General features: G+C 37.9%; 3 protein-coding genes across 10 annotated transcripts; 1 reads left to right on the forward strand and 2 right to left on the reverse strand.

Annotated features, from left to right (window-relative positions):
- Positions 1-2,458: 2,458 nt before the first annotated feature.
- On the reverse strand, positions 2,459-24,950 carry CPNE3 (copine 3). Its single transcript, XM_058177254.1, has 16 exons — positions 24,799-24,950; positions 21,849-21,980; positions 20,331-20,510; positions 19,283-19,357; positions 18,612-18,683; positions 17,435-17,518; positions 17,012-17,101; positions 14,628-14,726; positions 13,938-14,024; positions 12,955-13,014; positions 12,263-12,396; positions 9,365-9,419; positions 9,038-9,089; positions 7,929-8,062; positions 5,514-5,750; positions 2,459-5,039 (listed from the first exon to the last, which is right to left on the reverse strand). The coding sequence occupies exons 2-16, from the start codon at positions 21,978-21,980 to the stop codon at positions 4,908-4,910; spliced, it is 1,623 nt and encodes a 540-aa protein (XP_058033237.1). The 5' UTR covers positions 24,799-24,950; the 3' UTR covers positions 2,459-4,907.
- Positions 24,951-25,251: 301 nt separating this feature from the next.
- On the forward strand, positions 25,252-64,933 carry RMDN1 (regulator of microtubule dynamics 1). 4 transcript variants are annotated; one of them, XM_058177258.1, is made up of 10 exons: positions 25,252-25,514; positions 27,308-27,425; positions 28,983-29,070; positions 29,673-29,832; positions 30,721-30,810; positions 32,295-32,350; positions 34,799-34,886; positions 35,284-35,314; positions 37,826-37,959; positions 39,066-44,179. In XM_058177258.1, exons 1-10 carry the CDS (start codon positions 25,386-25,388, stop codon positions 39,102-39,104), a joined length of 933 nt encoding a protein of 310 aa, XP_058033241.1. In that variant the 5' UTR covers positions 25,252-25,385; the 3' UTR covers positions 39,105-44,179. The 4 variants fall into 4 exon arrangements, 3 of the variants coding, with proteins under 3 accessions (XP_058033241.1, XP_058033240.1, XP_058033239.1); XM_058177257.1 differs by lacking the exon at positions 39,066-44,179 and adding an exon at positions 64,551-64,933 and having other exon boundaries at positions 25,283-25,711; XM_058177256.1 differs by having other exon boundaries at positions 25,283-25,711.
- Positions 44,359-120,256, reverse strand: WWP1 (WW domain containing E3 ubiquitin protein ligase 1). 5 transcript variants are annotated; one of them, XM_058177249.1, is made up of 24 exons: positions 120,114-120,256; positions 82,377-82,467; positions 78,516-78,657; positions 77,244-77,368; positions 71,826-71,963; positions 71,672-71,735; positions 69,404-69,567; positions 62,563-62,911; positions 62,012-62,107; positions 61,019-61,193; positions 60,469-60,523; positions 60,308-60,392; positions 60,087-60,215; positions 57,333-57,405; positions 57,170-57,241; positions 55,736-55,824; positions 53,578-53,737; positions 50,369-50,502; positions 50,135-50,275; positions 48,717-48,837; positions 48,419-48,523; positions 47,265-47,361; positions 47,067-47,139; positions 44,359-46,144 (listed from the first exon to the last, which is right to left on the reverse strand). In XM_058177249.1, the coding sequence occupies exons 1-24, from the start codon at positions 120,189-120,191 to the stop codon at positions 46,045-46,047; spliced, it is 2,856 nt and encodes a 951-aa protein (XP_058033232.1). In that variant the 5' UTR covers positions 120,192-120,256; the 3' UTR covers positions 44,359-46,044. The 5 variants fall into 5 exon arrangements, with proteins under 5 accessions (XP_058033232.1, XP_058033231.1, XP_058033234.1 ...); XM_058177248.1 differs by having other exon boundaries at positions 71,672-71,738; XM_058177251.1 differs by lacking the exon at positions 120,114-120,256 and adding an exon at positions 108,676-108,814 and having other exon boundaries at positions 71,672-71,738.
- Between the last annotated feature and the right edge of the window lie 15,857 nt (positions 120,257-136,113).

The following is a 136,113-nucleotide window of genomic DNA, read 5'->3' on the forward strand; positions in this document are numbered from 1 at the left end:
GCATGGTTTAATAGAATAGAATAGAATTTTATTGGCCAAGTGTGATTGGACACACAAGGAATTTGTCTTGGTGCATATGCTCTCAGTGTACATAAAAGAAAAGATACGTTCATCAAGGTACAACATTTACAACACAATTGATGGGCAATATATCAATCAAAAACATCATTAAAAAAGGACAACAAAGAATGTTCTTTCTGCGCCAACTCAGTAAGCTCAAACTGCCCAAGGAGCTGCTGATCCAATTCTACAGAGGAATTATTGAGTCTGTCATTTGCACCTCTATAACTGTCTGGTTCGGTTCTGCAACCCAACAAGAAAAACACAGATTTCAGAGGATGATTAGAACTGCAGAAAAAATAACTGCTACCAACTTGCCTTCCATTGAGGACCTGTATACTGCACGAATCAAGAAGAGGGCCGTGAAAATATTTGCAGATCCCTCGCATCCTGGACATAAACTGTTTCAACTCCTACCCTCAAAACGACGCTATAGAGCACTGCACACCAGAACAACTAGACACAAGAACAGTTTTTTCCCGAAGGCCATCACTCTGCTAAACAAATAATTCCCTCAACACTGTCAGACTATTTACTGAATCTGCACTATTATTAATCGTTTCATAGTTCCCATCGCCAATCTCTTTCCACTTATGACTGTATGACTATAACTTGTTGCTGGCAATCCTTATGATTTATATTGATATATTGATCATCAATTGTGTTGTAAATGTTGTACCTTGATGAACGTATCTTTTCTTTTATGTACACTGAGAGCATATGCACCAAGACAAATTCCTTGTGTGTCCAATCACACTTGGCCAATAAAAAATTCTATTCTATTCTATTCTAATACTTATATAATATATCAATATAATACTATATTATATATTAATAATATAATACTATAAGTATTATATTGATATAATATATCAATATAATACTTATATCAATGGCTAATACTTGAAAAAATATTTGACTGGGAGCAGTCACTGAACAATGCAATATATGAAGCAACAGAAAAAGCTCTTCACTTCCTTGAAATTTTTCCTACTTGCCAGAAAAATGGCTTCGGATGTCTGCATAATCCTTGACGAGGAATAACTTGTGAATGAGAAATAATAATAGATTTCTTCACTGGACTGCCTCTGTTGTGGCCATCCATCATGTTCCACTGTTTCATTCATAACAATAAGCTTCCAGGTCAGCCCCTGCTATACTGAACTATTCTAAAGTCATTCTGATGTTTTATGACCCTTTTTTGTTCTAATGTTATCAGATTAGGGAGAGGATTGCAGGAGGCTTCCGTAGCCTTGAGACTTTGCATTCTTTATATAGTGCCTCTAAGGATTAAAAGGTCTGCAGCAGGTCTTAAACACAAAGGTGGTTGCTCCAGGGCCATTAGCAGAATAAACAATGACGGAATTGAGCCAAGAATAAAGAATGCAATTGTACATGGTGGCTGTTACTCCCAATAAAATACCTATATGAATCTTGATGGAACAGTTGCCTCCACCAAATGTCTTCTTTGTAGAATACTTAAAGAAACTGAAACAAAGACAAGTGTTATTCAACTCTGAAAGTAATGTGATGTGAATTGCTTACCTTAGGCTTTAGGTTACTATATGAACCTATTAGTGGCTCAGTGCCTAAGACGCTGAGCCTGTCGATCAAAAGGTTGGCAGTTCAGCGGTTCGAATCCCTAGTGCGGCGTAAACGGGTGAGCTCCCATTACTTGTCCCAGCTTCTGCCAACCTAGCAGTTCAAAAGCACATAAAAAAATGCAAGTAGAAAAATAGGGACCACCTTTGGTGGGAAGGTAACAGTGTTCGGTGCGCCTTTGGCATCGAGTCATGCCGGCCACATGACCACAGAGTCTTCAGACAGCGCTGGTTCTTCGGCTTTAAAATGGAGATGAGCACTGCCCCCTAGAGTCGGGAATGACTAGCACATATGTGCGAGAGGAAGCTTTACCTTTACCTTTACCTATCAACTCAACAATTATGAAGAGACTGGAAAACTATTTGTCTGAAATGATATAGGGTTTCCTGCTTGAGCTGGGGGTTGGGTTAGAAGACCTCCAAGGTCCCTTCCAATGCTGTTATTCTGTTAAATGATTTTTTTTCCAGCACAGTTTTAATTCTTCCCATAACTAAGTCTCCTGGGAAGCTATTCTCAGTCTGGTAACTTGAGGTAAGATGGGCAGCATATAAATTTTATATTAATATGATGAACAATTATTCTGGTCAAAGAATAAATTTGAGAATGTTTTGAAATTTGAGCTAAGTTTTGAAAAACATATGGGCAAAAGCATTTCTTCTCTTCTGTTACAATATGACCATTAGGTCAGCAAACACATTTTCCTGGAGGAAAAAGTTAAAAGACAAGAGAACTATTGGGATATAACAAATTTGGTTTATATGTCACTAAAATGTGCCACATCACATTCAAAGTCAGCTTCAACATCCATAGAAAAACAGCTTTATTCAGAAAATATGATAGTGCAAGCCATATATATGATATTGTATTTTCAAAGCAAAATACAAATTTATGATGAAAGTATCAAGTAGGAAAAATTAAAAAAAAACCATTGGTACAAATATGCCAATATCAAAATCTATCACAAGGTGGTGCTAGCAACTGGCTAGAAAAAGGATGCTGAAAACATACATAAGAAAAAGTATTACTTAAATAAAGCATTAAAAAGTTTTAATAAGCAAAAACTACATTCATATTTTTGCAGTTGCAGTTCTAATCATACTATTTTTTTTAAGAAATGCAGTACTTCTATGGATTTACGTATATAGTAGTAGGCTATGCTGTCATTTTTCAAGATAGGAACAGCTCAACACAGTAATTTTCAGAATACTGAGAACCTGTTGAATTTTGTGAGCAATGGCTGACACAGTGGGCAAGGCAATCACAAAATATCATGGTCCAAAAGGCAAACTTTTTTCAATTAAAAAAAATCCATTTAAAAAGTTGCATAGCTTGGCATATGCCATGGACTTAAGATCATATGTTGAAGGGAGTGAAAAACATGCAGGAAGTGGCCCCTATTTGAGATATTGCCATTTCCCTTTTGTTTTAAGTCAGAAAATACAGTATAAGGTAGTAACAAAGTGCAAAAATAAAATTTCGGTCATTCTTACAAGAGCTCATAACAAATATCTCAAGAGTTTACAAAGTATAGCTTTTGTATTCTAATTTTTTGATCCTGAAATACTTGGACTCCAACATGATAAACCTTTGATGCAAACTGGTCGCAATACAGTAAGTAATATTCACAAAGCATACCATTAGACAATACATTTTTAAACATTCCAGACATCGAGTTTGTTTCACCGAACCACTAGCAACAAATCCCTGATCTAAATAAATAGTCACCTATACATATGCACGAAACAAAGAAAAAAAATTTCCCAATAGGATACTAGAAGAAACCTGCTAAAGATTTTTTTTATTGCAGAATATTCCTAATAAAAATACCTTCAATTAGATGAATAGATGATATTCTAAATAGACGTCTACTTTTAAACATGACATTAGTTATGTTATAAGCTGCAGATATTTTCCATTTTAATATGATTTTAATGCAAAGCTTCAGGACAGAAGGCTGGTACTTTCACTTTCCCAGAAAAATGCATACCTATCAGCTTCTTTGCTATTAACACTGATTTCTCATTTTTGACTTTTGATACGGGCCTACATAATTTATGTTGTACAGTTAAGAATCCTTTTCAGACAGCTCAGTCCAATTTCATTTCATTTAGAGTATACACACAAAAGAACAGAACTGTGATGTGCACTTCCTTCTTACTGAACAAACAGCAAGAAAATACATCAGGATTATTGACCAGCATGTAGTTGGGATTTAGAAAAAAAAAATTGCTGAAAGCAGATAAACACAATCACAAACTGTCACTAAGGTAAAAATCCCCCAAACACTGAAAGAACATGCAGAATAAGATAATCTAAAACATTGGCATTGTGATAAAAAGAAAATTTACACTCTTTAGCTTTTCTAAATCAGCTGTGGGGAGCACTTCAGCTTATACTATTGAATGAAAGTGATAAAGCATCCTGGAACTAGCCACAGCCATAGAGAAACCTTTTATGAACTATTTAAAATAATACAGATTCTCTAGTACATAGAGATCTATATATATACAGCTATAAAACAGGTAAGCTTCCCCAGGTACACACACATATATAGCTTCTATGTCAATGTTCTTATTTTACACAATTATATATCTCAAAAATAAAACTGATTTGTGATAAAATAAGCAAGAAAAGCAATCCTAATCCTATTTATATCCTTTATGTGGACACAAAGACGAACACAAACTGTTGGCAACTATGTATCACAGTCAGATTCTAGCTTGGTTTAATACTACAAAGCAAGCTATAAATTATCATATAATTCCGTTCCAGTCTCCATATAATACTCAAAAGTTTTCAAATGTTTACCGTTTCATCAAATTGCAAATATTCAGAAATAGAAAGACAGACACCATGGAGGAGGAATGAAGAAAGATACTTAAAATATCCTGAATTTAGCACCCTGGTCTTAATGGTTCTGAAGTTTTGAAGAAAAAAAAAAAGACTGAATATTTGACATAGGGCATATGCAAGAATTAAGCACCCAAGGCAAGTTACACTATCATTTCAAAGTAACCCAAATGTTTCTACTGCTCTGGGATGTGCTGTATATATTGTTGGAGACCCTTGTAATCTCACTTGCAATAGGGTTAAACACAGAGCATCTTTGGCAACTCAGAACGAAAAAGGGAAAGGCTATCTTAACATGGCGCCTTTTCTGTAAAATGTATGAAAAAGCTTTTATTGTGCATCACAATCAAGGGACACCACAGACAGGCAGCACAAGAAACTTCCCACCGAGCGATTCATGCTTGCTTCTGCTCCTCTTGCTTGGCTGACGGCTTGTTTGGTGGCTGCAACTTGTACATGCTGAAGTAGCTCACCACTTGCTGTGGCACCTCTGCCAGGACACTTTGAGCAAGAGCTTCCTTGGGAGCCTAATTCAAAGGACAGAGACAGACGTAAAGCCAATTGATTCAATTCCTGCCCATCTAGGAAAATCTCAGGAGCACCTTTTTCAAAGGAAAGACTACTACCACAAACTGACTGGTCTGTTAAGGTTGTCTTTATGAGCCGCTGTGTCACGGTGGAGTTCTTCCTTTTACATCGGCTTCATAAAGCCAAAAATAACAGCAGAGCATTTTGGATTATTTGAAAATTAAACGAAAACATGATGTAAGATCTATAAAAATCATCACCGTGCATTGTTTGCAAGACATAACAAAACATTGAGCAATGTTAAGTTGCTTAATTAGTGGAATTTCTGTAAGATTGATAAAGCCAAACGTTTCCTGTAGCTGCTTTAAAGAGCTACAGAAAATTGCTATTGCATTCATCTCGTCACATGTTCTAAACACACCTTCCTAGGACTGAACCTGAACCAGTGCACATCTTTAAGAAAGAATACTTACATTGTGGAACTGTCTAAATGGCACAAACTGGACAATGTCTCGAAGAGCAGCCTCTCCTGAACGTGATCTCAAAGCTCCGCTGTCACTGTCCAGAAATTCCATGGCACTGAAATCAGCACCTCCAACACCAACAATAATGATGGACATGGGAAGCTTAGATGCATTGACAATAGCAGATCTGGTCTCGTCAAGGTCTGTTATCACCCCATCCGTGATTATCAGGAGTACAAAATATTGCTGTTGAACAAAAGGACTTTGTTAAAACTGAGGAAAATCTATTCCAAAGGTATATTTGGGATACCAATTGGGACTGGGATACCAATTTATAAGAATGACAGAAAGGAATAGTTCCAAAACAACACACTAAAAAAGGTCAATGCGATTTGATGTGTGTCTTAGGTTGTTATCTGGAGAGCAGTCCTTATACAAAGGCACAATTATTATCTCCAGATAAATTTCCAGAATAGTATTCTTTACTCTCCCACTGTACCTAACATACAGATCCGAAAAATCTCCTGTCTGGAGAATTAGTGCAGGGAAAGCGCCTCAGAGGGAGACCACAGCTGCGATATAAGGATATCTGCAAGAGGGACCTAAAGGCCCTGGGAATGGACATTAACAACTGGGAAACCTTGACTTCCGATTGTTCAGCTTGGAGGCTAAAGACGCAGGATGGCCTTCTCCAATTCGAAGAGACATTTGTTCAGCAGGCTGAGGCAAAGAGGCAGTCCCGGAACCAGCAAAATCTGGGGGCTGGGCAGGGGACAGAATGTATCTGCCCTCAAGTGTGGAAGGGATTGCCAGTCTTGAATTGGCCTTTTTAGCCACACTAGATGCTGTTTTAGGATCTCTTTCCAGAGCATGATACCATAGTCTTTCGAGACTGAAGGATGCCAATGAATGATGTACCTAACAATGATACTTAAGTTACAGGTCATCCTCAACTTAACAACAGTTCATTTAGTGATCATTCTAAGTTCCAACGTCACTGAAAAAAGTAACCTTTAACCATTTCTCACACTTACAGCTGTTGCAACATCCCCATGGTCACGTGATTAAAATTCGTGATTAAAATTGGCAACTGGTTCATATTTATGATGATTGCAGTGTCCCAGGGTCATGTAACCACCTTTTGCAACCTTCCGACAAGCAAAATTAATGGGGAAGACAGATTCACTTAACAACCATGTTACTAACGTAACAGCTGCAATGATTCACTTAGCTGTGACAAGCAAGGTCGTAAAATGGGGCACAGCTCACTTAACAGCTCAGCTGGCAACAGAAATTTTGGGCTCAATTTTGGGTTGCAAGTTGAGGACTTCTTGTACTTTGAACAGTGAAACATTCCATTAGCTTTTCTCCATCAAATCTTAAATCAACTTTTTACCCAACTAAATTGTATTCAATTTACTTTTATGTTGCTCACAACGAACACCAATACTCACTTCTATTTAATTAATTTCATTTTAGTTGCCAAAGACATATTTTTATACAGAACCATTTTTGCTTCTTTAGACATTCATTTCCCCACATCTATCCTCTCATGTAAGACTCCGGATACAGGAGCTTCTTGTTAATACCATGTTGAGGTTTAGAGCATTTTAAGGATATCACCCCATCTGAAAAATATAGGATCCACTAAGGCCAATTTACAACTCGGAAAAATGGCAAATATGAGGTGAAGAGGGTTCCAAAACATGCAGGGAGATAACTGCTATGTTCTATCACAAGAAAAGGAAACCTGGTTATATTTTTGTTTCTTAGTTTCTTGGCCTGACAAATGGTAATAAGCTCTTTCTACTTTTTTTTCATTCATGTATTGCTGCAATGAATTATTGTTGAAGGTATATATTCGTGCTTCAGGAATCTTATAAAAAGTCATAATTCATGTTCTGAGCTTATATTACCATTTTCTAAATAAGTAATGATAGAATTATTAGCAGGAAGCCATAAATGCCTGGATAATTAGAATCAGGCTGATATCTCAATTATGACTTCCAAGAAGCATAATTATTCAAATCAACAGTTACCAGCATTCACCCCAATGTGTAACAGATGTAAATTTGCTTTATGAAAACCAAATTGCTTTAAGAGCATCTCAGGGAAAAGAAATGGACAGGTACAGATATTTATGTTCTACACAAATGGCAGTTAGTATTACTCTTCATCATAAATAATTAATTTCCATTTGGCTTTTTTGCAACATTTTACTCTTAGTACAAAGTACTAAAAGGATTCTAACATGGTAGAGATGCTTGCCAAATGTAGTTGCTTATATGTATTTTAAAAAATTCAATTTGTTTGTTTATATTTTGTCATTACCACGAACTTTGGCTAATTCAGAAATTCATTCCACTACTCATTCTCTCATCAGTATCTTTTCACAACACTTAAGCATAGCAAAAAGATACTTACTGAGGCTGTTCTCTGTTGTGAAGCTGCAGCAGCAAATCTAGCTACATGATTGATGATTGGAGAGAAGTTGGTGGGCCCATACAATCTTATTTGAGGAAGGCAGACCCGGTATGCATCAACAATACCCTGGACACCTGCAGGGAATAAAAACATAATGAAGAAAATTTATCCATCATGGTCACCCTCCATTTTAGTTTATGAAGGTCTATATCGGGGGGGTTTCAAACTGGTGGCCCACGGGCCAGATACATCATGTGTAGGCCACGCCCACCCCAGCTACACGAAGGGGGAAAACTTCATGATCAGCATGTGATGCCACGAGTTTGACATCCATGGTCTATATGCTAAAGCTTCAATAAGCATTTCTATTGTAAATGGTCTATATTTAAGGCAGAAGGTCTACAAAGTTGCTTATCTCAAGCCTTAAGCAGACTAACTAGTCAAACAGTGAATGAAACTTAAATCCCAAGGACTTTTGAAGGCCACATGACTTTGGAGAAGAGCTGTCAGTATTTCCTGCAAAGGTGATTCTTTTCATATTGTTAAGTCCTGAAAGTACAGGAGCACGCAGAAAATTTCATCATGACCCAACATCAAAATACTTGTAGCAACACAGCTTCTTGTTCCAAAGAGAATTACCTGTAGTAAAATTTTAACAGTTCCACAAATGGCAATTCCTTTATGGAAAGAAATCATAAGAAACTCATATATTTTAGAACAGGGGTCTCCATCCTTGGCAACTTTAAGACTTATAGACTTCAACTCTGGGAGTTGAAGTCCACGAGTCTTAAAGTTGCCAAGGTTGGAGACCCCTGCTTTACAAGACCCTTTGTGGAACTTCATTAGAGTGTTATATTTTGTAAAAAAAAATTTAAAAACAAATAATTCCTTCCCATATTTTCAAAAAGTGTCTAACCTGTTGCTAATCTCTCTTCAGGCAGGGAATTTTGATCAGAAAGCTTTATTTTTATAACTGTCTCTGAATAATTATGCAAAATTAACAGTGTTAATTTTAGAATGTGCAATTACTGAGTCAAGTGTTGCTCTACTATTACATTCATTATACCTGGAAATGTCAGGATATACTTTTGTAGTATATTAAAACTTACCATTGCAGAAGGGACTTGATGGGTTGAAGTTCAACGGGAATTCATGAGACACCTGAAAATACAGAAAGGTACCCATTTTTTTTTCACCAAGTAGCTTTCCTCTAAATCAAACTTTTACAACTTTAACAGTTTTTAAGATTGATGGATGTCAACTCCCAGAATCTCCCAGCTGGTAGAATTCTGGGAATTGAGGTCCACCCATTTTAAAATAGTCAAGATGACAAACACTGCTCTAAATCTACATCATGTCACAATTTTTTAAATTTAATTAATGAACTTCAACAATATTCTAGAGTGTGAATTATCTTTCCAAAGCATTCTGCTTACCTGCCATGAAGGGGGGATCTGAGCACCAAACCCAAAAGCTGGAAACATCTTATCTCTGTGTAAGCAATTTAGAAAAACAATGGTAAGTAAATATTTAGTTGTGCATTCACTAGAATATATGTTCATGAACAGTACAGGCAGTCCTTGACTTACAACCATTCATTTCGTGACCATTCAAAATTACAACAGCACTGAAAAATGTGATTTATAACAATTTTTTACACTTATGACTGTTACAGCATCCTCAGGGTTCAACGTGATCAAAATTTGATCACTTGATAACTGGTGTGTATTAGGAGTCGTATGGTGGCCCAGAAGTGGAGCTGTTGCCTCACAATTAGGAGGCTGTGAGTTCGATCCTAAGCAGAGGCAGATATTTCTCTCTCTGGGCACACTGAGAATATATCTGCTGAACAAAACTCCGCATTGGCAACAGTAAGGGCATCTGGCCATTAAAACACTCTGCTAGCTCCATTCAGTTGCCCTGACTCCACCCTGCAAGGGATTACAGGGTGGTTAAATGAAGATAACAACTGCTGTATATTAATGATAGTTGCACTGTCCCAGGGTCATGCAATCATCATTTGTGACCTTCCCAGCCAGCTTCCAACAAGCAAAGTCAACTAGGAAAGCTTGAGCAGGTTAACAGCTGAATGATTCACTTAACAAATTCAGTGATTCACTTAACAACTGGGGCAAAAAAGATAACAAAATGAGGCAAAACTCATTTAGCAACTGCCTTGCTTAGCAAAGGAAATTTTGGACATAACTGTGGTCATAAACTGAGGAGTACAGTTCTTCTGCAGTTTCTGCTTACCTGAGAATGCGTAGTTTGGACCCACTACCAAATTATCTGAGAATAAGTTTAACTGAATCAGTGAGTGTTTATTCTAAGTAGGTATGTGCAAAATGACACAGAATCAAAAAAAGGAAGTCCATGGAAGGACAACTTTTCCCCCACCAATGCAAGCCATTCTCCAAACAGATTGTTCAGGATTGCCCCAGATTGAAGATTTTAGGATGTCCAAGTGAACAGAGAAGCAATATAAAAGGCTGAGAAAAGCCTTCCTTATTTACTCTTTTTTCTTACTTTATCTTAGGAACCAAGTGTGTTTTTTTTTCCAGTTGAATTCAACTCTACTCATTTCATATACCCGAAAAACGTATAGCCAAAGTATAGCCGAAAATTCATCATACTTTTAATCCATCCAATAACTGAAGTTAAATCATTATTGCAATAAAGCAAAAAGATCCAACATGATCTTCAGAGTGACACTGACGAGTGTTTCCTCCAATTTCTCAATGCTAACGAAGTGGTTTATCCAACTTTGGAAGGACAGAAAGCCTGCATCTGTGACTCATATCCCCTTCCAAATATCTGCTAAATTACTTCTGCATGGGTGGCAAAGCTAAGATTCTAATCTCCTCATACCGCTGAGGTATTGCATATTATTTGCAGCATCAATTCCAGCACAGGGTGGAGAATAAATAACCTAGTGGCACCAACATATACATATTGTACTGAATACTGCTAAGGCAGTCCTCTAATTAATGTTTCTCAACTTCAGCAACTTGTAGATGAATGGACTGGGGAATTCTGGGAGTTGGGAGTTCAGATATTTTAAAGTTACTGAATTTGAGACACTGATAAAACATTCAGATTTCACAACAGTTCTATGATTTATATACAAAGAAATGAAAAATCTATGAAATCCTAGTGCCATTACTTATCTGCAGATGAAGGATCTCTGGTGAAACTGTAACTATTGCCAAGTGACATAGTGGTTAGAATGCAGTATTGCAGGCTAGTTCTACTGACTGCCAGTTCGATCCCGACTGGCTCAAGGTTGACTCAGCCTTCCATTCTTCCGAGGTCGGTAAAATGATGACCCAGATTGCTGGGAGCAATATGCAGACTCTGTAAACTGCTTAGAGAGTGTTCTAAAGCAGTGGTATATAAATCTAAGTGCTATTGCTAGTGCTATTTCTTCAATATCCCTGCCCTAATATGCCTCCCTAATGTGACATTTGCATAGAAGATATACACTTTTTGAAGTGTATACAATTAGGCAAAACTGGAGATGTAAGCCTTCTGAAATCCCTTATTTCTTTGGGAGAAGAGGAAGTTGATTTGGAGTTCTGGTTCTGATTTCTAAATACTCAAACTGTGGGATTTTTTTTTTTAAAAAAAACTTTTGTTTCATCAGATCCAAGAATCATGCATACAGCATGGAGTTGCACATATGGTTCTGCAAGTGAACAGGAAGTACATATCTGCAACAGGAATCTGGCAGGGGAGTGCAAAGGATAGGAAAAATTGCAGAAGATACTGGAAAAAAATAGAAAAGCCAATTAAGTAGAAAGACAAAAAGATGGGATAGGTGGTTAATATTTCATAGAAGAAAGATGATTCAATAGTATCTAGATGGCATGATGAGTACACTGAAATAAATAGGATCCATTTGAATATGAGAATCCACTTTCAGAGTATTAGTGCCAGAATACAAGGAAGGAAACAATGAAAGTTTTAGAGGGAAGGCCGCTAAAGACTGGACAAAACTTCCTGGAACTAATTGCAGAACTTTTACAAGGGGGGCATTCATAATACAAAAGTTCAATTACCTCAGCAACTGTTGGAATGCCAATCCCCCACCCTTTTTTTATACTTTCTTTCACTGAGAAGATACATCAGTGAGAATGTTTAGTTTTAGCTTAGCCATACCATTTAATGTAAGTGTATGTTGAAAAGCCACTCTTATTGATATTACCAAGGTTGGGAAATTTTAAAAATATGCAAACAATTAATTAAAATATTTAAAATAAGCTTTGACTTATTGAAGAATCCAAGTACACTCATCATGTTCAACAGTTTAAGAACAATTCAATAAAAACACATACGCATCATAATCCTGAATGACCATTCCTACAGACCAAATGGCTGACAAGTATTCATTCACTCCATTGGGGCTGATGTAATGTAAAGAGTCTGAAGAACGAGGATCTCCATTAGACCCAGTAAAATCAATGCCAACCTATAATAATAAAAACATCAATAATATACAAACTTTACTTTGTTCCATATTACCTGTTGTAATACCAATCAACAGGACAAGCTAAGTTTGTATGGGAAAATGTGAAAGGTTTCCCCCCCACCCCCATGAAATTAACAGATTTTGTTTACACAAACTGCATGAAGATTAACAATTAGGGAAATGTTCCCAAATCCAGGAAAAAAAACCCCTTCCTTGTGAACCCAATTTCCAGTCACAGTTAATTCAAAAGAGGCTGCACTTCCTTGAGCTTCTTTAAAGGCAATTAAGATAAATACACAGACTTAGGAAGTTATAGAAACTGAATCCCAAAGCAATGCTGCAGGAAGCAATGTTTAAAAGCACACAGAGTAGCATTGAGCATAAGCCTCCTATGCCCCAGCAGAAAAATAGAACATCATGTCTCCTGTATCCTCTTCTGTAATGCCAGCACTTTTGTACTAATGGAATAGTTCTGGCATGGAAGCATGTATCCAGCCCTTCTTAAATGAATAGAACTTATTGCCAATACTTAAGACAGGGGAATTATAGATTACTTACAGTAAAATTCAGCTGGCATCCCCCCATGACGTAGTCAAGGAAAGTACATTCTGTGATGACCTAAAGAAAAGTCATGTAGTGATACATAAACCAAGGAATCAACTTTTTTTTTCACAATCTAGTTTTGTCCCAACAGGATTCCGGCAGGATTTTCTACGTCTAAACTGAGGGTGGGGATGGACTGTGAGATGGGAACAGCAGTGTCCTAGTTGCAGAAATTTAAGGATTGATTAAATGCAAAATCCAAGTAAGGTATTTGATGCTCAGTGCTGTATGGACCTGTTGCAGCAGGAGTGACTAAGGCACTGCAGAGTCTCAGTTTCCAAGGCCAAAGGCTGCTCTCAGAGCATGTGAGGGCGCAAACATAACATCTGCTGCCAACCATTTTAAACAGCTATTTGCGACAGCACAACCGTACTTTATGATCCCTCAAAAAAGACATTTGGTCCAAGGGGCTGCAGACAGGAACTTCAGAGCACCATTTTACCCCTTTGAAACAGAACAGCATTTTACAGTTATTGCACAACATTCACTAGCTTCAACTACCCTGTGTTTTTTTTCAAAAAAAAAAAAAGGAAAGTTGTGCAGTGGCTGAAGCAATGGTGTATTTGCAATCTTTCCTTTCTGCTAAACAAGGAAGAGCCAGTTCAATGGACCAGATTAGTGCCAAAGGCTGAATTCTGCATCAGAGAAACAACTCTTCCCACCTAAGTGATGTCAAGAGTAGTTATACGAAAGAAACAGGAGGAAAGACATTTTGTGCTCTTAAGCAGGATAAAAATCTAATACATGAATAAAATACTGCAAATTGTTAACCTCATAAAATTGCAGAAGCTGCATCAAAATGTTGGATTTAGTCACAGTGCAAGGAACAATGTTTTCTTCCAGTTCAACCATTAAATCAAATACTATCGTTGTATTTCCCTTACTGCAGTGGATATGTCCACATAAATATGGACCTAGTATATTTTGAAAGCACTGACCTCACAGTATTTAAAGCTCACAACCCCTGAGTTCTTGTAGCTTTTCTTTTTCTGCCTCTTCTTTTCATTGATGCATTCAAACTCAATCTACAGAAAAGAGTAAAAATGGCACATATTTAGACCGTGATCCCAAGTCTGCTTACTCGGAAACGTGCTCTCACATGCATGACTTTTGGCAACCTTTGTCCAAGTTCTGTTCGGATCTGGGTCTAATAAATCTACAACTGAACTTTGTATCATAAATCATGGATAGCATAGTTGTCAATTACTTATGCCTGACTGTGCGAGAAAGCTAATTGTTTGAATTTGAGGAAGGAAAGAAGCAAATCTGTGCAAAATTTTGTATTTACCGATTTTTAGACTGCTATTAAAATATTGCTGCTATTAATATTTTAGCATTATGCTCACACAAGACTATTAGAAGTAATAATAAACTTTTTGGAACTAGCAGTCTAGGGCTAAATGCCATAATTGCCCACAAGCCGGTGAGAAAAGGGAAGAGAAAGCAAGCAGATACTTTCATGCTGCATAGCAGTTTTCATTTTGTCCAATAAGGCATTTTGGATAACTTCCATTTATGGGCTCCCCTTTTGAATCAATCTATTTATTTTAGCAAAGCCCCAAGGACCAGCAGTGTTTGCTTCCACATTCATTTCAATTAACATGAGAAAGATGTATAAATAGACTAACTGGTGAATGTCGAGAGGCTTCCTTCAATTTAGACATTGTAGCTTGAAACGTCCCTATGAGATCATGCGATCCATCATTATCGTAGTCATAGCACTCAACCTAAAATGAAGCATACAGCATGAGTCTAGAATAATGTACATGGTATCATGATATCTAAAGAGTATCAAACTACGTTGCTGCTCAAACATAGTTATAAATTCAGTAACTGTGATAGCGTCAACTGTGTTTTTAAAAACAGTCCACCAAAACCTGAATGCAACAGTAGTAGTAATATACTACTAAATACGCCATTACACGTCTCATGTATTTGCACCTCTGCTTTAAAAATTAAGTTTTAAGGAAATTCAGTTGCTTAAATTTATCATTTTTGATGAGTTCACTGTTACTTCAAATCTAATATATAAACACTGCAATCCAGCACATATTCCAAAATATATATTTTTAATGTTCTTAAGATACATGCACAGACATTCCCTTTAATGCAAACATGCAGAGACTCCTATTACCAAAGATGATTTGTGGAAACAAATTTTGACATAATGAAAGCACACAGAATAAAGCTGAAGTCAGGGGTGGAAGACACTACAAGTACCATATTTCAACATGTATTTTATGGACATTCCTGAATTTAATGATTAACATAGTAATATGCAAATCATTAAGAGATATTCACCCAAAGTAATGTTTAATATAGGTCTTATAATATACTGAGAGTTATATTTCCCACCCATAATAGAGAAAAAAAAAGAATTCATGCTATTGCTTCAACACACAAAGAGACACACTTTGAAGATAACTAATGAGGTATTCAAGTGAGATGCTTCTGCATTATGATTGAATAGAGAAACAAACCATTTGAACACATAAAATGACAATACTGTCAGGAAGAAATAGAAAAGTTATTTTACTTACTACAATGAAATAGGCAGCTATGTAAGACACCGTGTGCATAAAGTATGAAAGCATTGTTCAGTTATTATAAGATCACACTTCCCTGTCTTGTTCATTATAACAGATTTTTAATTCCTGAAACTATCCAAGTTTTTCCATTTTCTCAGATGTACTTAATAAGGAAGTTTAGACTGCAAGCCTGATCACACATCAGATCAAACATTCACTACACTTGATTTTGCTCCATCAAAATGAGACTCGAATTAAATGGCTTATTGAATAGTGTTATTAATTATGCAAGAATGAAAATGGAAAAAGTATTTTCCTAAAGTGCAATCATGGCAGATAGGAAGGAAACTATTAAAATATGGCCTTTACTATTTTCATTATTTTTCCTTTCCTATGGAAATCCTTATGTCAAAATAGGGAGAAAGTGGAACATCATCATATGGATAAACAAAAAAGTATCAAAGCTAACAAGGCAAGATGAAACCATATTAATAAGCTGAAAAACTCCTTCTTGAATTCAAGGAAATAAAGATGTGAGTGAGCAGATGAGATGGTGTTCTTCTGTTGTGGAATTTGCAGCCAGGATTGCTACGTGATTCAGTATTGCTTCATACTTCCTCTTTTTAAAATAAAATAAAATAAAGGCTGTGAGGTATAAGAAGATGGGAGAGAACTTCTGGGAAACAAACTATGTGCATGTCACATTAAGCAGTCCTGGAGATAAGTTCACATGAAATACATTTTTGCAAACACTTTTAGAGAATGCAAGGTGTCTTTGCTTGTGGCTATCAGGGTAGTGTTTAAACACAGTGTTAAAGGGAAAAGAAGGTTTAAATTAATTATACAATTAAAGAAACAAGGTCTAAAGCCATTAGGGAGTAGAGCTATAAGCATAGGAGCAAGATTTGATACAAGATATGCAAAACTAGTTTTAAAAACAGTTTGTAAAACCCAGCCAGCTACTACTGATTTATCACGTTTTAGAAAAATGAATGGGTGAGGAACATGGTTTTAGATAAATTCAGTTACCGATGTATCACTAAAGAAGAACTAGACCATCTTTCTCCACCTTCCATATCTTGCTTCAGCTGAAGACTGGCCAACAGGCCTGCTGATTGGATGTTGGTAGGAGTTGTAGTCTAATACAGTTTAATACAAATAGATGCTGCCAAACTACGGAAATTCTTGAATAGGCAGCTTCTGTGTCAAACGAGGCACATTCTCCTGATCTATGATATTTTGATAATTGATTAGTTTGCTTGTTTTGACAATCAAATCATTCACTACCCACCAGTGTATTTTGCTGCCATATTTATGAATCTCTTTAATTTTCAGATTAGCATTAGCAAATCCTATTTAATGTACAAATTCATTCATACCTCAAAAAAGCTACAGAACAGAAATTTATGTTAAGGTTCTAAATTAAAACACCTTTGTTCAAAATACTTTCAAACTATAATACTTCTGCTTTCCTTCAATATTACCTTGATTGCTTTGTCCATGTCACCATAACACAAAGAGTTGAGAGAGATTTTGAATGGCCTCCAGACAGGATTCAAATTATTTTTAATAACCTATAAAAGTATGTTTTTGATATATTAGCAAGACTTCTGAATAAATCATTTTGGATAATACCTGCTGTTCAATTATTCCAACAACTAGTACAAATTTATCCAAGAATATAACAAATGTATCGCTGCATAAGAAAGTAGGTCTTTATTTCAATACTGACACTGTTCTATTAAGAAAAAAAAAATCTAATAAAAAACCCCTTCTTAAAACTTACAGCTGATTTTTTTTAAAGTGCTATGCATTCAGAATTTAGGTGCAAAATTTCAGAAATTGGAACTAAAGATGCTGAAATAAGCTGTGATATGAAATAACCAAACCCAGAAAATGACACTCACTTCCGTCCTATGCACCATCACCCATTTTCCTTCAGATGTTTGCTTGTGAAATTCCAAATAAGGATCTGATTTTCCAAACAAATCCTGGAATTAGAAATAAGCTACATGAATTGTATTCCAAATAATCCTTTGTGTTCTTTTGTGGTAATAGTCCTGTTGTCCAAAGCAATTCTGTTTATTCCCTCTCACTGATTGCTTTCCAAAGGGCTAAGTATAATTTCTTTGATAACAGACTTTCTTCAGGAAATGCATAACAATAAAACATTGTTCTCTAAAAGGGAACAATGGCAACAAACTAGGAAGCCACCACAAAAAAATCAGGTTAAACAAGGAATGAAAAATCAGTATAATACCAAGATGCTTGTTTAAAGTTCACTGTAAATATAACCATTCCTCTCTGAAACAGTTATTGCAATTTTTTACAATTTCAATGCACTAATCTCCCAGTTCATTCCCCAAAAATTGAGTATTTAAAAATTAATAACATTCCATCCTTAGAGCAATGCAGATGCAATAGTACTGCCATAATTAGATAAATAATTTGGGTTATAGAACTTCCTTCTCCAAAACACCCCCTATTTGAATCCCACTTATTTGTAAACTACAGTTCAGTCAATTAATTTTATGTATTCATTTATTTATTTAAAACATTTATACAACCACCATCTTTTAACCAACTGGCAGCTCCCAATCAAAAATTAAAACAGCATATAAAACCATATTAAAATTATAAAATCAAACATGATGATACATTAAAAATAACCTGGTGCCAAGTCAGACTTTCAATGTGCAGAATGCAATAATATCCCAGTGCTGGGGGAAAAGCCAGTTCTTCAAAGCTTTAATGAAGGCTAGGAGGGCAGGGGCAGAGTGTTCCACAGGGCAGGGGCTGCCATGGAAACGACATACATCCTAGCTCCCACCAGCTGGCAATATTTAAGACAAGGGACTAGGAGTGTGTCATCAGTTTGAACTAAGTTTACAATTTTGAGTAAAACTTGCCATAGTGTGACAGTCTGATTATAGTGATTTCTAAAACAGCAAGTTGTGCAGGAACATGTCAAGAGAAATACTGCTGTGGAGTGCCTATACATTTAGCTAACAATCACCTTTTTGATATCTAACCTTGGAAACAAATTTTAGGAATTAAGGTGGGAAAGTTTTCCAGTTATCTCACCTTATTGTCTAGTTTCCTCGCTTCAACTTCAAGTAGGACTACACGGTTGTCTTTTATTTCTTCTGCACTAATCTGAATAAACACAGACCAATTAAGACACTCCATTCTAATAAATTATGGCTATATTTTATTTTATGAATCAAACAAAACACAAATGGAAGATTCTGCGAAAAGTACATGTGACATTTCTATCAGTTTCAGAAGCAATAATAGTAATCTACCATGCAGTTGCAGGTACCTTTTAAATTTTTGCCCCGGCTTTACTCAATAAAATTCTGTCTTGCTTTCATCAGAATAAGAGACATATAAGGCATCCTATTTGGAACTATTTTTAAAAATGTTTTTAATTTTCAAAAGAATTTAGAAAATAACAAGATTACTATTTAAAAATGTAAACTCAAATCTGGTATGCAGATTTGTTTTTGAATTAAAAATAGTTTCCTATTTTTCAGACCACAAAAGAAAACGTTGAACAAATGAGGAAAACATAAACAATAAATAGTTTTTAAATTTATGGAAAAACACTTTACAAAACTTCAAACGCATATTTGCAGAAAAGTAAATCACACTATGACAGATCATTCATTTCTCTTGTTTATATTTATATACTGGAAGGAGGTGAAAAAGTGAAACTAAAAAATAATCAGAAAATTTCTGCTTTGTTTTCATACCGTAATTACACCTTTTCCTGCAGGTTTGCCATTCCTTAACAATAAAGGTCTGGTAAGTATCTTGCTAGAAACAATCTGTAAAATACAGAAATATTCAAGAAAAGAAAGCAATTTATTACAATTACTACCTCTAGTAACTGATGCAGTTGCAATTCAGTTGCAATTGTTTTATGAAGTAAAAAACTATAATCAAATCCATAATCGCCACCCCTGCCCATAAGCCACCTTATACCTTAGTTTTTGTTATACTTCAATTCTTATATTTAATTTAAATTAAAACTTAGTTTCCTAGTTTAGATGAAATAGAAATACTGCACCAAGGAAGATATGAGAGAAGCTACATACCCGAGGATAAAAAAAGAAAATCCTATCTGCCATACAGATCTTGTTTTAATAAATATTAGTATAAAAAGCCATGATTATTATAGCTCAACCAAAGTAGTCAAATGTCCCAATGATATCTTCACCCATACTAGTCACTCTTCCTCAGCCCTAGGAAGGAGGCATGTCAAGCCATTTCTGAAATCTTGTCAAGCAAACTGCAGGGATATCTTTAGGCAGCTGCTGGGAATCAAAACTGATTTGAAGGCCTATACATACGCACCCACACACACGTTAAATTAGAAAGGTTTTTAACTAGGCTGCTAGTTTCCCATTCTGTTTTGATTTTAAATATGGTTTAAAATCTTCAAATTGCTTTTAAAGAATATAGTTTATTGAAAAGATGAACAATAAGTAACAATTTCTTCCATTTTCACTGTGTGTGCAAGGACCATTAATTAATTTTAGCATAAATGGAATTTTAAGTCATGCCACTTGCTGGATCAAATTCAATGGTAAATGAACCAATTACAATTTCTAGAATGAAACCAATGGAAAGCACAAATTAACTGAAATTATGCAAAAATCTGTTGATCAGACAAGCTGGTTATACCAACAGAACGTCCCTTGTCAAAATAAAGGTATCTTGTCAATGTATTTTGGTCTTTTCCCCCCATGGCCAATGCTATTATAATTTAAGAAACATTTAGAACCTGTTTGCACATACCTGTCCCAGTGTGCATTCAAATTCTCCTAAGAAGTCATCATCATTCAGCTGAACAGTTGTATTGTCAATGTCAAAAACCCCAAATTTGAGTTTCTGAACTAGTTCAAAATAGTAATCAATCCGGAATTTCTTGGAAAATTTAGGGTTCAAACTGTTTTTGATCCTTTCTGTGCGATCAACCTGCAATACAGCACAGTGGTTCATCACACTTTTTTTTAACTTTTGTTTGATCATTCTGAAAAATGCACTCCTCCAGAAAATTAAAGAAAATATGGATAAATGTGCAATCCCATACCTATTTATATTAGCATGGAGGAAGGAGTAATAAATATATTTGCCTCCTTGAATTATTTATAAAGTAATAAAGCAGGGATCAAATAATAAATAAAATGAATAAAATGAAATGCATAAATTTCAGTAAGTATAAATAGATTTGTACAGGATTATGCTGAAACTTTTGTAAAGTATAAACAGTACATTTTAGGCATGAAGAAATCTTTTAAAAAATCTTTATAATGATAGAATGCTGACAGATTTTCCTTCGCAGATTGCTAAAACAGTTTACAAAAAGAAACCTTCAGTAATTGAATAAATGGAAGTTAATATAGTAACACTGTAATACAAATATAATTTTAGATTACATTATTAAATGCCAGTTCTGTTTATTTTGCCGAACTTACTTTCAAATAAATATGAAAGAAATGTTATTTTACCACTGTTTTTTCCTATTTTTCAGAATCATTTGAAATATTATGCAAAGCCTTTTAATGTAAAATGCAATTTTAGCAAAACCAGAAAATACGTACTTTTAAACTGATATTATTTTATTAATTCTTTGCCCAAGACACTGCAAAGCTATCAAGGAACACCTATACAATTACAAAAAGTCCTTGATTTATAACCATTCATTCAGAGCGGTTTGAAGTTATGGCAGTCACTCTGGCCCACTGTATGTTGTGCCTGATGACCACATAGCTTCCCAGTTGTAGTCATAGGTCAAGGACTATTTGTAATGGGACTTCCTTCATACTTCTCCTTTAACTATGTGTCATACACATTCCATCTCCCGAAAAGACACTGACTCTTCCGGAAAAGATTTGCAAGATACCTGGCAAAAGAACTACTATTCTGTTTTTGTGTCAGATTGTCAAAGTGGAATGCAATCCTATATGTGAACATTTAAACAGCAAAATGAATTTTCTAATAAAAGGAAAAAGAAACAGAGCTCTTCTTACATTGCTTGGATGTGTAGAAATTGCCATTTAAAATGATTAATGGTGCATTTTTGTTTAAAAACAAAGTAGTCCTCATACCTAAGGGCAAAGTCAAAAGAGGACTTCCTGAACTTGCCATTTCCCAATAACAAAGCAATCAGACTGTATTAATAGCAATAACAATAGCACTTATATACCACTTTACAGTACTTTCCAGCCCTCTCTAAGCAGTTTACAGAGTCAGCATACTGCCCCCATTCTGGGTCCTCATTTCACTGACCTCCCAATGGCCATTATAACATACCTCGTACCACTGCTGTCCACTTGTGTATTGAAGTAGCACACAAAGTGGGTCTGACTTGGAGCTAATATCTCTATCCAGGAGATTGTTACAAGAAACAGTCAACTCCACCTTAGTTACACACTGCGCTGCCATCTGCAACAAGATGAGAAAACCAATTATCATGTGTACCCTGCATATAGCAATAATCTGTTAGCTTATTTAGCATATTGTACCCATATAACTTTTGAAACTATATCCCTCCAGCTGTTACTGTACTTAATGTCACTTAATTTACCATGTATTTAGACTTTAATATCTGTCCCATGTTATCCACTGCTTTCTTATATTGTCTATATTTAGTCTTGCTTTCAATCAAGCACCTTGCACAAATATTGCACTTGTTGCTGGCAATCCTTATGATTTATATTGATATATTGATCATCAATTGTGTTGTAAATGTTGTACCTTGATGAACGTATCTTTTCTTTTATGTACACTGAGAGCATATGCACCAAGACAAATTCCTTGTGTGTCCAATCACACTTGGCCAATAAAATTCTATTCTATTCTATTCTATTAAGACAGATATGGATAATACATGAATTTTATATTTTCAGAAACAAGGGATCAATTGATATACACATATTACTTTAGATATAACTTGAAAAATCACATACTTTATGCAATGTAATCTAATTTTAGGAAAAAAAAGATTATAGAAAAAATGTAAGCTTTGTAACTGAGAGCCAATTTGGTGTAATGGTTATGGCGCTGGCCTAGAAACCAGGAGACTGAGTTTTAGTCCAGGTTTAGGCATGAAAGCTATGAGGGTGATAGTTTGGGCCAGTCATCCTCTCCTAGCCCAATTCACTTTGCAAGGTTGTAAAATAGGAGGAAGGACTATTATATATGTCTGCTACTCTGAGTTACTTCTAGACCAGGGCTGTCAAACTTCCAGCCCAAGGGCCAGATGCATCATGTGCTGGCCGTGCCCACACCCAGTTTAGCAAAGGGGAAAAAAAAGTCCTGATATGTCATGTGATGACACTGTGACAACGTTTGACACCCCTATTCTAGAGCAATAAAGAATGAACATCTGTATGAAGTACTGTAATAGGTAAATTTACATTTTTCACTTATAACTGCTATAAAGAAAATTGAAACCTGCTTCTGTCTATATTTTTTCTTTCCTTCTGGCACTTTTCTTTTTCTATTAGTTCTTGCTAGTTTATTTTTAAAAGCTTTTCTGAAGTTACACATATACATATCATGCAACCAGTAAACTAGTTAAAGAAACTGTAGGAAGTTAGTACCCACCAGTCTCCTAGAAAAATGAAATATTCTAGGAAATATTAAAAGGCAGAATATTTCCCTTAAAAGAGAAATAGAAATCTTAAGACAGAAACTCAGCCCCCACACTCTCAATAGCTCACAGCAGATGTCAGCACTTAAAAGATAAAGAGATAGCTAGGTGTATTCATAAGCAAATGCCCTCACCTAAGATCCAACAAAGGTAGGATTAGCCATCTACCCATCTAGCAACAGAACTCACTCCATAGCACTTGGGGAGATTATATCACCCAGCAAGATTCAACCAAGCTGAGGACTCAAAACAACCTACAAAGTTACCCCTGCATGGCCCCATGGGAGTTTGATAACCAATCAGAATACACGCTCAAATTCAAAGCCCAACAGAGGGTATATCTCTATCTCTCTGTTCTCAATTGGTGGTAAAGTGAGGACTCAGCAGCAGTATAGATGGGACCCATGAGAAACATTTTAAAACAGTAAATTACAAATATAAGATAATATCTGTAAGCATAATATCCTTTTCAGAAAAAAAATGCAACCTTGTACTTCTAAGAGAGCCAATCTGGTGTAGTGGTTAAGCCGTTAAGGAATCAAGGTAGAAACCCAGAGCTTTAGTCTTGCCCTAAGCAGCAAGCCAGCTGGCTGACTTTGGACCAGCTACTCCCTCTCAGCCCTAGGAAGTAGGCAATGGCAAACCACTTCCCAAATCTTGCTTAAAAAATTGCAGAGCCTTGTCCAGGCAGTCACCAGGAGTCAACACTGACTTGAAGGCACACGTGCACCCACAAACCTCTGAAGGAAAGAGAAGAGTAAATAGCCAAATAGGTTTTTGTTTCTAACAGTGGGGTCCAACCGAAATCAGCAGGATCTGCAGTGCTAAACCTTCTCCTTCTCACCCTTTCTCTTGGCACGGCCTGCACAGGTAAGGCTTTAAGTGGACCTAGGTCAGGGGTCTGCAAACTTGGCTCTTTTAAGACTTGTGGACTTTAACTCCCAGAGTTAAACTCTGGGAGTTGAAGTCCACAAGTCTTAAAAGAGCCAAGTTTGCAGACCCCTGACCTAGCGTATCATTCAGTGGTGGGATTCAAATAATTTAACAACCGGTTCACTCCCCAAATGATTTCTTCCAACAACCAGTTCATCAAGCTCCTCAGAAAGTTAACAATCGGTTCTCCCGAAGTGGTACTAACTGGATGAATCCCACCACTGGTATTTTTCATTGCCTTTGAGTCCTCAACACACCCAATATGTCCCAGGAGCCACACCTATTGGCAGCAGCTTCTTTTTCCAAAATTATCTACAACACAGATACCAATTCGCCCAAAAGTTTGTCTCCAGGCCTGTAACCAATGTATTACTGATATTAAGGATATCAGTATCCTACCACCAATGTATTACTGATATTAAGGATCAATAACAACCAACCTGTTTATATAAACTTTCTTTCTCTGCGGTTATTCTCCCACTCACCCAAACGAACCTTTTCTGTCTTTTTATCCTTCTGCCACCCCACTCCACCCTTCGGGCTCCTCTTTCTTCTACCTCGACTAGTGTTGCTTAAGCTGATGCCCTTCAAGGTCCACCATCCCCCGACCAGCCCGACCAAAAAGGATGCACTTAATTCGACCCATCTGGAAGGAATACTCGCCGCTGTACCGACCTCGAGAGATCACACCAGCCTCCGTAAGCAGCGATCCTTCCTCTCCGGCCTCGCCCAGTTTCTGTTCCACGAAGAAAGGCAATATAATACAACGCAATGCAAGCTGCAGCGGTAAGGCCGCTCAGGTATTTAAAGGGGCGGCGCTTCTGTGTCGTCGTCCCCCCCCCCCCGCGCCTTCCTCGCTGCCAATTGTGTAATCCAAGCAATTTTCCCCAACGTGGAAAGCCAGCCAGTTGTTGGCACCCAAAGGCGCATGCGCTCTGTTTTGCGTCAGTAAAGGTGGTGGGTTGGTTGGTTGTTTTTAAGATTCCTAGACTAATCAAAATTTTGCGGAATGCTCCTCTTGTCTCCTGAAAATGATAGGGATCACGTGATAGAACTCTGGCAACCGAGCTTCTCCGGGCGTGGGAAGTCAATGCAATGAAGTCTCTTTTTTTTCAAACTGGATAACTTTAAGATGTCTAAGACTTCAACTCCCAGAATTCCCCTGCCAGTGGAAAAAAAAACAACTATAAGTCCTCAGGGAAAAGGCAAGAGGGCGGTGAGATGCTTTGAGAAATCGCGGTTGCCAAGGAAGAGCGGAATGAATGCAACTCGGTTTTTGTTCCTTCAGGACTTTTTCAGAAAGGGAACATGGGGCTTTTCCGGTGTGGATCACAGACATGCGAAAAGGCTGTGGAGGAGTTGAACAAGCAGTTCCTGTTTCCGGAGAAAGGGTGATTTGGAGGGTGCGGGAGAAAAAAAATAGCCAGGAAAGGTTTTTGTCATGGCGCTGGGAAGGGTGGTGGCGGTGCGACATTGGCTTCGAAGTTGCTCTTTCCTGGAGACCCGTTTCTTTTGCGAGGCTCCAAGAATAAAATGCGGCTGCAGCCGTCAACTTTCTTCAGGCCATGGAGGAAAAAGGGGAGTCGAGGTATGACTGGGTTGTAGGCGCATCCCTTCTTATCCTCTCCTGTGCAGGGCCCGAGTTTCTTCCGGGATAGGAGAAAATAATACTCTCGGTTTGGTTGAAAAGCATGGCTCTCCTAAAGGTTTTTTTAATCTGCCTTCGCCTTCTCCCCCAATATGAATTATTCCTTCATCTTTAAGCCTATGAAGATAAACTGCGATACTTTTCTTCGAGCTTCCTAATTTGCTGAGCAGGAAAATCAGAAAAATTAGGATACTAGACTATAAATAAGCGGAAGCAGTATGCTCCGTCCCATATTTGGGTAGACCAGGTTGCCCTGATTAAAAAAAAACACTTAGAATAATAGATCTTTGTTTTTTCTTTGAGAAAAATGTATAGCGTTTTGGGAATGTCTATGGAGATTCTCAGTCATCTGGGTCATGGTTATCACAAAGGTGCTTTTTCAAGAGGCAATTGGACTTCCTGGTTTTTCTTTTAAGATGTTTGAGAGCTGAAGAAGTTTCTTGGATGAAAAGCAAAATCAAAGAAAAATGAGTCCAAGTGCTTCTTGAAAAAAACAACTTTGGGCATTTGAGGAATGCTTGCTTTACTGAGGAAGCAGTTCATAAAAAGACAGAAATAATTCTTACTGACATGGTGCTTCTTAACATCTGTATTTTATTCTTGTAATATTTTGCTCTTGGACAGATATTCCCTTCCCCTGAGGGAGAGAGGGAGAATGATTGTCCAAATAACGTGGAGGGTATCATGGTTTTATTGTTTTATGCCTTCAAGTCAAGCTGACTTGCAGGAATAGCCTGGCAGGAGTCAAAACTGACTTGAAGGAGTCATTCAAGTCAGTTTTGACTCCTGTCAGGCTATTCCTGCAGTTTTCTTGACAAGATTTCCAGAAGTGATTTCCCATTGCCTCCTTTCTTGGGTTGAGGGACAGATTAAGAGGGAATGACTTGAAGTCAGTTGGCTTCATGTCTAAAGTAGAACTAAACTAGTAAATTCAGTAAATTCTTTGACTAGCTTATGTGTGTGTTTTGTACTTATACATATGTTCTCCAAGATGAGTGTAATAGAAAGAATCAGAATCCATATTCTAAAATGTCTTAGTGAGAAAACCCTAAACGTTTTAAAGTATGTAATTAGAATGCCTGCTTAGTTTTAAATATCTATTTTTCATGCATGCTAACAGGAGGAAAAGGTAGGCTGAGGCTTGAGATTTTTAAGCTTGTTGTTTACATTTGTTGTTTAAATATGTTGTTTCATTGTAAACAAGATGCCCTGATAAAATGGTCACAACTGAGAGAGAACCAAAGCTAGCACTAAATTATTTGGGGGGCAGAAATGTAGAGTTTATCAATAGAATGAGCTAAAGAGTTATGACATACCATAGATAGCTTTTAACACACTGAAATATGTGAAGTTACATATTACCATAAAAAAGCAATGATCCTAATTCCATATTATAGTAAGCCACAATATGTCTTAGCATAGTGCTTGGTACTAATGCTCAAATTCCATCTTTATCCTCTTTGTGAACATATATGCTTAGATACAAAAAATTGGTATCAGATTTGTAAACAGCTATGTTGATTTTTTTTTAATTAGGTGTTTGAAAAATCCAGAATTTTCAAAAGAGGATTTATATTCTCAACATTATCCTACCTGGGATACAACACTTATCTAGTAATCTCTCAGTCTGCTATGGTTTGTGCTGATATGAAAAGTAAGAAATTTTTTTCCTAAAAATGTAATCCTCTATCCCTAAAACATCTGCTTTTTTTATTAGAGGAAGGACTCAGTATGGCTGCTTATAAGTGATATAGCTTGTTTTCTCTGTTATTCATTTATAAATCAAATTTTAAAGCCACACAACTCACTAACATTCTAATGGCATACAGATTATATAATACTATACAGTATAAAACAAATAATGTGATAACCAAGGAAACAACATACCCGAGTAGAAAACACACACTCAGGTGATGCCTACTCCACCTTACCTATGGCCTGGAGGAAAAGCCAGGTCTTCAGTATCCAATAAAAGGATAGCAAAGTCAAAGTTACGTGATCCTATGGAGAATATCAAGTGGAAGAGGATATTCGATGGTTCTGAGGCCTAGCACTGAGGTGACTCAATGAAGAAACATCCATATGTTCAGCATTGCAAATATTTAGATACTGATTTTGTTCTCAAAAATGGAAAATGAGATTATCAGCTTGATATTTCATTCTTTCAATCAGTATTTTAAAACCCTGAAGGTTTAAGGAATCCATTTCACCCCTCATACCCAAAACAAAAGAGGACAGTCGGAAAATATTGGACCCATGTTCTGGAGATCTTGAAAACTTCAAATAATGTTGTGGACTATAATTTTGTATGCTTTCTATCAGAGCTCTTATACAACCTTGAAGCTCAGGAATTAGTTATTTATTTAAAGTAATCAGATAGAAGGATTTTACTTAGAAAAATATTGATGAGATGGAAGCTCAGCCCTAAAATGATTATTGAGATGGAGATTGGCACAGGTATCTATATTGATACAGGATTTGCTGCTGATGGATAGTTTAAAGCAGGGGTCACCAACCTTTCAGACCTCAGGGACCACTAAATTCATAATTTTAAATTCCAAGGACCACTAATAAGATTTTTAAAAAAAGATAATAGTATTTAGTGCAATATAAAAAATGCAAATAATTTTTCTGCGGACCACCAAAATTTTCTCACGGACCACCAGTGGTCCATGGACCACTGGTTGGTGACCACTGGTTTAAAGTGTATATAAAGTGGCTTTTTCATATTTTGTTTCTTTACAAAATTTATATTGTTTGTAAATACATATATAAAATATTTAACATATTAACATATTCCTTCTCTGTCTGATTTTGTCCTTTTATATATCACTTATATCACCTATTTTTTTGGGTTGTTTGTGCCAATAATACTGTTGACTCATGACTCATCTAACTTATCTGAGAGAAGGTAAATTGGGAAAAATTAGACTAGATCAGTGTTTTATCTTGTAGTCTTATATCTCTTTGACACTGACTCAAAAATAGGGGTAGTTGTTGGAATCACTTCCTGTTAACAGACTCGGCCTAACAGTACCATATAAAACTGTTGATAGAAAGAAAGGTGTTTTGATTATCATGATGCTACTGTCTTCTAATTCTGACTTGTAATATTAGTATGTCTGTATGCAATTACATCAATTATCTGTTAAGTAATACCTGTTTCACGGATGGGCAGATTCACTGAATTCTTGTTTTATTATATCATAAGTTGGTGAAATCCTAGATCAAGCAGACTATCTCTACGGAAGTGGAGAAACCGAAAAGCTTTATCAGTTGCTGAGTGAACACAAAAACAGGTACAATGTGCTGTTTCGGCATGCTCTGATGGGATGAGTTTGGCATAAAGGGCACAGCAATGGTACAAAATCACTAGATATATGGAAGGGTTTAAATCAGAATTTTAGAATACTTTATAATGGACCTTTTAAGTCCTTTTACTCTCATTTAAAACACTTTTTCTTCTAATTGCTTTCAGTGGAAAACACTCAAAATGAAATAACTCATCAGTGCATGACATTATAATAATTATAATGAACAATAAAACAGTTTGAAGTTCTAAGATCGTTTTTTAAATGCATTCAGCTGATTGGGAATGTACAGTTCATAAAAACTTTGGGTAAATTTGAATATCCCCAGACTTTAATTTCTGGAGCTGACTATACTTGTAGAGTACCTCTACTTTCTAGATATAGTTCACTGGATATAGTTCGCTGCAAAATACTCAGTTAAAATTATTAAAGTGTCATGCAGTGATATGTTATTATTAAACTGCCTTTATATTTTATATAAAGTTATCCCACAGAACTATTATTTGGTAGTTAAAATAAATGTCTTTATATTGATACCTTACTATGGTACATTATAATCAATATATCCTATTATATATGTTAATATGTAGTGAAAATGCACAAGTGTTATGGCGTCTGGCACGAGCTTTACGAGACCTTGCTCAGCTTAGTCAAACTTCAGCAGAAAAAAAGAAGCAGCTGGCTTATGAAGCCCTTGATTATGCAAAGAAGGCACTTGAGAAAGACAACACTTGTTATAGCGTACACAAGGTCAGATAAACAAATAATTTACATTTTGTAGTGGCTCATTTCTGAGTTTAGGAATTTGAAAGGAAAATTGCAACAATTCCATCATATCTTAAATAACAAACTCATATTCAATTCATTTAATTATTGTACAGCAATTATAATTTCAAACCAGCCTACCAAATGAATTGAGATCAGAAAGTTCCATAAACTGTAGCTGCCGTAATATTTCTACTGACTTGATTTAAAGTAAATACCAATATTAAAAATATTGCAACTAGTGATACATACCAAGGCATACTTAAAGGGAAAACAACGCAGATGTAGCTGCATGATCCCAAGTAAAGATTCAATTGCTTTAAAAGATGAAGATACATATAACTTAGATGTCCCTGCATGTTCCAGAGCACCCTTTTGCTTTTGCATAGTGTAAGATAAATCATAGAAGTGTAATTGAACTAAGTTATTGCCAGTTGTTTTTGAGTTCAAATTTTAATTTTAAAAGCCTAGAATGGCTTAGACAGTTATAGCTAGTCATTTCCTGTTTGAATATGAATCTTTCTAGACATTAACATAGAATTTCTTTTAAATGTCTATTTTTTCAGAGCCCTGTCTGAATGTAGGATGTGGGAAAGTTTCTTCTTCACTCTTCCAAAATTATTCTCTCAGGACTTTTATGTAATCTCAACTTGATTTAAAACCTCCTTCAGCTTGGCCTTGTAAGAAATTGTATTTAGTTTTAACTATAGTTCATTTTAGACAGTTAACCACCTAGCATTCCCTGTTGACTGAAGCTTAAAATAACAAATATTTGTGTAGTATGGTTAGAAATATATGTATTGACAATATGATAATAATTTAATCCCTAAATATTTCATATTGCTAAATAATCTATTCCATTTTTTTTATTAGTGGTATGCAATATGCCTCAGTGATGTGGGAGATTATGAAGGAGTAAAGAATAAAATCTCCAGTGCTTTTGTTATTAAGGAACATTTTCAGGTATTTAAAAGTATTAACTTTTGTATTAATCTTAATTTGTGTTCTCTGCCACACAAACATGAACATGAGGGAAGAGCAATTTATGATGAAGAATAAATTAGAAACTGAAGTGTTTTTAATTGTTGAATTATATATGAATCATTGAACTCTCATTGTCTTCATTAATAGGGCATGCTTAAAAATATTTTAATGGATTTTGTCTAAGATATACAAAAATACATTTTTGTAAGAAAAATGTTACAAAAAAATAACATTTTTGAAGCCTACATTGGATACATTTAAGTATTAAGGAACCAAAGAAGAGTAATTTATTGTCTCTGAAAAGTCATGGTCAGCATGAGTTTAGAATGATAGTCCTTCATGTTTCAGAAGTTTTGCCATTTTTTTTTCAGAGGCAGTAATTTATGTCTGCTGCATGCTTGCTGAGGGACACAGTTCTAGTCCTAGGAACTTGAAGACTTCTGTACTCCACCGTGTTGGATTTTGTGTTTTTATCCTTTTCAGTGTAGTTATTCTTTGTTTAAGGGGGTGTTGAAATAACAAACATAAAGAGCAGTTTAAACTTTTCAATGTGTCATTATAATGAAGTAGGAAATTAACATTTATTTAATTAACTTCTAAAATACAGAGCAGAAAAGGTAAAGTAACTCATCTCAATTTATTTCAGTTTATTTGGCCAATTTTTTCCTTTAATCTATGCTTTAAATGATGTTCATGTATGGCTTGCATTCTGTTCTCTGTAGCTTGGCCATATTATATGTTTTAAGAATTCACTATTTCTAACGGTCATGACCTTTTCCTGTATTGTTAGAAAACTTTTGTGGTCCATTTCTCTTAAAGTACATAATAGTTAAAGTTAACTCCATGAGATAGGAAATTACCTGCATCCTTGTTAATAAACTCCTCCAAAGTGGATAAATAAGTTAGGTACAAAATGGAACAGTTTGTCTCAATTTTCACCCTGGAGGTGATTTTTGGTGTTTCAGTGGTATAACGAATATAATAAATTACATTCTCTTTTAGAAAATGTACTTCTGAGTATACACAAACCACCCTGAAATACTTGAATCAGGTAGTTGGAGGGTCAGATATACATCCTAGTGACCACCTGTTGGATGTTGTACATTCCTGATTATAATTTCTTTAGTGTTTCCTTTTTCCTTCAATTACATGTTTCAGGATATTTGTGTTTCCAAATACAGTTTTGTGAGCTTGAACAGAGAAAGTTGGATGCTAGCCGGCTTAACTTAATGTTAGCTTTCAACCATCAGGATCTAAATCTGATCTATACAAGCCATAGACAAGTGTACTAAATATTAAGGATATTTCTCCCTAAACCATATGAAATTCATTACTTTTTTCAGACAAAAATATGCAATGATGTAATTTCATTGTTGCTAGGGATTAGGTAAGCGGGAAGGTAGCAGTTATGGAGGTAAACATTAAGCAATGATAAAGAAATGCTTTTGCACTTTTTTTAACAGAAAGCAATTGATCTGAATCCAAAGGATGCTACTTCACTTCATCTTATGGGCATTTGGTAAGACGATCTTTCTAAACAAAATTATATTTGAAATGCCAACATTTTTGCATGATATGTGGAATGTGAAGTAATTGCACAATGCTTTTAGTATTTAACAATATGTTTCTGAACAAATGATCTACCCTATCAGCATTGTCTTGTATTAGCAGTATATATAAATTTCAGCAATATGTCTCCACTAGTTGTGTTTAAAAACATTATATTTGCATTTGATCTATCCTCATTTCCTTCTAATTAAACAAACTTACCCCTCCCCACTCTACTCCCCACTCTACTCTGTTAAGCATATCAATTTAATTTTAGTAGTTTCTCAGTCGTTATTTAGAAGATATGACAAGGAGAAATTTACTTTTGGTATATATGCTCCCTGAATCAAGGATAAGCAACATGGCTCTTTTGATATTTTATTATGTACCCTCAAGTCAGTGACAACTCTTAACAACCACATAGATAACAATTCTTAACCATATAGATTTTCTCCTGCACTTGGTCCTTCAGGTCTTTAATAGAATAGAATAGAATAGAATTTTTTATTGGGCAAGTGTGATTGGACACACAACGAATTTGTCTTGGTGCATATGCTATCAGTGTACATAAAAGAAAAGATACCTTCATCAAGTACAACATTTACAGCACAAATGATGGTCAATATATCAATATAAATCATAAGGATTACCAGCAACAAAGTTACAGTCATACAGTCATAAGTGGAAAGAGATTGGTGATGGGAACGATGAGAAGATTAATAGTAGTGAAGATTTAGTAAATAGTTTGACAGTGTTGAGGGAATTATTTGTTTAGCAGAGTGATGGCCTTTGGGGAAAAAACTGTTCTTGTATCTAGTTGTTCAGGTGTGCAGTGCTCTATAGCGTCGTTTTGAGAGTAGGAGTTGAAACAGTTTATGTCCAGGATGTGAGGGATCTGTAAATATTTTCACAGTCCTCTTAATTCGTGCAGTATACAGGTCCTCAGTGGAAGGCAGATTGGTAGCAATTATTTTTTATTATTTAATTATTTTAACTACATTCATTCCCACTGTAACTCGGTCCATTGATCTTGCCTTCAGTGATTACTAAATTTCAACTTTTGTTAGCTCTAACATGACAATCATAAGAGATCAGAGACTTGTATATGATAATGTTCGAAGGATCACATATTTTCCCATCCCAGTTTTTACCTAATGGTTAGAGATTGCATTTATTATTCAATAATATTTACTTGCCTGATCAACTATCATAAGTCTTGTCTCTCCTCATAAGTGATTGACTGATTTATATCCTAGGTGGCAATATTTTGCTCAAACCTTTTTTTTAAAAAAGGCATTCTCCCATAACGTTGAGAACCTGCAAACTAGATAACATATCTTAAAAGATCTGCAAACACAATGATGAATTTTCTTGTCTTAAACAAAGGGCAAATAACACGTAATGAAAGAGATACAAGCTTTGACTTGTCAGTCATATTATTAGCAGTTTGAGTATTGTCCAAGCCTTCTCTGAATAAATTAAGACTTTTACATTTCAGTTTTAACATTCTTTCATAAATGAATCTTCCTCAACTTCTCTAAGCATAGTCCTGCGTACTTCAGGTATTTTCCTCTAGACTTGCATTTGTTCTTAAAGCATTCTTAGTAAGCATATCTTTATTTATTTATTCAATTTGCCCATCTCAATTCAGTTGACTCCAGGAGGCAAATTATATCACAATAATTAAAACCATTAAAACAAAAATAGTTACAAATTGTATATGTTCCTCATTGGCAGTTTTCTTCAGCAATTCTTGAATGCTTTGATGAGTCTTATCCTAATCTCACCCAGAATCCCATCTTAATTAACTGTTCAATCCATCAACCAGCCACTTTTAATCTGAACAGAATAATGATTCTGTCTTCAACATTTATTCAAATGGCTAGTCTGTGTTAGACGCTGTTGTATGTTAACTGCCAGCCTGATCTTTCATTGATCAGTTTCTTCTAATCTTGACATGTTGTCCATGGAAGTTTCTAACACTTTATGCCACTTTGAAGCTGCCTTTCCTCCTCCACTGAGAAGTTGAACTAAATCCTATTCTTATAACTTACCAACCGAGCACAACATAGACCCAGAAGAGAATGTGTTTGGCTTACTCTCCCTACTCTCAAAATCTCTTCAGAGTAAATATTTATATACTTATCTGACTAGCCAAGTCATAATATGTCTGGGAATCAAAAACTAGTGTTCCTTCAGAAAAAACTAGCCAGTGAGGCCTTTCTACACTTAAGTGGCATTTAACTTACAGCCTTCTCTAGTTGTTCTTTGGCAGTGATTTGGAAGTATAATTAGTTAGGCAAACACGATTCTAGAGTTGGGTTAAAGTTAGAATTCACTGGCCTCCTTTAGTTATGTGGTTTTAAATATTGTGATCTTAGGAAATATACTTAATAAATACATTTTCCTTATGTTATAGGTGTTACACATTTGCTGATATGCCATGGTATCAGAGGAACATAGCTGCTATTTTATTCTCAACACCACCCAGCTCTACCTATGAAGAAGTATGTGTCCCATTAGTATTTTCCATAGCTTTTTTTGTGTATTAGCCTTTAAAACATTGAAAAAAAGGAGATTGCAAGGTGAGTCTTTATAAGCTATAATGTCAGGCAATATATTTTTGGATAAAACTTGAGATTCTGAAAAATATACCATCTACTATATGACTAACTACTTATTGATATTATCAATAATATACCAGCTATTTCATAAAATACATAACATTAATTACATTTATAAATATATCCTCTTAAATATAAACTATAAAGCATATAGCATTGCCTTTTGTGTTTTCCCTTAGAAAACACGTTACATTGCAGTTATCAAAGTATTTTAATTTTTACTGGAAGGATTTGGATTACTAAATGGTATTCTTCTAATCTTAATGCTAATGTTTTCTAGGCATTACAGTACTTTCAAAAGGCTGAAAATGGTAAGTTATGTAAGAAAGTATATTGCATGACAACTTTGAAATCAAAATTAAAATGTGTTAGAGATATTATATGAAAGTGTAAATTATTTATAGCAGTCTCCCAGCATTTCCGGCTGGGGGGGGGGGGGAGATGGTTTGCATAAATGGTTGGCAAGCATGTGTGAACGCAACTCCATTTCCGCGAGCGGCATGCACACGCATCTGCCGCTCACACAAATGGAGCACCAACCTCATGCGAGGATGATGTGGGTGCCCTCGCTAGCCATTTCCATGGCCCAGTTGCAAACACAATTCACTAGTAGGACACGGCCCACAGGTTGGGTACCCCTGATTTATAGTATTACATGAAACAAGGATATAGATAAACAAAAGTTCTTCAAATTCCCTTCAGCTGTATTTAATATATCTACTGAGGTATCAATGTAGAATGAAAAAATTAGCGTCTCTAGTGATTAGCCACCCAAATTATAAATTGGAAAATCCATAGTGTTTCAGTACTGAAACGGAGTACTGAATATGCAACTTTTTAATTACACTATTTAATACTCTTCAATAAGGATGCAAAAGGAATTGTATGTTAAAACTATCTTGAGAGCATATTATGAGTTTGTTTGTTAGAACAAGCGTTTCTTTGTTTATTAAAATGTTTCTATTGATTATGAGAAGATTAAAATTAACACCACTAATTTATACATTTATTTATTTATTTATTTATTTATTTATTTATTTAATTAATTAATTAATTAATTAATTTCTATACCGCCCTTCTCCCTAAGGACTCAGGGCGGTTTACAACATAAACAAAACAACATAAACAAAAATTAAAACATTTTAGAAATCTGATTCTAATTTGGCCAAAATAAGTTAAAACTGTCATAAAACCCTAATAAAACCCCCACATTAAAATTGCGTTAGGCCAGCCCCGCACAATAGAACAAAAAGGTCTTAAGCTTGCGTTTGAAGGTCTGGAGGTCAGGGAGTTGACGCAACCCCGGAGGCAGCTCATTCCAAAGGGCAGGAGCCCCCTGAGAGAAGGCCCTCCCCCTGAGGGCTGCCAATCGACATTGTTTGACTGACGGCACTCTGAGGAGCTCCTCCCTATGGGAGCGCACAGGTTGGTGGGAGACTATTGGTGGCAGTAGGCGGTCCTGTAGATAACCCGGTCCTATGCCATGGAGTGCTTTAAAAGTGATAACCAACACCTTGAATTGCACCCGGAAGACCACCGGCAACCAGTGCAGCTTGCGCAGGAGAGGTGTTACATGGGAGCATCGTGTTGCTCCCTCTATTACCCGCGCAGCCGCATTCTGGACCATCTGGAGCCTCCTGGTGCTCTTCAAGGGGAACCTCATGTAGAGAGCATTGCAGTAGTCCAGGCGGGAAGTGACAAGGGCATGAGTGACCATGCATAGGGAATCCCCGTCTAGGAAGGGACAAACCTGATAAAAAGCTCCCCTGGCGACGGCCATCATATGTTCTTCTAAAGACAGCCGTACATCCAGGAGAACGGCTAAGTTACGGACCATCTCCCTAGGGGCAAATGATTCGCCCCCTACAATCAGCGATGGAATCAGCTGGCTGTACCGGGATGCCGGCATCCACAGCCACTCAGTCTTGGAAGGGTTGAGTCGAAGCCTGTTCTTCCCCATCCAGACCCGCACGGCCTCCAGACATCACTTCAACGGCTTCGTTGGGGTGGTAGGGGTGGAAATGTACAGCTGAGTGTCATCAGCATACAGATGGCATTGCACCCCAAAACCACGGATGATCTCACCCAGCGGCTTCATGTAGATGTTGAACAGGAGAGGCGAGAAAACCGACCCCTGTGGCACCCCACACATGAGTTGCCTTGCGGCCAATCTCTGCCCTCCTGCCAACACCGTCTGTGATCAGTCAGAGAGATAGGAGGAGAACCATCGAAAAACGGTGCCCCCCACTCCTAAACCCCCCAGCCGTCGCAGCAAGATACCATGGTCGATGGTATCAAAAGCCGCTGAAAGATCTAATAGGACCAGGACAGAGGAACAGCCCCTGTCCCGAGACCTCTAGAGATCATCTACCAACGCGACCAAAGTCATCTCCGTGCTGTACCCAGGCCTTAAGCCGGACTGGAACGGGTCTACATAGACAGTTATGTTTCTCAAAAGAGTAATGTGAAATGTTTTAGTTATGAATGAACTTGCCTCAGAATTTGCATTATAAAGATGTATATTGAAGTGATTTTTATATTGAGGAACAGAAACAAAGTAATTTTCATCTTAAATTTAATATAAATCATATATATATATATATATATTGAATACAGAATGTCGATCTAGTGATAATGAAATAAAAACATTACAGTGCAGATAGAACCAAATATCCTTTACCACTCAGCAAAATGTATCACATTATCTCTTTTCTATATATGTAATGAGATTATGCTTATCTTTTTAAAATATTAGAAGCAAATAAGCTTTACATTATAAATTAAAAACCAGAAGTTTTTTGTTTGTTTTCATTTCTGTGTAGTTGAACCAAATTTCTATAGTAAAAACTTGCTGTTCTTGGGAAAGACTTACATGAAATTAAATAATAAAAAGATGGCCCTTCTCTGGCTAACAAAAGCTAGAGATCGGCTACCACATACAGAGGAAGATAAACAGGTATGTTACTTTCACAGCCAGATATGTATATAGATATAGAAAATACATTTACAAGTATTCTTGTGCTAGAACACATACTGAACGCACAGCAGTGCTTTCATTAGCATCACATTGTAGACTAAAGCCATGTTTCCCGATCTTGGTAATATATTACCAAGAATTAACCAGCCAATATGATCTTTGGGCCAGTAATCATCTCAGAGTCATTGTGAACTGGACAGCATCTAAATTTAATAAATTATCAATCTAAAGAAATCTTGGAAATGTATATTGAAATAAGTCATAATTTTGTTATGAAATGTTAGATGCTAACAGACTATCAAGTGATTATAGAAATATTAGATCTGGCATAATATGAACGTTATTAAGTATTGTCAATGTTTTTCATCAAAACTAAGTTTAAAAATGGATGGGTGGAATAGAGGAATTTCCTGTAGATTTCTTTCTGTCCCTTTTTCAGGGGAAAAGGATTAAATGGGTTGAAAAGGATTTCATAAATTTTGATACGGTACTCTGGTTGGGTTCCACTGTACTACTTTGTGAGAATTTTACCTGGAGCTTGGCTTGTCAGTTTTAATTTATAGCAGCCCTGAGGTAAATTGGTTTAAGTGATAACTATTGACTCAGAATTGTAACTAAATAGAAACTTGAAACCAACACTCTCAGTGGATGTTCAGAGCCCAGTGTTGTTTGTTTAATATCTTTGTATACCAATGCAATAAATACCAATGCAAAAATTATTTGCTGTTCACATTAAAAAAAAGAAATGTAGCACAAAACCCCATACAAAAATAAAGGCTCAGCAAAAAAAGCCTGGCTTTTAAGGTTTGGTGTAAAAGTAGTAAAGAGAGAGGCACTCTGAATCTCCAGAGGGAGGCCACTTCACACTTCATCAGTTTCTATCTGATCTAATCCTGGAAATAAAATCTACGCAGAAAGATTTTTTAAGATTATTTCTTAAAAAATCTACGCAGAAAGATTTTTTAAGATTATTTCTTAAAAAACAATCAAAGGCAAATTAGCAGACAAGAGTACATTAACACAGCTATTTTTATATGATTTGCATGCTGTGTCAAAGGATAATTTTTTCACTTCTATTGTTCCAGGTACAAAAAGAAGCTTTGGAAGTACTAAATTCTATATGACATAGTTACTCAAAATATATGAACTGATGAACTAAGAAACTGAACAGAAAACTAAACAGTTATATTGTGATTCAAACTGGTATGTGAAGAAAATAATTTTTAGAGAAGAATAAATTCCAGATGTTAGTGACATTTCCTCTACATCTGTTAATCCATCTATATACATATACATGTCCAGAATGGAGAGAGAGAAATCAGGAAACAATTATGAAATTGACAAGTATTCAGAAATAATAGCTTTTAATTTTAATTCCTACTTTTCTTGTTTAAACTGTTATTTCAGTTATTTTCTGGCATATGGAAACATGGTTTTAGATACTTCATTTGGATAACTACACTGTTTTTGTTTTGGAGAATTTAGCAGAATAAAATATGCTTTCTTTTATATGTCAAAGGATAATTTGTTAATATATTGTTATAAGAGATGTGATGGCACAGTGTATTCAGCCAGGAGTTCAATCCTTATGGGCTCAAGGTTGACTCCGCCTTCCATCCTTTCACGGTTGGTAAAATGAGGACCCAGATTGTTTGGGCCAAAATGCTGACTCTCTAAATAATCTAGAGAGGGCTGTAAAGCATTGTGGAGTGTACATAAGTATGAGTGCTGTTGCTAATGCTATTGTTCACCCGTAATGTGTAAAGATATTTTTAAGTACTGTAGTGTTTATCTTACATTTTAGCTTGCAACCAATATTTGAATAATTTTTTGAGCTTTTTTATTTCTTCCAAGGTTTAGTTACAGATTCCTTGTTGCCTTTCACATCTTAATCATATAGTTCCATAGAGGTATAATCTGTTTGCTGCTTTTAAACAATACCCTTCATTTACAACAAGGTTCTTTTAAAATAAAAAGTACTTTTATTTATAAAAAGATACCCTAAAAAAACCCATAAACAAATATAAACATGAGAAATAAAAATTCAAAAATAATATAGCTCTTAATAGTCTTGAAACACAACATTAAACTACTGTGTTTCCCCGAAAATAAGACATGTCCAGATAATGTCCCCCTACCAACTACTTACATGCATGCGCAGCCAGTCCCATTTCCTCTGGTTGCCTGCTGCACAACCAAAATGAGTTGAAGCAGCGAGACTGGAGGGGGGGAAGGGGGGACATGTCATCCCCTCCCTGTTCTTCATGCCAGCAGAGCATCCCAACACATCCCACCCCACCCCAATGGCAACAGCAGTCTGGCTACTTCCCTTCCCCGCCGTCTCTATTGACGGGGTGGCAGGTGGGGCGGGGGAGAAGCAAGATGCATGGAGCGAGACGTGGCTCCCCATACCATCTCTTCTCCCCACCCCCTCCTCGCCAGGCATGGCAGGGCTCCTGCCCCTTGCTTAGCCAGGTCTTACCTTTCAATCTCTGTGGCTTTCCTCGTCGTTGTGTCCGGGGAAACATGCTGTAAAAGAAAACCTTTTCACCAGTTTGAGAAGTTTGATTGAACTTGTGAGACTTTCTTTTACAGCATGTTTCCCTGGACACAACAGCGAGGAACGCAAGGGAGCTGGAAAGGTAAGACGTGCGTTCTGCTTCTCACCTGCCCTACCTGCCTCCCCAAATTGCATCCCTAAAGGGGGCAGGTGGCTTAGTGAGGGGCAGGAGCCCTGTCATGCCTGGCGAGGGGGGGAGAAGGAGAGCCACGTCTCACTTCTTCCCCACCCTACCTGCCACCCCTCTCGATAAAGAGATGGGGGGGAAGGGAAGCAGCTGTTACCATTGGGGTGGGGTGAGACCTGTTGGGCCACTCAGCCAACGCAAAAACAGGGAGGGGAGGCAACAGCAGCAATGGAACATCCAGTCCCACGTTTGCCATCTCCTGCACCCCCAAAATAATAAGACCCCCAGATAATAAGGCCAAACCCTTATTTGGGGGGGGGTCAAAAGAAAATAAGACCCTGTCTTATTTTCGGGGAAACACGCTATATAGATTGGTATCCCTTTTTGTTAGGTAAAGTCATAAGCAGAGAGCAAATCAGCTCAAGGATTTAAAACTAGGATGACATCCTTTTACCATAAAAATAAGATCATGCTTATACTTCAATATGAAGAATTCTAAATAATACAAATAACTAATATCTACCTAAATAGTTATCTTTAATTTTTTCTATGAAAAACCCTTTGTAGATTTGAAATCGCCTAGTCCTGAGAGTAAGTCAAAAATTGTGGGTGCTGTTAATGTATCTGCTTCAAATAGTGAAAAAATTTTCTAAAACATTGAATATTTTTATAGAAGAGATGACTCTATACATTAAAAAGCTGAAGCTTTCAAGCTCCTATTCCCAAAGCCTCTGTGCCTATATATATAGCTATGCTTTTTATATTGAGGTTTGATAGTTACCACTTGACTCCCATGAGGAATCTTCTCTTACACCCTTCTTAAATCCCATAAATGTATGTATGAGAAAGGGATCTTCTAAGCATCTGTTGCTTTTCTGGCAAATTATAAGAGAAAAAAATGAGGACAGCATGGCCATATAGTGATTAAGAAAATAGCATCTCTCTACCTTCTCCTCTGTGGGAAGATAAATCAGCCAACGCAAATCAGTGTCATAACTTATATAGAAATTGCCTTTGTTGAAAGAATTGGAAAAATACTTTTTACTTTTAAGCACCTACTTGTAAACTCTGCTAAAGAAATAAAAATATAGAACTCTTCAAATCACTAACAGCATCTTAGAAGACTTGTAGAATGGCAGGGAAAACCCAGTATCAATGAATTTGCCATGAAATAATGCCTGTTGAAGATTTAAAAAGTCAATGTAGTATTTGATATAAGCATTTTAACTAACTAGAAAACTTTTAAAGAAAATAGTACATCTGATAAAAACAGTGTACTGATAACTCAAAATGGATCTAGTTGTAAGTAGAATGACATATGGATTGTGTGTGGAAGAATGCTTAAGCAGAATAGGAAATGAGCATTCTATACTAAAGGAAGCCTTGACAACAATTACCCTAGCAGGTGATATTTCAGATGTAGCTTCTATGGCCAGTTGTCCTGAATGCAACAGAATAATGACCGTGAACTTAATGTTCCAAGTCAACACTCTACATAATAATGCTCTAAACATACATCTGGTTAAATACCAATACCGTTAAAAGAGAAAGAAACCTAACCAAAAGAAAATAACCTATAGCAGATACGAGGAACTAAAAAAGTCACTTTAAATAAGGCACACTTAAATGCAGTTAAGGAATCTACCCAAATTCTATTCTAACTTTGGAAAATATATACATCTTTGTTTACCCAGAGGACCCATTTAAATCCAATTGTTCTAGTCTGTATTAATAAATGTTGGTCCTATTCCAATAAATAAGTGATTTTTATCTCTTAGGGTGGGAGATAGGGCAACTTTCCTAAACTTATTTGTTAGACGTATATTATCATTTATCCTTCAGGAACTCTTTTAAGCACCTACTTGTAAATTCTGCTAAAGAAATAAAAATATAGAACTCTTCAAATCACTAACAGCATCTTAGAAGACATTCCAGTAGAAAAATATATACAAAAAAAGGGTTAGCATTTCTTATTTACAAGCAACTTTTTATCAGAAGGAAAAAAAATTAAACACTGATTAACTTTTTCCTATTCTAGAAAATACTTTGGTACAGTGTTACCTGTATGCTGATTTATTAGCTGAGAAATCCTTCCTGCAAATTCTAAATTTAAGCTTGGAGGAGCATCTGATTTCTCGGTTTCGTCTTCCCCTCCCCATTTTAGCACACAGGTTTTCTTGTCTGTCTCTCTCCTACCAGAGAAATGGGTGCAGTTACTGAAGGAATGCTTTTCCACCTACAGAATGAAGGGTCAGAAAATTATGTGAACCTTTTGAAATGCTATAGACTGGGGGGTGGGGGGGGGAGTATTGTTTGTATTGTGTGTGTGTGTGTGTGTGTGTGTGTGTGTGTGTGTGTGTGTGTGTAAGCCACCCAGAGTCACTGAGAATGAGTGGACAACCATATAGTTTTTTTTTTAAATAATTACATTTTTGTCAAGTTTCAAAGAATTCCAACGCATATTTGGAAGATATTGGTACATTGTTTGTTATTCATAAGAAGCCTTATTTTTTAGAATATTGCAAAGGGTTTCATGAATGCAATACAGCAGCAAAACCATTGAAACATTTGCTCATTAAAACCAGCAAGGTGCACTTTGGTTATCCCGTTTAATTTTAGTAACATCTTTCTCAGGCATTAGTTACTTTTTTCTCTTATAAAACTGCTTGGGGAAGCCAAGGTATCTTTTTGAGCCTTTATATTAGGGAGATGGAGATAGAGATTGAGAGATACACAAAAACATACAGATCCAATACATGGGAATCTGGATCCATTCTCAATTTTCCACATAAATTCTAATGAGCACTGTTGATTTTTGGAAGAGTGCATTTACACCTTTCTTAAATACTGAAATCTTTATATCCTTGTTTTACAAAAATATAAACAAACTAGCCAATCTCGTGGAGTTGGAAGAGATCTTTTTGAGTAGATTGCTTCTGTAACTGGTTGAATACCTATATACTTGGAGTTTCTAATTGAACTTGATTGGTTTTAATAGCTCATTGTGATGAAATATTGTAAGATGCAATTTGTCTATCTTCCTTGGCAAACAAAATACTGTTTCTTTGCTATTGGTAAATCATATAAGAAATCATACTTTGATTTCTTCCCTTTTAACAACCAGTGAATCAAGGTCTGCTGAATTGTGCAAAAATGGACAAACTAAATAAGATATTCTGGGGGGAAAAAAGAATGTTATGTAATAACACCCTGCATCCATGACTTGCACTTAAGTAAATTTCATTGCAGTCATTGAAACTTAAATTCTAGCTAGGGCTACTGTTCATGGAAATCACTTATTAAAATGGAAGAGAAATTATACATTTAACTTTATTTACCTAGGGCTGCCTTTGTTTAGTTCTCCTAAATTCCAATCAAAGTGGCTTTGGAGTTTTATTTTCTTCTATGCCCCTTTTCCCAAATAAACTTATACAAGCATTTCATTTGTATTTTTTCTCTTTTTGCAAAATGTCCTCTGAATAATAAACCAAAATAAAAATAAACAAAGTATACTTTGTGATGCACTGTGTTCTTTATTGTTAATTACTGATTTACAAGATTAACTTTGCAATGGTTCAGTCATTCAATAGTGCAAATAATAGTGTTTCTGTTGTTCTGAATGTAGAATTTAGGTAAACCATTTCTTTCTTTGGATATTTTTTGAAGTTTTTTTCTTTATAAACGAACATAATTCAGGTGACTCCAAATACAATTTTCTCCAAATCTTAGGGTATTTTTATTTTAAGGTGCCTATGTATATTGTGAGAGGGCTTTATGACATTAAAAACATATTGATAGGGGGAAGTTATCTAACAAGATAGACTGAAGGCCCATTAATTCAGTGCTTTTATCAAAGCATTCTCAGATTAATATCCATGAATAATAAAGTGTAACAATATGTAGAAAAATAAGGTTTTGGTAGAATTCAACTGCTATATTGAGAAAATGAATAACAGCAGATTCATACTGCAATTACAGATTTTTTGCAGTTTGATATGTTACAGAAATGTTAATTCTAGGAAATTTGTGTGTGTACAAAACTGTAAGTTTAATGGAATTTACAATGAATAATGAATGCATGATACAATGGTAATTTAAAATGTTACTCTAGTAAGGAAGCACAGTTTGCTAAAAGTAGCATTCGATATAATTCACATCAATGTTGTAGAATTTATCATACATTTGCAAATAGCAAATGCCCTCAATACTGCTAAAATAATTTAATGTTTTATATATATATAATATTGTACACTTAATGACAAATAAGACTTAGCCTTTATAAAAACAAATTTTAAAGATGTTTAGGAACATCTGGATTTATTGAAGTTAAAAATGGATGAGAATACTTAACACTATTAAAATCAATTCAATTGTGCAAGCTTTTGTGACTAGTTTCAATAGGGGTCTCTAAATTCATACCAAAAAATAAAAATCCATGAGCAGAAGAATTCACATTACTTTTCATATCCTACTGAATTTCAAATTAGTTCATTTTAGGAAACTGAGGCATATAACCAATACTGAGGAAAAGCCGGTAAAATACCAGACTAGGGCAGAATATGTAAGCAACTTTTGTTTTTTTCTTCAAGATTACCTACTGTTCTCTTGGAAATAACCCAAGATAGTATGTAAACAATTTTTAATGCTGATCAGTAAGTTAAAATAGTCTGTTCAGCTTCTGTTTGTGAGTCAGAACAGTGGCACCAATATCTTAATAATCACATTCATTTTACTGTACATTACTCTTGTGCAAGTAATAAAGGCTTTACCTATGACCACCGCTACATAGACGTAGCAAAGAGGGTTAACAACTATTACTTTTTAAAGAAATTAAGCTGATAGAATTATATTCTATCACTTCAAAGAGCCAGCAGCATTTTTCTACATAATGAAGATGTATTTGGCAGAAGCCTTTTAACACCTTTTATAACAGCCATGCAATAGAAAGAACCTTAGAGATGTTGCATAAATTAGAAGAATACAGAGCAGTCTGTACATTTCTGAAGTCAAGAAGAAACTCCTGATCCTCTGAATGGCTGTGATGTTTTTTAAGTTTAAAGCTCTATAAAACTAGAGCTGACTATTGTTTGTGTGTGCGCGTACATATATATCTATATATCTATATAGATACATATGCACACATTTTAAAATAAAGTCTGTCTGCTTCAATTTCATTCTGGCCGATCTCTGAGGGCAAAATAAATAAGTAGAGTAAGTAAAAGTTTTTGCATATCTTTGTGGAAGAACAGAACTGCTTTTTAAAAAGATTTCCAGAAAAACTGCTGTACAGAAGAGACGGCTTATGTACAACTAACTGTGCAATTTAGTTGATCCAGCCTATCTGGAAAAAAAAATGAAAGCTTCACTTTGATGAGTCTTACTCTTGTCCAAATCCTTCTGTTTCTTCAATTGCAAAAAGCAACTTTTCTTTCAGCTGTTCATAGCTTTTATAAGGCGGTAAATCTAAACGATTAAAACTGCAGAGAAAAAAGAAAAAACCATTTATTTTCTATTTTATTCTATCTGGTAAGATCACACCATTAGTTTAATGGTGCAATAACTTATCATTTTACATTTTAAGTACTATCAGCTCTCACAATTTAACATTTCTCTCCACTGATCCAAACAATCAAGAAAATTCTGAAATATGCATTACAGATTAGCAATTTCCAGCTTTATAGCTCAGACGTATAAATTTCTTGGCCAGACAATCATACTGTTATTGACAGCTCTTCCTCCACTTATTTGTTCTTGTATTTTTCACATAGCATGCATTGAAAAACAATTTGTCTGGTTGGCCTTAAAAACCTACCTCTGCTACAGAAAATAATTGTTTTAAATCTATCAATACCTGCATAAAAGAACAATTTTGGTGCAAATTAATGTGTATTTCTTAATATGACAATGCCTGGCACTTGAAAGAGCTCAATAGAATACATGAAACAAAAAAGCAGATGTGTTATTATGTCCTTAGAAATCGCCCCAAAGCTAAGCTGAGTTGTAATTGAAAGGGTGTCTCGGTAGTAAAAAAAAGTAAAAAGAAAACTGGCAATGGAAACTATTTCCATGTTATTGCTAAATAAACAATGGATTTCTCTCTGTAAGAATTGAATTACACCTCAGCATATCTTACTAGTATGCTAAGTAAATATAACACGCATTTGTCTATATGCTGGTGTCATATCTGCAGCCAGGGAGTCCCAGTATAGCAAAACTACATCATAGCTTCTTTGCTTGTTTCCTGCTAAAATAAGTGGGCCATGAATCCTATAAATGTATTTAGTTTAATGGATCTATGCCAGGGGACTCCAACCTTGGCAACTTTAAGACTTGAAAACTTCAACATGACTAAATCTGCATTAAGATCTTCCTCCACATCACTTTTCTGTTTTAACTCACCACGTGTGACTTCTTGGTAACCAGGTTTCCTTCCCAACCTTTTCAACACAGAATTTCTGAGGACCATTACTTCCTGGGAGGAAAAAAAAACCCAAACCCTTTTTTTAACAACCATGAAGAACTTAGTATTATTTTAATATTTCAGAAAGTGTAGCTTTATAAGATACCAGTTAAGAATTATTTACACTGATTAGTTACCCATGAGCTCTGCAAATCCTCCCAGTGGTAACCGGCAAGTACCAGTGACAAATTGCATCAGTCTCATACGGACTTCATTGTCAGCTTCTTTTATGAACTATAAACAGATGTAAAAGAAGTGTTATTCTGAAATTCCAGTTAATTAAAAATTAATTATTTTTAATATAATTTTACTGTTATTACACTTGCCTCAACTTTTTCTACCAAAATAAGATGCAAAATGCAGGAGAGTTGTGTAACACAAAAACAAAACACATATCCTATCAAAGAACTAAATACCATCAACAACATACAAAATAAACCTCACATAAAAACAATCTAGGAACGCAGTACTTAGTAATGCAGTTACAATACATATTTCACAAAAATAAAAAGAGCTCTCTGATAAATATCTGCAGAACCCAGATTATCTTATTACATTATAAGATTTTATATTGATCTTTATTTATTTGACCTGTTTTCTGAATTGGCGGGGTTGTTTTTTTTTAGCATTTCAGATGTCAAATATGCTGTCTTGATAAGCAGAAGTGTGTGCATGACTCATTACTGGTTTCCTTTTGCTAGCAAGTACTGATACTATAATATTATTTACATTTAAGGTATAGATGATGGCAGTCAGATAGGGAAAACTGTTTCTGTTTCGCTATTTGTTCCTTCTTAAGTTCATCTTTTTTTTGTTTCTTTGTTCCCCCTTTGATATTAATGATTATTTCAGCAGCTGGAAACTGCAATTCTATTTTTTGTTTTTGGCAGTTAGCCAAGGAGAAAAGGTAAATCTGAAAATAAATTTTTAATTAGCTGACGGACACAGTCCAATATCTTGTCTGCCTGCAAGCCTAGGTTCAGACACACGATAGGGATTTACAAGATATTTAAAAACTTTTCACTATGACTCCCAGGAGATAATAAATTGAGAATACAAGATTATTTTAGTGCGGAGGAAAATGGGAAATATCAATTACATTGAACAAACTTACCTAAATCTTTGGGACTTCTGCAAATTACTATAGTAATCATACATGATGCACAACACGAAAAATTCCTGCAGATATCAGGAATTTAACAATTTTGATTTATTTCAGAATTGCTTTTTTAAAATTCACATGATCACCCACTTATGTTTGCTGGTTCTCTGAACAAATAAAGTATTATACCTGCCAGAACCACATTATTTGTTTGCTATTTCTTGTATAATGGCGATAAACAGTGTTTCTTTGCCAGTCCGCCATATCAACTTCTTGCATTCCACAAAGCATAACCTAGAAAAGTTCACAAAATTGAAGATAACATTAGCTTGAGTTTTTTGAAATATAAATTAAAATATTTTTCAATATACCATTTTATAGTACTTCAAGATTTATCTGCTTTGTTTACTGAATACGGATATAGCTACTTACTTGTATTAATCCTCATTGTAGAAGAATTTAATCCACTATAGCTGAAAAATCTCACCTCCAGTTCTTTTTCATCAAAATACTGCAGCCATTGAAGAGGAACAACTTCATTGAATCCATCCAAGAAAGCTTTGGTTTGTTCTTGTACTCCTCGTGAAAACCGCCACTCTGCCATTAAACTAAAACAGAAGAAATATTATAACTCTGAAAATAACATTCTTTATTTTAAAGTATATAATGCAGGGGTATCAAACTGGCGGCCCACAGGCATGTGCAGCCACGCCCACCCTGGCTCCACAAAGGCAAAAAATGTCAGGATGCATCACGTGACATCACGTGATGCGATCGAGTTTGACACCTGTGATATAATGTATAACAATTTGAATAAATCCAAAAGACTCCAGAATTACTATTTTTAAAAAACTGCATTCATAGCATTACTGATTATGAGCCATCAAGAGGGAGTTGATTCTTAGCAAGCATAGAAAAGAGATTTTCTCCATTGTAGTTTGTCCCTAACCTGGTCCTTCAGTCTGCCAATAGTGTGCTATTGTTCCAACATATTCCATATTAATATCAGTTCTTTCCTCAATATAATCTGAGCATTTGCAGCCTGAGCTCTAGCTATAAAAACAAAATTCAGGGCCATTTGAAAATGGGCTACCCAATTTGTACACATTATATACATATTCCGTATAGAATTGCTATATAGAAGAGCTACACTCATATATTTAGGGCAGGGGTAGTCAACCTTTTTATACCTACCGCCCACATCTGTATCTCTGTTAGTAGTAACATTTTCTAACCGCCCACCGGTTCCACAGTAATGCGCCGTGTATCGTCGTCTGTGCATGCCTCTCGTGCATGCATGTATTGTGGATTGGGTTGGGGGGGGAACCGGATACCAGCTCTGCTTGTCTGTTACAGCCGGGGGGAGTGGGGGGAGATGCGTGAGCTATTCTGAGACAAGTCTCTTTTGTTTGCGGTCACACTATAGCGCCATTTAGTTTCACTTACATAATGTGAACTAAACTTATGCGCGGGTGATACAAATAGTATATTTTCAGAAATTTAAATTGTCACGGGGAATTTTATGAAAACCTAATGAAAATGTTTTTAAATAATGCTATGAAATTTTTTTAAAAGTCAATTAAATTAAAAAAAAGGAAAGTGCTTCAATATCGGACAAAACCCCGACCGCCCACCATAAAAGCTGGAACGCCCACTAGTGGGCGGTAGGGACCAGGTTGACTACCTCTGATTTGGGGGTATTCTATATTTTGGGCAATTCTTTTTTCACAAAATCTTGGGATAAAGAAAACCCTTTTTGTCCTCTCACATATGGTTCTTGAAGTTCATCACACTTTGACATTGAGAAAATGCCAAAAATTATACAAAATGGTAATTTTTTTTATATAGAATGCTATGTATAAAAACAAATCTCTCTTTGTCCTTTATTTTACTCTATCCCCCTACCCAATATATTCTTCTTTGTTTTCTTCAGTGACAAGTAAATTTGATCCTCCTGATTTCAGCTCATGTGAAGTAACCTTTCCTAGCAGCTCCATGTCAACACAGAAGTACATTTCTAAATTACATTCTTCTATATTGTTGTCCCTAAGAGAGAAAGATTAAAAAAAAGAGATTAACCAAATATGTTCACTTTATTTTGGCACAAAAAACTGTGAACATCCGAAAAGATTTACAAACCTTATCCAAATTAGAGAATTATAAAACTCAGTGTCAATAGATTCCAAATCTTTTATTGTGAGTTTCTTATTTAGCATGCGCTTGTAGAATGGCAGGGAAAACCCAGTATCAATGAATTTGCCATGAAACAATGCCTGTTGAAGATTTAAAAAGTCAATGTAGTATTTGATATAAACATTTTTAACTATTAACTAGAAAACTTTTAAAGAAAATAGTACATCTGATAAAAACAGTGTACTGATAACTCAAAATGGATTGTTTCTAGTTGTAACTAGAATGACATATATGGATTGTGTATGGAAGAATGCTTAAGCAGAATAGGAAACAAGAACACTCCATACTAAAGGAAGCCTTGACAACAATTACCCTAGCAGGTGATATTTCAGATGTAGCTTCAGAACATAGCCATATGGCCAGTTGTCCTGAATGCAACACAATAACGACCGTGAACTTCATTTTCCAAGTCAACACTCTACATAATAATGCTCTAAACATACATCTGGTTAAATACCAATAACGTTAAAAGAGAAAGAAACCTAACCAAAAGAAAATAACCTATAGCAGGTATGAGGAACTAAAGAAGTCACTTTAAATAAGGTACACTTAAATGCAGTTAACCCAAACTCTAACTTTAGAAAATATATACATATCTTTGTTTACCTAGAGGACCCATTTAAATCCAATTGTTTGTATTAATAAATCTTTGTTCTATTCCAACAAATAAGTGATTTTTAATCTCTTAGGGTGGGAGATAGGGCAACTTTCCTAAACTTATTTGTTAGATGTATATCATCTTTATCCTTCAGGAGCTCAAGGCAGCTTATCTAGTGCCCCCCTCTTCCTATTTCCTCTTACAATAACCACCCTCTGAGGTAGACTAACCTGAAAGAGAAGGGCTTAGATTCACTTAGAGAGCTTCCATGAATGAGAGTACACTAAAATCTGCATATATTCACTTTAACATTTTTCCCTAATACATCCATTGTTGTATGCCCATTTTAAATTGGAAGTACATTGAAGACTGAAGAATATGAAGAACTGTCTTTATATCAGACATAGTAGTCCAATTAGTGTGAATGATGTCATCTCAGTTATAAATTATGAAAAAAAATTAACTTATTTTCTGTACTAAGTATATATGGAACCATGCAGATTAGAACATAATTCCCAGTATGCTGCAAATAAAAGCAAAGCACATATATTTCCATAATCAGATACTTTGCCTGGCTCTTTCTATTAATTTAAGGCAGAATAAAGTGTTAAAACATCTATCATGTTACACTGTTAAAACTTACATTGTCATGTTTATATTAAAATACATATTTACATTTATATTGGTATTGGTAATTATACATAAAACTACATAAAATCATGATTTTCCCAGAACACATACAGATTAAGATGTAGTTATGAATACATAAACATGCATGATAATCCTAAGGATCAAGTACATCCAGAGGGAAAAAATTACATCTTCTTTGATAACTGGATTTATTTACTGTCAAAAAGTAATACTCAGCTAGATACAATTTCTTCTTAATTTATGTCAACAACAACAACAAAGGATTCAGGTACTTGAAATAAACTTTAATATTTAAACTAAGATTTCTCTTCTCAAGGAAAACATAACTTGTTCCCTCAATCACTCCATATTCTAGTCTTCTGAGCTTCTTCATTGCCCATCTCAGCACCTTTTATTGTTACTCTGAATCTTATTGTTTAATTTAATTTAATTAAAGCATTAGTATGTACTTTAGTATTTTATGAAGAAAATCCCTGCAAAATCCAGTGAAAAGCATTGCTGTGATTTGGGAACAATATTTTTACTTTGCAAAAATAAGTTATTAAGGACACATCCAAAATACAATAATAGATCACAGTAAAGTACATACATTAAAGCAAATTAACAATCTAACCACAAGTGTGTGTCTTAAAATTTTGCCTATATGATAGACACAAAGGTTTTGTCAAATAAATAACTTTCTTCATACTTTTCCTGTATATTCAATAACACTGTAACGGTATTCTTAACGGTTTGTATCTCTTGCTCTATGCCAGCTTTATTACTTGAATTTTCCTATCTCAATTAAAGATTATCCCTAGATCCCATTCTCAAATCTCTGAGGATTTCTAGCTAATCTTCCCACCATTTCCTTCAGAATTTTCTTTCTTCTCCCATAACCTAAAATATTAAAATAGCCCTTCCCTCCCCTTTCTAGGTGTTACTGATATGATACCTTTTCAGTGACCTGGGCATGATTGGACTTGCCTTTTTTACCAGCCCATGTGTTCCCGGTCATTACTATATGCAAGGCAGGAGTGAAATGTACAATTTGTTACTACCGGTTCTGTGGCCGTGGCTTGGGGGGGGTAATGTGACTGGGTGGACATAATGTGACTGGGTGGGCGTGGCCAACTTTTTTTTTTACTTTTAAAAGCATCTTTTCTACAATCTCTTTGGATTTATGTGGTGCTTTAACAGTTATTTCTAGTTGTCTCTACATGCACAGAATTCAAAGATGGCTAGAAATAGCTACCAAAGAAACAATATAAACCTAGAAAAAGATATGATCATTTTAACAAGTCCAAGACATGTTTCAAACATGTTATAGCATATAACAAGCATCTCCTCATCAGTCATAATCTCTTTAGTCCACTGACACTTAATTCTGACATTTTCCACATGACAAACAATTCCTAAAATGGAAGGCCAGATCTACTTGTAGAGTTGATTTAACATGATTTAAGAATTGTAATCATGCAGAGTTCTAAATATCTGTTGCAGATATTCATTCTTCTATGTGTAGAGGACAATGCAACCAACTTATTGAGAATTAGCTGAATAAAATTTCTGTGCCTGCTTAGCACATCATGCTGCTATTTTCAGAAAGGTTTTTACTATATACTTTGCCTAGATGATTACAATAGTTTAGACACTAATGTGTACTTTATTACTCCTTCATGTTATCTACCATTTTGTTAGTCAATCAGTAACTGGTTCTCTCTTGATATTAAACAATATATGCCATTACTTTAAAAAATCAACTAAGTATTCCAATGAGGAAAAATACCCCCGTTTTTTTTTCATGTACTTACTTGTAATTATTCTACTGAACAATGCTGGTGGCGAACAGAATTAATTCTCAATATGATAGCCATACACGTTTACATGCTAAATATTTCACAAAATCAAAAGAAATCACCCTTACCATAGCAATAAATCGCCCAATGAAACAGAAGTATGAAAGATGATCTGGATTTATTGTTGATGCTGGATTTATCTGTAAACAGTAGTTACTCTTGCCAGCGTATTCAAAGAGACAATACATAGGATTCAGCACTTCATGTGATAGCAAAAAGAACCATTCTCTATTTAAAAATATAATGAATAGATAATCAAACATGGTTATCTCCAAATGTTACAAATATTGACCTAACAATTCGAGGAACGTTTTAAGCAGATACGATAACCTGTTTATTTTATGATGTTGTGAAAAAGGAACAGGGAATTATAGTATAACAAAGTTTGGTTCAAATGAATTCTGAATTAATTCAATGCTTTAATAATGTTATGAACAATTATATGAGTTCACGTAACTGTAATTAGTTTGAAAATTATTCCTGGCATTGCTAAGTTATCTTTGAAAAACAATATATGTCATCTCACAATGCTTTTTTTTAAATTAAATGTTATTGGTGAGATATATAGAATTTACATATGTATATAATAAATTTGTATAATATAAAATTATATGCTAAAATTATAAATTACAGGTAGTTCTCAACTTACGACCAGAATTGAGCCAGAAATGTCTTTTCCTAAGCGAGACATTGTGAATTTTGCCCCATTTTACAACCGTGCTTGTCACAGTTGTTAAGTGAATCACTGCAGCTGTTAAGCTAGTAACATGGTTGTTAAACAAATCTGGCTTTTCCCCATTGCTTTTGTTTGTAAGAAGGTTGTAAAAGGTAATTACATGACCCCAGGACTGTGCAACTATCATAAATATGAAACAGTTGCCAAGCATCTGAATGTTGATCACATGACCATGGGGCTGCTGCAACATGGTAAGTGTGAAAAACGGTCACAAGTCACTTTTTTCAGTGTTGTTATAACTTCAAACTGTCACTAGAGGAACTGTTGTAAGTCGAGAACTACCCGTAATTTATACATAATTTATTTCAACAAAATCATATTAATGGATGAAATAAACATAAAAAAGAATATATACATATGCACAATCCATATAGTAATAATTTGGTAATATGGGTTTAATCTTATAGTTAAATCTACATAATTTAATCTAGATTTTGCTCCTTCATGTTCTTGGAATGTAAAGGCTCTTCAAAATGGTAACAAGCACATATCTTAATCCACTCCTTACCATAAGGAAAATATTACGTCCTGGTGGCACGTTGATTAAAATGCAGTATTGCAGGTGAACTCTGCCCACAGCCAACACTTGGATCTTGATGGGGCTCAAGGTTGACTCAGTCTTCCATCCTTCTCAGATTGGTAAATTGAGGACCCAGACTGTTGGGGGTAATATGCAAATAATGCTTACATTGTAAACCACCCAGAAAGTGCTGTAAAGTGCTATGGGTGGTATATAAGACTAAATGCTATTGCTACCTCTTTGCTGAGTGCCAGGTTCTAAGATCAGACACATTTAATTTTTTCTTTATCTGGTAAATTGAATAATGTTTATTTATAATTTTTATCAATGGTAGAATCTAGGCACAGGAAAGCCAATTAATAAGCATTGGGTGAAATATTAGTAATATTTTCTTTTCTCAATCGATCAATATATGCTACAATTTTTAACTGGAAGATCAAAAATGTACTAACAGTCAGTTAGAATCCAAATTAAAAAATGACCGCTGAAATTTGAATATAGCAATAGCACTTACACTTATATACCGTTTTACAGTGCTTTACAGCCCTCTCTAAGTGATTTACAGAGTCAGCATATTGCCCCCAACAATTTGGGTCCTCATTTTACCCACCTCAGAAGGATGGAAGGCTGAGTCAACCTTGGGCCTGGTGAGATTTGAACTGCCAAATTGCAGGCAGCCAGCAGGCAGGAAAAGTAGCCTGCAGTACTAATTCTAACCACTGAGCCACCACGGCTCTTCTCATTCAGTTGCAATTCTTGCCATTACTCTTAGTTTTGTTTTTACTTATTTCCTGCTTTTGTTTTTTTTGTTGTTTCCTTCTTTCTAATGTCTTAAACAATTTGTAAACCAATCAATGGCACTGGGAATTAGTCAACATATACATTTATTAAATTATTATGGCTGACAAATTATAATTATTGTTTTTAAATAGCTTGACAAAGGTCATGATATTTCAATAAGCACTGTTACCTGGCTAAACCTCCATAATCCAACCCTTCCTCTCCTCTGAATATGACATACAATCTTCTCCTTAAGTCATAAGGCTTTAAAGCCATGATCTGTAAGTAAAATAATAAACAAAAAGTACCACTGATTTTAGAAGGTAAAATATAGAAAAATATAAAATACATATTATAATATATTAAGGATTACATCCAACTGTTCTTCAAATACAACTGCATTCTATTTCTAGAAATTAAAACGTTGATATGTTTTAATGCTTCAAAGACAATTTGTACTTTTTTTTGTTTTTAATTCATGTAGCCACCACCTACTACTTTTCAATAGTATTTTTTACTCCCGTTCTGGACAACCAGAGTAAGTTATCTATCATGTGATTATTGAAAAGATGTAACCATAAAGCTACATTCAGCATACAGCACTGCCATAAAGGGCAAATAGGCCACAGCATTTATCAAGGAATAAACACAGTCTTTACTGAAGGAATAGGTAACATTCCCAGACTTAAAACACTTTACTATGTACTAGTCTCTTTGTTTTCTGCAAAAAAAAAGTATCTCCCCTGTCAGATCCTTCCTACTCTGTGAAGAAACAATAACCTACTCCTAAAGCGCATAAAGGGAAAAAATGGAAATAATCTTCTGTCTTAACATTATGGTCAAGTACTTCTTCCTTTTTTCATACATGAATGACTAGAAATTCCATAAAAAGTGGTCTATTACTGTAATGGGGAAACAGCACAGTAGAAGTGGTGAATCAAATAACAACCAATATCACTTCCCCGCACTCCGCCCCACCTTTCCACATGCCTTTAGATTTCAATGTTTTGTTTTAATTTATTTATGTTTTAATGTGGAGAGAGGGAGGGGGAGAGAAAGAGAGAGAGAGAGAGAAAGAGAGAGATGAGAGAGAGAGATATGAGAGAGAGAGATACATACATTTTGATTGTAAGCAACTCAGAATTACCCTATGGCAAGATGTGTGGCCAATAAATTTTATAAGTAAAATAATGAAAAAAAAGATAAAATAAAAAGATAAAAGGTGGCATGGGCATGCTGTGTAATTCCAACATGATTCAGCACCACTGTTCTGCAAGCTGTTGCTGTTGTATTTGGAGTTTTTTGCCTTTGGGATGACATTTTTTTTTATTTGTTTAGGTGTTCCTGATTTTAAAGTGTAAGCTGCCCATAAATGTTTGGACTTAGGCAGTCTTAAAAAAAACTAAACAAAAATACAAACAACAAATGGTTGTTTATTAATGTATGAAGATTTCATAGGCTACATTCTTTCTTCTGGAACTTCTGAATAAATAAATACCTTCAAATGTTTTTAATTAGAATAAGATTTTGTTTCCTACATATAAATCTAAGTTATTTTAAAGATATTAATTTTTGCAGTGTTGTGTGTTATTTTCCATACTTTAGGATATTAATAGTATTTTACCTGTTGGAAGGAATCTTCAAACAAAGTTTGTCTGGATACATTGATCTTCACATGGCTTGGTAGAGCATTTGACTATAGAGAGAAAGTAAATGATTAATACAACCATAAACACAAACGTTATAAAGGAAAATTTAAAGTTTAAATTTAGACAGTATTATCGTACCTGACATAAGTAGCGGAAATGAGCCAGTTTCCACCTAAAACTGCGTTCATAAGCAATTTGTGGTCCTTTATTTCTAAAAAGAAACATATTTAAACGATTAAAATTTCTCAGCAATTTCATTTGGTCTAACAAATGATGTAACAGCTAATATATATATTTCCATTCTAGATACTTCCATTCTAGATTAATTTTATGATTTTATCTTCTAACAAGATGGTAAAATTCCATCACCAGTGCAGGTGTCAACAAAAGGGAACATGTTTTATGAAGCAAGTATGACAAGTCTATACATTTTTCCTCATTTCCCCAATTATAACCTGTGCATTTCCCTGCCCACTGATTTTTCCAGTGGCCTTCCTAGGTTGCTATTATCCTTAATAATTAACTTGATGATTTCCTCTTTCTTTCAAATCTTCCCAGCAACCTCTTTTCACCATCTGTGTTTAGCTGCCACTACTGCCACTCTTGAATTATTATAGCATATCCAACTAGCCTGCCTGCCCCTTCCCAGTCTTCCAGGTGCCCTCCTTAACCTACTTCTGCATATCCTTCTTTCATACAACACCCAAACTCACAGTATCTGGAGGTACAGGTAATATCAGCTTAGAAACATTTGTTCAGTGATTGTTTGAAATTATGACAGCTGGGAACAAAGAGACTTATGATTTGTGCCTGAAGCTATGGCCATTACAGAACCCCATGGACATGTGATAAAACTTCAGGCATTTGGCAGCTCAATCACCTTATAACTGTAGGAGCACTACAACTCCCCCCACCATCTTTGCTCTTTTTCCCACCTGCTGTCCTCTACTCAACACTCCAGCTGATCTTCACAACTGTGTTCTTACTCCCGCTGCTGATAGATATGTCTGGCCTGGTTGCTGGCTTCGCATGGTGAAAAAGGTGGTGGTGGGGAGTACAGAGCTGCTTAAAGGGGCAATAGCATACCAGAATGCCACTTTTTGGGGTGCTCCTAGGCCATGTGGGATTGGGTTTGTGCTCCTTTTTTTTTTCATGGCACAAAGCCAATGCCATATGATCCAGGAGTACAAAAAAATCTATGTTTGTTGCACTCTAGCCTCTTTAAGCTTTCTGCTTTCCATTTCACCATGCAAAGTCAACCCCATATGGCAAAGCAGCCAGGTCAGGCACTGTTGTGACTCGTCCTCCCTCCTCTCCTCAGCCGGGCCCCTCCCGTCTCCAACCGGGCCTTTTATCAGACTCCGAGTCTGATAATGAAGATGAACGGCCTGTCATGCCTCCAGCCCCCGGCCCTGGCCCCATGCCCGGAGAGGATTCTAGGAGTGAAAGGACAAACCCGATAAACCTCACTCATACAGCGTGTGTTCCTTTGACTCAGCCTTCAGAGCAGGAAGCCAGCCAGGTGCTGGAATTACCCAGCCCTACTCCCTCTGACCCCTCCCTTTCCCAGAAGCTGACAGCAGATCCAGCTGAAGACAATTCAGGGTGGGAGGACCCTTGCTTCCGGAGATCTGAGAGGCGACGCCAGCAGAAGGAGGGGTGGGGCAGGCCTGGATAAATGCTGAGTCATGGAGCCACACCCCACAGCCTATATAAAGGACCTGCTTTTGGCATTCCAACCTTGAGTCAAGCAAAGTCTTATCTAGTTTGCTGATATCAGACTCTATCGCTGAAGTCACAACTTGGACTCCTGCCTGCCCTGATAAACCTTGAAGGAACTTGGCAAGCTGCAGAGGCTTCGTTGCCAAGTTTGTTACGGACTTCCTTGACTCGTTCGTCGGAGTGGGGGTGGGACATGACAGGCACTTCTCATCATCAACAGGAACAAAAAGACAATGGTGAAAGTGAACTGAGGTAGCAGAGGGCAGGGATCTTAAATTGTAAGGTGGCAAGAGTGCTCTGATCTACTTGGTAGGCTTGACTTCAATTTTTTCTTCTTAGAATTCAGTGTATTAAGAAGGTCTTTGCCTGAGCTGTTTCCAACTAGTATCTTAGTTTGAACTTAAAATATGCTTCAGCCCTTTTTGCCTATGAAAGTTTTTTCTTTATTTTCATAAGCAAAAGGAAGACCTCTTCCTCACTCTGTATATTTTGTACATGTAATTTTGTTTGCTTATTTGTATCCTGCCTTTATTATTTTTACAAATAACTCAAGATGGTGAACATGAGTTCTTCCTATTTTCTTCACCACTTTGCACTTTAACAACAACTCTCTCTTTAAAATCCTTCACTCTATCTATAGTAATGTCACTCCTTTATTGATAACCAGAGTTAGAAAAAATTGAATTACCATCCCTGATGTTTTTAAAGTCAAACTGCTCATGTACTTACAAGTTAGCTTAAGAGAACAAACTATGTATACCGGGAGAGAGGGAAGAATGACTTCACTGTATGTATTTCTTAATTTCCATTATATTTTGTAACATTACACATTCACAATGATTTAAAGCAGAATCATAAAGCAGCATCAAAAATATTAAAACAATTAAAATTATATAAATAAGGATTTTTGAATACCAACAATGAAAACAATTCATTCCAGAAACCAGGGATGGTTTTACAAAAGGCTTAATTCCAACCTGCTGCCAGATGAGCCTTCTATAGATCTCTTCAGTAAGGGAAAACAGAATATATAGACGAGAACATTGTGGAGTTCATGCAAAATAATTCATCTAATTAGTAGAGGCCAAACACTATCAATTATGCTAGCTCTATTATATATATTTAACACACTCTAAGTGTTTTCAGAATATCCATTAACACTTTACTTACACAGATGATTTACCAGTACGAGGATCATTGAAGGTAGTTGTTCGTGTGTTATGGTCAACAAAGTATCTTACACCTTCTCTTGTATATCTGATTTCCCAGCCTTCTGGAAGGGGATCTTCATTTTGTAAGCTGAAAAAATTAGTCAACTGCTTTTTTAAAAATGCAGTAATTTAAATTTTTTTTAGCTTTGTTCAATGAGTAAAAACAGATTATCAACATACCCTTGAGTCCGTGGATCTTCCCACTGTGTTGTCTTTGTATTGTGATTTACAAAATATACTCTGTCATTTGAATCAACTCTTCTTTCTGTAATAAAAAATGACCTATGTAAATAATATAAACAATAATGCATGAATATTATTTACATATTTATATTTCTCACCCCAGCCTGGTGGTAAAGGACCTAGTGGATCATTTTCAGCAGAAAGCATTGAAGCCTAGTGGAAAAAAAAATTGAATTATTTTTTATTACTATTTAACTGCACTTGATAAAAATGTAAACATCTGTTTCCATATAAACATCTAGTCAATATCAGTTCCTTTGCAATCTATATAAATTTGCTAAATAACCACACAAACAAATAAAAGTCTTTCTAATCAGAGAAACTACCAAATTCCCAAATTGAGCTTATACTATTTACCTGAAAGTTAAAAAAACAAAAACCCATTTTTGAGCTTTCTAATATTTTAAAAATTAACAAATTTATTATGGCAATGTTCTTAAGATATTTAGTCCAAGACCAAGTAATTTATCAGCCATGGAATGGTATCAAAATATAGTTAAACAGGTCAAGGTTTTGGCTAAATCATGGCTTCACATTATATTCAGTTCAGCCATTGTCAGGGCAATGTAAAATCATATCCATAAAATAATATGCATTAAATATCTAAGAATGGACAAGAGAAGAATCTAAACAGTTTTTTAGCTTTACCGAATAGAGGTATCGTTGGTTAAATTGTTGCATAGCTCCTTGCAATTGATTTCGTTGCGACTGCCATTGTTCAAAATTTCTGACTGATTCCATTGTTGGTCTCTGCCATGTTGTTGTTCGTGTGTTATGGTCCACATAATAAACTCTTCCACGATCATCAACCCTTCTTTCCCAGCTAGGAAGAAATTATAATATTGGGACTCATGTTATAGCAATATATAACTTGTTATAAGCACTTATATTATATTATATTATATTAATTATTATTATATTAGTAGTAATGAAGATTTAATCTATAACTTAATCTATAATTTAATCTATGAAAGCTATCACCAGGGGAATTGCTATTATGAAAAAGAAATCATTCAATGAGACAAAATAAAATTCATAATAAACTAGTTTGAATACAGAATAAACTAGTGGTAGCCACTCCAAAGCAATCAGAATTATGTGAATTTTAAAACTATTTTTATGTATTACAAATTTGAAGATTTTTATTTTGAATTTTACTAATTAGCATAGTGACATACTTTTTGTGGAACAGTTAATAAAAGGAAAGTTATCAGTCCCCTCTTCCCTCTTAAATAATGTAAATTGGGAGTGAAGGGCAGTAAAGCTTCTATGAAATAGATGTGCAAAATGGGGCAGACTTCTGACTACTAATATCTCCCTATTCCTCTTCCCATTGTCCAGGAAGCTCACCTCAAACTCAAAGGGCATAAATAACTGAAGAAGGTATCATGGAAGAAGCAACTTCATACTATTTTAATTCTAATTCAAACACATGGATTTACTTTTAAAGATTACTAAAGGCTAGCTTTTTTTAAAAAAATGTTTATAATAAGCTTATTTTAGCAAGCTTATTATAAAGAAACTTAAATTCCATTATATCATTTACATACAAAGAAATAAATACTGTAGCAAATTCTCATCTTTACATTTAGGTAGCAATTTGGTAGCCTTTATTAATATATGGAAGAGTATAACTATTACCCTGGTGGCAAAGGTTGAGGTCTTTCCCAAGTTGTAGTTCTTGTGTTATGATCAACATAATAGGTTCTACCATGTGGATCTTTCCTTTGTTCCCATCTTTGAAAAATATAAAAAGTAGAACTTAATTAATAGAAAACAAAAGTTCTCTCCTGAAAAGCTGAAATTAACAAAACCTGCAACAAATTTCAGATCAGTTATAGTTTCATGGTTACATTCTTAAAATACTGTTAATCTAGCTTAAAAACAAGTTAGTCATCATCACAACGATGCCCAATTAAATTTATTTTTGTACGCATATATAGCAAATTAAGTGAAGTATCTTCAACTTGGTTTCACTAGATAGATAAAATCAATAGAAAATACTAGGCATAACCTAAGGATGTATTAGAAATAAATGATTTCAAAAGAGATTAAATTCAGTTACTTTAGTATAATCCAACACATTGACAAATACATTTCAATAACCTAAATATATATTATATATATTAGGTTAAAAATCGCTAACATTTCCATCTGAATCTAACAAGTACATCACATTTAATCTCACATACCCAGGGGGCAAAGGTTCTATGCTGGTGTTACCAGGTTGCTGCCTTATAGCTTCGCCAGATACATTAGCAGACTCCCTTGGTTTTGCTACTTCTGACATTGGTGTGGCATTGTTCTCTGTACTAGAGGATACTGAATCTGAAGGAGTAACAGGCTGAAGTCCTGAAAATTCATTAAAGGCAGTTATAGATGTACTGCTTTCAGCATTACTAGTAGTAGCCTCAGTTTCTATAGGAGTTTCTGAAGTAGTAGTGGTAAAATCTGCAGATGTGGATGGCGCTTCTGTAGAATCCATAGGTATTTCGGAGATTGAAAGATTATCAGCTTCCATTATGGATGATTCACAACTAACTGTAATACACAAAAAGAGAATAAAATGTGGATAAACATTACTTTTATGTTTTGAATATTATATTTGAAATCAGACTGCTTAGCCAGCAATGGTAACCTGTAAAAATTATTGATTTTTTAAATATTATAGATTATTAAAAAGCTAAAGTGATATGCAAAGAAAATGGCAACTGCAACATGATTTGTGTTATGATCAGCTTAATAGGTTCTTTCATTTTCGACTCAAGTCATTTTCAACTTTTAATAACCACATAGATTTTCTATCTCCAACTTATTTTTATTATTATTATTTATTTGATTTCTATACCGCCCTTCTCCCGAAGGACTCAGGGCGGTGTACAGGCAAGAATAAAACAAACGGTACAATATACCAGATAAGCTAATTCTAGTTTGTACAATATACAAATTTGTACAATATACAAATTTAAAATGCAGTTAAAAAACTTATTTTAAAATTAGCCTGAGAAGTAAAATATATAATAAGCTAAAAAACCCCATTTAAAATTAATTACTAAGAATTTAAAAATTTGTTAAAATCAATTTAAGCCAGCCCCGCGCGAATAAAAAGATGTGTCTTCAGTTCGCGACGGAATGTCCGAAGGTCAGGTATTTGGCGTAAACCCGGGGGAAGTTCGTTCTTTCAAGTCTCCCAATGATGCACACTGTAACTGAATACATCCATCTTGCTGCTGATCATCCCCTCCTTTTCTTTTTTTCTCCACCTGTCCCAGTAATTAGCCTTTTCCAAAAAGCCGTGTTTTCACATGACAAGCTCAAAGTAGGATAATTTGAGCTTGGTAATTTGTGTCTTGAACTCTGGATTTATTTTTTCAGTGATTCACTTGTTTGTTTTCTTGCTATCCATGGTATACTCAGGAGTCTTTTTCAAAATGAAAGTTCAAAGGCATCAATAATCTTTGTCTTCTGCTTTTTGAAGTCCAACTTTCACTTCCATACAGTGTCACAGGAAATACTATGGCTTGCACTCTTCTGATTTTTGTAGATATAAACATATTATAGCATTTATTTTTTCTAAGGCCTTCATGGCTGCTTTACTATGCAATGCAGCTTTTGCATAGTCTTGTTCTATACAAATGTAACAGTCCAATAAATTCTAGATATTATTATTTGTTGTACAAGTCATAATTTGAGATCCACTGACACTCTTGTAATAGACGTTAAAACATTCTCCCATTGTCTATGTAATATAGGGATCTCTAATTCTTTGTTCCATTTTTTCTTACCATCTGCATATCAAGTTGATTTGCTGATAGCAAATATCTATAAAAATTAATAACTGTTTAGTTTTAACAGATTTAACAAGTTCTAGTAGCTCAGGTATTTCAGAAGTTAAGAATGGTGCTGGCCAATAAAATATTGCTAACAAATGTTTCTGTAAGTATTTCCATTGAATTATATCAGATAGATAATATTGAATACTTAACAAAGCATATGTTAAATGTTAATCTTCATCATCAATCAGTTAATCCAAAGTAAATATCTCCACTTCCATTCAATGTTTCATAGCATCATTAGATTAGAAACTTGACTGATTATTTTTTTGTGGTTTGCAATATTTCAGTGACTACTTCATCAATTCTTGTAACCTTCTGACTATAATTTCATTTTTTGATACTAGGTAAAGGTAAAGGTTCCCCTCGCACATACGTGCTAGTTGTTGCCGACTCTAGGGGGCGGTGCTCATCTCCATTTCAAAGCCGAAGAGCCTCCTTGGTCATGTGGCCAGCATGATTCAATGCGAAAGGCGCACGGAACGCTGTTACCTTCCCACCAACATCCAGTTTGCTTTCTTTCTTATTTCAGTTTTAACAGCCTCTTTTCACAATTGTCTTCAAAGACTTTAAGTTCATTACATAATTCCTCTGGTTCTCCATTATTAAAGTTTAGTAAAACAATTCCAATGTTCTTCTTTAAGTGTCTCCTTGTCTTTCCTTGAAACACCTTGAAATTGCAACATAACATCTGACAAACAATAAGCTTTATTTCCAAAGCTGAAGCTGAAAAGGTCAACTGTAATATCCTAACAATTGTAATGCCTCCTTTTGAAATTGGGAGGAAATTCTGAAAAGTAATGAAAAGAATCTGCAGCTAAAATTCTATACTCTACTTTATAATAAGCTTCAGCCTTATCTTCTCAAGCCAAGAGACAGTCTTACCATAAGGCTAAGTAAGACAACAATTTCTAGCAGAAGATGCTGGGAAGTGAAAAAGGAAAATTAAATACTGGGGTGGGAATCTGAGCTGCCTTACATGGTCTGACTTAAAGTCTTAAGTATTTTATTGTCTTTAAGTGCAGATTATGCCCTCTTGTCAATATTAAAGATTCAACAACCATTTTAGTCCAACTCTGTACATGAATAAGAACAGGACAGGGTGCCTTTTACAATAACAGCCAATATCCAATAGGGAGATTCCAGCAGTAACTGAAATTAAAATGTTTTATCCATTTTTCCAAAGTGAAAGGGGTTCTCTCTATTTTTTAAAAAAGATCTTTGCTTCTAGCCAGCCAGAACAGAATATGAATCTGGCAACTTTTTTTGTTTGATAAGCAAAATCAATTAAAAACAGTAGATATGATAGATATGTAGCTTTGTCTATATGCTTCAATATTAATTTCCTTAAGACTGTTATAAGGAAGACATAATATCTAAGAAATAAATTACATTATTACAGCGGTATATTTTATTATATTTATGATTCTTTACTTTTAATTAGTTTGAGTTTTCAGGTAATAATCTACATTTTAAATATATATTAGAAATAATAAATAGAATAGATTAATAATAATAGAAAAGAATAGCTCAGGGTGGAACTGTGGATCCTTCGGGCTCTCTGAGCTTGGTTGTTTCCTTGTAAACATTTCATTATCCAACTAGGTAAGAACTTCAGTGCTAGAAGGGAGTGGGGTTAGTTCTCTGTTTATATACTCATCACTAGTGTCTTGCCCTGTCAGTGTCGGTGACAGTATTCTTGGTGGTTCCTTGATTAGTGATTACTGCATCCGGAATGCCATTCAGCAGTCCTGTTTAGTGTGACTCATAACTTCTTAGGAAAATACAAACAGAGAAATATCTCAAAGGATAATATGCCAATACTACTAGAAACTTCACAAATTTATTTATTTATTTATTTATTTAATTTGATTTTTATACCGCCCTTCTCCCGAAGGACTCAGGGCGGTGTACAGGCAAAATAAAAACAACAATACAAATATACACAATTTAAATACCCCTAAAAAACTTATTCAAAGTTAGCCTGATATTAAAAATCATCATCAATTAAAATCCCATTTAAAATTGGTAAAATTCCCTTTTAAAATCCAATTAAGCCAGCCCCGCGCGAATAAAAAGATGGGTCTTCAGTTCGCGACGAAATGTCCGAAGGTCAGGAATTTGACGTAAACCAGGGGGAAGCTCGTTCCAGAGAGTGGGAGCCCCCACAGAGAAGGCCCTTCCTGGGGCCGCCAGCCGACATTGTTTGGCGGACGGCACCCTGAGAAGTCCCTCTCTATGGGAGCGTACGGGTCGGTGGGAGGCATGTGGTAGCAGCAGGCGGTCCCGTAAGTACCCAGGTCCTAAGCCATGGAGCGCTTTAAAGGTCGTAACCAACACCTTAAAGTGCACCCGAAAGGCCACAGGCAGCCAGTGCAGTCTGCGCAGGAGCGGTGTTACATGGGAGCTACGGGTAGCTCCCTCTATCACCCGCGCAGCTGCATTCTGGACTAACTGAAGCCTCCGAGTGCACTTCAAGGGGAGCCCCATGTAGAGAGCATTACAGTAATCCAAGCGAGAGGTAACGAGGGCATGAGTGACTGTGCATAAGGCATCCCGATCAAGGAAGGGGCGCAACTGCCGGACCAGGCGAACCTGGTAGAAGGCACTCCTGGAGACGGCCGTCAAATGATCTTCAAACGACAGCCGGTCATCCAGGAGGACACGTAGGTTGCGCACCCTATCCTTTGGGGCCAATAACTCGCCTCGGACAGCCGGCTGCGGCTGCAGCTGACTGAATCGGGATGCCGGCATCCACAGCCACTCCGTCTTGGAGGATTAAGCTTGAGCCTGTTTCTCCCCATCCAGACCCGTCGGCTTCCAAACACCGGGACAGCACTTCAACAACTTCATTGGGGTGGCCCGGGGTGGAAAAGTACAGCTGAGTATCATTAGCGTACTGCTGGTATCTCACCCCGAAACCACTGATGATCTCACCCAACGGCTTCATGTAGATGTTGAACAACAGGGGCGAGAGAATCGACCCTGCGGGACCCCACAAGTGAGGCCCCTCGCGGTCGACCTCTGCCCCCGTCAACACCGTCTCGTCCGGTCGGAGAGATAGGAGGAGAACCACCGATATACGGTGCCTCCCACTCCCAATCCCCCAGCCGGCGCAGCAGATACCATGGTCGATGGTATCGAGCGCGCCGAGAGGTCTAATAAGACCAGGGCAGAGGAATAACCCCTGTCCCTGGCCCTCCAGAGATCATCCACCAATGCGACCAAAGCTGTCTCCGTGCTGTATCCGCGTCGGAAGCGGACTGGAGCGGATCTAGATAGACATCTTCATCCAGGTATTGGGGTAGCTGTCGCGCCATGGCACTCTCTACAACCTTCGCAACAAAGCGAAGGTTGGAGACTGGACGATAATTACCCAAAATAGCTGGGTCCAGGGAGGGCGTCTTAAGGGGGGGTCTCACCACCGCCTCTTTCAAGGCGGCAGGAAAACCCTTCCAATAAAGCGTTGATAATCCTCTGGAGCCAGCCTCGTGTCACCGCCTGAGTGGCCAGTACCAGCCAGGAAGGGCACGGGTCCAGTAAACATGTCGTGCCGTGCAGCCCCCCCAACAACCTGTCGACGTCCTCGGGAGCCACAGGGTCAAACTCATCCCAAATGGACTCAACAAGACGTGCCTCCTCTCCCTCGCTTGGATCATCCCAATTTCGGTCCAGACCGTCCCTCAGCTGAGCGATTTTATCGTATAGATAACCGCTAAACTCCTCGGCTCGTCCCTGCAACGGGTCATCCCGCACCTCCTGGTGTAGGAGAGAGCGGGTCACCCGAAACAGGGCGGCCGGGCGGTTATCTGCCGACGCAATGAGGGTGGAGGCGTAGAAACGCCTCACTTCCCTCATTGCCACTAGGTAGGTCCTAGAGTAGGACCTAACTAGTGTCCGATCAGCTTCGGAGCGACTGGACCTCCAGGTGCTCTCCAGGCGTCTTCTCTGGCGTTTCATCTCCCTCAGCCCCTCGGAGTACCAAGATCACTTAGATCAGCTCTAATTTGAATACTGGCTGAGCAAGTCCTACTGAAATGACTGGTATCTGAGAAGAGTTAATCCTGTGAGTCTCAAGGAAGGAGATGGGGTTCTCAATGCTTTGAGCACAGCCACCCGCATGATGAACCTATGTTCCTCCTGGTTAGTCAAGGTTGTTAAAAAATATGCGTAATGGTAAGGGAGAAAGAGATTGGAAGAAGAGGCAAAAAGATGCTGCCTAGGGAATAGTCAGATGAGAGGTAGCATAGTGTTCAGCTGTCTAGTGAGTGAGCAAGATGCTCAGGAAGGATCTTCCCTAAGTTATCAGGCTGTAAAATTGACAGCAGGAAAACTGAACGTTCAAACTTGCAAGATTCTGTTAACTGTACAAGAAACTAGAATTAGCTTATCTGGTCATGTTTCCTGTCTGGTCTACCTGGTAAAGCTGACATCAATCTTGCATCAAGGTCCTCTTCCTTACACTCTACAGGAATAGCATTGGGCCCCAACCCTGTTGACCTTCAGGAAAGAATTAAAAAGTTTATTTTTCCTGCAGGTCTTAGGTAATTTGTAAGTTATTTGAATGGTTGCTTTTTGAATATTTGTACATTCCTTAACATGTTGCTATTATTGTGTTATTTCATCTTTAAATTAGCATACAATAGGTAAAAACATTTAAATTATGTTTTAACCTATTGTATGTTAGCTTGAGTCATTTCATTGACATGAGCCTTTTAAATCAGATAAATAATTCCACACACACCCAAGAAATCTGAGTTCAAGATTACTTATTACATTTTTATTCCATTTTCTCTCAAATAGCTGTTGACCTTGTACTTATAAATTAAGCTGTATACATATTCTGAATAAATGTTTACAATTTGCATTTTCCTTCTATTTCAATGAACAAATAAATAGCATTGATAAAACATTTTATCTCAAGGTGACATACAAGCCTTTTTAAATCCAATTTTTTACCCAACTTTTTTTTCCTTATTATCCTTTAAAAACTGCTGCAAAAAGTCAGATTATTTGATGCAGTGGTAAGTGTAGCACAACAGAGAAAGTGACATTTTGATACATACACGTACTGAAGTATTCTCCTCCTATGTACCAGATTCTCAATAATCTAACTTAATAAATCATTTCTTAGTATTAATTTGATGTTTCCTTTAAAATAATAAGTCTAGTAAAACACCTTAGCCAACATTATTCTTACCAATGTTGTTATCTTGTTCACTTGACAGTGGTTTTGGTATTGGTGAATTTTTGGATCTGGTCACAATATGAGGAGATGATGAGTTGTCTTCATTGTCTCCATTAACGGCATGTATAGGGAATGAGATCTGTACTATGGAACTTGATGGTGTTTGATTATCTAATCTGCAGGAAATACCACACAGGTGATGAAAAATATGTATTACATCTATATATTTTCCACTCCAATAACCCACTACATACAAATCAAAAGTAAATGTATTTTAAATAATTTTCATATTCTTCTTCCTTCACCTGTTTTCATTTCTCAGCACAGTATTTAATTTGTGTATCTGTCATGTTTTCCGCCATTAGAGCAAAGAATATAGGCAGTTCTTGTCAAATGACCACTCATTCAGCAATCACTTGAAGTCATGATGGTGCTGAACAAGGGGGACTTACAAAGGGTCCTCATAGTTGCAGCCATCAAAGCATCCCTGGAGTCACGTGATCGCAATTTGGACACTTGGCAACTGGTTCAAAATTATGATGTTGCAGCATGCCATGATCACCATTGTGACCTCCACTGCCAGCTTCTGACAAGAAAAGTCAATAGGGAAGCTATCCTCAAATAGTGCTCAAGGGACTGCAGGATACTACAGCTATGCAGGATTTGCCTCATGACAGTAACTGGGATTATCACAATTGCCACTGTAAATCACAACTGCCATGGTAAGTCACGTGCCTTTGCACTTTACAGCCAAACCACTTAGTAACAGAGTTGCAGTTCCAATTATCATCACTAAGAGAGCACTATCTGTAGTTTGTTTATAAATAAAATTTATTGGCTGCCCATCTTACCATAAGGTAACTCTAGGACGCTTACAAAGATAAAAAAAAATACATCTACATTAATTCTGTTCTTTGTAAGAGAGCCATATATCTATAGAAGAATATAAACAAATGATATGTAAAATATCAATTATTCATATTAACTTTATTTCAATGTGTATTTGGATGTTTATGTAACGTGTTCTATAACATCTTGCCCCTTCACAAACTAGTTATAATTACTTGTTTTCTGAATGTGCATATTATTTTAATAAGTATATAAGATTTCTTATTAAGTAGAACCCAAATTATTTTTGACTATAATAAATTTCAAAGTTCATTACACAAAAGAACATTCCTGGCCACTAAAGTTGCTAAATGATACTTGATAAAATTGAATGGAAACATTCTGTCAGAAGAGCTTAGCAAAACAATTCAGTGTAACACATTTTGTACTTCACAGTAGTTTCAAAACAAACTACCAGTGGACAGAGAAAAATGAAGAGGACAAATAAATAGATATACTCATTGTAAATAAGACTATGCTGCTTTATTTCTGTAAGAAAACAAGGGAGTCACTAGACCTAAAGAAATAAACAAACAAAAAATAGCAGGAGGTAGAATGTTGTTTAGCTGGATCAGGTATTTTGTGGCTAAACTAGAGCCTTATTTACTTACAAACTTACTGACTGACTGACTGATTTAACATTTACAATAGAATCCCAGCTGATTTACAGCAGGAATGAGTGGCAACAAGGATTGACTTTGAAGTAATTGTTGTACAATACATCTAGATAAGTTTCTTCCACAAACGAATTTACTAAAGTAATGCCACACTGAATTTAAGAAAGCAACAACACAAGGTGCTGAACCAATTTTTTTTTTTTTTATTATTATTATTATTATTATTATTATTATTATTATTATTATTATTATTATTATTATTTTATTAGATTTATAAACCGCCCTTCTCCCGAAGGACTCAGGGCGGTGTACAGCCAAGGTAAAAAAGAAACAATGTACAGTTAAAAGTAAATTAAAAAACTTATTATACAGTGTATAAAATTTGACTATTTTTTCAACTATCTGAACAGCAGGAGGGAGAGGTTAAAACGAAGGTTTTTTTGTTACACCGATTTAACATAATGTAAATTCACTGCCATTCTTAACTGTTTTCCTGTAAACTGCAGTCACACATATCCCCTATTAAAATGTTTTATCCAATATATTAATTACTGTAGAAATTTTCACAAAATATTTTCATTATGTGCATGCAAAAATAGACACAACTCAAATGCCTCCTCAAAGTAAACATTTAATCAAATTAATAACATACTTGATACTGCGCTACAACTTATTCCACTGTCTCCTAGCTGAGGCTACAATGTAATCTGATATTATGCATATTCAATTCAATGACATTTAGTAGTCAAATAATATTCTTCAAAAGAAATCTAACCTGGAAGTGGTCCTAGCTGGTGTTTCTCTATTTTCATGTAAAGCATCACCATTTTGCTGGACTTCTACTAAACAATAAAACAGAAAATTAGATTTTTCCATTTCTCTTTTTAAACTAAGGGGTTATAATTTTAATCCCCCTGAATTTAACTTACTGGTTACTAGTGAACTGCGATTTGAAAGAGATTCTGTTTCAAGCACCAAACCATCAAGCACTATTATCAGTTCTCCAGTTTGTATCAAGCCACTCTTATTTTCCAGTGAAAGCTTCAAATGTTCTTTGACATGTTCTACTATCAGAAAAAAAAGTGTTTTGTAAAAAAAATAAGCCACTTATTAAAACAGCAAATACATTTTTTCAGATCTAACTCTACTACCTAAACACATAGAAGAAAAAAATCCCTGTGTATATTTTATTTATTTTATTTATTTATTTATTAAATTTTTATACCGCCCTTCTCCCGAAGGACTCATTTAATCATTTCAAATATTAAGATTACATTTCTACAACATGGTTATCAAATTATACAGAAATCTGAACAGTGTATCACACTATTTATGAAGCATAGTCAGTAATAATTGTTACTGCATATGTGCAATGCAAGATATAAAGTCTTAAAAAACATCAAAATGAACCTATAACACAGAGGTGTCAAACTCAAGGCCTGTAGGCCAGCTGCAGCCCATGGGGCTGCCCTGGAAACAGCGAAGGATAGTCCGTGGTGCCTCTGCCAGCGAAACGGAGCTCAGGAGGGCCACGTGCAGCCCTCATGAGCTCTGTTTTTGCTGGCAGAGGGTTGCAAGAGGCCCTCACAATCAGAAACGGAGCTTGGAAGCCACTTTTTACTGGCAGAGCACTCGGGCCACCAAAGGCATCCCTGACATGAGTGATGTTGAGCTGGCCATGCCCCCTGGCCACACACCCCAGCCAGCTGAAATCCTCTGTGGTTTGCCACCGGTTTGCTGCCCACGTATGCACGGTGTTTGCCAAATGCACGTTGAGTGTGTATGCATAGTGCACACCAAACACACGGGGCACGCGGAAAAAGGAGGTTTGACAAGTAGAATAGCAAGGAGGGAACACTGTGCTGTGCGATTTAGATTCCTGCTTTCTAGTGAATTTCGGATTCACTAGATTTAGGATTTCCTGCTTTCTAGTGAATATAAACTACACGGCACAGCTGATCATCAGAAATACCAGTTCTAATAAACTGGTAGCTGTTTTTAACTACCAGTTTGCCCGAACAGGTAGCTTTTTAACTACTGGTTCACCCGAACAGGTAGCTTTTTTTTTACTACTGGTTCGCCCGAACTGATGTGAACCGGTAGCATTTCACCCCTGCCCCCAGCCCCCTGAGGTCAAATACAACCCTGATGTGGCCCTCAATGACATTGAGTTTAATACTCCCGCTATAACATATAAGGATCTTTATGCATTTAAAGCACAACTCACACAGACTGAAAGCTGTTCATGAAATGGAGATTTTTAAATTCCTTTCTTCCCAAGGCAACATTTATTTATTATTGCATTTATATTCCATCTTTTTTATTCTAATATTCAGCATTTTTTTATTCCGTTCAATTGTGTCTGATTCTTGGAGACTATCTAGACAAGCCTTGGTATGATTTTTCAGAAATGGTTTACCACTGCGTCCTTCATAGGGCTGAGAGAAAATGACTGACCCCAAGTCACCCAGCTCGCTATGTGCCTAATGCAGGACTAGAACTCATGGTTTCCTAGTTTCTAATCTGATGCCTTAGTTATTGCATTTCTTTACATTCAGTATGGGTTGCAACAATAAATTATATAATACAAACAGAACAAAATGAATATAATTAAAAGATAAAGAAAAGTTAAACTCATTAAAATAAATAACAGAAGTTTAGAAAATATATAAGAATTTACCATTTTCCTAAATAATGAGTGAATGGAAGCCAACTGCATCTCCTTAGGGACCCATTCAATACCTGGGAGCCATACAGAAGAATGTCCTTTACTAAATAATTGAGAGTCATGTTTTTAGCAGCAGGAAAATTTTCAGAATTGTGTTTACTGATCTAAGTAACTAGCCAGGTTCATGGTGGGAAAAATGGTTCACAGATAGTTAGGCCATAAGTCATGAAAGCGTTCTAAAGATCAACGCCAGCATGTTACATTGTGCCTACTAAACAACCAAAACTGACACTGGATTCGCACACATTTTTTCCTCACACCTATGGAAATTGCTTGTATCAGAATGTATCTGGATATATCTGTGTGTGCACGCACATGTGCGGACATAAACACTCACACCCACAGACACATATACAATATCGCCTTCAGAACAGCAAGTTTCATTACACTGGATGAGTTTCCTTTAATCCTTTTTAAAAAACTCTTATTTTGGAATAAATGGCAAAAGGGTGATTAGAACATTGGTATCTGAAAGTTATAAATGGACTAAGGAGCCAGATGGATTTGAAATAAATTTTGAAATTAAAAACAAGAATCCTTCCTGTGAATTTTTTAGAATTCTACTAAACATGAAGAGTATGAAATTAAGCATAACAAAAATTTCCATGAGAAATGTTGTTGATTAGAAAATATATATATAAGATGGGACTTTTGAAGTCTGGACACTAGAGGGAACCAAAATGAACTAAAGATTATAATTAAAGGAGAAGAGACCCACTAATAATCTCACTAATCTCACTAATCTCAGGGGTTGCCACAAAGAAGAGGGAGTCGGGCTGTTCTCCAAAGCACCTGAGGGTAGAACAAGAAGCAATAGGTGGAAACTGATCAAAGAAAAAAGCAACTTAGAACTAAGGAGAAATTTCCTGACAGTTAGAACAATTAATAAATGGAACGACTTGCTTGCAGAAGTTGTGAATGCTCCAACACTGGAAATTTTTAAGAAAATGTTGGATAACCATCTGACTGAGATGGTGTAGGGTTCCTGCCTAGGCAGGGGGTTGGACTAGAAGGCCTCCAAGGTCCCTTCCAACTCTGTTGTTATGTTATGTTATGTAATACAGAATAGGTCAAATACTCTACCTTTGAAACAATTCAAGATTATTTTAAAACAATGCACTCAGAAATTACTCTTAAGATTATCTGCTATCATATAACGGATTGAAAAGAGATTATAGAAAAATTACTTTTACTGGACAAGAGAGAGATTGATTAAAAATAACAGCTTAAAAATGATATGGAAAAAGATGTTACATAGAATTTACAAATGAAACTAGGTGATGTTTTAATAATTAAAAGGTATACACAAATAACAAACCTGAAGATGGACTTCAATATTTTTTTTCTTTTGGATTTACATATTAAGAGACATATTAAAGTTTTCAAGGGACAAAGAAAAAATGAAAAGAAATTAAGTTCTGGGATGCTATTTAAAGGGTTAAAAGATCAAGATTGTTAAAATCAAAGGGAAGGAGTACATGTATTTGATCAAGGTGAATGCTCCAACACTGGAAATTTTTAAGAAAATGTTGGATAACCATCTGACTGAGATGGTGTAGGGTTTCCTGCCCGGGCAGGGGGTTGGACTAGAAGGCCTCCAAGGTCCCTTCCAACTCTGATGTTATGTTATGTTATGTTATGTTAAAATATATAGGTTGTTGTTTCTGGTAACTCTTAATGGATTTTGCTCACTAGGACTGAATGACAATTAAATTTAAGTTTTAATTAAAACAAATGTAAGATTTGCTAGAGGACAAAAGATCATATATGGAAAGAAGAAATATTTTGTTATATTTTCAGAGAAAGTGACATTACTCATATGAAAATAAAGGAATTTAAAGTTGTTTTATTTAATTAAGGTTAAAATATGTATGGTGTTATTTCTGGAAACTTATTGGACTTCTGTTGATTACGGCTAAATATGTTTGTTTACAGATAAGAAATGACATATGGGAAGAAGAGATTTTTTGTTGAAGTATCAGGGAAGGTGATAAGTTTCTGAAAATGTTTCTATTTGTCGTGATGAAGGACAAGTCATTTCTTTATGTAACTGTTATTTTTTCTTTACTATAGTTTTCCTTTCTTTTTATTTTTTCTTTGCATTTTTTTTTAGTTTTATATATTTTTAAGTTTGTATTAGTGTTTTATCTTTGTATCCCTAAACATCAATGAAAATTATTATTAAAACTAGAAAAAAACAAGGACAAAAAAAGAAGAGCAAAATAAGGACAAGCAGTACACATTCTAACTGCTGACTATTTCTTCATTCAACTTCATTTGTGTTTTGTAAGCCTTTTATTTCCTGTTCACTTCACAGATAGTATACATCCCTACTTGTTAGGGGCTCATCCCATTAATTCTTCCACCATGCTCCTTTCCTATATTTGTTAAACCCCACCCACCTTACACTAATAAGCAATTAGTCAGAATGGCCAAACAATATTTTCAGGAAACACTCTTCACAATCAGTAATGATTCATAAGATGCCTTTTCAACTAGCTAGCACATACCCCTTCCGAATACACATCTTTTCTTCCAAATTTCTTACTGAACTCCACTGGCAATTCCTGTGGGCTCTCTTTTGTCATTGATCCTTAAATATTATTTAGTTCAGATTATACTTTTTAATGATTCCAGTATTGTCTGTCTGTCTGTCTATCTGTCTATCTTATCTATCTTACCACTCATCTCACAGTGCAAAATATACAACACAGTAAAACAAAAGGAAGTAAAAACAATTTTAAATATAAAAACAAATCAAAATTACAAAAGATTAAAACAAAGTAAAAAAAAGCCCCACAGGCTTAGAGAGGAAAGGTGGTTGTGGCTGCTATGGTACAAGCCATCTCCAGCCTACAACTTCTCCTTACCCGGATTCCATGCCAACTGGCATAGCCAGTTACAAGGCATTTCCTGAAGGCCAGACAGGGGTGGACCTCACCTCCTGCGACAAGATTTTCCAAAGAGCGGGGCCGTGGCAAAAAAGGCTTTACTCCTGGATCTTGCCAGCCATAATTCCTTGGCTGATGAGATAGATCTGCAGTAGACTTCTTCAGCCAGCATGAATATACAGAGGCAAAATGGCTCCTAAGATATCTTGGAGCTATGCCATTAAGGGTTTTAAAGATAATGACCAACACCTTTAATTGTACCCAGAAGCAAATCAGCAGCCAGTGCAGCTTGTGTAACATTGGGATTACATGTGCCACCCTAGGAGCCACTAAAACTATATGCTTGGCTGCATTCTGAACCAACTTAAGTTTCCAAAAAATACTCCAAGGGTAGCCCTATATATAGTGTGTTGCAATAATCCAAATAGGGAATGACCAGGGCATGAATGACTAAGTGCAGAACCCCATAATCCAAAAAAGGATGCAATTGGCACACAACCCAGGTTGTACAAAAGATCTCCTAGCCACAGCTGTCACCTCCTCTTCAAGCAGGAGTCCCAAGTCTAGCAGAACTCCCAAGTTGCTCACTGGATCTGCCCGGGGTAGTTCAGAGGGAATTATTATCACATAACATTTAGCATACCTATATTTAAGGCATAATGGGAGCATAAAGTACAGAATATTAAAAATAAACAAGATAAGTGGATTCTATGCAAACTTTAACTTACATCTTCTATTGTGAACTTCCAAAGCTTGTCTAAGATCTACAGTGGCTTTTCCTAATAAAGCATCAGCTTTTAAAGTATGATGGCTCCAAACTTTAAATTCCAAAGTGGTCTGTGGAGTCACATTCCTAGACAGAAACAAATTCCTTTTTAAAATTGGAAATACATTACTGCACATATTTAATAATCCCCAACATGAAAAGCAATAATTACTTTATTTGAATATTGTCTTTTGATTAGAAAGTAGCAAGTTTAGATAATATTATATCAACACAATTATAATACAGAATGAGTTCAATAATTAAAATGATTAAAATTAGGTCATATAATATATAAACTAAATCAGTGGTAGTCAACCTGGTCCTACTGCCCACTAGTGGGCGTTCCAGCTTTCATGGTGGGAGGTAGGGGTTTTGTCCGATACTGAAGCATTTTCTTATTTTTTAATTTGACTTTTAAAAAAAATTTCATAGCATTATTTAAACACATTTTCATTAGGTTTTCATAAAATTCCCCGTGACAATTTAAATTTCTGAAAATATACTATTTGTATCATCCGCACATAAGTTTAGTTCACGTTACATAAGTGAAACTAAACGGCACTATAGTGCGAACGTAAACAAAAGAGCCTCGTCTCAGAATAGCTCGCGCATCTTCCCCCACACCACCCAGCTGTAACAGACAAGCAAAGCTGGTAGCCGGCGCCCCCCCCCCGACCCAATCCACAATGCATAAGAGGCATGCGTAGATGACGATACACGGCACATTACTGTGGAACCAGTGGGCTGTTAGAAAATTTTACTACTAACAGAAATACAAAAATGGGCAGTAGGTATAAAAAGGTTGACTACCCCTGACCTAAATACCCCTACCCCTGACAATATTCAAACTGTCATAATATACTTTTCAAAGTAATCTCCATCTTCTGTTTATTTATGTTTCCACTTACCTGTATTTATTTCCCTTATGGATAGAAACAAGGCCAAATTATTGATGAAAATTTTATTTTCAAAAATGGGGATTAATTTGTGTTTCTTTCTTCATCCCAATAGTAGGTGAGACAATCTTGGATGCAATCCAAAACAGTATCTAATAGAATCTAACAGAGGAAGACTCTGTCTTCCATCATAACACAGTGACTAACTCCATAACACCAACTGTTTTTCCCTCGTCTTGTACATTAAAAAAAACTATTCTGATTAAGGGGTCTGGTACTTGCATATTTATTCTGGACGTTTGGGATAGAAATAGTTAATTACAAAATATTCTACTTACACTGTCAATTGTTCTTCCCATTTTGGATTTGAGGAACTGCCAGACTTAGATGTTTTCTTCACTTCATTGTCTGCTACTAGTTCTGTATAAATGGCAGCTAAACCAAAAAAGTTCTTTTTTCTTTTCAATTTGGCACTAGAAACTAAAAAAACAAACAAACTTAAAACTACTGGAAATAGATCTTTTTAGCAAATGACAATTAATTACAATGTCTCTATTCAAAACTAATGAATGGGGGAGCTTATTTTTACCACTATCTAGAAAATTCAGACCAGGTGCACATTTTGTGATTACAAACAGTATTTTACTGTACATTAAAATGGCCTAGAAGTACTCCAGTACTGTAATTCAGAAGATATTGACAATCAAAAGTCTTCCGCTTTCTTGCAAGAAAAATCCCTTGTATATATTCCAGCATGACAGTTGGGATTCTGAAACAATATCACACTTCACACTTCCTTTTTCATCTAGCTAAAAGAATCCATGTTAAAAAAAACACAAAAAAACAAAACCTGATAGATGAGTACTATTGGAAGGGTGTGATAACAAGAGTTAAACAGATCTATTTGAAGTTGTTCTTCACACTTCACTAGTAACAAACCAGTACACTAATATTAACTGTTCATCGCCTGAGTTATATTTTCACTGAAAATGGTTCCAGCTCCTTAAATAACCTTCTGATATGGAATGTTTTATAAAAGTTACTATAGCAACATGCTGACAGAGGTATTATGTAATCAAACAGCAAACTTTAAAATCTACAGATATAGTTTTCACTAATCCTATCAAGAACGTTTAACAATTCCTACTCCTGCTTAATCGATGTTTTGAAAGGTCTTAAATCTAGTTTTGTATAATATCACAAAAGCAAAAATGCTTACATGAAAGCTATACCTGAAGAACTGGTCTCTTATACCTAAAGATTATTATTTTACTTACTAAAGAAATAAAAGTACAGGTATTCCTTAATTTAGGACCACAACTGGGACTGAACTTGTGTCATGAAGCAACGTAGTTGTCACATAACCTCACTGCTTAGTGACACCACTTCCAGTAGTCACAAATAAGATTATAAATTGTAGACAATATTCGTAGCTTGGGTTGTAGATTTAGGTAGAAGTTTGTCCTCTGAGCTTGCTGTTGGATCCCGGACGTTTTGTTATCAAACTAGGTAACTTCTTCAGCGAGGGTTTTGGATGAAGTGACTTGTTCGTTTAAATAGGTCCTGGGTGATCGGTTAGTCTTGTAACTGTCCTGTTACCTAGTTTGATAACAAAACGTCTGCAAGTTAAGCAGCAAGCTCAGAGGATAAACCTCTGCTTAAACCAATTATGTGTGTTAGGCCTAACAAACCAATTATGTTTGTTAGGTAGGAAAATGATGTCATTAGATGAGAAGGATCACATCCTTCTTCCCTGCCACAATTGCATTCACTTCAGGATTTAGGAAGCATGCCTTTTCTGTGGCAGACCCTGCCCTATGGAATACCTTTCCCTGGTATGTAAGATCTGGCTTTCTTCCAAGCACTGGGATTGGGGTATATATCTGGTGGTGAAAGGAAAGTCCGATGCTGTAAAAGAGGACCAGAAGGCCTGGAGAAACATTGTCCATGGGGTCGCAATAGGTCGGGCACAACTTCGCAACTAACAACAACAAAAATGAGAGGTTTTAATGATGTCTGTTTGTGAAATCTTAACTTTGGTGCCAGGTTTTTAATGTTCATGATTTTAGGAGATGCTGTACAGTCATGTGAAAAAGAAAGCACACCCTCTTTGAATTCTACACTTTTCTTCTCAGGAAATAATAAAAATTATCTGGTCCTTAGCAGTGCTTAAAAGTAGGTAAATACAATCTCAGATGAAGAACACATGATATATTACACCATTTCATCATGGCTTCTCCATTTTGACTTTTTTTTTTTTTGTAAAATAAATGAGGATATGATGCAATAAGTCATGATGCAGTCCCACAAAGGATTTCCACACACATACATGCATGTGGAATGTATGTGGAAGGAAGAGAAATGGCATCCCTGCCAGTTTCCCGACTGATTTCCAGGAAAAGCTAACAGAGAAGATTATAAATGGCGATCAAATAATCATGAGGTGCCTGACAACTGGTCACAAGTGCAAATTGATTGCCAAGCACTCAGCTCACAATCATGTGGCCACCATGACATTTTACAACAACCAGAAGTCCTTTATCATTTGAATATACCTAAAGCTTACTTAGTTCTTTGAGATTTACTGTCTTCCCTGGGCTTAAGTATTTTGAGCTACTTTAGATTTCAAGGATCCTAAAACAGGTCAATGCAATGTTCTTGTTTCACAGAGATCATTATAGTTGTTTTACTGCCTGTACTGCCCTGGAACAGGTGCTTTATAGCCCATAAAATATTCCGACTTTAATAAAGCTTTGTAATGGATCCCCTTGATCACATGATCACATTTACTTCACAACAGTTTGCATTTATGACCGGTTGCCAAATATCTTGCAATCATTTGAAAGCCAATGGGGGAAGCCAGCAGAGAAGGCTGCAAGTCAAGGGGAGGTTGGGAAAGGAAGTGGGGGTCTGCTCCCTTAGCATACTGGAAGGAAAATCAGATCTGGCAAAAATGCTAGTGAACGCCATTATTCACATGATTGTTCTCCCCAATGGGACTGGGAAAAGACCCAGACCTCCCAGGTATGGTGGGCGGCCCAATCCCTCTTCCTTCCCTACCATGTCTTAGAGGTACAGGCCCCCTCTCCAACCCTCCACTTAATGACTCATGTATTCACTTACCAACTGCAACTGGGAGAGTTGGGATTGTGGTTGTTGAGCAAAACAACACATTGTTTAATGGCCACTTTGCTCAATCACAGAGATCCCAGGCCCGTGAGTGGCCATAGGACTATCAGAACAATACCTATAACTATAAAACTTTTTATAGGCAAGATTTGGTATTTAATTAAACTCCCAAAGCAGACCTTTCACTGAATTTACTCCCATCATATATTCCAAACTTCAATCAGCAACTGTAGCAATGTAAATAAATAGGAAGATACTGAGAGAAAGCTCAGAAAAGTCTAAGGTGATTAAAAACTATTTGAATGGTACAAAATTCAAGGAAGGAAAAGCAATTCTCCTCTTTCTTATCAACTACACGTAACCATCTGACTAAAGCCAAGGCACATGGAAGTTCAATAAAACTTGAAGGACCGTGATGTTATTTTATCCTAGTGTGTGATTATCTATTTTTAAAATAAACATTGTAATCCAATATAAATTCAAAAGAATGAAAATAATATGGTATAGGGTTTTCTGCTTAAGCAGGGGGTTGGACTAGAAGACCTCCAAGGTCCCTTCCAACTGTTCTGTTTTGTTCTGTTCTGTTCTGTTCCCGTTCCCTTCTATTCTATTCCTATTCTATTCAAATATTAGGGCACCACCAGGCATTCTTCTTTGCTCAAGCTAATAGGATATAATGTGGTATTTCTATTTTAAAAAGATAACATTGACATATAAAATATAATTGTAAATCTGCAAAGGATTAAATCTGTACTAGTCACTTCAGGAAGAGATATAATCAAACACAGATAAGAACAGTGCTTCTCAAATAGTGGGGTGCGCCCCCCAGGGGTGGGCGCGAGGCTCCGTAAAGGGGGGCGCATTTGACCTCGGCAAACACTGTCATAACAAGCTAATGATACTATTTACAATCGCGCGGGGGGCGCGAAAAATGTTTTCTTCTTCCTAGGGGGGCATGACAGAAAATAATTGAGAAGCACTGGATAAGAACAAGAGATAAAGTAGAATCTATTTTTATTTATCAATGGCAGGCAAATAATAAGACGCATCGTTTGTAGATTTTAACTTACTTGTTACTTGCATCTGTAGTCTTCCATTGTAGTTATTACTGCTTCCAGATGTTGGGGAGGCTGCAGCCATATCAGAGGATGCACTTTCAGCCTATTGAGGAAGACAAAATATTTGACTACATGTTCCCATTCTTCTACTAAAATTACAATCAGCTGATAATAATTTAATGAATCAAGTTTTGTACCTATAAACCAGGGGTCTCAAACTTAAGGCCCAGAGACCGGATCTGGCCCACGAGGTACTTAGATCTGGCCTGCGGGGCCGCCCTAGAAACAATGAAGGACCGGCCTGTGGTGCCTCTGCCAGCAAAAATGGAGCTCAGGAAGCCCTCCCGAGCTCCGTTTTCACTGGCAGATAGTTGCAAGAGGTCATCGCACCTGAAAACGGAGCTTGCAAGGGCTGTGCGCAGCCCTCCTGAGCTTTGTTTTCACAGGCAGAGAAATGTAGGAGGCCGTTGCAGCTGAAAACAGACCTTGGGAGCCCATTTTTGCTGGCAGAGCGCTTGGGCCACCACAGTGGCCCCCATTACAAGTGACGTTGAGTGGCCATGCCCACCCTGGCTCCTCAAATACAACCCTGATGCGGCCCTCAATGAAATCAAATTCCACACCCCAGCTATAACTCTATTATATTGATATTATATTCCTTGTAGTGCTTATCAATTTAAATCATGTTTACATAATTTTTTGAAATTATTGTCAAAAATGTTTATTTTTGTGTTTATGTTTTATTTTTAAGAAAATAAATAATAATTCTAATCTGATACTTCAGGTCTTCATCACTTAAGCAACCATTCAAAGTTACAATGGACCTCCCCAGAGGTGGAATTCCCTACGGATTCACAAATGTGAGTGCATGCGCCACCTTCCACACATGCTCAGCCTTCCACGCATGCTCTTTGCTTGCGCGCACAGCCACCAAAATGTGGCTAAATAGGATGTCATTACTTCCAGCGGGGCCTACCGGAGTTAGTGTTACCGGTTTGCCCAAACCAGACAGAACCAGCTGAATCCCACCACTGGACCTCCCCAGAGCTACTCATGACCTGTTTTTAAAGTTCAAATGCCCACGTGTACTCACATGATTGCATTTTGGACACCTGGCAACTGACTGACATTTATGGTCATTTACAGCATGTGATTTACAATCACATGACCCCAATTTTTGATTTATTTATTTTTTTGTCAGTTTCACTTCTAGTTTTTGGCAAAAAAAAAAAGTCCTTTGAGTATGATTCACTTAACTACTGCATTTGCTTAACAACCACAGTGTCTGCATAACAACCACTTCAAAAAAGGTTGTAAAATCAGATGAGATCACATGCTGACCCACTTAATAATGGCCACAATGTATGACCATAATTCCAGGTTTTATTAGTCCTAAATCAGGAATTACCTATACAGATGTAGTGGGGTAAAATCCAGCAGATTCTGGAAAACCAGTAGCAGAAATTTTGAGTAGTTTGGAGAACCGGCAAATACCACTTCTGGCTGGGCACAGAGTGGGGTGGGAATGGAGATTTTGCAACATCCTTCCCCCAGGAGTGGGGAGGAATGGGGATTTTGCAGTATCCTTCTCCTGGAGTGGGGTGAGAATGGAGATTTTGCAGTACTCTTCCCCTGCCATTCTCATCAAGCTATGCCCACCAAGCCACACCCACAGAACTGGTAGTAAAAAATTTGAATTTCACCATTGAGATGTGGCCAAAACTATTGGTACACCTCCATGTTTTCAAAAAATTATTGCAATTTGTCATGAAGTAAATTGAAACTTACAAAAGCAAATGGCATCCATTAATCTTTATTCAATACAGAAGTGTTACAGAGAAGACACTTCGATTTTGTTATATGATTTAACATATCCTTGTAAATAATAAAACAAATTTAAATAGTATGGACATAATTATTGTTATCCTTATGTAACATTTCATATCGTTTTGAGGCAATAACTGCAATGAGTGTACTTCTGAATAAGATTTTTATTTATTTATTTATTTATTTATTTATTTATCAAACTTCTATACCGCCCTTCTCCCGAAGGACTCAGGGCGGTGTACAGCCTTCATTTAAAACAATTAATATACATATTAAAATAACCACTAAAAAGCTTACCGTATATACTCGAATATAAGCCGATCCGAGTATAAGCCGAGGTCCCCAATTTTACCCCAAAAACTGGGGTAAACTGGGGACTCGAGTATAAGCCGAGGGTGGGAAATGAGGCACCTACCGGTTGGGGAAACCCTCCCTCCCTCAGCTGAGAAGGCTGGCGGCTCCCCCGCCCCGCCCTCTCACTGCACCGGCAGGGCTTCCGTCCGGTAAAATGTGAAAAAAAGAAAGAAAAAAAACTCGAGTATAAGCCGTATATACTCGAGTATAAGCCGAGGGGCTTTAAAAAAAAAAAAAACTCGAGTATAAGCCGTATAGACCCGAGTATAAGCCGAGGGGAAGTTTTTCAGCACAAAAAACGTGCTGAAAAACTCGGCTTATACTCGAGTATATACGGTATTCAATAAAAGGCCAAATTAAAACCGTCGATTGACCATAAAAATACCCAATAAAATTACCATTAAAAGTTTAAAATTTAAATTTAGAATTTAAAAAGTCAGGCCAGTCCTGCTTGTATAAATAAATAAGTTTTCAGTTCCCGGCGGAAGGTCCGAAGGTCAGGCAATTGGCGTAAACCGGGGGGAAGTTCGTTCCAGAGAGTAGGTGCTCCCACAGAGAAGGACCTTCCCCTGGGGGCCGCCAGCCGACACTGCTTGGCGGACGGCACCCTGAGAAGACCCTCTCTGTGAGAGCGTACGGGTCGGTGGGAGGCATGTGGAAACAGCAGGCGGTTTGAAGGTGGTAACCAAAACCTTGAACCTTATTTAATCAAATTTTTATACCGCCCTATCTCCCGAAGGACTCAGGGCGGTTTACAGGCCAATAAAATACAAATGTCATACAAGATAAAAAACTAATTAAAAAACTTATTTAAATAGGCCAAGGTTAAAAGTACAATTAAAATAATAAAACCCCATTTCCTAAAAATAATTAACCCCAGTTAAAATTTAGTAAAAGTTTTAATCCAGTCCCGCTTGGATAAATAAATGCGTTTTCAGCTCACGGCGAAAGGTCCGAAGATCAGGCACTTGGCGTAAACCAGGGGGAAGTTCGTTCCAAAGCGTAGGAGCTCCCACAGAGAAGGCCCTACCCCTGGGGGCCGCCAGCCGACATTGTTTGGCGGACGGCACCCTGAGAAGGCCCTCTCTGTGTGAGCGTACGGGTCGGTGGGAGGCATGAGGTAACAGCAGGCGGTCCCGTAAGTACCCGGGTCCTAAGCCATGGAGCGCTTTAAAGGTGGTAACCAAAATCTTAAAGCGCACCCGAAAGACCACAGGAAGCCAGTGCAGACTGCGATGTAGCGGTGTTACATGGGAGCAACGAGTAGCTCCCGTTACTACTCGCGCAGCTGCATTCTGGACTAGCTGCAGCCTCTGGGTGCACTTCAAGGGCAGCCCCATGTAGAGAGCATTGCAATAATCCAAACGAGATGTAACCAGAGCATGAGTGACCGTACATAAGGCATCCCGGTCAAGGAAGGGGCGCAACTGGCAAACCAAGCGAACTTGGTAGAAAGCCCTCCTGGAGACGGCTGCCAGATGATCATCGAACGACAGCCGTCCATCCAGGAGGACACCCAAGTTGCGCACCCTTTCCATTGGGGCCAGTAACTCGCCCCCAACAGCCAGCCGCAGTTGCAGCTGACTATACCGGGGTGCCGGCATCCACAGCCACTCCGTCTTGGAGGGATTGAGCTTGAGTCTGTTTCTCCCCATCCAGACCCGTACGGCTTCCAAGCACCGGGACAGCACTTCGACAGCTTCGTTGGGATGGTCCAGGGTGGAAAAGTACAGCTGAGTGTCGTCAGTGTACAGATGGTAACTCACCCCGAAACCACTGATGACCTCACCCAGCGGCTTCATATAGATGTTGAACAGGAGGGGCGAGAGAATCGACCCCTGAGGCACCCCACAAGTAAGGCACCTCGCGGACGATCTCTGCCCCCCTGTCAACACCGTCTGCGACCGGTCGGCGAGATAGGAGGAGAACCACCGATAAACGGTGCCTCCCACTCCCAAACTCGCCAACCGGTGCAGCAGGATACCATGGTCGATGGTATCAAAAGCCGCTGAGAGATCTAAAAGGACCAGGGCAGAGGAACAACCCCTATCCCTGGCCCTCCAGAGGTCATCCACCAACGCGACCAAAGCTGTCTCCGTACTGTGACCGGACCGGAAGCTGGACTGGAACGGGTCTAGATAGATAGCTTCATCCAGGTGCTGGGGAAGCTGCCAGGCAACCACATTCTCTACAACCTTCGCAACGAAGCAAAGGTTGGAGACTGGACGGTAATTCCCTAAAATAGCTGGATCCAGGGAAGGCTTCTTGAGGAGGGGTCTCACCACCGCCTCTTTCAAGGCAGCGGGGAAAACCCCTTCCAACAATGAAGCATTTATAATTCCCCGGAGCCAGCCTTGTGTCATCTCCTGAGTAGCCAGTACTAACCAGGAGGGGCAAGGATCCAGTAAACATGTAGTTGCGTGTAACCTACCCAGCAACCTGTCCACATCCTCGGGAGCCACAGAATCAAACTCATCCCAAACCACCTCAACAAGACGAGGCTCCGTCATCTCGCTTGGATCATCGCAATTTTGGTCCAGGCTATCCCGAAGCTGAACGATTTTATCGTATAGATAACCGTTAAACTCCTCAGCACGTCCCTGCAAGGGTTCATTCCGTCCCTCCTGATGAAGGAGGGAACGGGCCACCCGAAACAAGGCGGCCGGGCGGTTATCTGCCGATGCAATGAGGGTGGAAATGTAAGAACGTTTCGCCTCCCTCATTGCCACTAGGTAGGTCTTAGTAAAAGACCTCACTAGTGTCCGATCAGCCTCGGAACGGCTCGACCTCCAGGTGCTCTCTAGGCGTCTTCTCCGGCGTTTCATCTCCCTCAGCTCCTCGGAAAACCAAGGAGCCAATTGAGATCTCCGCCGGGTCAGAGGTGCAAAGGCACGACACAGTCCAAAGCCCCAGCCGCGGCCCGTTCCCAGGCCGCAACTAGTTCTTCAGTCGTGCCGTGGGCAAGATCCTCGGGAAACGGCCCAAGCTCCGTCCGGAACCTCTCGGGGTCCATCAGGTGCCTGGGACGGAACCAACGCATTGGCTCCGTCTCCCTGCAGTGGTGAGTGGCGGTCCGAAAGTCTAGGCGAAGAAGAAAATGATCTGACCATGACACCGGTTCCATCACTAAATCTCCTAAAACCAGATCATTAAACCACTGTCCAGAGATAAAAATCAAATCTAGTGCGCCTCCCCCAATGTGTGTAGGGCCATCATTTACTTGAACCAGGTCCAAGGCCGTCATGGAAGCCTGGAACTCCTGAAACACCGTTGATGACAAGCCGGCCGATGGCAGGTTGAAATCCCCCATGACCAAAAGTCTGGGGATCTCCACCACCATCCCGGCAAGCACCTCTAGTAGCTCAGGCAGGGCTTTAGTCACGCAGCAAGGAGCCAGGTACGCGATCAACAGACCCATCTGATTCCTATGGCCCCACTTCACAAGGAGGGATTCACAACCAGCTATCTGAGGCACAGTGGACTCCCTCTGCTCTAGGCATTCTTTAATCACAACCGCCACCCCGCCACCCCTACCTTGGGCCCTCAGCTGATGGAATGCACGGAAACCTGGAGGGCACAACTCAACCAGGGGCACACACCCCTCTGTGCCCAACCAGGTCTCCATAATGCCCATAAAGTCCGCGGACTCCCTCTGAATGAGGTCACAAATCAAGGGAGCCTTATTAGCCACGGACCGGGCATTGCACAGCATCAGCCGAAGACCCAAGCCCTGAGGATCCTGACCATCTGGGGAACGAGTAAGGACTGAGGGGCCGGAGCACGTGATCGCATTTAAACATCGAACACGTGCTCCCAAAGGATGATACGGCCCCTTGCCTCCGCCATATCTGCCTCTCCCACTTACCGTACAGATGGAATGACACTCTACGCTCTGAACACTCCCCTCCCCCCCTGACTTTGGACCAACTAAATTAATGCCGTGAGCACGCGCTGGGACTGGACATACCCTCCCCGACGGGTTTCCCCCAACACCCGTTCTAACCCTCCCTCCCCTTAAAAATTCCCTATTTAAAAACCCCCAAAGGCTCTTTTTCGACGCATGCCACCTCTGTGGGTCCCAAAACCCGTCATTGAGGCCGGCCCTTGGCAACAGAGCGGGCCATTCCTGCGAGGCGGGGGCACCTCGCAGGCGCAAGAGTTCACGTGCAGAGTAATGCATAGAAGCAATAAGAATCGACGAAAGATGATAGAATGGTAAAATCCCAGGTTGGCAGAACAGTCATACATGATGGAACCTCCAATGGATGTCCGGTTAACAGATGAAATAAATAACGGCTGGAACATGATGACAAAGATGATAAACCCAAAAGGAAATAGACAGATAGCGTCCATGGTAATAATCCATAGATAGAGTCCTTGCAACAGATCTAATAAATCAAGGAAATACAACCAATCTGTCCATAATCCAGTCCAGCGGTCCATTGGCAAGACGGGTGGCATTACCGTCCCCACCATCAATGCCCATCATTACTTCCACCTCCGAAGCCTACCGCGTTGCCCCCTCCGCCAACTGCTCTGAAAGTAGGCTGCTCCAGGCCAAAGGCCTGTCCACAGCCAGCTACTGACTCCAAACGGCCACAGATCCCAATGTGGCAAGGGGCCAGCTCGGAACATCAAGGTGAAAAAAAAAGACCAGGCAGAGAAGGTGACCATAGGCCGGGGATAATCCATCACCCCTTCAGCATTCGAAAATCAGGGGGAGGGCAAACAGCTATAAGCTGGGGAACAATCCTTCGCCCCTTCGATCTCCAAAAGTCAGGGGGGGGCAGGCCTTTAAAATAGGACGCGGATGGCAAGCGCCAGATGGAAGCGCCATTAGAAAAGGAGAAAGAAACCGCGGCCACGCCTCGAGGCCTTGTCTCGGGCCTCACCTCTTGCCGTGGCCTTGCCTCGCTTCATGCCGATGGAAATGCATGTGTTGTGACCCAGGTTCCTGGACCCGGACTCCTGGACTCGGATGATTCAGAAAGTGAGGGAGAAGACCTGGCCAGCCCTGCTTCTCTTGAGCCCTTTCCCTCCCTGGCACCCACTCAAAGGGATGGGGAGGGGCCGGCACAGCCTGATTCCATGGAGCCTCCTTCTGATTTGGCAACGCCCCAAGAACAGTTTTGGAGCGATGCAAGGTCACGTAGACGTAATCGCCGTGCGCAGCAGCGGAAGAGTTGGGACAAAGCCAAGTCATAATTGTCATGCAGTGACATCTGCAGAGACTATAAATAGGAGGCGGGACTTCCTGGTTTTTTGTCTTGGACAAAGTAATGAGTTGGCGCGAGCTAATGAATTGGCGCGAGCTAACTATTTCAATGGAGGGAAGAATATATTCGTGAGTAATTCTGGCCTTATCTATAATTTCCTCGTTATCTCCAGAAACTTGGCAGGCCCGTGGGTAGACGTGGCCAGGACATGTATCTATGTAAATAAAAGGGAAAAAAAAGGAAGGCCTCTGACAGACTCTTTGCTGGGAGTATTGGGGGAAGGGAAACAGAACAGCATGACTTCGGAAGATGGAACGCCTCACAGCCCGCCTAAGTCTCACCGTGCGCTATAAAGCGCCGATGGACAGGGCAGGGTGAGGCTGAAGCCGAAGCCGACACCAACGCTGCACAGCGGGCCTCCTCTGCGCCCCGAAAATGGCTGCCATTATCTGACCGCCGCTCTCCTCACAGCCCTCACTCTCGGCGGCCGCAAACCCGAGAGGTCGAAAAACTTCTCCTGCGGTCGCCGGGCAGATAATCCAACGGGCCAGGGGATCGGAGCGGCTCAGTAGGTCACCCGAAAGCTGCCATCCTGCAAAAATCGTCCATCACCGGCTCTACTCCCTCCAGCAAAACGCCATCCTCGCGCATGTCTGGAATGATGGTCTAAAGTCTACAAAGAGGACCCTTGCATAGGTCTTTGGAGACTCAAGGTGTTGTAGGATGTAGTGCAGAGCCATATTAAGAGCATCATCTGTTGATCTATTTGCTCGGTATGCAAATTGCAAGGGGTCTAACAGCAGATCCGTGATGGTTTTCAAGTAGGAAAGCACTAGCCTTTCAAAGGTTTTCATGACTAAGATGTTAAAGCATCTGGTCTGTAGTCGTTCAGTTCCTTGATGATGGGCTTCTTTGGCACTGGGATGATGGTAGAGCATTAAAAAAGACACTGTCATAAAAATCTATGCCTTGTCAACATGCATTTTTGGCAAACTGCAATCTGGCTGTTTTGTGCCAATCTTTAAGAAGTAGGATATTGTACAGTGGACACCACTTTCAGTCAGACAGTGTTTGACAGTGTAACGTGATATTGTTGTAACTTGATCTTACAGATCAGCCAGGATGTGTTTTGCAATTTTCCCTGGTTCTTTCTCTACCATTCAAACTTTCCTTCTGTTCAATCCATAGTCAACTTTTATCTTATGGCCATATTTAGGGAGGTTGGCTTTGGTTCCAGGGATCTTAAGCTCCATTTAACATTGGCAATCACGGTCACAAGAACATGAAGTTCTTTGAAGATGTTTTGTAATCTTTACCATGCTTGGCTATTACCTTTTTCCTTTCATCCTCAGTCAAATCACAGCTTTTCCTTCTTTTGTCATGTTTACTGTGTTGCACACAATGATACAAATATCTGAGTACTTTTCTCCAAATTGGCTGAGTGATTAATTATGAGACTTAATATGACAGTAATTAAAGTGAATAGTCTGCTTCAGAGATCACTAAAATCCAATAACAGTTTAATATCTAAGGATGAAAATAATTATGTCCATGCCATTTTTATTTGTTTTATTTACAAGAATATGTTAACTCATGTTAACAAGAATATGTTAACATGTTTACAAGAATATGTTAACTCAAAAGCAAAGTGTCTGCACTATAGAACAAAGAAAGGTGGAGGCCATTTATCTGTTTAAGTTTCAATTTATTTCATGGCAAATTGTGAAAAAATTAAGGTATCAATACTTTTAATCACATCTGCAAAATAGTTATTTCTGCTTTCATAGTTTTAGTTGTTAGTAGGCCCAATAAATTCATGTCTGTAACAAAGCACTTAAAGAGCATGCAAGATGTCATGATTAGGAAACTGATTTATCAACAGGGAGACTCAGGTTCAAGTCTATCCTCAACCACAGAAACTCATTGGATGACTTTTGTCAATCATTCTCTTTCAACCCAACTCATCTCATAAGTTTGCTTTGTAGGGATAAGAAATTAAAATGATTCCCCTAAAAGCCACCTTTAGTTCTTGAAAGAAAATTGTAACTTAACTTTAACTGATTAAACTTTAAATTTAATTAATAAATAAGCACTACTACATAGATAGTATTATTTCAAAATGTATTTATTTATATCTTGTCTTTATTGTTTTTTATAAATAATTCAAAGTGATAAACTTGCCTAATACTTTTTCCTCCTCCTATTTTCCCCACAACAACAATCCTGTGAGGTAAGTTGGGTTGAAACTGGCCCGAGCTCACCAGCTGGCTTTCATGCCTCAGGCTGAATTAGAACACACAGTCTACTGGTTTCTTGGGCAGCACCTTAGCCACTAGATCAAACTGGCTCTATATAAAGTCATGTAATTATAATATAAAATATAGTTATGTATTATAATTAATTAATTTACAAATTTATTTTGACCTCACAAGCTATTAAGGAAAAATGGCTAATGGCCATCAGGAGAATATGTTCTGGTTCTTTCTACAAATATACAAATATAAATATAAGGCATGCATAAGAGCACCAGAGTGCCTACCGTCCCTGTCCTAATGTTTCCCTTTAACTATATTCATTTTATGTATTAAATTAAATTAAATAAATAAATAAATATGTAATCATATAATACTAAGTAAATTTAAAAAACAAATATGGGCAATAATCTGCTGATAATTCTTTTAGGTGAGAGAAAGATAAAGAGACAAATTAAATTATTTCAGAAATTTTGCTAAACGCTTGTATAAACTATACAATAAAACAGGCAGTTTTATTAGAACAAAAGATTTTGCTTAATTGTCAACATAAGAAAATAAATCAGTTTGGTCCAGTGGTTAAAGCACCAAATTAGAAAGGAAGAGACATGAGTTCAGACTGCTAAGACAGTCTGTTATTAACACAGCTGCCTGCAATTACTGCAGGTTCTAGTCCCACCAGGCCCAAGGTTGACTCAGCCTTCCATCCCTTATAAGGTAGGTAAAATGAGGACCCAGATTGTTGGGGGCAATAAGTTGACTTTGTATATAAATATACAAATAGGATGAAGACTATTGCTAACATAGTGTAAGCCGCCCTGAGTCTTCGGAGAAGGGTGGGATATAAATGCAATAAAAAGAAAGAAAGTTCAAGTCCTGCTTTGGTCGAAAAAGCCAGCTGGATGACATTGGGTCAGTCACTCTCTCTCAGCCCAACTCAACTCACAAGGATGTTGTTGTGGGGAAAATAGGAAGAAGGTGAGTTGGATATGTTTCTTGGTTTTAAGATTGTGATGCTGGTAGGGGCAAATCAGCACCTTAACATCTCTCAAATATACAAGTTATTAAAGTTTGTGAACTCTTTTGAATTTTTAATATTTCTGCATAAATATGATCTAAAAGATGTCTATTTTCCACCCATTGTAAAACTAAATCAAAGAGAACTTATTCTTATAATGTTGACATCTGTCATTTACCTATTGCTTCCAATTAATGAAAAAGTTATGGAGATAATGTGGCTATGAAGACATTAGATATAATCATAAATCTGTGGAAAACATAAAACTAAACTGGAGATAATCTGTTAGCACAATTCTTTTACATAGCAGAATCAACTCTAATAGCTCTTAAAGTGATCTTGTACTAAGTAAAATAAATCACAATCTGAAAGTCTTCTTTCCTACACATCTTCAATACAATTAACATCTGATTGCAGCTAATCATTTCAGGTCCTCTACCCTATCATACCAGAAAACATTTGCTTTCTGTTAAGAACAATAGCACAAACAGGCAGGGGTATTATAAACAGCTTTTCAGGCAGATTGATGTGATCTAGGAAATTTATGCAGGTGGAATATAAATAGCAAAACAGTAAGTCACTTATTCAATGTTAATAGTCCAACATATTACAGAAGTCTCTCTTATGCCTACTTTGTCCTTTGTAATACTGCAGGGAAGGTAGACAAGAGTACCTTTGCACTGTGAATTTGCCTGTGTTTTAGAGGAACCTGAAACTTTAGCCAACATGTTCCATCAATGCCCTTTCAATAATAACTTGTTCCCTGCCTTCGTAACTTTATCTGTTAAAATGTCCTCTGACAATGACTTTTGTTTGCTTTATATTATCAGATTGTACATATGTAATATTTAAGAAACCAGTTGAAAACAGACTTGAACAGCTGAATTTTTTTTACTGCTACCACTGCTTTATACAGAAAGGGTATATAAATAAAAAATATGGTTTTTATTGTTTTATGTCTTGTTGCTATGTAACTGGTCACTGACTGCAATAAAGTTATACATAAAGAATAATATTTGATTGCTGTTATCAGCGTTCCTGAAAAGATATTTTTTGTTTGTCTTCCCAATATTCACCTAGTAGATTTCCTGTAACTGTTGACTAGACTGGTACCAGAACTTGGCCTTCCCTGATTTTGCTTTGTCATTAACAACAACAAAAAAGTCTGTATGAAATGTATGCTAACCAATTTATCTCAAACAAAGGATTTACAGATAGTTCTTGATTTACAACCATTCAAAGTTCTGATGACTTGAAAAAGGGACTTACAACCTGGATCCGAAGTTCCAACAATCAGATCCCCTCTGCAGTCAAATGATTGCATTTGGGGCACTCAGCAACAACAGCCTCATTTACAACCATTTGCAATATCCCACAGTCACATGACTGCGTTTTATGCTGTTTTTGTCAAAAGACGATGCTTAGTTCCAGCTTTCAACAAAATACCTAGCAAACCATTGGCTCACTTACAATCTGTCACATTGACTTAATGACCATTGCAAAAAACCATAAAACTGAGTCAGTCACATGACCCAAGTCATTTTACAATTGTCACAATGTAAGATCCTAATAGGCAGGCATGATTGTAGACATATGTCAAGGAATACCTGTACTATAGTTCTACAATCATGTTCCTCTTATTCTCAAATTAAAAACAAATAAAACATTTTACTTTTTGCTCTCTTAAACTGAATTAGAATCATATATGGTAGTGGTATGTAACTATGTATTAGTTAAAATATAGAAAAAGGTTGCTAAATATTTAGAAAAACTAATTATAGTAAACTGTACAAAACAGTATAAGAAAACTCAAAGTAATTTGATCCTAAGTTAATAATTTAAATATGTACTGAATAATAATCAATTGAAAAACAGCTGACATTCTGGAATGCAAGCAGTTGTTTATTGTTAATATTAGCTAAGATAAAAATAAACTATTGATTTACTTTTAAAGCATTTATACCTAATTCTTCAGCTGAAAAGCTTTCAGAGTAGCTTTTATAATTAGAAACAACAGTTCCTGCCCTTAGGGTCTTATAATGTAAAAGTACAAGACAAGTAAAATGATATTCCATATTTAGATTAATAATCCATATTAGTGAAAAAGTAAATGTTAGTAAATGTTACAAATAAATTCTAACCCAAACTTTTACAATACTTTAAAAGTGGATGTTAGCTCACCTTCAATATTCTGGTCTGGGTGGTTTATCCCCTCTACCATTCATCTCTCTCACTTAATACTATTTTTCTCACTGAAATATCAAGAGCATAATGCAGATCCATAGTAACAGCAGCTTGATTACTCATTTTCTTTTCTTTTTTCCATTCTAGGTCTTAAACCATAGTTCCAGTACCAAAACAACAAAAATCATACCATTCCAAACCAAACTGATCCTAATATTCCATTCTGGAATGATACATTTTGGAAACTGTAAATATTGAAAAATGTACATTAATTGATTTAATTTAACTATAGAAATGCCTACAGTGTTATAAATTTCAGCTGAGAAAAGTCTAACACAAGAAGGGAAAGCCAATGAACTATCAAAACCCTATTCACAGATAATTAACCATTAAGCTCATTATACCACATTAAGACAAAGAAAGAACATTCTCTTTATCATATTTCTAGATAACAGAATGTCAATACAGATATAATGTACCTTGCACACAATCACCACCTCCCACAAGAATTTGGAAGTCTCAGAGGAAAACAAACCTCCTGCAACCTGTATACAAGTTGGAAAGGATGTTATTTATTTAAACCAACCTGAATCCTGATCAGTGCACATATCCACTAAGCCATCCACAACAGGTGACTATCCAGTCTTTATAGAAAACCTCCAACAAAGAAAGTTGTTCACTACCATTCTAGATAAATTGTTTTATTGTTCAATCACTCTTACCATCAGAAAATTCCTCCTAATGTTGAATGATTCTTCTATTTCAACATGTTCTATTTCAACATGTTCATCATCCTGCTCTTTTTCAAAAAAAAGAACAAATCCATCCATCCTCTCTTCCACATGACAACCTTTCTGATATCTGCAAATCACTACTGTATTCTCTATCCATCTTACTTCTCACAAGTTAAATATGCCCAGCTGATGTAACCATTCTTCATAATGCTTTCCCCTCCTTACATCCAAGTAGTTCTGGTCTGAATTTACTTGTTTCTCTATGTCCATTTTAATGTGAGGTACTCAGCAACTGACGTAGATGTCCATGTGTAATCTGACCATTGCAAGTAACAAAGATTCCTAACAATGAACTTATTAAAAAAAACCTATAAAAATATATAAAATTGCAGAAAAATATTAATTGTAAAAGCAATAACCAACAACAGCATATTACCATCATCTTTCAAAATAGCTTTAGAAATTTAAAATTTCTACAATTTTCCAGGTATTTAATATTAGGGAGGTATTATAGGTATTATAGAAGTCATTAAGAAAAGCATGTTTCTAGGCTTCAGCTACCCTCACATCCTAAAAAAAATGGAGAATCACTAATAATTTCTCCTAGAAAGAAGAGTTCCCTGAAGGATTTTTTAAAATTAATCCTCTACTAGGTTCTCTCACTTCATTCCTCAATTATGTAAGGGGAAGTTTTCTCTTTATCTTAAGAATTACAAAGAAAATGCTAATCAGTTCTGCTTTCTCTCTATTCTGTCATTATTCCTCCACTTCCACTACACAATGCAGCAATAGCCTCTTTTACTGTATATCAGACATATTAAAACTCACAACCATATCAAAACTCACACTATATTTTGAATTCCTTGCCAGCCTTATCGTCTTCTTGTCTTTCAGACACAAAGACACATCCTTACAAGTTTGAGATACCAATTTCTTATCTCAGTTATGTCTCCTCAGCTTGGTCTTATAATTGCTTCCCAGCTTGTCCCACTATGCTTACTCTTCATCCAATATAGACTCAATCTTTTTTTTCCCAGTTTTTTCTTCTCACTGAGTTCTTTTATGCCTATACTTTTAATACAGATGGCCTTTGCTATCCAGTCTTTTTATATATGCTTTCTCATATACACAATTAACAAAGAGCAGATCTTAGTCACATATAAAAGGGTTCATCTATCTACAATTTTGCCCTTTTTTGATAACTTTATGAATCCACAAAATCAAATGTGTCCAACCTGCAACCCCCACATGCAACCCTGGCCACATGCAACCCTGGACAGCTAGTAATACAGCCCCACAAGATTGTAAACTGTACACATTATATGATTTTATATACATTAACTATACTGTATATGTTATACGCAATCCAAGACAATTCCTCTTCAACCAAAGGTTTGAAGCCAAAATGTTTGAAAACTATGCACTAAATGGTGGAAAAGTTTTCTCATAAATGAAGTTTTTAAGTATTATGGTAGGATCATTCTGCTGTGATCTACTCGGTGAGCCTGACACCTAGCGGTCCCATTCTGTTGACCTTCATGGAGAGCGTTCTATGTAATGCTTGTGTTTTCTTCCCTTTTCTTTATGAGTCTCAGAGATGGCTGGCCTCCAATATCAAGCCTTTCATTTTATACTTCTGCAAAATGCAAAGTTTCATTTGCAAAAGGTGTAATTTGTATTCTCTTCTGTTAAATCGAGAAACATAGCACATACCTACAACTCTGTATTTATTTTTTGGCAGGATGCTAGCTTTATAAACTCACTCAAAAAATTAGTTTCTGTTTGCCCTCTTTTTCAGAAGCTTCCCAATATCCATTCTCTTTCTTTAAAAAATGCTGTCTCAGACTGTTGGAAGGAAAATCCAGGTGGTTCAGTTCCAAGTTGGAAGAAAGTTGGAAGAAGAAAGTTGGAAGACGCTGGAGACAACATGGAGGCTGATTAGAAAGAAAATTTATTGATGAACAGTACCAGGGTTTGTGGTTCTGGGTCAGCTGAACCAGAATCACATGTGGTTGGTGGTTCTGCTTCATCAATAGAGCCTTTCTTTCCAATCAGTTCCCAGACTCCATTTTATTTCCAGTGCCTTTCTCCTGGCTTGAAATTGAACCTGGATTTTTCTTCCAACACTACTGTACCAAGACTAGAAATAGCTACCATGTTTCCCCAAAAATAAGACCTGGTCATATTTATTTATTTATTTTGCCTCCAAAAGAGGCATTAGACCTTATTTTCGGGGGATGTCTTTTCCACAGTCTCACCTCAGGGCAGTAGCACTGACAGTCTGGCCAGCAGAAGCCTGCGTGTCTGCTGCTGGCCCATTTCTTCTGCGGCCGCTTGCTACAGCTCACACGCGGTACCTCCTGGCCTCCATTTCACCATCAAATGCTTTCAGGAAAGGCCTCTGCAGCTGAGAAATGAGTTCCGGTTTGATGCACGCGTGCTCCCAGCCTCCTTCCCGAAGGCCTCTGACAGTGAAACGGAGGCCAGGGGGCGCCAGGCATGTCAATCCATTTCTTAGCTGCAGTGGCCTTTCTGAAGGCCTCTGACAGCAAAACAGAAGTTGGGGCGACACACGTGTCAATCTGGAGTTCATTTTTCAGTGGCAGAGGCCTTTCCGAAGGCCTCTGATGGCAAAACAGAGGTCGGGGGGCAACACATGTCAATCCACAGCTCATTTCTCGGCTGCAGAGGCCTTTCCTGAAGGCTGCTGATGGTGGAATGGAGGCCAACAGCATGCAAGTGGCCATAGAATAAATGGGCCTGCAAGGTGAGGCAGGTGTTGGGGCATGGGAGAGCTCGCTGCAACTGTCCTAAGGTAAGCAGGTGCAGGTCACGTGGAGCAGCTTCATCCCACGCCCCAATCACCACCCTAGCTTGATTTTTACCCATGCACCTCACCCCACCTCATGCAACAGAGTGGGCAGAGTCTTAATTAGGGCTTATTTTGGGGTTAAAGCTTATATTATAAAAGTCAAGATAGGAGTTATTTTTGGGATAGGTCTTATTTTCGGGAAAACATGGTATATACCAAATAATGTAGTTAAGAATGTTAAATCAATGGAACAATTGAGCAGACCAATTGGACTTTGGAGTTTTAGGTAAAATCAGGTATCACAGAAGTAATTCTGTTGTTTTTTTAAAAATAGTCCTTGGAAAATTATGTACTACAAAGACTACACAACCAGTGACAAAGAAACAGCAGTGGTAAAGTAGTTATTAAGATTGAAAACAAATACCTTTGCTACCCTGTGCTCTGCCTCAAAGACTCAAACATCCCTAAACTGCTTTGCCTAATAATTTATCTTAAATCTTCCAATACCAAAAAGATATTTTAACAAGCGATCATCTAAGAGGCAACTTGTTTGGTCAGATCAACAGTTATTTAGTCTAATAATTTAGTCAATTATTCCATTTCTTCCACTGGCCAAAGTTATGATCCTTTTATTCCTAGGGTTTCTATTTTAGTTGCAATAACAATGTTCCAAGAACAGGCAGGCAGGAAAAGGCCGGTCATCTTAGACATAATTCATCAGGATTGTATTAGAACTTGGTCTTACTTTCATGGTTCATATAAGTAATATATGAAGTAAAATTGAAGAATATCATTTACTAAAAACAAGAAGCCATCACAGCTCTTAGATGAGAGGTAAGGGTCAAATAGATTGCTCAGCATACTTAACCCACTAGCATTAATTCAGAAGTAAAACAGACTGCTAGAATAATCTAAAAAAAACACCATGAAGTAATTTATCTCTTCCTTAACTTTCAGAGAGTGAAGTGTATGGGGATATTTTCTATGGAACCTTTGTAACAACTGGTCAGCATTGATATCCCCAGCAGCCACCCAGGATGCTTCCTCATAAGGATATCCCCTCCATCGTACTAGTTATCTGACTTTGCCCCTGTAAAACCTGGAATCTAATATTTCATCTATTTCATAATGGTCATCTTTTGTGGGTCCAGGATGTTGAGAGGTAACTCTGTCCTGGACCTGGTTGCCCACCCTCCTGCACCGCATGAGCATGAATTCTGAGGGTGCCCCATTCAGGGCCTCGTATCACCTCCAGGGAGGAAGCCTGGACACCTGAACCCTGGCAAGCCTGAGTCTCCGTCTTCCTGGACCGGCCAAGGCTTCCTCTAGTCGTAATTTGGGGCTAGCCAAACGAAATCGGGTCTCAGTCCCTGACTGATGGACCAGATGATCCCTGCCAGATGATTAATGGTTCCAACCCCGTCGTCCATGGTTACCATGAGGGTGCATCACAGAAGCTGGCTTGCCCAAACCTTTCCCTTAAAACATCCATAGTGGTGGGTCCAGGTCCTTTGGAATAACTCCATTCTCCACCCTCTTCATCCTCTACCCATCTCCTCTCTCTCCTCCTTGAAAAGTCTCCCTCTCAGGGGTTGGTGTCAGTGCTTTAACCACCACCCCCAGGCCCTGCCAAAGCAGAATGATGCCACCAACTGCCTGAGGGGGGTTGCACCAGGTTCCCGTTCCCGTGCCCTCCAGGCTTTCAGCTGTGTCGGCTCCCTGCTGTATTTTCCTTTCCTTTGGCCTCACCACAGGTTGTTCACTGTCCTGCTGGACCCAGGCTCCACAAGTTCCTGGTCTTCCACTGCTATGTCAGGCACCTGGGCTCCCAGGTCTGTTCCCTCCTCCATTCCACCTCAAACACCAGCCGATAGCAGGATAAAAGGAAGAGCGCCAACTTTCTCTCAGCATTCCAGGACAATCCTTGACAGCTCAAACAATCCATGCTGCAATTGTAGTTTGTCAAATGGTTTATTGCTGCTGCAAGCTAGCTCCGAGGCAACGCTGAGTTCCACTAGTTGGCACTGAGAATATCCGCCTCTCAGCGCCTTATATAGGTCCACCCTTGCTTTAACCAGCTGGGCTCAACTCAGCTGTGTGAAGCATTCAAACAGCCCGCCAATCCTCCCTGCGTCAGCCCATTCTGACATAATCTGCCATCGCTGCCATCTCCTCCCTTTGCTTGCAGTTCTCCAGCCATGCATCTCCGATCCTCTTCCCGCCTCGATCAGCCGCCTAACACCCAGTGCCACCATCACCATATCCCATGAGGATTCCCTCCCCACTGAACAGCCAAGTAGCTCCTCCGTCTCTGCCATCCCCGTGATCTCCTCTCTGCTGCCCAGATACGTTGTCGAGCGGAGTAGCAAGCTCGACAGCGACCAGATCAGTAGCAGACAGTGAAGGGGAAAGATTATGAGATTGCCTACTTGCATTCTGGACAACTGCTCCTTGTAAGTATACTGGAGGAACTGAGGTTTTTGTGGTTGCATCATGAGTTGAACAGTTGGGAGTCAAAGGATTTCAATCAAACTCACAACCACAATGCAGTTTATATGAATATAAAAGCTAACATAAGCCTCATTATTTAACCATTTTTGGATATAAATAATTTACAGCTAAAGAGAGATGTTCCGAGTGGCAGGATAAAAATTCAATTTGGTGAGTTATTATGCTTTCTGGATTACAAAGGAATAAAGAAAAAAGATTTAAAAGATTTAAACATTTTTGGCAAAAAAAAACATAACGAGTTGATGTAAGAAACTTTAAAACAGATAAACAGTTATTTCAAAAGATTATTTTAGGATGAAAATGCTTTTAAACAATTGGATTTAAAAAACAAATCAAAAACCAATCACAGGAATGGTTTTTATTTTCTATTAAAGGGGGCAGACAATTGGGAGATTTAAAGGACAAAAGATACAGATAATATGAACCACACTTTGAAGTTAATCATAACTATGCAACTATGTTGAACTGTGATGCTGCCTGTAACTATGGTGTGCCACTTGAGACTAAAATATTAAGGAAACAGGAAGACAAAAATTAAAAGAGGGGATAACTGGTCTTTTCTCTTTCCCTTGTTCGATACACTTTCATTTTTGAATAATATCATAATATCAATCCAACCATCAGAAAAGTAGCAAAAATGGAGGAGAGGGTTGCTAGAACAAACTATAAAGAGAGGAATTACATCAGATTTGCTTCAGAAAATATTTGAGCAACTTTATTTATTTATTTATTTATTTATTTAATTTTATTTATTTGTTTACATTTATATCCCACCCTTCTCCGAAGACTCAGGGCGGCTTACAGTGTATAAGGCAATAGTCTCATTCTATTTGTATATTTTTACAAAGTCAACTTATTGCCCCTCCAACAATCTGGGTCCTCATTTTACCTACCTTATAAAGGATGGAAGGCTGAGTCAACCTTGGGCCGGGCTTGAACCTGCAGTAATTGCAGGCTACTGTGTTCTAATAACAGGCTCTAACAGCCTGAGCTATTACGGCCCTGACCAGAAAGTTAGCTGAATTGCTTAACATAAATAGTTTTTGAAAAAAAGAATGAACAAAAGACTTGCAAAGATGAAACAGTTAAGAAATAAATAACTTTTAATTAAAAGTTAAAGAATTTAATTAAAAAACAAATAATTTTGATCAACCAATTATTTTGATCAAATCCTACTTTGAGCTCTTAAAGGTTTCACTTTTCTCCATATTTTTCTCGCACTTATCAGTTCCACCAACAAAAATAATTAGAACTACCATTCAACCCACCTAATCCCTATCCCTACCCATTTTTGATTCATTATGTTTACCATGTTTAAATTTATTCATCTCTGTACAAAGTCATCTCCATCTTCACTATCCTCTTTTTCCCCTTTGGGCTCCAATATATGTTTTGGCTTCTGATGGCTTCTAAAAGAAGTTAAATTAATGGAATAAATAAAATTCTACACTTCTTTTGGATTTCTATTTGAAGAGAATGACCTAAATCTCAAAGAAGCATGGAATAGTAGGCATTAATGCTGCTTTAGCTATAGATTATGATCAGTGCCCCGCTCCCCAACTGGACTAAGCTATTGCAAGAAAACTCAGTTATTGTGGTGAAAACTTTATTCTTTTTGATTTCAATAGAGGGATAAAAGCTGATTACATCTGCTCTGATGAAGGACAGCCTTTCATTCTTCCTTGTGAATAGTGTAGCAACAAACATTCCACAACACTGTAGCACAATAATGACTTATTTTAAGGATATGAAACTTGCTCTGGAAGCTTTATCAGCTGAAAAATAGGACATAAATATTTGAAGTAAATAAATATAGTCATTCCACTGAATCTGCTGTAGTTAGACTGTCTCTCCTGAACAACTTTCATCATTCTTTAAAAAACATTGTTTATATTTAAGAACTGGTATCTGTACTTGTCTTTCTTCATCCTTTTTGCAGTACTGTATTCTTTTTATATTGCAAATTTGATTCAAATCTGAACTAGGCTACAATAGTTCTTTAAAAACAACATGATTTATAGTTTAGTGTAGCTTAATACAATATCTGAACCTAGCCTTCATGAGACTTTGTTGAAATAACAAAGAATTGCATAAGAAATGATGCTACTTAAATATCCAAATACTTTTGTTTGTGTTTATTGATATTTAGATCTATAATTTGAAAAGGCCAAAGTACCAACATTTGAACAGAACAAGCAATTACATTCAAATCCCACTTGTTTCGTTTCGTCTCATTAGCAATAATTTAAGAGTTCTGCAGAACTATTACCTAGTCAAAGAGTAGCAACTTTTCTAATTTCCTATATCCATTAAAATCTACCTTAACTCTATCTAATGTTTTGAATTATGCTCAGAAAACAAAAATCAGTAATGCTATTTTAATACTGCCAAAATAATTTCTATTTTTTAGTTTCCAAGCATATAATACAATTAACTTGATAGTATGCTCCATTTAGCTCAGTGAGACTAATCTTTATGTCACTACTATAGTTATAAAGATAAGACACTAAACTGCAATTAGTCACTATATTATGTTTCAGTTGATGTTTATAAGTAATACACCATGTTGCACTGTAACACATTAACATGGATGCTAACAAGACATATGTACTTATGGCAAGGCTTTGTCTCAGATAGTATTAAACTATAAATCTGATTTTAAGAGAAGCCTCAGACTTAGAAGTAAAAAAAAAAACCCAGAAGGGGGCAAAAACAAACCACTTCCATACTATTGCCAAGAAAACCTAACAGATATAGTCATGTAATCACTACTAGCTGAGCTTGACTTGAATCCATCTGTATCTTTTAAAATTACATATTTTTCTTTCTTTTTTGAAGTGTCACTTGCCACCAGCTTTTATATATTGTTGAAATGAAATGGAAATAAATCCTGCTGACAGTACTTGGTTTTGCTCTCAGTATTGTAACTTGGTTAGTTTGTGCTAAAGAATAGTAAATCGATCATATATAGCAGAGAATTCTTAGTGAGTAGGAGCTAAGTTGGTCCGTATCTCAAATTATTAAGGTAAGTTACCAGTGAAATTAGCAATATTTTGAAAATTAATATTATTTTTTGCCTTTTTTAAGTGAGAAATTGGATGCTACAGAGACAAGCTAGAGGAAACAATATTGTTATGTTTAATGGTGATAAAAACAGAACTATGGCAATTACAGCCTATTACGTTCGGGTCTGGATGGGGACGAACAGACTTCGACTCAACCCATCCAAGACGGAGTGGCTGTGGATGCCGGCGTACCGGTACAGTCAGCTAGCTCCGTCGCTGACTGTGGGGGGGCGAGTCACTGGCCCCCAGGGAGTTGGTTCGCAGTTTAGGCGTTCTCCTGGATGCACGGCTGTCGTTGGAAGAACACTTGACAGCCGTTGCCAGGGGAGCTTTTTATCAGGTTCGCCTGATCCGCCAACTGCGTCCCTTCCAGGACCGGGATTCGTTATGCACGGTCACTCATGCCCTCGTTACCTCCCGCCTGGATTACTGCAATGCTCTCTACATGGGGCTACCCTTGAAGAGCACCGGAGACTTCAACTGGTACAGAATGCGGCTGCGCGGGGGATAGAGGGAGCGTCTCGGAGCTTCCATATAACACCTCTCCTACGCAAGCTGCACTGGTTGCCGGTGGTCCGCATGCAATTCAAGGTGTTGGTGATCACCTTTAAAGCGCTCCATGGCATAGGACCAGGTTACTTACGGGACCGCCTACTGCCACCAATAGCCTCCCATCGACCTGTGCGCTCCCACAGGGAGGGTCTCCTCGGGTTGCTGTCAGCTAAACAATGTCGGCTGGCGGCCCCCGGGGAAGAGCCTTCTCTGTGGGGCACCTACCCTATGGAACGAACTGCCTCTGGGGCTACGCCTTCTTCCCGACCTCCGGCCTTTAAGCGCGAGCTCAAGACTTTTTTGTTTCACCGAGCAGGGTTGGCCTAAGAGTAATTTTTAATTGAGTGGTTTTATTACTTGTTATTTTAATATTCGGCCTTATGGTTTCAGATTTTAAATTTCAAATATTGTGTTTTAATTTCTGTATATGTTTTTTTAACTTAGCTGTAAACCGCCCTGAATCTTCGGAGAAGGGCGGTATAGAAATGTAAATAATAAATAAATAAATAAATAAAATTAATGAAGAGTGACAAAGACTACTGCCCAAAATTCCTATTCCACAAATACCTGTGCATTTTATTATCTTAAAAGATGACTATATATAGTTAAAATATTAAACATCAGTTCAATACTGTTGGTTAGATCTGAACCTAAAAAGATTAAAGACACTAATCTGCCAAAAAAAATTGAAAACACATTTAAGATCTAGGACATATTATTCTACAAAATGTAGTAGATATTTCTAAGCAAAGCAAGCCTTAATGGAAAACCTTGTATCGCATTTCAGTGCTTGATAAAAAGACAAAAAGTTTATTCAATAAACTTTTTAATAAAAAAAATTATTCAATAAACTTTTAAAATCTTTTTTAATAAAAAAGTTTATGAAACACTTCAACATCAAACAATTACATAAAGAAGAATCAAGTATGACTTGAATACTAATATTCACCAACCCATTCCAGAACACATCATAACGTCACATCATAAGTCAACTTCACTTTAAAACGCAGTAAGATTTTAGTCTCAAGACTTCATTATTCAGGTTTCAGAAGAATGCAATTAAACTTATTACAGAACACTTTTTTCAATCAATGCTACATCACATGCACTTTTTATTGAAAGCAAGTCAGAGACTTAGGGAGCTGTTTTCGAATCAACATCTGCATTATCTAGCCAACTACAAAAAATATTTGTTCAAAAGTGTGTTGAAATGGGGAATATTTTAATAAGATATAAACAACCCTTCAGGCCTACAGCCTTCCAGCAGCAACATGCTCTACACTTGGAAAAAAGCTGTATTACTGTATGCAGTATTTTTGGCAAAGGGGGGGAGGGGGGTTGCACAGAGCAATCGAGACCAAGAAACGCTGCAGAGTTAAAGCAAGTCATCCTAAAGTGAGACACTCCTTTTCCTCATCACCTCCTTCCCAGAAATAAATACCAGCAAACATAAAGACAGCACCCAATATATCCCCTCCTGTCCTTTGGATCCAGAAATAAGTCACCCTTGGTGTGGCCAAAATGCTTCCCAGGGCACCCGACGCCTCTGCCAATCAACGCTGCTAACGGGGTTCAAGGTTCAGCCCTCAACCTGGCTCGTCTCCCACGGCCCGCCTTACCCTTTACCCCTCCCGGCAGTTAAAGACCTAAAATGCGAATAAACAAGGTGACACCAGGCCAAGGAGTGAGTCGGATCTGTAAAGAGAAGGCTGGCAATCAGCCTCTGCCCTCCGGGTTTCCCTTGAACAAGCCGGGCAGGGGAAGAAGAAGAAAAAAAAGCAGAGGGCAGATCTCGCCCTCCTCTCCCATTTGTTCAGCTGGGACGTCAGGGATTCCCGACCTGCTTCCACAAACACGATCCCCCAAAGAAGCAATAGCGTGTATTGCCTCCCCCCCCCGCCCCGCCTCCTGTTTCTCTCTCTCTCTCTCTCTCTCCTTCAGGCCCCAGCCAAGGAATAGAAGAGCCGGGGCGAGACTACGACGGCGGCGGCTACGCAGCCTGTTTATTTGTCAAGAGTCAAAGCTGGCTGAATGGCTGCTTTTCCTCTCACTCACTCGCTCGGTCTTACCGTGGCTCGGAGCCCAGCTGCGAGGTAGTGCCGCCACCGCCGCCCCCTTTTTTTTTTCCCCTCTGACAGAGAGGAGCTGGGTTCTCTCCTCAACCTTCGGCACCGCTCCCAACCGTCGGCACCGCCGCCGCCTTTAGCGCCGCTGCCGCCCCAGCGCAACAAAATGATGCCATCTCACAGCAGCGGCATCGAAGCCTCTCCTAAGAGGAGAGCGCGCGCTCGCGCTCGGGCTCCCGTCTGCCCCTGGCGGCGCGCGCTTCAACCGTCGAGGAAGGGGGAGGAGAAGGCGAGACAGCCCCCAAAGCGCGATCCAAGCCGTGAGGCGGGGGGCGGGGGGGGCGGGGAGGGAACGGATCGAGACTTCAGGGCAAGGGAGAAAGAGTGCGCAGGCGCGCAACACCAGCCGCCTAGCCAAGGAACTGAAGAGAGATGGAAGTTGCCAGTGCAAAGAGCGGCCGCGTTTGATTTACTGCTCCCGGCTGGAGCAGAGGTCATGGACCAAACCACTACTTGTGAAAGGTAAAGGGGTGACATCTGAAAGTTGAACGCTGTGGCCGGGTAACATTAACGGCTCGCCCATCCCCGGTACAGTCCGGACTGAACCAATGGAGAAGAAATCGAGGAGGAACGGTTGTCACAACGTAATGAGGAAGCTGGGAAGTAGCGATGGCTTGTACCCGTTTAGGGCAACCTATTATTTAATTAATATTTATTGGATAGATCTACATTATTCAACCAGTTAACCGGATGGTCTGTTACGTAGCTCTCTAGCCTGCAAGGTGTATACAATAAGAAAGTGGTGCTACACACTTTGTATGCATGCCTGTGAGTAAGCCTACCGAACAAAATAAAATCTGCTGAATGTAGTTACAAGGCAGGCTAAATATTTTTGTCTAAATCGTTTACCTACTTTACTTTAGACTATATTATATATAGTAGATAGAAAGTATATATCTATATCTAATATCATCTATTAATATTAAGACCACGGGGGGGGGGAGGAAATCTTACGGAGTATTGGGATAAATGTGATACTTTGAGTAAAAATGCATAGGATTAAGCTATGTAGCAAGGAGCGGATAGAAAGAGTGAGGAATACTATCTAGACCACTGAAACACTGATAAGACCATTGAAACCTAGTCCAACGTCAAAGTATTTGGGTACCTATCTGTCTCACAGGAAAAGTAGCGCATCCTGAATATGTGTCTATACACTGCATATACCTCCGAATTGATGAGATGGACCTTGCAAAGTCCTGAATAGAGACCCCCAAAATACACATAATAATATAAGCATACTTTGGGCAAAGTATTAGTATAGGGTGCGAGGATGATGAGAGGGTCTGAATGTGAAACAGATCATAATTTTATCAAGAGTGGATCTTAAAGAAATATGGACATGGAAGCCAAGGAAAGAAGAAGAAAAAGCAGAGGGCAGATCTCGCCCTCCTCTCCCATTTGTTCAGCTGGGACGTCAGGATTCCCGACCTGCTTCCACAAACACGATCCCCAAAGAAGCAATAGCGTGTATTGCCTCCCCGCCCCGCCTCCTGTTTCTCTCTCTCTCTCTCTCTCTCTCTCTCCTTCAGGCCCCAGCCAAGGAATAGAAGAGCCGGGGCGAGACTACGACGGCGGCGGCTACGCAGCCTGTTTATTTGTCAAGAGTCAAAGCTGGCTGAATGGCTGCTTTTCCTCTCACTCACTCGCTCGGTCTTACCGTGGCTCGGAGCCCAGCTGCGAGGTAGTGCCGCCACCGCCGCCCCCCCCCCCTTTTTTTTTTCCCTCTGACAGAGAGGAGCTGGGTTCTCTCCTCAACCTTCGGCACCGCTCCCAACCGTCGGCACCGCCGCCGCCTTTAGCGCCGCTGCCGCCCCAGCGCAACAAAATGATGCCATCTCACAGCAGCGGCATCGAAGCCTCTCCTAAGAGGAGAGCGCGCGCTCGCGCTCGGGCTCCCGTCTGCCCCTGGCGGCGCGCGCTTCAACCGTCGAGGAAGGGGGAGGAGAAGGCGAGACAGCCCCCAAAGCGCGATCCAAGCCGTGAGGCGGGGGGCGGGGGGGGCGGGGAGGGAACGGATCGAGACTTCAGGGCAAGGGAGAAAGAGTGCGCAGGCGCGCAACACCAGCCGCCTAGCCAAGGAACTGAAGAGAGATGGAAGTTGCCAGTGCAAAGAGCGGCCGCGTTTGATTTACTGCTCCCGGCTGGAGCAGAGGTCATGGACCAAACCACTACTTGTGAAAGGTAAAGGGGTGACATCTGAAAGTTGAACGCTGTGGCCGGGTAACATTAACGGCTCGCCCATCCCCGGTACAGTCCGGACTGAACCAATGGAGAAGAAATCGAGGAGGAACGGTTGTCACAACGTAATGAGGGAAGCTGGGAAGTAGCGATGGCTTGTACCCGTTTAGGGCAACCTATTATTTAATTAATATTTATTGGATAGATCTACATTATTCAACCAGTTAACCGGATGGTCTGTTACGTAGCTCTCTAGCCTGCAAGGTGTATACAATAAGAAAGTGAATTGCTACACACTTTGTATGCATGCCTGTGAGTAAGCCTACCGAACAAAATAAAATCTGCTGAATGTAGTTACAAGGCAGGCTAAATATTTTTGTCTAAATCGTTTACCTACTTTACTTTAGACTATATTATATATAGTAGATAGAAAGTATATATCTATATCTAATATCATCTATTAATATTAAGACCACGGGGGGGGGGAGGAAATCTTACGGAGTTTTGGGATAAATGTGATACTTTGAGTAAAAATGCATAGGATTAAGCTATGTAGCAAGAAGCGGATAGAGAAAGAGTGAGGAATACTATCTAGACCACTGAAACACTGATAAGACCATTGAAACCTAGTCCAACGTCAAAGTATTTGGGTACCTATCTGTCTCACAGGGAAAAGTAGCCGCATCCTGAATATGTGTCTATACACTGCATATACCTCCGAATTGATGAGATGGACCTTGCAAAGTCCTGAATAGAGACCCCCAAAATACACATAATAATATAAGCATACTTTGGGCAAAGTATTAGTATAGGGTGCGAGGATGATGAGAGGGTCTGAATGTGAAACAGATCATAATTTTATCAAGAGTGGATCTTAAAGAAATATGGACATGGAAGCCAAGGAAAGAAGAAAGAAAAGGGAAAGGCAAAAATGATTCTGTATAAGAGTTTTTTAGAATGGGACGACAGAGAAATGGATGGAGTCACTGACACAGTAGGTGTGAGCTTAAATGGACTCCAGAGGATGGTAGAGGACAGGAAAGCCTGGAGGAACATTGTCCATGGGGTTGGAATGGGTCAGACACGACTTCGCAGCTAACAACAAAAGTTTGTTTTTGTTCACTTTGTTAAATAGATGTGAAACACTTAACATATGTATCCAGTAACACTGGGGTGGGTTACTTAAGAAATGCATTTGCTGAAACTAGAAGAAATAGAAAAGGTCGTGAAGAAGTGATTAACCAGTATAAAAAACTATACTAGTTTGGTTGGTCATACAGTTCAGAGAATAATTGGGATACAATTGCAAACCTAATATGTAAAACAAAAAGTGAATAGATTAAGAGGATGTAAATATCATGGTTGGATGGAATTCAAAAAAAGAGAGGTTACCTATATGTTGTTGCCAGCAATGGGCAGTTGAATAACTGTAAAGAATAGGACAGGAGACAATGTTTAAATAGAGTACAGATAGTCCTTGACTTATAACAATTCATTTAGTGACCATTCAAAGTTATAATGACTCTGAAAAAAAAGTAACTGATGACCGTTTTTCACATTTACGAACATTGCAGCATTCCCATGGGTCTCATGATCAAAAAGACACTTGGCAACTGATTCATATTTATTACAGCTGCAATGTCCTGGGATTATGTGATCACCTTTTGTAACATACTGAAGCAAAGTGAAGGGGGAGAGCCAGATTCACTTAACAACCGTGTCACTAACAACAACTGCAATGATTCACTTAACAACTGTGGCAAGGAAAAGTCGTAAAATGCAGCAAAACTCACTTAATAAATCTCACTTGGCAACAGAAATTTTGGGTTCAATTGCGGTCGTAAGTTGAGGACTACCTGTAATAGATAGCAGTGGTATGTGATCAAACATTTTGTAAGAAAGACTGAAATGTTTAAAAGGATGGAGAAAGAAAGAGAGAAAAGATAAGTTGCCAAGTGAGAAAAAAATATGCTCTACCTCTTTTGACTAGTCCCTTTTTTACTTCGTAGCATAGTGCTCCCGAATATATTATTCCCAAAGTAGTATAATCCTTCCACATAAAGCAAATATCCATATTTAGGACAAATAGCTGTTATGCCAAGCACAGGTGCAGCACCATTGCCATGCATGCACAGTCCAGAGGGAAAAAATGGCAGCCAACTAAACAGCAGACTTTGTCTGTAAAATATGCAAAGTCATTTCTCTGTAGTAGCTGATGTCAGCATAATACTAAGCATGTATAAGTCTTCATAAAGATGGAGGAAACTACACAAAAATCCAAACAAACAGCATAACATCACATTCCATACACCACATCTATGTAAAATGAATATCATTTAGTCATGGAAATAAATATCATGAGAACAAAGAGAGAATACAATTAATGTATCACTAATTATCCTGTGTCTCTCCTTAATAATACTATTCATTGGGCAATTTCAGTCTATGTGTTCACATTTATCTGGCTACCTAGAAGAGAGAATGATGGCATTAAAGGACAATTACAGTTGAGAAAAATAAAAGTACATTCATTCAATGTTATGTTTGAACTGTTTTCAGTTCTCATGCTGTTGTAAATTGCTGTGACTAATTATCCCAGCATGCAATATGAGAAGGATAAGGTTAGAAGACCATGTTGCTGGGACTCATCATCTCAGCAGGGCTGTATCTTTTCATTACACTACTAGGAAACATAATCTGCTCCGTGTAATACTCTTTCTTTGTAAATTGACCTTGAGGTGCCATAAAGGTTATATGCCAAAGCATAAATCAACTCATATTTAATTTCTTCACAAAGGGACTTCATCTAACCTTACTTGAAAAGTAGAATGTAAAACTGCAGGTCAGCAGGACACTGCAATCCAAATAATCTGTTAAAAGTTTTTTAAACCTATTAAAAAAAGCTATGTTTCTGCCTTTTTTGGAGATTTAGAATTCGAATTCAGTACTTCTCAGAAGCTAAAAATTGGCTAAAGCAGTAATGCTGATGAAAGTAGATTAAAGTTACAACCGTGATTTCAGAGAAATTAACAAAAAACTAACATTTTGCTACATTGGTTCTTTGTTGTTGTTTTGTTTCTTTTCAAAATTAAACATTTACAAGAACTAATATGGAATGTCTCTGTTTTAGAAATAGGTAATGATTAAGCAGCTTAGAAATATAAACAACCAAGTACTCAAATTCAACCCTCACTTGTTTTTTTTGAGGGGGCAGAGCTAGCACTATTTGCCTTTCATTTGAATTCATGGAACAAGACTTTTGAAGATAAAACTGGAGGGGAAGAACAACTATGGAATATAAAGGGGATATAAATTATTAATATATAATTAATGCATAACATAAGTAGTTACGAACTGGACTATGGTACATCACATGCTGAAATCTGGTTCTAACTGGGCAGATGCGGTTGTTTATGTGGAGAGTTAATATGATTATAAAACAATACAAATAAATGTATTTTAAATAAAACAAACAAGATATACAAAGCAAACTGGCATATAGCTGCTGGTATTGCTTTTGATCCTGTTTGCAATAGACAAGGGCTGCAAATGTCAAACATTATGAATCACTTTGGTAAGACATTTCCAAAAAAAAAAAATATTTTTAATATATATCCTTTCAGACACATGGATACAGTCTCATCTCCAGAAAAAAAATTGTTTATATCCCACAACCTACATGAATACTTTTCCCAAGATAAGTAACACAACAAATGTAGCTCTCAAATTCTGATCCCTGGGAGGTCACTGAACTCCATTCAAGCGCGTCATGAAATAGCTGCAGAACATCTGTAAGAATTTTAAATCACACAAGTGGCCTGTCTAGTTCAGAATTTAGTTCTGACAATTGCCAGCAAAAGGCCTATGAAAATAATACAAATAAGACATTTATTTGTAACAAATGTATATAGCCACCCAACTCACACATATAACCCACTCCAGGTGGCTTATAAAAATTTTAAAAGTCCACCATATAATAAAACCCATTAAAAGAACCTTCCCCCATGGCAGCAACACACAATGAAATCAGCCACTTGATAGGCTCCTTCTACATTCATGGTCCCAGGTCCCCTGACGAAACCACATTCCGGCCTTTCAGAAAAGCAACAATGAATGTGCCAACCATACTTCAAGGGGAATTATATTCTATACAGAAGAGGCCACCACCAAGAAGGGCCTTCTTCATAGTCCCACCAGATGGCAATTCCTAATTGATACAGATCTAAGACTAAGCATAATAGTGCAGAATTCCCCCCTCTCTGACAACAAGCTTGGGAAACAAGCTTCTGATTCTGGAGATAATGTCGTGAGATTATGGCACATAGCCATTATTAGAAATTCTCAAGCTTTTTATCTGGAGTGCCTTTTTAGAAAGCCAGTGCAGTGTAGTGCTGAAGGCCCTGGACAAGGATCAGAAAGTTCAAGTCTACTTTCAGCTAAGGAAGCTCAATGGATGAGCCAAGTACTCTCTCTCAGATAAATGTGGGCATTATTGTGGAGGAAAATTGGAGAGGAGATTGTTATGTCGAAGGATTATGCTCCTGGAAGAAAGGTAATATATAAATCCAAATAAATGAAGAACACAAAATGGCAGCAAATATGGACAAAGACAGTGTAAATATAAGGAAAGGATAAAATATTATGATCATAATATCTATTTTAACAAGAGAAATATACCAGTATTATTAAAATAGCAACATTTTAATAACTTTTTATTACACATTACACATTTTTTTATCCATAAGTACTCTATTATCATCCAAGTAGAATCAAATCTGGTGAGCAAGGAGGCTCCACAATCCAGAGGAATGCTAAGATCAGGAAGAAAGGGTGGCATAATTCTTTTATCAAACCATTCTGGTTGGTGTCCATTACCACAGCTTGTAGGTAGTGAATTCCATAGTTCGATTACTTGCTGTGTGACAAAGAACTTCATTTTGTCTTTCCAAATCTCCCATTACTCACCTTCATTAGGTGATACTCATTTTTGAGTATAAGGAGAGAAGGCAGAAATGTCCTCTTGCTCCACATAGTTTAGTCTCATACTTTAATCTATTTTTTTCTGAGCTAAAAGCCTCATAGGTTGCAATTTTCCTTTATTTTTTCAGTTCAATAACAGTGATCAAACAAACCTCCCAACAGTTACACCGAAGTGTTTTATTACAGTAAAATGTAGATTTGCAGAATCTTTCTCAGATACCACAGACATGTTTGTTCAGACTTCACCTCCAAATACTCCTTTATTTCTAAAGCCATCCAAAAATTGATATAATTTGTGTCACTGTTTCAATAAATGTCTTTTGCATCATTACCGTATATAAAAATGTAGTACAGGTAGTCCTTGACTTACAACCACTCATGCAGTGACCGTTACATTGGCACTGAAAAAAGTGACTGATGCCTGTTTTTCACACTGTTGCAGCATTTCCATGGCCATAAGATCAAAATTCAAACATTTGGCAACTGGCTCATATTTATGACAGTTGCAGCGCTATGTGCTTAAGAGTTCAAAGCCTTGTTAGAGACCCCACACACCCACTTTACCGTCTGTTTCTGTTGCTTCCCTCTGGGAGGAGGTTTCAAAGTATTTCTAGCTGGACTACCAGATTTTGTAACAGTTTTGTTCCCTATGCTATCAGTCAACTTTAGTGTTGTTGTTATTGTTGCTCCCAAAGGTGCTTTTTCAGGAGGCAACTGGATTTTCTTGTGTTTTTTTCTTTTGAAGACGTTCTTCTGTTATTGTTGCTGTTACTATATTTACCATCAGATAGTTAGGGAAATGATATTATAAATCACTATATTTCCTAAAAGAATACAATCATCTGTCTATGATCCAAACTGATCTGCTGCTCTTAATAGGCTGATTTAATATGACTGAGCCCCTGAGTGCACTTTGAAAAAAACTCTGAAATGTTGGACTGGAAACAGAATATGATCAGTTACTTAAGGTGCCATGTGTAAATTATTGCTTAACTCCACTAGCCTATTAAAGTTAAGTTTGACTTGTCCTCTAAATTCAGTGGGATTGAATAGTACTTTATTTTTGCTAGCTCCTTACCACTTGTGTTATTACGGATGTATTTTGAGTCTTCAGAATCTGAATCTGTAATTGTAAACTATGTTATGACAGAGCTGGATCTCCAGTCAACATGCACCATGTCTTTTTGAGAAAAATCTGCATTGCGAGACATTTTGCTATCTAAGAAATGTCCATAACTACTTCCTCCTCCTTCTGTCTTTCATTCTTCCATTCCTATTTGGGGTTTTTTCCATCTGTTAGGTGGAGGAATTCACTCCTTGATGTCCTCCAGGTGAAAAAGAGGCCCCTCAGAGTGAAGAACTGTGGCAAAAATTGCATTAGAATGTGTTTAGCCCAAGTGTCAGCATTTATCTCTCCCCAAACTGGAGAAATCATTTTTCTTTTTTCTTGAAATACCACATAAAATTGCTCAAAACAGATCAGTAGAAAGAGTTCAATGATATACTTTTTTGTACATTTTAAGTTTCTGGTATGCCAGTCTGAGATGCATTCTTCAGAGTAATTCAGTTGTGGGTGTGGAACGCAAAGAAGGAGAACCAAGGCAATTTGGAATGAGTTGTGCCACTTCAGCCTTCACATAAACAACATTTTGGAACAAGCTCCAAGGTTTTTTGAATGAGTCATTACAATTGGGGCAATGAATAGAAACACCTGGCAAGCAGAATGAAGGTGATACTGTTAAATATGGAAATACTGTAAGGATTTCCAATTGCTGGCCAATAAAAACAAACAATCATTTTGAGTTTTCAGAATGACATCAGTCACAAAACATAGTGATAGTCTTCAGTATCTCAGATGCGTATGTTAGAGAAATTAAAAATATATACCTTTAAATAAAGCAGGACCCCTCCACAATTGGATAACAGCTTTTCTATCAAACAGACAACAAGTGGTCAAAATTGGCAATGCTCTATCAAACCCTGTTCCTATTAAAAGTGGCGTTCCCCAAGGCAGCGTTCTTGGACCAACACTCTTCATATTATACATTAATGATCTCTGTGACCATATTACAAGTAATTGTGTTCTCTTTGCTGACGATGTCAAACTATTTAACACCACCAACAATACAGCTATGCTCCAAAAAGACCTGGACTTCTTATCTGAATGGTCTAAAACTTGGCAACTCCAAATCTCAAATCAGCAAATGCTCAGTCTTACATATTGGAAAAAAGAACCTAAACACTAAGTACAAGCTTGATGGACATTACCTTACTGATGACTCCCACCCTGTTAAAGATCTTGGAGTTTTCATATCAAATGATCTAAGTGCCAAAGCCCACTGTAACTACATCGCAAAAAAGGCTTTAAAAGTTGTAAACCTAATCTTGCGTAGCTTCTTCTCCAAAAACACTACACTACTAACCAGAGCATATAAAACATTTGCTAGACTAGTTCTTGAATACAGCTCGACTGTTTGGAATCCATTCCACATTTCTGACATCAATACAATTGAATGTGCCCAGAATACTCCTCCGAATACAACAAAATACCTTATGCCACCAGACTTGAAATCCTGGGTTTAGAAAATTTAGAACTACACCGCCTTCGACATGACCTAAGTTTAACTCATAGAATCATCTATTACAAGGTCCTTCCTGTCAAAGACTACTTAAGCTTCAATTGCAACAATACACGAGCACACAATAGATTTAAGCTTAATGTTAATCGCTCCAATCTTGATTGCAGAAAATATGACTTCAGTAACAGAGTTGTTAATGCTTGGAATACACTACCTGACTCTGTGGTCTCTTCCCAAAATCCCAAAAGCTTCAACCAAAAACTATCTACCATTGACTTCACCCCATTCCTAAGAGGTCTGTAAGAGCATAAGAGCACAAACATGCCTACCGTTCCTGTCCTATTGTTTTGCTTTGTTATATCCAATTAATATAGTTATTACATACTCACACTCATATATATGCTTATGTATTGTATAGTTGTTTCATGCTTATGCTTATATATATTGTGCGACAAAAATAAATAAATAAAAAATAAACCTGTTTCTTGTTAAAAACTGGGCATTAAAAAAATCCTGTTGAGCTTGAAATGAAAGTGGTTTAACATGACTTTAAGGCTACAATCTTTTGTGTATTTTCCTGGGGTAATTTTAATTTAACTTAATAGGAATATCTTATAGACACATTGCACATAGCAAGTCCACAAGATGACATTGTTTGATTGAAGGAACCTGGAGTACACGCATACTGCTTGATCTCACTGGGAGACTCTTTAAGAGATAGATGGTCCCTCAGATAATCAAGACCTATGCAATTTAGGGTTTTATAGGAGATTACCAGCATTGTGAATTGTACTTGGAAGCCAACTAAAAACCATTGTACTTCACAAGTAATGATGATACATGGGCATATTATGAGGCATCCACCAATGCCTGTAATGCTGCATCCTGGACCAGTTGTAACTTCAAGAATAGCCTCATAGCAATAGCACATAGATTTATATACCACTTCACAGAGGTCTACAGCCCTCTCTAAACGGTTTACAGACTCAGCATATTGCCTTGAACAATCTGGATCCTCATTTTACTGACCTCAGAAGGATGGAAGGCTGAGTCAACCCTGAGCCTGGTGAGAACTGAACTGCCAAACTGCTGGCAGCCGGTGATCAGCAGAAGTAGCCTGCAATAATGCATTCTGTCCACTGCACCACCGGCTCATGTACAACGCATTGCAGTAATCCAGTCAAGAGATAAGGGTGTGAGTGACTATCTGAAAGGCCTCCAACTCTAGGAAAGGTGTAATCCAGGGGTGTCAAACTCACATCATCACGCCGTCATGTGACGTATCACAAATTTTTCCCCCTTCGCTAAAATGGAGATGTGTATGGCCAGTGCGTGACGTATCCGGCACACAGGCTGCGAGTTTTGACAACCCTGTTGTAACCTCTATAAAGACTCCCCTGATACAGTTACCACCTGCTCCTTGAACAGGAATCTATGAGTCCAGGAAAAGCTCCTGCTTGCATAGCAATCTTGAAAGGGGAAGTGCAACTCCATCAAAAACCAGATATGAAAAACTCTCAGATCCTGGGAACCCAAATAATCACAACCACTTGGTCTTGCCAGGCTTGGGATTGAGTGTGTTCTTCCTCATCCAGACATGAACAGCTTTCAGACTCTGGGTTAGAATATAATTTGATATCATCAGCATATTTAGTATGAGAGCTTAAAATAATAGACAGTCTTACCCTGTTATTTCATGTAGATCAGAATTCTCCAACCTTTCCAGCTTTGTGGACCGGGTGGGGGGAGAGGAGATCATTTCACGCGAGTGACTGGCAAGTTAGCATATTGCCCCAACAATCTGGGTCTTCAGTTTACTGACCTCGGAAGGATGGAAGGCTGAATCAACCTTGAGCTGGTCAGATCGAACTGGCAGTGGGCAGAGTTAGTCTGCAAGAGTAGCTTGCAGTTATCTGCAACAGCTCCTACTGAAATGTTCATATTTTTCAGCTCTTACTGCTACAAGGTAATCCTTAGCTCGAAGTATTTAAATGATTAAATGGAGGCATAAAAATACAGTATGATGTAGAAAAAATGTTTTAAAAAACCCATTTTTTTCAGTATTTTAAATTTTATCTCAGACTTCTCTCTACTGGGGTACAGATTATACAGGGGACGAAACCATCATGGACATATGATGCAGTGAGAAAAAAGAATAAAGGAAGATGAATATTCCGTTCCTGGACTTTTTCTCCAAGGAATAGAAAAATCTTGGCCAGATTCTCAATGATAACACACCAAGTGTTTACAATTTCAGCAGGGATACAATAACCTTGGCAAACAGCCTCCAAGTGGCCAATTTGCAACATAGAATTTTATTCCAATGGAATACTAAAATCCAATATTTTCTCCAGTTGATAGAAATGTCCTTGATCTTGTTCTTTCTTCAGATTTTCTTCCAAGATCTCAATCCCTGGGCATAATAATCCCTTCTTGAATTTTCCTCTACACTAATGCCCACATTTATCTGAGATAGAGGACTTGGCTCAAGGTCATCCAGTGGGCTTCCTTGGCTGAAAGTGGACTTGAACTTTATGATCCTTGTCCAATGTCTTCACCGTTGCACTGCATCGGCTCTCTAAAAGGGCCCTCCAGATAAAAAGCTTGACAGTTCCTAAGGTTAAAATGGCTATATCTGGTAATCTCACTTGATTATCTCCAGCACCAGTTTCCTTGGCAAGCCCTAGGATGCACTTTTAGACTGACCAGTAATTTTGAAAAACAATTTCCTTGGAAAGGTTTTCACTTCATTTGAGCCTTGCCACCATTTTATTGTCATATTTGAATGGGCTGCGAATAGACCTTACAATATTTTGATGTTTGTTACATTTTTATATTTTAAAGTTTCACTATAAACTATATCATACATTTCAAGTTTCAGTTCCGCTTTCCCCTAAAAGTGATGCTTAAATAAATGAATTGTGAAATCGGCCTCCTTAATCCTTTACCCCCTGGCTAAATTGGGCTCGGCCAGCATGCCTGTTGGAATGATACTAATGATTATCCCAACATCATATTAAGGGTATTTATTTTATTGCCTTCCTTTATCTCCCCCAGCTGTTTGTTTGTTTTTTTAAAGTCAAGGCCTACAGACAATCCCACATTCACAGGCCACACTCACCAACACTGGAAAGTAATTCACACAGTTCATACCTTTAAAAAATCCTGAGCATCAGCATAATTTACTTGTGGATATCTGTTGTTATTAAAATGATAAAACATAAATGTAAGCTTACTCCTAAAATGCTAGGGGAATGCGGTGAAAGAAAATGTGTGGGGGCGGGGGGGGGGTGAGAGGAGAGAAAGAGAGCCTGCTATCTTGCAAATTACCTGGAAGAATGAATTCAATAATACTTACGCTTGAATGGAGTTGCTGGTGATCATGCAGTATTTCATGATCTCTTCTGTAACATAGACAATAAGTGGACATTCCCATCAAACCAGTATGACCAGTTCAAATACCAGTTTAGAAAGGGGAATAATAGGAGTAGAGGCAAGGCTTCTGTTTCCAGTTTAGGAAACTAGAAGACTGTCACAAATCCGTTGTGTGTCTATGGGTGGGTGGGTGTTTTTAAAAAAAAAATAAATAAATAAGGAAGTCTTCGCTGCGGATTATATGTTCTTTATTGCAGTATACTGTTCACAGGAAAAGAAAAGGAAGTGTGCATATTAACAAAAAAAACAGAAAGAAAAATGCTGATGTCTGAATGAAATGGCTAATTGTTTCCTGTTTTATGAAAGTTTCAGAATGTTCACATGACATAAATTTTACTTTTATCTATAGAGTTTGTATCAGTGGAAGTCAGGAAGGCACACATGCCTCTTCAAAACAACAGACTGAAATGCTCAGGCACAACTTGCATTTTGTGTCTTGCAGAGCCTCCAGAGAGTGTTGACAAAGCAATTATTCTGGGTTTGTCTTTTTTAAATTGTTCTCTTTCCACTTGATGAAAATGGCCTTGTCTTAAAAATCTTAACAGAGGAGAAGAACAGTTTAAATAAATGTTAATGGGTCACGTGTATTTATCCTACCCTTGTTTAGGTAAGAAATGACCAAGGGCTGTCTCAATGTCCTTTCATTATCCAGTCCTTTCCATTATTCTGTAAGTTTCTCATCCTGGTTTCTCATCCTTCCAAGAAAGTCTGAATCCTCAATTGCAGGAAAAATTATATCCTATTTAACATGACAAGGTTGGGAACTGAAGAGCTCAGGTTGGTACACATGCTGGAACATGTTCTTTCTTACTTATTTATATCCTGCCATTATTATTTTTACAAGTAACTCAAGGTGGCAAACATATCCAACACATCTTTCTCCTCCTATTTTCCCCACAACAGCAACTTTCTGAGGAGGATTGAGCTGAGAGAGAGTGACTGATCCAAAGTCATCCAGCTGGCTTTCATGGTTAAGGCAAGACTAGAACTCATGATCTCCTGCTTTTTAGCCTGGTGCCTTAACCACTAGACCAAACTGGCTCCTTTATAGGCCCAGATCAATAGTCTTCAACAGTCTTAACCTTATATTCAAAAGGCACTTGACATTAGTAGCATTCTGACTGCATCTCCAACGATCCATCTGTTAAGCTACTGAAATTCGCAGATGACACAACAGTGATTGGTCTCATTCGAGACAATGATGAATCCGCATATAGACGAGAGGTCAAACGACTAACCTTGTGGTACGACCGAAACAATCTGGAACTGAACACACTCAAAACCGTAGAAATGGTGGTAGACTTTAGGAGAAACCCTTCCATACTTCCATCTCTCACAATACTAGACAACACAGTATCAACAGTAAAAACCTTTAAATTTCCAGGTTCTATCATATCACAAGATCTAAAATGGACAGCTAATATCAAAAACATCATCAAAAAAGGACAACAAAGAATGTTCTTTCTGCGCCAACTCAGTAAGCTCAAACTGCCCAAGGAGCTGCTGATTCACTTCTACAGAGGAATTATTGAGTCTGTCATTTGCACCTCTGTAACTGTCTGGTTCGGTTCTGCAACCCAACAAGAAAGACACAGACTTCAGAGAATAACTAGAACTGCAGAAAAAATAATTGCTACCAACCTGCCTTCCATTGAGGACCTGTATACTGCACGAATCAAGAAGAGGGCGGTGAAAATATTTATAGATCCCTCACATCCAGGACATAAATTGTTTCAACTCCTACCCTCAAAACGACGCTATAGAGCACTGCACAACAGAACAAATAGACACAAGAACAGTTTTTTCCCGAAGGCCATCACTCTGCTAAACAAATAATTCCCTCAACACTGTCAAACTATTTACTAAATCTGCACTACTATTAATCTTCTCATAGTTCCCATCACCAATCTCTTTTCACTTATGACTGTATGACTGTAACTTTGTTGCTGGCAATCCTTATGATTTATATTGATATATTGACCATCAATTGTGTTGTAAATGTTGTACCTTGATGAACGTATCTTTTCTTTTATTTTTTTTATTTTTTTATTTTTTTTGTTTACATTTATACCCCGCCCTTCTCCGAAGACTCAGGGCGGCTTACAGTGTATAAGGCAATGTACACTGAGAGCATATGCACCAAGACAAATTCCTTGTGTGTCCAATCACACTTGGCCAATAAAATTCTATTCTATTCTATTCTATTCTTTGCAGGAATCAACTTTGTTTGTTCTGGTCAGTTTAAACTCTGAAGCTCCATTTGGCCTTGCAAAACTAATTGGCAATTAGGTCTTTGGCAGCGTTTTAAGGGAGATAAAGGTGGGTGCCGAAAGACTGGCAGATTTCTGTCAGACTATTCAAAAACTGCTTGGGACTCATTATAGGCTGTGAATGAACATAATTCATAACTGTTGAAATAAAAAGACTTTTTTGGGACTAAGCGTGTGATTGTTACTGTCTCAGGAAGCCTTGGTCAGAACACTTGCGTTGTTCTAAGCAGGGGAGGAGAACTCTTTTAATGCAGACATGGCTTAGGTTGGCTTAAGGCCGCCTCAGATATGTTCAGGGGAATCAGATGAAGGCAACCTCATGGGGTTGTGGCAGAGAAAATAAGCTGACAAGGCATTTTTGTACCACAGCTAGATGCAAGTGAGAAAAGACAGTCTGAAGGAGGGAAGAAAACAAAATGGTTTATCTTTTCTTTTCTGTACTCACAAGAATATTGATGCAACTTTTAAAACTTTCAGCAGTTGGTTGCAATTGAAAATGCACAGCAGAAATAAATTAGGGAGACAGACTAAGCCAAGAACAATGAAAACCGTAAGAGAACAGAAGAATTTGAAGCCAAATCATTAAATGGTAAATATTCCTCGTCCTCTTTTTTTTTACCATACATTCACCTATGTGCTGAAGCTTTAAATTGTGGCGAGTTTTAGTTTTAAGCCACTGAGGCAGCCAATGTTGTCTGAGAAATCTAATTATGATTGTGATCAATTGGATATGCCTAATATATTAACCATCTGCTAAAGATTTTTTTTCCTATCATTACAAAGTTTGAATTACTTATTAATTATAGTATAATTAATACTATAAAAATAATGATAAATATTGAAATACAAACAGCTGAAGCATAAAAAAAAACAAAAATGATTCTACAATAAAATAAATGTTGCATATATTATAGTAAATGAAATAAATGTAACGAAGAGGGAAAAAACACACATAACAAAAGCAATCCTTATATCAATTTAGTGTCAACATGGGATTAATTCAGTTCTGTTTCAGCTCTTAAACTTGTCACTAAATCTACACCATATAAAACATATTGTTTTATCTTCTCATTTTTAGAATATACTTTCCGAAAATGGAAAACAGACTTACATCTCCCAGCTACAGAGGGCCTTGGCTGAAGTGAACTTTCTCACTTAGGAATCAGGTCAGGCTATAGTACCAAGACAGCATTAGTTGCACTTGTGGATAACATTTGGCTGTGGGTGGTGTCCTGCTGCACCCTCAACTTCGAGTGTTCTACAGGTCACCCAAGTAACACCTTTGTTGTGCAAGCTACACTTCCAGTTGCTTTCTGAGTACAGTTCAAGCTGCTTGTTAAATAAAGCCGTACATGGCACAGGACCAGGTGTACTTGTGGGACTGCCTCTCCCTGAGGGTATTTGTCTATCTTACTAGGTTAATAGTGTGGGCGCAGTCCTTAAATGTTGCCATATAATGGAATCTCAGAAACATTTCTTCTCTGTGGCCGCCTCAGTCTTTTGGAACAGCTTCCTGCCAGTGATTAGAAGAACCTTTAGTTTTCAATATCCCCTTTTTAAAAAGAGATAGACGGAGGGGTGGGGGAGGCAGGGAGGAAGAAAGGAAGGAGGGAAGGAAGGAAAAAGAAAGAAAGAAAGAAAGAAAGAAAGAAAGAAAGAAAGAAAGAAAGAAAGAAAGAAAGAAAAGAAAGAAAGAAAGATTTTCTTATTTCTATTTTCTGGTTATTGTTTTCTGGACCCATTTATTTTCCAAGGTTGGATATTCCAGTTGTTCATTTCATAGTTCAAGTTTACAGCTAATACTAACTTCCCCTTTCCTTCCTTTCCTTTCCTTTCCTTTCCCTTCCCTTCCTAATGCATGGAACAAGAGACTCAGAAGGGTTCCTCCCTAACTTCTCTGTAAAAGAGATGGCAGGATAACTTGTACTATCACACTTGCAAAAGTCTGTCAAGCCTTACAATAAAATTAAATTATTCATTACATCATGTTTCTTAACTGGAAAGATCTACCTGGGCAGGCTGACACTTATTCACAGAAATTACACATGTTCTGATTATTACATGATCAGTAACACTTTAAGTATGATGCCATCCAGCATTCACAAGATTAACAGCTGTTCCCAAGACAGGAAGTACAAAACACATACCCTCTACTTATCCCCATTTTTGGAGGAGTCTTCCTGAAGATAAGTGCTTACTTTTGCCAAATGCAGGATGCCCCACATCCTTTCTTTCCATGTGGGAAATCTTTGTTCTTTTGGAAACTGCAGTAAGCTTTCCAGTGGGTGTGAGAGAAACATGAAGGAGCTGGGGATTCAGTAGAAGGGAAAAGCTAAGATCCTTCTCCAATCATTGACTAAATTTGGACTTTCATAAAGAAGTATTTCCAAGTAACAAAAGGGCACAAAGGCACATACTTAGTAAAATAAGACAAAGCTAGTTAAAAAATATGTTGTCTTTATTTTCATTCTTTTTATTCATTTCAAAATAATGGATTGTCTCTGGTGGCTATTACCTTCTGTCCTTGTGTGTAAACACAAGGAAATTCTGTCCTTGTGTGTAAACTCTAAAGATGCAAAGTGGCACCTTTATATAGCATTGCTTTTAAGTAGGAGACAATTAGCATCATCTAAAGATCTGCTCAGACCTTTTTTCTTTTACTTTTTATTATTGGAGGTTCTTCTAAAATGCAGTGATTCAGTTTATATATGTATATTTGCCCAATGATTGTTTTTGGTGTAAATCTTGAAGAAAAATGCCTACTCTGTTGATTTTTTTAAAAAGATTCAGTTCTGTTTAATTCTTGTGTAATTATTCTATTTCCTCTTAAAAGAGGAGACGCTGATTTCTCCCAGTCAAATTTCTCAGTACTGCAAGACAAAAAAATAGTGCTATAGAATTCATTAAATTTCCTTTCAGTCGTATTTCCTTTTAGTTGCCAGTAAGTTGCACAAGTCCTAGGAGCCCTATTTTCTTTGAATATACCGTAGTTGGTGGCACCCAAACAACCAAGTTGCTACAACAAAGCAAAAAGTGGAGCTATTGTATGTAGGCATACAGGTTTTCTCAGAGACGTTTGAGACCTCTAAGCATTTATCTTACCATTTCAATCTTGCCCTTACAACTGCTTTACAATTTTTGCCCTTAATAGTATGATATAACTAAAGAAAGAAGATTGAATGCCAGGACAAAGAACTGAGAAGTTTGCAAGCTAGATATAAAATTACACTTTTCTTTTATGAGTGAGTAAATTAAGGCAAAGTCTCCATGTGTCATTTAAATTCTTTTCCTATAGAATCCCCAGTTGATGGAAGGAGAGCTCACTTAAGAAGTATGACTAAACTATCTCTCACGAATAAAAACAAATGTATGTGTCCCAGGATAATGTTTCAGGATCCAATCTGGGTCAGTCCCCGGGACCAGAGGTTTTGTCTTCCAAGCTTTTGGGCTTATGCTGGAACCCATACTCAGTGTGGCACATTCTGATGTGAGAAAAGTTCCCCGAGGATTGGCTCCAGCACAAGTCCAAAAGCTCGAAAGACTAAACCTCTGGTCCTACCTAGATTGACCTACCTAGATTGGATCCTAAACCATCTCTTTCATATTTGTCATATTTCTAACATCTCCCTTTTCTTTTCCAGATTCCAAAATTACCCTTACATGGACCTTTGAAAAAAATATTCCCAATAGACCCCCAAACTTTCCATTCTATAAAGCACCTGAACCCATTTCTTCCAGCCACCTATAGATAATCAGAACTTACAGGTTTCCAGTGGAACTTTACTGAGCTATTGGAATTTCTCCATGTTAGGAGTCCTGGCTCAACCCACCTCCCAACTTCTGAATCCTTCTCTCAACCCAGAAACACATTAAGGTTTTGGAAAATTACTTTTCAATAGTGATATGCTACTCTGCCGACTTTATAGCTACTTCTTTTTATTGTTAGTCTTTTTACAAAGCCTCAAACATCAAACAGGGCATGAATTGAGAAGAAGGGACAGTGTTTGCACACCTTTTATTTTTGCAGCCTCCTATTTTAATCAGTTGGAAGTAAACTCATTGTCTTATTTGGAGTCATTTGAATGCATTAAATTTGAATTTAACAAGGAGATGAATGGCTTAAAACTATAAATGGCGGTGGTGCTGAAGAGATTTGAGCTTGTTCAAATATTTGAAAATGTCATGTAAAGCACTTACATCCAAGTGCGCTTTCCAATCAACAGGCCCTCAAACGGCAAAGAACTGTAGGGTTTTAAAATCATTTTGAAAGCATTGAGCAAGAGAGCTTAGTCTTCAAAGAAGAAAAAGCTATGCAGTTATTGCTTTTTTTTTTCAAATGTTTTGTTGTGAATCCTCCTGGAAAATAATCCTAAATTCCTGATACAGTGTTTGATAAATTGTTGACAAGCTAAGCTAAATTTACTACATAAAGCAGAGAGAAGATTTTCTCAACCTGACTTCCTCCAGATGTTTTAAATGCAATTCTTAGGATTCTCAGAATATTCAGAATGGATCTTCTGGGAATTCTACTCAAACATCTGGAAGGTGTCAGATTGGAAAAATTTTCTTTAAGGATACTGAAATTTATATCTATAACTCTATCATTACTGTGGATTTCAGCCAAAAACAATTTTCTATATTTTTTGTGTGTGTTGGTTAGAGAGTCATGTCACTCCTCCCGCCGTAGGTAATAATAATGAAGCAAACAACACTGGCTTCTTTTATGTATTGCTACATTTTTTTAAAAAAAAATTGAACTATTGCAAGCATATTAATGGAGTTTTCTGTTAGTTCAGTAATCAGACCATATCACATTTTATGCTTCTGCATGTAAGATGAACTCCAACTGGGCATTTTGTGTGTAGGTTTGGACAGGGCTGGGCCAGAATAATGATATTCTTGCTATTTTTGATTTCTTTTAAAAATGTTCAACTTTGCATGGTAATCATCTAACAGTTTGGTATTTGGGAATGATATCTGAATAATATACCAAGTTTTATCCCTTCCTATTTGGAGAAATAAAAAGAAATTAGTATTCTGTAGGCAATCCTTTGTCTGGGGAAAATAGAACTCTCCCCACCACAGGTGCTTAATCTTCTGTGTTGCATTCTATTATTGTACAAAATGCACAACTCCTGCTCATGAGAATCTTATTGTGTGGCAAGTTCAGCTGAAATTTTTTAGATAGCTTTTTCAGGTTACTGCTATCCCAGCAGTTAAACTACAAGGAACTGCAATTATGACTGACTTTGAAATTAGATTGAATTCAGTGGTGGGTTGTACCGGTTTTCCCCGGATCAGGCAAACTGGTGGCGGTGGTAGCGTGAGACTCCGGCCACCCACCTGGATGCTTCTGCGCATGTGTCCACAAGTGAACCGGTAGCAACAGGATTTGTAACCCACTACTGGTTAAATTCATCGCCTATCAGAGAAAAAGGCAGGATCTCAAAGTTCACAGGCTTTCATCAGAAATCAAGATAAACGTGAAGGGGTTGAAAGCATGATTAGGGGAATCAGATGTAGACATTTCTGCACCTGTCACTTTAGTATCCTATAAAATTTATATAGAAATCACTGAAATATATTTTGGTCAAAATTAAGGCCAACTCAGTGAAAGATGGTATTTAATGCCAAGGAGAAAAAGGATTGTAATTTCAAATTACGGTTTATTGAGGGATGGGCATAAAGGCTAGAGGAAAAAAACAAGCTTATTCAACTGACATTGAATGAACATTCAGCTGACATTTTCAGAAATAAGCTTAATTTTCAGCAGTAAGACTAAAACATGTAAACACAATTCTAAGCAAGCCCTAAGAAGGCTTAAAATATATCTAAGAGCTGTCTCCTGGAATATCTGAGCAGCTGGTTTGATCTGACAGTATTAGCATGTGCCTGGTTCTTTCAGTTAAGCAGTTATGACTCAGGAGGTGTGTTTTCTCTAGAATGAGGTTTTCTCTGAGTCTAGATGCAGTAGATAAAGGTAAAGGTTTATTTCCTTTTCTCCTAGGGGGCAGTGTTCCTCTCCCTTTCAAAGCCAAAGAGCCAACGCTGTCCAAAGACGTCTCCATGGTCATTTGGCTGGCATGACTAAAGGCGCACGGAATGGTGTTACCTTTCCACCAAAGATGGTCCCTATTTTTTCTACTTTCATTTTTTACGTGCTTTCAAGCTGCTGGATTGGCAGAAGCTGGGACAAGTAACGGGAGCTCACCCCATTACGCGGCACTAGGAATTCAAACCGCTGAACTGCCAACCTTTCAATCGACAAGCTCAGTGTCTTAGCCACTGAGCCACCACGTATGCAATAGATATATCTTGTATGCAGTAGATATCTCTTCACTAAATATGGGCCTCTGGTGGTTCAACATATGAGCCTCTGGTGGCTCAACAGACTAAGCAGTCTGTTATTAACACAGCTGCTTGCAATTACTGCAAGTTCAAATCCCACCAGGCCCAAGGTTGACTCAGCCTTCCATCCTTTATAAGGTAGGTAAAATGAGGACCCAGATTGTTGGGGGCAATAAAAGTTGACTTTGTATATAATATACAAATGTTGACTTTGTATATAATATATAAATGGATATTGTATATAATATACAAATGGATGAAGACTATTGCTTAACACAATGTAAGCCGCCCTGAGTCTTCGGAGAAGGGCGGGATATAAATTCAAATTAAAAAAAATATCTTGCTTCATGATTTTCACCATCTTGTATCAATTTTTTCACTGACTGTATATTTATTCTTTTTTTTAATGTGAGCTGCCCAGAGTAATTATTATCGCCAACTGTACAATAGGATGCGTGTTACTGCCTACTATTGTATGGAATGATCCAAATGCGGCTACACTTTAATGTTTCCAGCAATAGAATTTAGAACCAAGTTTCTGCTTGAATGAAAAAAAAAACTTGAGAAAAATCTCTACCTGATTAGAAGGCAAATGTGGAAGACATATACCTCTCCTGAAAGCAATAATACCTACAGGGCTCAGAGGCAGCATTGATCCCAATCAAGAGTAAGCACAATGCTTGGGGAAAGAGAATGAAGGAGACCATGGCCTTCAAAGAGGCATAGAAAGCAGAAACAGAGGAGGAAGAGTGAAGAAGAGAGAGTGCAAACCTTATGGAGCAATGACTATTCTCATTATCTTGTATCAGAATCAACTCCTCCCAGTTAAGCCCCTTTGATCCCACTACAAGTCTTAGGGAATGTTAGGATTCCTTTGATCTTGTGCTTAGAATTTTCCTCCCTTTATAGTGAAGACACCATATGCTTCAATATCAACTGAATACTCTGTTTGTGCACCTTAATTTATTTAACTGTGGCCGTCACATCTTTCTGGCTATAGTTAGATCTTACCCTGATTCTTTTTAAATCGAACCTTCTTTGAAGAATACTTCTTCATGGAACTAGCTTTGATTTTATGTTTAGGGAGAGAGGAAAGTAAAGAGAAAATATAATGATTTTGGGAGAATGTAAGCGGCATTATATGATGCAGCAGGCATTTTGGCATCTAAAGTCTCCTTGTTGCTAAGATCCAAGAAATCTCTGACTTGTTTAACTAAAATTTGTTGAATAAACCAAACTTCGCTAGATATAGTTTACAAGCCAAAATGATTAGTTTGGCAAGGTGCATTATGCAAAAATCAAGCAAACCAAATTGCAACTGTGTGACAAGGCAATTGTGCTGGGTGGGCAAGTATGTATTTTTTTTCCCAAATGTGACTCAAACATTCAAAAACTTATTTCCTTGTTGCAAAAGTCTGAGAGAAAGCATCCAAATTATGGTTCAAGGCTATAGCTGAGTAATTAATAATTCAGTCCTGCTTGAGAAAACGGCCTGCCTGCCAGATCATGACTAAACCAGTCATATAATCTAGCATACCAGATTCTCCCATCAGAAGGTGTAAAATTTAGTTTGCATTATCAAAAAGAAATATGGATTGTATCAATTAATTGGCATATGTTTCATTGTCAAGGCTGAGACAAGGAATAAAACAGCTACTGGTAAAAAAAATTCTGGGCCTCTGGCACTGCAGGTCTATTCATTCATTCACCTCAAATCATAAACAAGGCAACTTCACATTGTTTAAATAAGATCTTGTTTTCATGTGGTGAATATTCCACACAATTAGTGAAGTGAATATAAAGCCTGTATTGTTCAGCATGCTTCCCTTTGGAGTGAAGGATCCTTGAAAATGACATTCACTCCAACAGAAAGCTAGATTCACTCAGATTCATCCAGAAGACACTGGCTTGCATCAAAGGCAGTCTGAAAAAAGAATTCCAAAGAATGTTCAGGTTTGCTGTCAAGAACTCTTGAGCACATTTTTCTCCATGATGCTTAGATTTCTGAATAAAAAGGCTTGGGTCACAACCCTTTTTTCAGCTCAGATTCTTCCTGTTGTCAGTGTTTTTGAAAACGGTATAGGAAGAAATTGATAGGGTCAGGCTAGGAAAACATTATCCCCCTTGGCCAGTTGTTTGGAACTTCATGACATACCGGCATGTAATGCCAAGTGATCTCTTCAGCATATTTCCTTTAGCACAAGGCATGCTGTAGGAAAACAACCCTTTTCGACAGCAGCACAGAAGGCCTGTCACTTCTCTTATTTACAGGGTTGAGGCCACTTGGGTGAGGATTTGTAACTTAGGTTGCCAGAGTACATTGGGGTGGAGAATAGCAAATGGGAAATTCCATGGTTTGCTATAGAAAGAAAAAATGGAGAAGTATTCAAATTACAGTCATGCTGTCAAATTGTGTACATTTTTCAATGTCCTTAGAATGCTCACGATCTCTTACAGAAAAGAGAGTTGGAATGGAATTATTGAATTCTTTTGCACATGATACCTTCAAATGAATATCACAATTGGATTGACTAGATGTTGATTCTGAAGTTTGGGGTGCTAACCAAGATTCTATAAGTCATGGAGGTTCTATTATTTATTATTTATTATTTATTATCATGGTTGATCACACAGTTAGCCAGATATTTAGACTTGATTTGTCATTTTTATCCACCTATCGAGTTCTTCCCAAGGACCTGGGATAAGCAGATGCTGTTGTTAAAGGTAATATCAAGCTGTTCCAAGTAAAACTGCCTTTTGTAACTGACTGATGGTGATTTTTTCAATGCCAATGTTATTCAAGTGGTGTCCCAGATGCTTTGGAATTGCACCCAAGGTGCCTATTATTATTATTTGAACTATCCTTGTTTTCTTTTGCCACACTTGTTCTATTTGTAGATCTTTATATTTTGTGATTCCACCCCACCCCCATCCCCACCCCCGGTTCTTTCTCTTCTATTCTGCTGTGTCCAGCTATTGCAATGTCCACTAATCAGACTTTTTTTTTGGTCTTTCTTATTAACAGTTAAGTCTGGACTGTTGTGTGGCAGATGCTTGTCTGTTTTTTAGCTTTTTTGTTTTCTGTTATTTTGTCTGTTTTGTGGTCCCACCAGTTTTTGCTTGCAGGCAAGTGGCATTTCTTGAAGATATTCCACTGAATTATTGTTGCTACTATGTCATGCTATTGTTTGCAATCAGCTTGTGCAATCTTCTTGCAGCAACTAACAAAGTGGTCCATTGTTTTTTCAGCTTCTTTGCAGAGGAAACTTTTGCTGTCGCAATCTTCTCAACTCTGGCTTTATATGCATTTGTTCTTAAGGCCCAGACTTGTGCAGACAGAATTGGGCCTTCTGTTTCTTTCTTCAACTTTCCTTCTCTTAGCCATTGCCAGGTAAGGAAATTATAAGGGTCAAAAATCACATATCTATAGACATATATTGAGAAATAAAAACAGGCTATATAACCTGTAGAAGAATCTTCCCAAGTTCCAGTTCACAGTATATATGTTATATGTATTTTCACCTTATTTTCACTCAGAGATGCAACTGAAAAATGTGTTGCTGAAAATTTGCTTGTTTCTACCTAATTTTGGCAGCTCATATGAGGAGGGGGTGGACTATTAGCAGAGAAATGGTGTGAAGCTACATGCAGCTCGCAGTGATGGGTTGCCTACCAATGACATATACTATACCACACAATAGTCAATATTATGATATTTTCCCAGACACTGTGCCTGTACTGTATATGTGTATGTAAATATTTCAGTCTTTCAAATAAGACTGACCATTGGGGTCTTTCCTGTTTAATTTGCACTCCCAAGGGGCATTATTTCAGTAAATGAACAACCAAACTATCTCATGTGCCTAAAACAGGGGTCTGCAAACTTGGCTCTTTTAAGACTTGTGCAAAGCTGGCTGAGGAACTCTGGGAGTTGAAGTCCACAAGTCTTAAAAGAGCCAAATTTGCGGACCCCTGGCCTAGAACATTAATTATGTAAATTAAAAAGCATAGAGCTTACCTTGTTAGCTCTTTAATTTTTGTCCTCAGCAATTGCACAGGGATAGGAGATTTAAACTCCTCAATCTTTTCTTGCAAGGCTGGTGTGTATTGCCCCCCCACAATGATCAGTGGACCAGTCCCCTGATTCCCAGAGCTTTTTCTTTTCTTCCCTCCTCTCATATCACTGATGCCTTAGTTTGTAAGCTTTGTAAGCTTAGTTTGCTGCGATAGTGTCAGGAATAAGGATCATGATTCTTGTATGATTTATTTATTTGATTTTTAGCCAATCTTTATTACTTTTTTAACTGAAGAGAGAAAACATACCTAATATTCCTTCCTCTAATTATTTTTCCCACAACAACAGTCCTGTGAGGTATGTTGGTCTGAGAGACAGTAACTGGCCCAAAGTCATCTGGCCTGCTTTCATGCCTAAGGCAGGACCAGAACTTACAGTCTTGTTGAAATGTGCCCACCGGGTTTCCGAGCATTCCATCAACCGAGGGCCCAAGGTAGAGGTGGGGGGGTGGCGGTTGTTATTAAGGAGAGTCTAGAACCGAGGGAGACCACTGTACTTCAGATTGCCGGTTGTGAATCCCTCTTTGTGAAGTGGGGTCATAGGGGTCAGATGGGCTTGTTGGTCACGTACCTGGCTCCTTGCTGCGTGACAACAGCCCTGCCCGAGCTGCTGGAGGTGCTTGCTGGGGTGGCAGTTGAGACCCCCAGACTTATGGTCATGGGGGACTTTAACTTGCCATCGACCAGCACGTCATCAACGACAGCTCGGGAGTTCATGGCCTCCATGATGGCCTTGGACCTGACACAAGTAGTTGATGGCCCTACTCACATTGGGGGAGGCACACTGGATTTGATTTTTATCTCTGGACAATGGTTGAAGGATCTGGACTTGAGAGATCTAGTCATTGAACCTTTGTCATGGTCAGATCACTCTCTCCTTCGTCTGGACTTTCGGACCGCCACTCAACACTGCAGGGAGATGGGACCAATACGTTAGTTCCATCCCAGGCACCTGATGGACCCGGAGAGGTTCTTGATGGAGCTTGGGCTGTTCCCTGAGGGTCTGGCTCACAGCACGGCTGAAGAACTAGTCGCGGCTTAGGAACTGGCCACGGCTGGGGCTCTAGACCGTGTTGTGCCTATGTGGCCTCTGACCCGGCGTAGGTCTCAACCAGCTCCTTGGTTCCCCAAGGAGCTGAGGGAGATGAAACACCAGAGAAGACGCCTAGAGAGTTCCTGGAGGTCCAGCCGTTCGGAAGCTGATCGGACACTAGTTAGATCATATAGTAGGACCTACCTAGTGGCATTGAGGGAAGCGAGACGTTGTTATGTCTCCTCCCTCATTGTGTCGGCAAGACAACCGCCCGGCCGCCTTGTTTCGGGTGACCCGCTCTCTCCTTCAACAGGGGGAGTGGGATGACCCATTACAGGACGTGCCGAGGAGTTTAGTGATTATCTATACGATAAAATCGTTCAGCTTCGGGATGGGTTGGATCAAAATTGGGTAGATCCAGGTGAGAGGTCAGAGACTCGTCTTGTTGAGACTGTTTGGGATGAATTTGACCCTGTGGCTCCTGAGGACATGGACAGGTTGTTGGGGAGGTTGAATGCCACCACATGTTTACTGGACCCGTGCCCCTCTGGCTGGTACTGGCCACGCAGGAGGTGACATGAGGCTGGCTCCGGGGGATCACTAATGCTTTGTTGTTGGATGGGGTTTTTCCTGCTGCCTTGAAAGAGGTGATGGTGAGACCCCTCCTCAAGAAGCCTTCCCTGGACCCAGCTGTTTTAGGAAATTATTGTCCGGTCTCCAACCTTCGCTTTGTGGCGAAGGTTGTAGAGAGTGTGGTGGCACGTCAATTACCCCAATACCTGGATGAAACTGTCTATCTAGACCCGTTCCAGTCCGGCTTTCGGCCTGGATACAGTACGGAGACGGCTTTGGTCGCGTTGGTGGATGATCTCTGGAGGGCCAGGGATAGGGGTTATTCCTCTGCCCTGGTCCTATTATACCTCTCAGTGGCTTTCGATACCATCGACCATGGTATCCTGCTGCACCGGCTGGGGAGTTTGGGAGGGGGAGGCACCGTTTATCGGTGGTTCTCCTCCTATATCTCTGACCGGTCACAGACGGTGTTGGCAGGGGGGCAGAGATCGACCCCAAGGCGCCTCACTTGTGGGGTGCTGCAGGGGTCGATTCTCTCGCCTCTCCTGTTCAACATCTATATGAAGCTGTTGGGTGAGATCATCAGTGGTTTTGGGGTGAGGTACCAACTGTACGCTGATGATACGTAGCTGTACTTTTCCACCCCAGGCCACCCCAACGAAGCTATCGAGGTACTGTCCCGGTGTCTGGAAGCCGTACGGGTCTGGATGGGGAGAAACAAGCTCAATCCCTCCAAGATGGAGTGGCTGTGGATGCCGGCACCCCGGTACAGTCAGCTGCAGCTGCGGCTGACTGTTGGGGGTGAGTCACTGGCCCCGATGGAAAGGGTGCGCAACTTGGGCATTCTCCTGGATGGGCGGTTGTCTTTTGAAGATCATCTGACGACCGTCTCCAGGAGAGCTTTTTATCAGATCTGCCTGCTTCGCCAGTTGCGCCCCTTCCTTGACCGGGATGCCCTATGCACGGTCACTTATGCTCTTGTTACTTCTCGCTTGGATTACTGCAATGCTCTCTACATGGGGCTCCCCTTGAAGAGCATCCGGAGGCTCCAGTTGGTTCAGAATGCAGCTGTGCGGGTGATAGAGGGAGCCACAAGTGACATGTGACACTACTCCTGCACAGGCTGCACTGGCTACCTGTGGTCTTCCGGGTGCACTTCAAGGTGCTGGTTACTACCTTTAAAGCGCTCCATGGCTTAGGATCGGGCTACTTACGGGACCGCCTACTGCTACCGATTGCCTCTCACCGACCCGTGCGCTCTCACAGAGAGGGACTCCTCAGGGTGCCATCCGCCAAACAATGTCGGCTGGCGGCCCCCAGGGGTAGGGCCTTCTCTGTGGGGGCTCCCACCCTCTGGAATGAACTTCCCCCAGGACTTCGCCAACTTCCGGACCTTCGAACCTTTTGCCGCGAGCTGAAGACATATTTATTCATCCGCGCAGGACTGGCATAGGATTTTAGATTTTATCTGGTTTTAATTTTAGTGGGTTTTATTGTTTTAAAGATATTTTAATCTGGGCCAAATTGAATAAGTATTTTAAATATTATTTTATTCTGTATTTATTTTGTTGTTCTGTTTTTATCTGGCTGTAAACCGCCCTGAGTCCTTCAGGAGAAGGGCGGTA

Source organism: Ahaetulla prasina, chromosome 3 (genome assembly GCF_028640845.1).
Source record: "Ahaetulla prasina isolate Xishuangbanna chromosome 3, ASM2864084v1, whole genome shotgun sequence".
Taxonomy (NCBI): Eukaryota; Metazoa; Chordata; class Lepidosauria; order Squamata; family Colubridae; genus Ahaetulla; species Ahaetulla prasina.

Coding starts and splice junctions, on each gene's coding strand:
- CPNE3 (XM_058177254.1), bottom strand. CDS start 21,980: ATGGCAGCGCAGTGTGTAACTAAGGTGGAGTTGACTGTTTCTTGTAAC. Junction 20,511..21,848: donor GTGGACAGCAGTGGTACGAG/GTATGTTATAAT, acceptor GCTGTATTGCAG/GTTGATCGCACAGAAAGGAT. Junction 17,519..18,611: donor CGAGGAAACTAGACAATAAG/GTGAGATAACTG, acceptor TTCTAATTCCAG/GATTTGTTTGGAAAATCAGA.
- RMDN1 (XM_058177256.1), top strand. CDS start 25,565: ATGGCGCTGGGAAGGGTGGTGGCGGTGCGACATTGGCTTCGAAGTTGC. Junction 25,712..27,307: donor GAGGAAAAAGGGGAGTCGAG/GTATGACTGGGT, acceptor TTTTTTAATTAG/GTGTTTGAAAAATCCAGAAT. Junction 37,960..39,065: donor ATACAGAGGAAGATAAACAG/GTATGTTACTTT, acceptor CTATTGTTCCAG/GTACAAAAAGAAGCTTTGGA.
- WWP1 (XM_058177248.1), bottom strand. CDS start 120,191: ATGGGAATGTCCACTTATTGTCTATGTTACAGAAGAGATCATGAAATA. Junction 69,568..71,671: donor CCAGCTAGGACCACTTCCAG/GTTAGATTTCTT, acceptor TATTTCCTGCAG/ATTAGATAATCAAACACCAT. Junction 57,406..60,086: donor CGTACTGGTAAATCATCTGT/GTAAGTAAAGTG, acceptor GTTTCTTTTTAG/AAATAAAGGACCACAAATTG.